Source organism: Solenopsis invicta, chromosome 3, assembly GCF_016802725.1.
Source record: "Solenopsis invicta isolate M01_SB chromosome 3, UNIL_Sinv_3.0, whole genome shotgun sequence".
NCBI classification, from domain to species: domain Eukaryota; kingdom Metazoa; phylum Arthropoda; class Insecta; order Hymenoptera; family Formicidae; genus Solenopsis; species Solenopsis invicta.
In genome coordinates, this window is record NC_052666.1 from 2139612 (window position 1) to 2283790 (window position 144179).

At 33.3% G+C, this 144179-nt stretch overlaps 4 protein-coding genes across 7 annotated transcripts; 2 read left to right on the plus strand and 2 right to left on the minus strand.

Moving 5' to 3' along the window:
- Positions 1-33399: 33399 nt before the first annotated feature.
- Positions 33400-50365, minus strand: LOC105196266. The gene is given in 14 exon segments (XM_026141244.2): positions 33400-34932; positions 37145-37299; positions 37455-37572; positions 42359-42490; positions 42669-42825; positions 44607-44943; positions 44945-44978; positions 45059-45239; positions 45966-46131; positions 46217-46491; positions 46569-46687; positions 49107-49525; positions 49738-50090; positions 50213-50365. Coding segments are annotated over 13 exon segments (2433 nt in total). The 5' UTR covers positions 49972-50090; positions 50213-50365; the 3' UTR covers positions 33400-34826.
- Positions 50366-60314: 9949 nt separating this feature from the next.
- Positions 60315-78533, minus strand: LOC105199555 (merlin). 4 transcript variants are annotated; one of them, XM_011166703.3, is made up of 9 exons: positions 78406-78533; positions 78108-78333; positions 77575-77704; positions 77264-77469; positions 74664-74891; positions 74130-74548; positions 63284-63413; positions 62414-62749; positions 60315-61886 (listed from the first exon to the last, which is right to left on the minus strand). In XM_011166703.3, exons 2-9 carry the CDS (start codon positions 78213-78215, stop codon positions 61509-61511), a joined length of 1935 nt encoding a protein of 644 aa, XP_011165005.1. In that variant the 5' UTR covers positions 78216-78333; positions 78406-78533; the 3' UTR covers positions 60315-61508. The 4 variants fall into 4 exon arrangements, with proteins under 4 accessions (XP_011165005.1, XP_011165006.1, XP_011165007.1 ...); XM_011166704.3 differs by having other exon boundaries at positions 78108-78235; positions 78319-78524; XM_011166705.3 differs by having other exon boundaries at positions 74130-74236; positions 74309-74548; positions 78108-78524.
- A 3729-nt stretch (positions 78534-82262) lies between these two features.
- Positions 82263-85308, plus strand: LOC120357197. The gene is made up of 2 exons (XM_039447103.1): positions 82263-82768; positions 83619-85308. The coding sequence occupies exons 1-2, from the start codon at positions 82689-82691 to the stop codon at positions 83932-83934; spliced, it is 396 nt and encodes a 131-aa protein (XP_039303037.1). The 5' UTR covers positions 82263-82688; the 3' UTR covers positions 83935-85308.
- Positions 85309-99637: 14329 nt separating this feature from the next.
- Positions 99638-100816, plus strand: LOC105198545. Its single transcript, XM_026141372.2, has 2 exons — positions 99638-99971; positions 100066-100816. Exons 1-2 carry the CDS (start codon positions 99842-99844, stop codon positions 100239-100241), a joined length of 306 nt encoding a protein of 101 aa, XP_025997157.2. The 5' UTR covers positions 99638-99841; the 3' UTR covers positions 100242-100816.
- The last annotated feature ends 43363 nt before the right edge of the window (positions 100817-144179 follow it).

Here is a 144179-nt window from a genome sequence, read left to right on the forward strand (position 1 = left end):
ACGACGAATTTGTGTACCTTTGTTATGTTGAGGCTGAACGACACCTTTAATTTTGATTCGTTTAGCCAAACGTGAAAAAACATTTCGCGAGTGAGGAGTCCGATCAGGATAACGTTCCCGCCACAATCTTTCCGCTGCAATGAATGTACCTCGACACTCACCTAAAATTAGCAGCATATCATATGCTTCTTCATTGGAATAGGACATGGCTAAATAAACCTAGACTAATAAAGAGGGTCGGATTTTTGTTGCGCGATTGATACTGATATGACGGTTATTGAAGACGTAGGTGACAAGTTTGAGAGAGTTATTGTCACTCGTGTTGAGTTGAGTCACAATAGCGTTGTGGTGAATACATCTCTACTACATCCTATGCAAATAACAATATGTATAAAATCACGAGTTAGACATCGTTACGCAGAAAGCCGCGCTCGTTATTGCTCGTGTGCTACCGTTAAAGTAATAATGTAATTACATAATATTATGACATACATATGTATGTGACTATCTACGGTCGCGACAGCTAACTTTCACGATTTTTCATGATGTGTTTTTGTTGGCCCGGCTCGCGTGTTTACTTTCTTTGTGTCGGCTGCACGGCTTTCTGCGTAACGCGTGATTTTATATTGTTATTTACATGGTGTTGGCGGTAGTGTAACTTTCAAGCCGCACAACTCGGAAAGTAGTCAACGAAAATAAACTTTCTTGTAGTGTTTTGGAAAGGTCTTGACACCAGCTATTAGATTCTGGAATCAAAAATAGGGTGTTCCATTTAAAAAACTTAATGTGATTTCGATCTGACCTTGGCGACGCCATCCAAGGTCAAACTGATAAGATCATTGAATAGATCTTTTGAAACCCTACAACTTTCGTCTGAACATATTTTTGATTGGTCCTAATCCTGCGAAGAGAAAAGGGGTGTACGGGTGGTCTGAAACACCCTGTATATATGTGTATATGTAACGCAGTTATATATATATATGTATATATATATATAACTGCGTTAGCACGCGATAAACAAAATTTACAAAATAACGGCCATAACGTCTACGAGCGGAGCTTCGAGTGCATTTAATCTGATTCCATAACCGAGTGCTCTCCAGCCATCGTTCTCTGATATTTAATAGTCTCTCGATCTTCCAAAAACTAAACCTTCCTTAGCAATCATATTCAATCATCATCCAAATAGGGAATTTGAATGTATTTCGAAATATCGGATCGTCGCGTACATACATCGGATAAGTCGAATGTCAAACGTGAATCGCGTGTCGCAAAATGACGCTACTGAAAGCTATTTGAAATTTAAATATAACTTCAATGTAACAGTTATGTCTAATACAACATAAATGCTATTTAACATTTTATATAATGTAGATCAAATATAATATCTGTTATATAAGTTTTGTTATGTTGCTGTTTCAATATTACACGAAAATAAAATAATGCAACAGTTGCATAAAATAGTTATATTGTATCCCAATAACATTTTAAATTGCATTTACATGATTGTGAGGTAACATCTGTTACCTCACGTGTTACTCCAATGCAATGTTGCAGCTATATTCTGTGTTTGCTGAGATAATTTAGTTTGAAAACTTTGTACGACTATAGAAATTATCATTAATCTTATTATTAACAAATTGTCAATAGATATTCAAGATATTGAAGGAGAAATTGACGATGACGTTTCATCTGAAAGTTCAAAGGATCAATCCCTTTTAAACAAACGGAAGATTCTTCTTATTGAACAAACGAATCTTGCATGGAAACACTATGCAAAACATAGGGTAAGTGCATCTATTATCGTGGCCTGCCCTACTACCGTGGTTTTTGGAAAATAGATGATAGCTCGTTAAAAAAAGAGTATCTATAGAAAAAAATTATTTCACACAAACCTAACCTAATCAAAAGTAAAATAAATTAAAATCAAATAAAGACGGAAATATAAATACATTTAATAAGTAAATCAAATTTACGCACGAAATTAGATGCAATGCGCATGTTGTTGGTACTCGTATTACCGCGGTATTCACGTTTCAGTGAAAGTGCGAATGACTTGACACATAAGTATTTAGTTCACTATCATTCTATCATTTTTTTCACGCTACGCGCGTGATACACAGCTTTTGATATTATAAATTACAAATTTAGTTGATATACACATAATTCTTGATAACTGTCAAAACGCGATCTTCACGATGATAGTAGCTTACGAAGTAAGCACAGCATAAGAACCAATCAGCATTACGAAATGCATTTTTTTCATCCACGGTATTTGGGATACGATAATTGGTAAATCCGTGGGAACGGGTACACGATAATTTGTACATGACTACGGTGACAAGCGCATTCCGTTTTTATTAATTTTGATATTAATAAGATTGTATTTTGTTAATAATAGATGGATTTATATATTCTTTGAGTTTTTTATAAACGTTAAGAAAAAAAATTTTAAGCTTTTCATTTATTTATTTATTTATTTATTTTTTAAGATGCATTGAAGTTGGAATTTTCAAAAAACGCCACAATAATAAGTGCACTTACCCTAATGATACTTCAACAAAATGCTGTTTTCGTGATAAAATTATAAAACACAGCGGAAATACTATAAATTTGATGCAACATCTTTCACGAAAGCATGAAATATTAGCATCATAAACGAAGAAAAGAAAATATGATTCTGTATTAAAAAAAAAAAATTCTAAATCGACTGGTGAAACTCTTCAAGTTTTTGAAAGAAAAAAATTCCAGGTACGATTTAAGTAATACTACAACAAAACAGGCGCGCGCTACTTAGGCTGCGTTCGGGAATACACACCGAGTGCCTTAGAGTGTCGTTTTATCTTTGTTGTTCACTGAATGCTAAACAAGGATAAAATGATTCTCGGAAGCACTCGGTGTGTATTTCGGAACGCAGCCTTAGCCAACTCGACCACTGAGGCTGTGATGATATTTCTCGCAATAATCGACTATGAGTTAGAACGCTTTCCAAGGCAGCGTGACTTTTAAAGTAGTATACTGTTAGAAATTTCTGTAGGAATTTTCAGGTACGTGTGACTGAAGCTTTATGCAGTTACCGTTTCTCAAATTTACTATACGAAACTGAAAGTTTTAGAAACAGCAACTGCATAAAGCTTTTTTGTTTTTGCACACTGTATCATTTACTGCCACTTCTGGCCACTTCTCACTGTTGAGAGATCGCAAAGGATGTCTTTCTGCCGATCGCCGAGTTGTACGCGGGAAAAAAACTGCGCAGAGTACACTGCGCAACTTCATCCAGTCACGATGTCTTAAACTTCTGTTACCATTTAGTAATTTTAAAAAACCATTTGTAATTCTGAGATAGAGTATCGGAATTTTAAGAGTAATTTAGTAAATTTGCATTAAATGTTACTTAATTTTGTTTTCAGCATCCCAATTTCGTAAAATTAAATTACTTTAGTAACTTAAATTTGATGGAATTTTACGAATATTTCTAACAGTGTAGAGACAGATATTTTGACCGTTGCTGTATCAATACAAATTGAACAAGAATGCTTTTTATTAATATAGTTTTTTTAAGCAAAATTTTCATATTGAAATATTTCTTTAATAAATCAATAATCATTCTAGAAGATGTTGTTTAGATACATTAGAAACATCATTTTATGCTTCTTGTTTAATGTTAAACAGGGATAAAATAATATTTCTAATGAAACTTCTAATAGTATTTCTAAAGTTTTTAAACGCAGAAAAATTCTAAATTAGAAAAATTCTAAACAGTGGAAAATTAAAAATATATAATTTTATAACAAGGAACTATGTTTCTTCTAAAATAAAATAATTTTTAAAAATTATTTCTATATATAGCCATATTAAAACTACTTTTTTTCTTTCACCGATTGTACAGTGTATTAGATTTTTATGAATTATGCCGTAAATAATAAATATTTTATTATTTTGATTCTAAAATCTGTTAAACAACACTTTGAGAAATGTAATCGTTCAAGTTTCAATAGAAAATATTAATTATAAACAAAATTATTCAATAAAATGAAAATGAGTGCTATATTACTCTCTGCCTCTTCTTCTCCTCTAAAAGTTAATAATTCTGCGAAACTTACTGACTCTTGTTGTCATATTTAACACTTCTGAAAAATTTATTTTTTTTTTATTCCGGCTGGTTTGTCACATTTTCAAATTTAAATTTTCCCAAACATGAAATTTTGGTATTTGATTTTGAATTTGTTGATTGTAATTCGTAAGCCACATTACCACTATTAAATTGACTGATTTTGGTGGTCGCGCTAGTGCACCGTCTAAATGAAAAATCTGTTATAAAATAATTTAATTTTAATAATTTATCAATTGCGAGACTTATATAATATATGTAAGTCGTATTTGTATACATATGTATGTAAAAATTTTGTGAAATATGTTATGAAAACTTCTACATAATTGGATTTTAAAGGAGGTTCTATTCTATCGATTTTATCGTTCCAAGTTATTACTTGGACTCATTTTCTTGAATCATTGTTTTAAAAAATTTTTAAGAATTTGTATTGTCGTTTGTCTCCTACATATCGTAGAGCTTCTATACCATCAACATATCCGATTATTTCGCTATAAAAATAATGGAATAATTAAAACGATTTAATGATTAATTTTTTTAATACAAATTAGAGTTAAAACTTAAGTAGCTTCCTAATCAATAGACAATGTTTTTTTTTATTTTTTGCATTAATAAGAAATGTTTATAGATCATTAGTCGAGATTAATTTACAGATGTAGCATAAGTAATATTTGATGCGGTTATAACTTGAAAAACTGCTTTAAAATTTTATTAAAAAATTCTATATTAAAAAATAAACGTTTTACTTTTTAAAAAAGATATGATTTTAATAATTTTAACGTTTTCGAAAAATTTTTTAAAATATTTTATAACATTTAAAAACGTTTTGTTATCGTTAAATGTATTTCATTTTTATAAATCACGTCTTGAATAATAAATATTTTATTACTTTGAGTCTAGAATCTGTCAAACTACATTCTGACGAATGTAATCGTTCAAGTTTCAATAGAAAATATTAATTATAAACAAAGTTATTCAATAAAATGAAAATACATGCCATATAACCTTCTTCTCCTTTAATAAATAATTGTAGATTGTCAAAACTAGAAAATATTTGAAACTATATTTACACGGTTAAATCATAAGTTTCTATTTGATCCAAATTATCACTGGATGTTAATAAATCCATCCCGTCTAATTTTTCGAATTCAGACAATGGATTATTGTCATTATTTTTATTTCTAAAAAATATATTACTTTTGAGAGTAGTTAAGATTATATTTTATAAGTAATAACAAAGGCTTACATGCAAGAAATCAAAAGAATAACGAAACAGACAGGGAAGAAAACCAAAATCAAAAAGAGAAAAAAAGAACAAATACAAAAGGAAAAGGTTTAAAATAAAAACGAAAATCAAAAATAAGGAAGGAAGAAAAGGAAAAAGATCAGAGAGAGAAAATTATAAAAATAAATTTTTTTACGAAATTTGCAATGTTATATGGCGTGTAACGTATAAAAATCTCATAGAAATCTAGTTTACTACATTTAAAATCTTTAATTTGCGTACTTGTTGAGCGTTGTACAGTTTTTGTTCACCGAGTTATTTAATAATAAAGCAAAAAAGCCCATATTTGCTTCAATGTTGTATAACTTGTCAAAAAAATCGCACAACGTTCAGCAAGTTGTTATTTCAAAAACAAATAAAGTTTTCTGAAAATCGTTACTAATCAATTTTAGATAGCTGCTATATTCTATTGAAACGTATATAATATTTTAAAAATAAGCTATAATCCAACGATAGCCACATTATTTTTAAATATACTGTTAAAAATTGAAAGCGATTGATTCAATAGCATTTGAGAAATCGTGATATCAATCATGCGCGTCACAAAATAGGCTTTCATTAATGTTTTATATCTTCGTGATAAACAAATATTTTTTAACTTTTTTTTAAAAATATTGTATGAAACGTAAAAGCTTTTCATTTGTATTATATTAAACGTTCACTATAAGTTATTAATAACTTATATAATTGAACGCCAAAGTCAATGATTTTTAATCCATCACTGTGATGTTCTCCCTTAAAACACCGTGAATTGATCTTGCAATAATGTCTTTATCTATACGTGTTAACATAACCATAATATATATAACGTATATTTTTCTTTCTTCAGATGCAGCACGGAGCTGCTTTTTTTTGAGGGACCATTAAACAAAATTGTATTTAACGCAGAGGTCCAAGAAGTTTTAAGGGCAGTAAAACAGCGCGTAAAAAGTCAAAAAAATAAAAATAAAAATAAAGCCAGCAATGGAAAAAAAGCAGCGAAAAAGACAATGATGGACGTGAAATACCGAACAATCAAAATTAAAAATTAAGTTATATAAATCTTTACAACTCACAGTTCCTTTGTAACAGTTGGTATTCGAAATCTACATATAATCGTTTGTTATAATTTATATTTAATATTAAGGTACATATTAACGCGATTAACACGTTAGAAAATGTGTGCATTTAAAAGAATATATGTGATTTAGTGCGTAATCTACAGTTAAAGGGAATCTTTTAGAAGTTGTAAATATTTCCCGCTAAACATGAAACCTTCAGGGAACGTTACGCTCTAATTTATCAAATTTGTAACGTTTTGTATGTGTAGGTTAAATAACAGATTTTGTATATGTTTAAAAGTAACGTTCGATTTGTGTTAGTCCATGGAACGTGTCAAAAACATTGCATTTTCACCTTAAATGTGACCCTTTGGAACGTCGTAAAAGAAACATTTCGTGACATGACAGTAACGTTTTATATAAAACGTTTTTTTATAATTTTAAAAACATTTCCTCAACGTTACACGTACAATGTTTCTGAAACATTCAGTTTGCTACGATTCTTCAATGTTTCCTTTGAAACGTTAACTTTTACACATTCAAAAACTCCGCAACAATGTTTCTGAAACATTCAGTTTGCTACGATTCTTCAATGTTTCCTTTGAAACGTTAACTTTTACACATTCAAAAACCCCGCAACAACGTAGCAAATGCGATATTTCTGAAACGTTAATTCGCGACGTAATGTAAAGATTTTTTTTGAAACATTAACTTTAAAACATCTTACAACTCCACGTTAATGTGCATCATCTGCATGCGTTTAAGGATACGGTCACGATGATGCTGCAAATAATGCTTTGAAGTATTCTTTGATTAGTCAATTTATAAAATTCTTTACTCTGAATGGTTAATCATACGCTTCCAAATCATTTGTAGCGAGGCTTTCACCGCACTTTAAGTGCAGCATCATCTTTTGCATGAGAATTATATATAGAAAAATGATATTGTTTAAATAAACGCGCTTTGTAGCGAGTCTGCTGCATTCAGAATGAATGTCTAGGTGCACTCAGACATCATTTTATCCTTGTTTAACATTCGGTAAACAACAAAGATAAAACATCTGTGCGCACCTGTAATGGACGTTCATTCTGAATGGGACACGGTGTGAAGGCGCTGAAGGAGCGCTCGACCGGCCAGCGGGGGTCTCACGACACGGACGCGGGCTCCCGCGTTTTGTTTTCTGGACCTTTTTTTTTCTTTGCTTCTGACGGCGGGTGGACGTAGCCCGGTTTTTCCGTTTCTGATTCTTTTGCATTTTCTTAATTTTGTGCGTGCACGCAATCCCGGAAGGAGAAGCGAGTGGTTGACTGTGGTCTTGAATCGAAGTTTGAGCTCCGGCTGCCAGAGAAGCCGGAGCTCGGACTTCGAGATAATAATTGAGCGGTTGCCAGGGAAGAAAGCTGGAGCTTGAAGACATATACTTCGAGACATACATACGAATTTTTTTTAGGACATTTTTTACGAGCTTTGGGGCCTTGTGGCCTTAAGGTTAGTATTCGTCTGAAGATTGACTGAATCACATCTTTTTCTCCGTATTTTCTCTCTCTCTCTCTCTCTCCTCTCTCCGCTCTTTGCTCTCTAAGATTGACTGAATCACATCTTTCTCTCCGTATTCTCTCTCTCTCTCTCTCTCTCTCTCTCTCTCTCTCTCTCTTAAATATTGTGTATTTTTTGTTTGAAAACGAGATGATCTGTCATATAAAATGTCAAAAGATTTCCCATATATTCCATGACTATGGTTGGTTCATCAGTTATCGGAGATAAAGAAGAGAATTATGTCGTACAGTTCTATGACAATACTCAGGGTCGCTACCGATATTCGTGAGAAAATTTGTAATAAGAATTGTCATAAATATTGAAAATATTGTCACAGAACTATACGACATAGCTCTGTTCTATATCTTTGCTAATTGATGGAACATATGAGAAATCTTTTAACATTTTATACGAGTGACAGAAATTTTTTCGCTTTCAAACGAAAAATACAGTTTTTGATTTTATAATGTGATTTGATTAATATTGAACAAACTATTAAACAATCATTATTTTGATAAAAATCAATGTTTTATACCGACACGTCCAACGTTTGTGATTATTGATTATTATTATATTCCATCATTGATGTTTGGTTTATGATATTAATTTTAATTAACTTAAAGAAAGGGAGAGAGAGGCTAGCTTAGTAAGTAACTTATTGACATAATAATTGTATATAATAACTTATTCTGAAATATGAAAATAATTATTGCAAAACTTACTTCGATTTCATCGAAGATGATACCATAAAAATTAAAGAAGAGTGTGATCTTCTTTTACTTTTATTAATCACAGACGGGCTCGTAAGGAAGAAGCCCGATCAAAGGCAAAGTTCAGCAGACAATTCGTTTACGACGATTATCAATATGGACGACGACATGGTAATGATATGAATAGCGTCCGTGAATACGTTAACATATTCTGAAGTATTGTAACAGTCTGACAGATGATGCGAAATATCGTATTAGGGCAGTGAATCAATAACTTTAATTGCTGGTCTTCTTAGCCAATTATTGTGTTGAGACGCATTAGCAATTATAAATAGCTCGTAATTTGTTGACTCCATAAAAAAAGGTTTAATTGTGCAACTAAGATAATTCCATTCTCTTATCGAAGTCAGTAGAGATGTCTAAAAGTATTTCGTAGAATGTATAATTAGGAAAGAATTGCACAAATTTTAACTTCGCCTCATGATTTTATTCATAATGCATTCCTTTTTTTTAAAGACTGTCGAAGTATTTAGGCGCAACGTTTTGTTCATCTGTAGATCCTGAAAGAAACATTAATGTGCTGTTTTAAACATTTTATCTTATATATATGTAAGAGAAGAAAGCACAGAAAAACTAGAAAGTATTTAAAGAAAAGCGTACTGCTCTTAATATACATACATATACACACATATGTATACATGTCTATTAAGAAATTTCCGCTTATATCAAAGTCATGAGGAAGTCATACCGAATTTTTTTTTTTTTCAAATTCTTGTTCATAAAAATGTTGCACTGTGTTGCAATTCTCAGGAAATGTTCTTTTTTACGAAAAATCTTTTTGATGTACAGATGCGCTGTTTCTTTGTAATTATTCGTTTAGCATTAGTAGATTTACCTTGAAAACCATCTCTTTCCAAAGGATCTATTTGTCACGTTCAAGTAGAATCGATAGTCGACTGTTTTGAATTTCTGCGAGATATTTTTATTGTATTTCGTTATGACGTTTGACGACGATAGCCGGTTTAAAGCATTAATTTTAGGCGTAGAAATTTAAAAGAGGACCAAGAGAAAAAGAGAAAACTAAAACATAGTTTGACGTAATATGCAATGTAACAATTTAATAATAATCTGTCATTTTTGTTGAATTTATATAATATGCGAAAGACGTTTAATAAAATCATATTTGTATCTGTCAATATTCGCTATCAATATTTGTATTTGTGTTTAATATTGCAATAAATCTCAATTCAGATAAATAAATATTATGTGTTCTTCATTGATCGTACTACTGTGTCCAAAAAGTAAGGTGACATTGCATTTATTTCGAAAATTCTTTATTTATTCTTGCAAATCAATTTCGTCCCCTTCAAAGTAATCCCCCTCTGATATAATACACTTATTCCAACGGATTTTCCAATCTTCGAAATAGTTGTAATAATCGATTTCAGGAATGGCCTTTAGCTCCTTCTTCGCAGCGGCTTGAATCTCTTCTATCGACTCGAAACGGTGATTCGTGATTTTTTAACCAAAAACTCGACTAATATCGTTCCACAACCACCGTATTCACCTGATTTGGCTCCATGCGACTTCTGGCTATTCAGCAAACTCAAGCGGCCGCTCCGGGGACACCGTTTCGCTGCGAAGAAGGAGCTAAAGGCCATTCCTGAAATCGATTATTACAACTGTTTCGAAGATTGGAAAATCCGTTGGAATAAGTGTATTATATCAGGGGGGATTACTTTGAAGGGGACGAAATTGATTTGCAAGAATAAATAAAGAATTTTCGAAATAAATGCAATGTCACCTTACTTTTTGGACACAGTAGTATTATTGCATACCTATTGTTCATTTATAATCCCTAAATCGACATTACAAAAACGTTACAAAACGTCGCAAATTAAACGTAAGTTAAACGGATCATTTCTGGTTCCTGTGGCTTTACAGAAACATTTCTGGAAATACATTTGTAACGTTTTCTTAACGTTGTATACAAGTTTCATAAACGTCTCAAGAACGTTGAAAATGTGACGTCACATATGTAAGGTAATTGAATCGAGACATTTCTGGTTGCTTGGACGTTGCTAAAACGTTTCTGGAACTACATCTGTAACGTTTCTCTAACGTTTTATACAAGTTTTGTAAACGTCGCAGGAATGTTGAAAATGTGACGTCGTATATGTAAGGTAATTGAATCGGGACATTTCTGGTTGCATGGACGTTACTGAAACGTTTATGCGACAAAACGCAAAATGTCGCGTGGCTACAACGTAACGTTACAAAAACGTTGTTGCAACATGATATTGTTTAACGGGTTTAATTATTGTCATTTATAAAATTGACATGAGCAAGTTGACCATAATGACATGACTCGACTCGTTATTACGGCAGTAGAAAAACACTGTTTGCAAACGAAACAGTGCACGTCCAAACAGATAATAAAAAAATTAAGTCTATCAATGATACATATAAGAAAAAGACGAGTTTATGGTTAATTATATTCGTGCGACAAAGTAGAATATTATATACGCGTGCTAATATGCAAGCAAGTATCTCTGCAACACGCAAAATTTTGCAGAAATAGTAAATTTTATCTATTTCATCAATCACGTATCGATTTTGTATAAATTGGGCCATAGGTATCTCTAATTGTGTCGAGTTGCGAATGTTGCGTTTGATATCATTTCCAAAATTTATTGAGTTTGTCAAGTGAGTGTTTTTGTTTCTGAGTTGGTTTCTTGTCAAGTGAGTTTGTTTCTGTTTTAATACAAAATTCTGTACGACAACGAACTGGAGAATTTAATCTGTGTTATATGAAATCTTAAATATTTATTATAAGGATTATGGATAAGCTCCACGAACGTTGTTATTGCATACACAAGAAATGTAAGAAATCTGAACATATGCATATTTAAATGATAATAAAAATAAAAAAAATATAATATATAATATATGCAATTATATGATTTTTTTATTATTTATTTTATTATTTTTTATTTTTACATATACATTCTTATATGAGGTTCATATTGCTCGTATGCATGCAACCTCACGTGTGCGAGTCATACGAATCTCACGTGCAGATTAAAAATGCGTTCTCAGTTGAAACTCATATGACTCGCACGCATGAAGTCACACACGTGCGAATAATGTGTCTCACATGTGGATCAAAGATGCATTGAGACTCATATGACTCGCATGTATAAAGTCTCATGCGTGTGAGCAATATAAGTCTTACGTGCTGATCAGAGATACGCTCTCAATTGAGACTCATATAACTCGCAGGCGAGGAATTACACATGTGCGAGCAATATGAATCTCATATGAGAACGCATCATGAAATCACTATGCAAACATTTTGTTATCTGGGATCATGGTATCTCATTATCTCATACCTACCTCACAAGATCTTGTTTTCTTCTGTGTGTGAATATATGTTGTCTGCTTGTTTGTAACATTTAATTTACTTTGCATTCATCAATAAAACATTCTTTATATTTAAAATTTATATATCTGAAAAAGACATCTTTTTAATGATTTTGAGTAGTCAGTCGAGAACTCCGCGTTGATGATAGTAATGTAGCATTTCGGAAGGAATTAGAACTAATAAATTGCGAAATGTGATGTGCTGACGATAAAACTTTGTCTTTCATACTATTTCTGTTATTATGTGCTTTATTGTAAAAATGTGATTTATTTTGTATTTACCAAATTAATAAAAATAAACTGCAAGTAAAGGATCCCGCACATCTCTTACGGATTTTGGGTCTCGGTCAAATTTTGTCTTATTTTGGGAAATTGTAGTTTCAGGTGTTCTGATTAAAAGTGTTAATGACCTCCTAAAATTAACAGTTTTCGAGATCTACTTACAAGCAAACCTACCCAACTGTTACACTCCGATTTTGATGAGCTTTGAATATGTTGTAGTCTAGGTCAAAATAAGAGACACGTATTTTTTTATAAGGGCCCATACGCACTTTTAGGGGATGAAACACCTCTTTGAAGAAAAAGACTTTTTTTTTTCGAAGCGTATATCGTCGAAACTATAAGAGATAGAAAAAAATGTTCTAATTAAAAGTTAAATGGCATGAGAAGTACTTTACAACAGTGATAAAAAAATTTTTTTTTTTTAATTTTTTTTATACTTTTCCTCATCACTTACCAATTTTTTTCAAAATTTTTATTTCTTTTTATAAGCGGAATAAAGCTTTATTACGAATCCAACGATGTATAACAAAGTTATATTCCGACATTCCCATTTGCCAAAAATAATTAAAAACTTTTCTATACTCATGGTACGCGCACCCGTCCGTGTGCTACGGAAGTGTCCCTTTCCAATTTTGACGAGTTTTTAATATGTTATAATATAAATAAAAATATGGGACACGCATTTTTTATACGCCCATATAACCGTTAAGGAGGTGAAACACGCTGTTGAAAAAAATCGATTGTTTAATTTCTGAGGTAATACTGTCGAAACGGTAAAAGATATAAAAAAAAGTTTCAAATAAAAGTTTTATGGCTTTCTATGTACTTTATAACCGTTCGCTCAGGTTTTTTGAAAATGTCATTTTTCTCAAAATCTTCTTCCCTCCTCTTCTAAATTTTTGAAAAATTTAAAATTTATCTTGTATCAAAACTTATAGCCTATTTAACAACAAATTTAAACATGTATGATAAAGTTGTAACCCAAAGACACAGAAATCAACTAAAAATACACATCGCTATACGCGCGCCCCATCCATATCCGCTTCATGGCGTCTATTGTTAATATTTTTATTTTATTTTATTGACTATAAGACTTTTTTTGTATCATTATATTTTTATAAATTTTTTTAGATATTTTAGATTTAATTTTATTGATTTTTTTGGTGTTTTTTTTTTACTGCTGGAAATCTATACAATAATGAGGACGCCCAGAATTTGTGGTGTCAAAAAAATGCCGTATACACTTTGATTTTGTACATCAAGCACATTTAAGAACTGCTATATCGTAACAGGAATCACAAATAGGATCGCAATTTTTAAAACAAAAATTTACAGGTGTCTCGCATTTAGGAGGTTTCTCTTCAATGTAACCACTCTTGTACCACGCATAGTTAAAAAGATTTACGAATCTGGGAGATGAAAATTGATTATGAATAAGAGATTGAATTTTTAAAATGTTATTTCTGATATGCAAATTAATATCATAATTATATAATATAATTATATCTGAAAAATATTTTAAAAAATTCTTCCACGGCCTAAATGTATAAACATCCAATGGCTGAATCATACCAGTCGTTCCGGCAGGAATCATCAAAATATTTATCTCTTTTCCACGTTTATCAATGGTGTTAAATTTATTTTTGTTTTGTCCTGTCCATGAGTCTAAACACAATACAGATTTTTCACGAGTGTTAGGTAAATAAATTTGTTCAAACCATTTAATTGCGAGCTCCGATGTCAATTTCCCGGAAGTAGAAGCTAAAACGAGGATATTATCTGCTTTATATAAATCTTTCTCAATCCTTGGCCCGAATTTGCCATCTTTTTCCTTCAAAACTATAAGCAAGGGGGACATTAAATGTCCGCTTGCAGATACAATGGGTTGTATTGTATAACTATGAGTTAAAGAATTCAAGGATTGTGCTAAAGTTTCAACTTTTGATGTTCCTATGAAGGATAATGTGCGTCCTGCGTGCATTTCCAAATTAAAACCTGACTGATCAGAATTATATACATTATCCTCTCCAATCAATGCAATTTTCGACTTTACGTTCTCCACAAATTCGTCAGCTTTTTCCTTCAATTCCTCTTTATTCGCTATTTGCGTTTGAGTGATAAATTTATTGATTTTTCTTGAAACAATCTGGTGTTTTCTTTTAAAATTATGAATCCATTTCGAGGAAGCTGTGAACAAATGTGGTGATAAATTAAAATCGTTTCTCGCTTTTAGAGCCCACCTCTTTATATCCAGATCGTGTATTGGCACTGATTTATTCAATGCATTTTGAAATTTATCTAATACGTACTTGGAAATTTTCAATAATTTTTCATTTCTCGTTCCATCTTCAACAATTTGTGCTTCCCATTTATATAGAAGTTCTCTCTTTGTGACCTTCTTGTATCTGTGTTTTACAGTTTCAAATTTTTTGTTACCAGAACGCCAAAATTCAACAGCTTTACGTTTATAATCAAAATCTATGTCAATTTTTATTTTTTTATTATCTTTTATCATTTCTTCATAATAATCTTTATAATCTTCTTCAATTATGACAGGATCTGAAATTGCACTTTTGTCTTCAAATCTTAAAGTAGTGTAACATTCCATAAATGTGTAATTATCAATAGCATCTTTAATCAATCCTTCTAATTGCGATGCAAAATTTCTTTCTTCGCCGGTGATAATACTTTCAACGTCATATTGTGGCTGATCAAAACTTTTACATAATAAATGCAAAATATTTTTTGGGTTCATCGACATTTTCGCTGTATACAAAATTGTACTTATTGTAAGACTAACTGTGGTCGATAATTTGTTCAGTGTGAACGAATATTGAGGGTATACGAAAATAAAATGCGCAAATGAAAAAATATTTTTGCATTGGATGATCGCTCGTAACCTACGTAGCCGTTTAGCATACAAGTATCTCAAATGAGGCACTACAATGACCGGTGTAGACAGTTTGTTGTTTCTAACGACACCGGAACGCTTGGAGCTCCCGCCCGCAAAAAAAACGTCATCCCCACTCCAAGCGCTCCAGTGTCGCGAGAAACAACAAACTGTCTACACCGGTCATTGTAGTGCCTCATTTGAGATACTTGTATGCTAAACGGCTACGTAGGTTACGAGCGATCATCCAATGCAAAAATATTTTTTCATTTGCCCATTTTATTTTCGTATACCCTCAATATTCGTTCACACTGAACAAATTATCGACCACAGTTAGTCTTACAATAAGTACAATTTTGTATACAGCGAAAATGTCGATGAACCCAAAAAATATTTTGCATTTATTATGTAAAAGTTTTGATCAGCCACAATATGACGTTGAAAGTATTATCACCGGCGAAGAAAGAAATTTTGCATCGCAATTAGAAGGATTGATTAAAGATGCTATTGATAATTACACATTTATGGAATGTTACACTTCTTTAAGATTTGAAGACAAAAGTGCAATTTCAGATCCTGTCATAATTGAAGAAGATTATAAAGATTATTATGAAGAAATGATAAAAGATAATAAAAAAATAAAAATTGACATAGATTTTGATTATAAACGTAAAGCTGTTGAATTTTGGCGTTCTGGTAACAAAAAATTTGAAACTGTAAAACACAGATACAAGAAGGTCACAAAGAGAGAACTTCTATATAAATGGGAAGCACAAATTGTTGAAGATGGAACGAGAAATGAAAAATTATTGAAAATTTCCAAGTACGTATTAGATAAATTTCAAAATGCATTGAATAAATCAGTGCCAATACACGATCTGGATATAAAGAGGTGGGCTCTAAAAGCGAGAAACGATTTTAATTTATCACCACATTTGTTCACAGCTTCCTCGAAATGGATTCATAATTTTAAAAGAAAACACCAGATTGTTTCAAGAAAAATCAATAAATTTATCACTCAAACGCAAATAGCGAATAAAGAGGAATTGAAGGAAAAAGCTGACGAATTTGTGGAGAACGTAAAGTCGAAAATTGCATTGATTGGAGAGGATAATGTATATAATTCTGATCAGTCAGGTTTTAATTTGGAAATGCACGCAGGACGCACATTATCCTTCATAGGAACATCAAAAGTTGAAACTTTAGCACAATCCTTGAATTCTTTAACTCATAGTTATACAATACAACCCATTGTATCTGCAAGCGGACATTTAATGTCCCCCTTGCTTATAGTTTTGAAGGAAAAAGATGGCAAATTCGGGCCAAGGATTGAGAAAGATTTATATAAAGCAGATAATATCCTCGTTTTAGCTTCTACTTCCGGGAAATTGACATCGGAGCTCGCAATTAAATGGTTTGAACAAATTTATTTACCTAACACTCGTGAAAAATCTGTATTGTGTTTAGACTCATGGACAGGACAAAACAAAAATAAATTTAACACCATTGATAAACGTGGAAAAGAGATAAATATTTTGATGATTCCTGCCGGAACGACTGGTATGATTCAGCCATTGGATGTTTATACATTTAGGCCGTGGAAGAATTTTTTAAAATATTTTTCAGATATAATTATATTATATAATTATGATATTAATTTGCATATCAGAAATAACATTTTAAAAATTCAATCTCTTATTCATAATCAATTTTCATCTCCCAGATTCGTAAATCTTTTTAACTATGCGTGGTACAAGAGTGGTTACATTGAAGAGAAACCTTCTAAATGCGAGACACCTGTAAATTTTTGTTTTAAAAATTGCGATCCTATTTGTGATTCCTGTTACGATATAGCAGTTCTTAAATGTGCTTGATGTACAAAATCAAAGTGTATACGGCATTTTTTTGACACCACAAATTCTGGGCGTCCTCATTATTGTATAGATTTCCAGCAGTAAAAAAAAAACACCAAAAAAATCAATAAAATTAAATCTAAAATATCTAAAAAAATTTATAAAAATATAATGATACAAAAAAAGTCTTATAGTCAATAAAATAAAATAAAAATATTAACAATAGACGCCATGAAGCGGATATGGATGGGGCGCGCGTATAGCGATGTGTATTTTTAGTTGATTTCTGAAAAATGTGTCTTTGGGTTACAACTTTATCATACGAGTACATGTTTAAATTTGTTGTTAAATAGGCTATAAGTTTTGATACAAGATAAATTTTAAATTTTTCAAAAATTTAGAAGAGGAGGGAAGAAGATTTTGAGAAAAATGACATTTTCAAAAAACCTGAGCGAACGGTTATAAAGTACATAGAAAGCTATAAAACTTTTATTTGAAACTTTTTTTTATATCTTTTACCGTTTCGACAGTATTACCTCAGAAATTAAACAATCGATTTTTTTCAACAGCGTGTTTCACCTCCTTAACGGTTATATGGGCGTATAAAAAATGCGTGTCCCATATTTTTATTTATATTATAACATATTAAAAACTCGTCAAAATTGGAAAGGGACACTTCCGTAGCACACGGACGGGTGCGCGTACCATGAGTATAGAAAAGATTTTAATTATTTTTGGCAAATGGGAATGTCGGAATATAACTTTGTTATACATCGTTGGATTCGTAATAAAGCTTTATTCCGCTTATAAAAAGAAATAAAAATTTTGAAAAAAATTGGTAAGTGATGAGGAAAAGTATAAAAAAAATTAAAAAAAAAAATTTTTTTTATCACTGTTGTAAAGTACTTCTCATGCCATTTAACTTTTAATTAGAACATTTTTTTCTATCTCTTATAGTTTCGACGATATACGCTTCGAAAAAAAAAAGTCTTTTTCTTCAAAGAGGTGTTTCATCCCCTAAAAGTGCGTATGGGCCCTTATAAAAAAATACGTGTCTCTTATTTTGACCTAGACTACAACATATTCAAAGCTCATCAAAATCGGAGTGTAACAGTTGGGTAGGTTTGCTTGTTAGAGAAAGAAAAAAACAATTTTTCTTAATTATTTCAGAAAATATTTATTTTACAAAAAAATGTGTTAAATAAAAAATGAAGCTCGTGATAAGCTCTTCAAAAAAGGTCATATGCATATTTTACCCAACTCCAATATTTTAGTCGTTATAATAGAAAAACTGTTGTAAAAAGTGAAAAGTAAATACTTAGGCGGGGGAGGGGCTTCCACGCGAAGCGAGGTATACTCCCTTTCTTTGGAACCTTTGCAACAAATTTTTGCTGTATGTTTTTGCTTACACATCGGTTTGTCACATTTTAAACATACATCGTTATTCGATCAAGAGTAGACGGACGTAATCTGACATAACATGAATCTTTTTGACTTGGCCATTTTATTATCTGCCAACAAATTGCGAGGATCTTGATCTTCAGGAATGTCTGTGTAGTCTAGAAAACTTTCTATTTGTGCACGCAATACCGTTCGCAACGTTGAAAAAGTGAGACAATGCGTCAGAAATTGCTTGATGAGAGCTATAGTTAGCTCTCGTATATAATCTTTACATTTTTCTGGTTATTTTTTAGTAAGTTATAAATTATAAATGAATTAATGCTAGCCTGATCTAATATCTCATAAAAGTATCGCATAGGCCATCTACGTGTTTTCATTGCAGTGATAAAATCTTGACATTTTTTGTCAAAACGCAGAAACGAACCAGTCTCTCGTTGGTCAGAGTACAAAAATAAAGTAAAAAATTATACAAAATGGTTTTAATCAATTTATTTTTGCTTGTTAAAGAAAAATTTAAGTTTTTTTTACAATACATATATTTGTAACGCTGGTGGTTTTCGGGCGGTATTGGGAAAGCGAGGATGCGGTTAAGCTTGTCGGATTGCCGGTTTCGGTGATATAATCGCACTCGGAGTTAAATAGAACAAAATACTAGAGCTTTATTTAGTAGAACTTAATAGTAACATGTCTAGATGGTCTGGCACTCGATGAATGCAAATAACAAAACGCCTCTAAGCGGCTTGAAACGCTAGTTACCGCAAACGAAAATATAAAGCGCCGCTCAAAGTAACAAAACAATAATTTAAACTAACGCGATAATCGAAATAAACGGAAACGTCATAAGGAAATAAGCTAAAGATAACGATTGTCTCTAGGTTCCTACAGAACACGAAGTCGATTATGAGCCGACTTTAAGCTGACTGTAAAAGGCAAGAGTTGACTTTTAAGTCAATCTGTGAGTCGACTGACAGTAGACGAATGTCCCAAAAGTAGTTGACTATCAGTCGACTTTTCAAGTTGACAATAAGTTGACTGTGAGTCGACTATTAGTCACTACATTTATATAGTCGTATAAAATACGTATTGATAAATCAATAATTTAAACGTAATAAATTATAGTTTTCAAAAAAATATTTCTTTCTTTTTGTTCAAAAAGATTAAATAAAGATTAAATTTGAATTAAACATTTACATACAAGATTTAATAACGATACAAATTGTTATTTACACGTAAAAATATAAAATTTTGTGTGGAACAGCGAACCACATACACATGACATTTGAAAAGAACGAATTTTGTCTCGAAGTTACAACAATTAATCACCAAAAGTTTCACTGAAGTGCGATTTAGAAGAACAGTCGCGGTGGCGCCTAGATATGATGCCTGTGGCCACACTCGACTCACGAGAAAATCCTCCGCGGCGTGGCCACCTAGTGGAAGCCGCGCAAGCCGCGAAGGCGCGAAGACTGGCGTCGCGAAAAAGCTTTGAGACCTTAGACATAGTACAAAGTCTATGTTTGAGACTCAAAACCAAAGCAAATCGCTCGATTTTTGAGAGCACCGTAATATGTTTTTACGTGTAAAATAACTATTAATAATTGAATGTCTTGGATTTTAACTATATTTCGGAAATGATATTTCTGAAATGATTTATAAATGTTTTTATTTCATAAATAATACGTTTTCAATAAACCTTTAATTAGCTATATCGAATGTGTATAAAATACGTTTAAATATTGCTGAATGAAAACATATAAATATAATTTACGTTTAAACTTTTATTAACATATTTAAAAAGTATACCTTGATATTAAATCCTATTTTTGATAGGTTATTTAAAGGGACAACTTTTACAAATCATAAACGTATTTAAGATATGTTTATTTAATTAATATATAATTGTATTTGATAGTATTTTTATACGTGTTATAAACGTAAATACATTTCTGTCATTTTATAAAGTGTAAATTTTCAACGTATAAAATACGTTCCGTATTATATATACGTAATAAGAACGGTTATTATAAACGTATATTGCACTAACGTATAAAAACTGTTTTACCTATATACATATCTGCCACATATCTATACCTGTTTTATACCATACTTGCGTTTAATAAACGTATATAAAACGATCCAGTTCTTATTGGGTTTATTGTGAATAGTCGACTAATAATCATTTATATATTAACTATTAAACTATTAGTGTGCTAGTGATTATTGCAAATAACTTGATTATGAAATCAATAATCATTTCATAAAAGAACTATTGGGGAATGATTATTGCAAATAATCTCATTATGAAATCAATAATTACTCATGAAATCAATAATTACTCATTCAAAAACTATTAGGAAATGATTATTGCGAATAATTATTAGATGCTACATAATCACTATTAGAGAATGAATAATTGTTCGCGACTGCACGTTGCCGAGAGACCGCTGATCTTACGGGAGTTGGTGTGACTCGAAAAATTCGCTGCGCGCTAACGCCCTCTCAGTAATATTGCGGCTGCAGTAGGAAACATTGCAATGTAAAGAATTGATACAATGGTAATATATCGGCGAGATTATTTTTTCGGGAGATATTAAAGACGTCTGTGTAGAGCCATGGATTAATTTCATCTTATAAAATTTTATTTATTTAAATAATGTATGTACTTATAATAAAAATTGTAAAAATTAAAAAAATAAAATTGGTATAGTATAAAATAAAAAGGTTTGAATTTAATAAGCAATAATATACATATTAATTATACTAAGTACTAATGTACTATAATAATAATATTAAAATAATATAATTATAGTATATTTTTTATAATTATATATAAAAATAAAAAAGTAATGAAGTATATAAATACAAATTAATTCTAAACTAAATTTTTTATAATTAATTTTTGAATTTCATTATTTTTATTTATTAAATATATTTTAGAAATATTCAATAATTGTTTTTATTATTTAACATACAGATAAAAATTAATTTAATTATACATGTAATTATGTATATATAAACTCGATAGCAAAATTAATGATTACCTATTTTGACTTCCAAAATTAGGCGAAATTCAAAAGAGTGTAATTTTGTCAAAAATAATCGTAAAAAAATGTTCAAAAAAGTATTTTAAAACTGAGAATATCTAGTTTTGAGATGATAAATCATTAAATGATTTAGAGATTGTTTACGAAGTTACGCGGATTCAAATGAAGATGCGTCAAATCTCTAAATTTTTGACAAACTTTGCAAAGCTTCAGGGCATGAAATAAAAATTACATGCAAATGTGGTTTACAGCATTTCTATGAGATTTTTATTTTACGCCATGGAACTTTACAAATTTTGTAAAAAAATTCCATTAAATGTCAAAATTAAAACAAATTTTGCCATGTTACACAATGTGAAATAAAAATCGCACACAAATTCAGTTTACAGCATTCGAAAGCGTGAATCTACTTTTAATTTGCGTATTTGTTGAACTTTGTAAAATTTTTTTTTGAATGACTTATACAACACTGAAGCAGTAATGATTTCTTTTGCTTCAATGCAAAATAATTTGGTGAATAAAAATCTTACAACGCTCAACAAGTACGCAAATTAAAGGTCAAGATTCACGCTTTCGAACACTGTAAACTACGTTTAGGTGCAATTTTTAATTTACGTTAAATAAACTGACAAAGTTTGCAACATGTTTTGCCGCATTTTTATTTGTATCCATATATCTCCGTATATTTTTTAAAAGATCCGTACATGTTTTTAAAATTGATATAAAAGGTATGTAAAAACTTTAAACTGCGTAAAATTCTTTTTGAAAAATTTTATCATTATTTATCATTTTTGTCGATGTTACATTCTCTTTTGGAGAATAACTGTGGCTGATTCTTTAATTTTGCTGTTAAACGCTCACTCAATTTTTGCAGAAGTTGTTCAAAAGAACTTCATAGAAAAAGATTGTAAAACGATCTTTTTGGGCTCATGTTAAAGAGTGAAATTTTTCGATTATCCGAGTTGACTTTTCTCAGACATTCTTTTACATCAGAAAAAAAAGTAGAAAATTCAAAAAAGATTTTAAGGAATAAAAAATTTTGCAAATTAAAACAAAAAATTAAAGCAAATCTAGAAAGTTACAAATTTTTGGCTATTTAAATTAACATACAGTTGAAAATTAAAGTAATTTTTTAAAATAATTTATTAAGTAAAAAATAATAACAATATTTTTAGTGTTTTATTGCATCATGAAAAAAAATTTTTCCCTTATAATCTTTTTTTTAATTTCCTACTTTTTATTTTCAAGTGTAAAAAAATTTCCGAAAAAATCAACTCGGATAATCGAGAGGTTTCGCCCTTTACATTCAGCTCAGAAAGATTGTTTTATAATTTTTTTTCACAAAGTTCTTTAGAACAACTTCTGCAAAAATTGAATGAGCGTTTAACAGCAAAATTAAAAAATCACCTACAGTTATTCTTCAAAAGAAAGTATAACATAATAAAGTATAATAAAATTTCTCAAAAAACATTTTACAGCTTAAAGTTTTTACATACTTTTATATCAGTTTTAAAAACATATACGAATCTTTTACGGAACTATACGAATACAAATAAAGATGCGGCAAAATATGTTGCGAACTTTGTCAGTTTATTTAACGTGAATTAAAAATCGCACATAAATGTAGTTTACATTGTTCGAAAGCGTGAATCTTTACCTTTCATTTGCGTATTTGTTGAGCATTGTATGATTTTTTTTATTCACCAAATTATTCAGCATTAAAGCCAAAAAAATCATTGCTGCTTCATTGTTGAACAATTCAGTGAAAAAATTCGTACAACGCTCATCAAGTATGCAAATTAAAAGTGAAGATTCACGCTTTCGAATGCTGTAAACCGCATTTGCGTGCAATTTTTATTTTACGCCGTGGAGCTTTGCAAAGTTTATAAAACATTTAGAGATTTGACGCATCCACATTTGAATCAGTGTAACTTTGTAAACAATCTGTAATTCGTTTAATGAATTATCAATCACAAAACAAAAGATTTTAAGCTTTAAGATGTTTTTCTGAACATTTTTTTACTATTATTGTTGACAAAGCTGACACTCTTGAATTTCGCTTATTTCTGGTCAGAATAGAAGATTCTTTAATTTTGCTGCCGAGTGTATATTGCTAAACGTTTATATTTAAAATATATGACACTTGGTATTTATGTATCTGATAAATATTGATTGATGCATGTACAAATTAAATTATAAATACAAAATTTAAGTTACTATTAGTAAGAAGTAATATGCCAAAGGAAAATTTTGCTTTCGTTACGTCTATCTGTTTTGCGTCCGGTAACAACGCAGCGTGCGTCCGCAATGCTGAGAGGTTTTCCACGAGACAAAAAAAATGTTTTCAGCGAAAATGAAGCTAAATACTCTTTCAAAAATTTTTCCTTATTTGTAGGAAAATTAAAAGTAATTAAAAACAATTTTTTGACATTTGTCGATTCTATCTCCGATTGTTTAAAAATTTATTAAAAAGTTCATTATTAAATAAATACTCAAAAACTGAACTTTTTTGCAAAATTTATATTTTACTTGTAAATTAGAATATTTTTAGCAGGAATAAAAAAAATTTAGCTAGCATTATTAGCAATAGATTTGTAAATTTTTAAACAAAATAATCGCCAAATTTTTAATGTTTATAGAATTTTTTTATAGAAATAGTATGTAAAATCTTATTAGAAAGAGTAAATCAAATAATAACACCGTATGTCGCACTGCCAACTCGAGATAAAAACAGCGATGGGATTTTGAGCCAGCGATAATAGTTCGAAATCTTTAGCAGCTAGCGCGCAGTCAGTCTGTAGTGGAGTGGGGATGGCTGCATGCTGGCTGCAAAAAACATTGCTGTTTCGAGTTTCGAGCCCGAATACTGCAGAAACGTCGTCGGCGCTCTGTTGTCGCACACACACGAAACCGCGCATGTCACGCACCGGCATAAATGGTGTCTCTTCGCGCTGACGCTCGGCTGCCGACACACGCGAGCTACGCGAGGCGCGCACGTACGTGTTTCTTGGCAGTGCGGCGGAGGTCGGGGTGCCGGCAGAAAGTAGTGGGGGGCGTTTCGATACCGCATCTTCCTCGCTCGACGCTGGATCGAGAGAAAAGACACGGAATCGCGGCGCTCGAGAAGCTGACAGAAATGGTATCCCTTGCGCCTATACGGCTGATATACGGGATACCGCGGTTTGCCGCGCGCTGTTGTAATTTTTAATTGCATAAAGAAATTTACTCGGATACCAGTATTTTTTTGAAAAATAATGTAAATAGAATTACGATTTTTAATAATAAATTAAAATTATGTCATCGCGGCAATACAGCACTTACACGAAGAAAAAAATTTTCTTCATCTAAGCAAATTATGTCTGTTTAAGATAATAAATATTTCCTAGAAGATTTTATATTGTTGCTTATATATGAAACAATGAATTGTTGAGTTGACATTTAATTTTTTTCTGTACAGTAATACATTAAAATTATGTCATCACGGCAATATATTTTAGCTTCAATTTGTGGGACTATTACTTTACTTAGAGACATTATTTTAATTAATTAATTAATGTAAATCTCTTTAATTACTTATTAAAATAATCTGTATTCGAAAATAATTTTAATGTGATTAATTTATAGATATGTTAACATTATCGGGCAAGCCACTTTACTTTGTAATTGAGGTAAAACAATACTCGGAGAAGTGACAGACTTCTTCATATTTTGACGTTACAAATTACTATATGAAATTTAAGAAAATTCAGACGTTCATTCGGGTCCTCTCTCAGAGAATTGTTTTACGCCAATTACAAAGTAAACTGGTTTGCCCGATAATGTAAACATATCTATAAATTAATCAAATTAAAATTATTTTCTACTTCAGATTATTTTAATAAGTAATTAAAGAAATTTACATTTATTCATTAATTAATTAAAATTATGTCCCTATGTAAAGTAATAGTCCCACAAATTGAAGTTAAAATATATTGCCGTGATGACATAATTTTAATTTATTATTAAAAATCGTAATTCTATTTACATTATTCTTCAAACAAATATTCGTATCCGAGTAAATTTCTTTATACAATTAAAAATTACAAAAGGGCGCCACAAACCGCGGTATCCCGTATACCGGCCGTATAGACGCAAGGGATACCATTTCTGTCAGCTTCTCGAGCGCCGCGATTCCGTGTCTTTTCTCTCGATCCAGCGTCGAGCGAAGAAGATGCGCTATTGAAATGTCCCCCACTATTTTTTGCCCGCACCCCGACTTACGCCGCGCTACCGCGAAACACGTACGTGCGCGGCTTCGCGTGTGTGTGACAGCCGAGTGGAGAAACATCATTCTGCCGGTGCATGTACATACGTGTCTCGCGGAAGCGCGGAAGAGATCAGGAAGCAGACAAAAACTTGAAGAGTGAGAATCAAAGTTTTGCCTCCGATTATAGAAGTTAAGCAATGTAAAATGTTTGAATAAAATATATATAAGGCATTATAAAAATAGTGATTATCACCTTTTGAATATATATAATATACATACAATACACACATACACACACGCACACACACAAACACACACGCGCGCGCGTAAGTGTGTGTGTGTGTGTGTGTGTGTGTGTGTGTGTGTGTGTGTGTGTGCGTGTATGTATATGTATGTATGTATTGTATGTAACGCCTTATGCAATAATGAAGTTATTCAATACTAAATTAGTAATTCTAATCAAAGAAATAAAGAGTCATGCGCAAGATCTTAATGCAAATTATCCATAATGTCTTCTTTTAAATTACAGTGTAATAAACGTTTCGATCGATTCCTGTATTGAATCATTAAAACATACTAAAAAAGGATCCAGTGCATTTAGTTGATTAAGATTTTTCATATAAATATAATTTTTTTATGTTTGAAATTATGACAAATCAATATTTTATATGGTTAAATTTGTTTTTTGTTTTTCATGAACTATATTATTATGTTAGTACAAATATGCCAACCCATTAAAAAAAATGGCAATTTTAAATATATTTAAAAATATTATGCATATACTGCAGTACCATTACGCAATAAATTATGTTACACGGCGAATCTAATAAAAAGTTCAGTTTATCTAAAAAATCATTAAAGATAGAAAAACATTTGTTATGAAAATTATAAAATAATTAAGAGAACATATTTTAATGATTTTGAGTAATCTTAAATGTCCTTGGTTTTCGTACTATCAGTAAAAAATTTTTGTAATGGAAATTAGTATCTTTAAGTATATAAACCAAAAGAAGTCATCTAATAGTTTGCAACAATTGGTTTATTATGCCAAGAAATGTTAAAAGTCAACCAATTCTTTTATTTTTTTAAAGGTATAATAATAGTTTAACATATTAAATAGAGTGATCTTGAAAAGGATAAAAGCACAAGAACGTGCTCGAACTTGAGTTTGCCGGGCGAGCTCGAGTGAGCGCGAGTGAGACGCGTAATTTCAGTAATACGCAGCTTGCCGTTGTCCTGCCGCTGAGCGCGACAGCGTTAGAGTGAGCCGAGAGGAGCGACGAGGATCGACCGCGATCAGCTGCTCCGCGAGCGTGCGAGATTTAAAGGCGCGAGGATTGAGATTTAAAGAAATACTCAATAGGTCCGCTGCACAAAATTAACGAAAGACCTTTATTGTCAAATTGTCTCACCATGCATGCCACCACTTGCGTTAATACATCTGTCTTTGGCCTTCACAAACAAGTTCCGACCAGCGTCGGTCAGTAGTCTGTCGATTTTCAATCTCACGGATCGTTGCGGCGTGATTTTAAATGCGATCGTTCTCGGTCGAATCACTCTGAGAGTCTGAGTGAGCGACGAGATCTTCGGCAGAGCGACCGATCGACGGGAACAATTCGGGGGAAAGATCTTTCCGCGGGAAATCGTCTAATTGGCTGACTGGTCTAACAAGATGACCGTGGCCAGCGTCTGAGGAGAAGAATATCAATATTTTGTCACGATCTTCCCGCCGAGTTGTCCTCGCTGTTAGCGCGTGATAGAGAACGGAGCGACCGAACACTCGACTCCGTATACACAAGCAAATAATAATAGCACCGAAGCTGGTCGAGATAATCAATTGTACACACAAGAAATAATGAAAGTAACCGCTTGAATTTTGAAACTTAAATCTACAGGAGGACGCAATAAAATTATACAAGATTGTTAACTTTGGTTTGATCGCGAACAATAATCATTATTGTAAGTCAATAGTGATTATTGGCTTTCCAATAGTTCATTTCCGTAAGGGACGCTAACGAGCTACGAGCAAATTAAAACTAGGATTTCCTTTTATGTTAATTGTCTTTTCGGCAAGATAAAATATCTATCATTTATATCTTTTCGCTTTGTCGAAAAGATATAAATAACTTAAAAGAGTATAAGATCTTTTGTTATAAAAAGAACAAAGTTTTCGTCGACTTTGAGTAATATTTCAGTCAACTATTTATTAACCATTTGTCGACTTTCAAAAATCGACAAATAGTCAACAAATAGTCAATTACTGTCGAGTTATAGTCGACTGTTGAAAGTCGCCTTTAAGTCAACTGAGAAAAGTCGGCTACCAGTCGACTAACAGTCACGCGTGTTGTGTGGGTTGCTATACGGTGATACAGTGAACGCGTGGTTTAAACGGACACGATGTCCGGGGTGATCGGGGTGGCGCGGAACGCGATGATCGATGCGCCGGATGCGGATTGGTCGGCGCGACGGTAACGTTTCCACGCTTCGCCCGAGCTGTCTCGTGCAAAAAGAAGCGAGGAAATCGTAAAGGCGCAGATGCCCTGGCGATTGTTCTGGTTTACGATGAGCGAGTCTTCCCTGGGACGTAGGACTGAGCTGATTGGCCAGGGATACCTAGCCTATGGACTCGACGAGGATGCTCGTCGTGAGCGGTGATGTGATTCGCCGAGGATGCTCGGCTGCGGGACTCGGCGAGGATGCTCGCCGTGATTGGCCGAGGCGAAGGTGTTCGGTTCGGAAGTTCGTGGTTAGCCGAGGATTTTCGGCCGGTCAGGACGATGAGAATTCTCGTCGAGGATATGGAAAGAGATGAGTATTCTCGTCCTCGAGGAAGTCGGAAGCGCGGTCGAGGATTCTTGACCCGTACGGTTCGGTGGACTGGGACAGAGAGGGAGGAACCTCTCTGACCGGGAAGATCTGTCTCGGTGTTCCCACTGCCAGCTTATTTATCCGAACGCGCGGCGTTCGGCTGGACGAACCAATCCGCGCGCTCGGTCGGCTGGCTCGGAGTGGGAACGTTGCGGAACGCCACGGACGGCGCGCGTGTTACCGCGTGATCGCGCCGAGAGGTTAGCCGGGTGCGCGCACGTGGTCTTCGTTGTCGCGTTGTTCAGGCGGTCGGAGCGGGGTGACAGTGCACGCGAGATGGAGGAGCGTTTCGTTACACGTTTCTGATACACTGGGTGTAATGTACCCGTACCTTAAAAAAACACGACTATATAAAATTTTCAATCGATTCTCGGAGACTGCTATCATGGAGAATCAGTAGTGGAGATGTAGTGGAGATATTGATAGAAATATTCTCCGAACCCTGCCCTTCCAATCCTTACGGTTTATAAATGCCAAGCATTTTTGTAAATAGTCTGGGTATACCAGACCCAGTGTGGCTGTTGAGGATTAATTATAAGATTTTTCGGAAATTATAGAATGAAAAAATTGAGAATTTTTATAAAAAGTTATAAAATTATATAAAAATTCTGAATTAAAATATTTAAGAAAAATTTTCAGCGGGTATGCTTGTTATAAGTTTTATAACAATTTGACAAAATCAGTGAAAAATACATTTATTAGCAATCGCGCGGTTTATCTCATATTTTGAATTTATAAATGTTTCTGAAAAAATGTCTTGAATTTTTTCAGAATTTTTTAAATTTTTTGGGGATTTAGAATGAGAAATCTCAGAATATTACAGAATTTATATACGTATGTATATAAAAAATTCTAGACAAGATGTAAATTTTCTTAGTTTTGAAAAGTATTGTAATTAAGAAAAATCAAATTGTTTAGAAAGTTATGAAATTATAATTTTTAAAAATTTTGAAATTTATATAAAATTCTGAAAAATTATATAAAATTTAAAAAAAAATTGTAAATATCGTAACTAATGTATATCAAATATATCTTGATGGAAACATCAAGATACGTTTTGGTTATAAGATATTTATAATAATTTAATGAAACCATAGTAGAAATATTTGGTAGCAATGTGGTATTTTTATTATATAATATTCATTTTGTTTTTTTTTTAAATTTATCTTGTATTCAACTATAGAATAGGAAATAAAGATTCGTGAATCGTTGCTTTTGTATGATTATAGAATTTAGAAAAGTTGATACAAAAATAATTCTTACAAATTCCATAATTGTATCTCATTTATTAATATCAACTTTTAAGACTTTATGCCGACTTTTTTCAGCTTTATGCTTATATTCAGCAATGTTTATGAGATTTGCAATCAAGGTGCAGCCACGTAACATGCTTCTATTTGCCTGCTTGTCAATGAAGATGTACAAATTACACAAGGTTGTAGATTTATTAAGCATCATTATCTTAGTAAGAAAGAAAAATAGGATCGAAAGATATGTGATATTGACTTTACTAAATCAATAAGGTTTTATATTGATGTATATAAAGATCATGTTATTATGAAATAGAAAAAAATATTTGTTAAGTATGTTAAATATATAAATATTGTCTCATGGTGAATAATAAACCTAAACATGTTATTACCTGATCCTCTTTGCACTAATTTTTTAATTTAAAATTAATAAGAGAAATTATATTAACAGAGAAATTTGAATTTTTTATTGCATCTTGTACGGTTTTCAGTTAAAAAAAAAATTATTTTTACAACTAAAGAACAAATTGAGGTTAAAATAAAATAGTTTAATAAAGTATATGATGGCATTAATATAAATGTACGTAAAAAAATTGTATTTTATATAAAATATAAATATATTGAATACAAAAGATATAGTTACAATTGTTATTGAGTTTTGATATTGAAAGGATATTATAGGTTATAAAAATTATTTTAAAATACAATTTATAAATTTTATAAATACAGTTCGATGAAAAATATAGTGTTGCAAAGTTGCCTGGCTGGATGATTTTCCCTCTTTGAATTTTGTTGAGGGGGTGTGTACTTTCTTGACACTGAAAAATGATTGATTTTTAGGAATTTTTGTAGAAAGTATAATTAAAAAATTTAATATCTACAAAAAGGACATATTTAATTGATTGTTAATGTATACAAAAAAATATTTTTAAAATTAGTTTTAACATGTAAAAATAAACTTTTATTGGACCCGCTCTCGGGCCATACGGCAAAACAACCTTCTTTGCACTCTAGTGCTTTGTAAAACAGAGACAAAAAAATGTTAATAATCTTGTAGAATAATGTTGACATTAAGACTTTACGAGGCTGTTTTCCAAATTTTGTAAAAATCGAAAAGTTATACCATTAAAAAAAGAATTTCGAATTTTTTCAATAAAGGATCTCGCACGATTTATATGAAAAACTTTGCGAAAACCTTTGAATGTTTATAAAAATTGTTACAATTAAACATTTAAGAATGTAGCTCGTCAAGTCTTAGAGATTTTATACAAGTGAAAATTTGTTTTAGAAAAAAATTGAAAATTGCTAAAAACTTATCATGCAAATACTTGGAGAGGTGGACTGGAGACTAATAAAACTAAATTTAAATAAATCAAAACAGTTTTTAAAAATTATTTTTTTACACATTAATAATCAATAAAACATGTCGTTTTATAGATATCAAATTTATTTATTATCTTTTCCAAAAAAATTCTCAAAGCTCAATAATTCTTTCAGTGCCGAGAATGTATGTGCCTCCTTAATTGTCATTAAGGATTTTTTGAGAGGACAAAAATAATTAAGATTTTTATATTTTTTTTCTCTAAAAATTTTCTCAAATATTTTATTCTCTCAAAAAATTCTCCGTAACAAAATTTGATTTTGGGTGAAATCTCTTTCCAAGACTATATTTGTAAGTAGTTTATTTATAAATAGTTTATAGATATGCATAGGAGAAAGTAGGTAAATTGCATGCATCGAAGGGAAATTTATCGCAATGAAGTGATTTTTGAAGTTGAAATCGATACGAGTACAGAAATAGAAATTTTAAACATTTTTTTATCTTTATGTATTGTCATATTGAATAATTTTTCATTTGGTAATGCTATATTCAGCAAAAAGAGGCAAGTGGATAAACGAAAAAATTTCTCGCGTTTTGGGTAATTGTACGCGCGGTTGGATAAATGTACGCGGAGGAAAAATGAGATTATAGTCCATTCTTTTAGCTGCACTACACTGCATTACACTGTACTAATGGCACTATAGTTGGTTTCGTGCCTTTCAAGATAGATGGGTAAAATTGTTCACGGCGGATTTAATAAAAAAACAATTACTTTATGACTATTTAATTAAATTTAATGAACAATAGCTCAAACGCAGGATAAAACGTACTTTTGTTAGGTATAACAAGATTAAATAAATAAAGTAAAAATACGGACTTATTGCCTTATTTTCTGAACGCCGAAATCGCAACAAAAATCATGATTTTAGTTTTTCTTATTTTTTCAATTAACTATGTTTTTAAATGATATAACATATGGTTATATATTAAAAAAATATCTTAACCTACAAATATCGTCGTGATATAATCTCTATTCATCGGGAAGATGCCAAACCACGAAGCATACAATTACACAGTGCGTACAATAACCCTACTTTCCCCTACGCATATATATGTATCTATTTTTATAATTATGTATATATTATATAAAAAAAGCATTAATCCTTTAGAGGACGCATTGTCTTATTGTCATTAAACACAGTTCTTTTAGTGATTTTACTAAAAAATATAAGTGAAGAATTTATCTATATCTTTTTTTCTTTATTTTGAGTTTTGATTTAATTTCTTCTAGGTATATTTCAATTATCAATGTTACATGCGCTACTATTTTTCAGTTTTTAAGTGCAACTAGACTGCGTACATTCCAAATTTACGGATATATTCTTAACATTTGAAAAGTGAACGTTACAATGCTGACTACTAAAGGATTAATTTATTTTTGTCTTATGCAGTAAATAAAAAGATCATTTTCTAATAAAATATTAATAGATATTATGATAAATAATTTATATTACGGAATATTTTGTAATATAAATTGCTAAATACTAAAAAAAAGTTGTTAGTTTACAAATTAACTTTTTTCCGACAAGGAAACGGACAGAAGTGTTCATGTCTTATTTTAATGAGTCTTTAATATGTTATAGTATAGATTAAAATAAGAGACACGTATTTTTTTATACGTGCTTTTTACTCTTAGAGTGTAAAACCCGTTTGAAGAAAATCGACTTTTTTTGAAGCGTATATCGTCGAAACTATAAAAGATAGAAAAATGTTCTGAATGAAAATTGATTAGCTTTAAAAATATTTTGTAACAGCACTTAAAAAATTTGTTTATTAAAATTAAAAATCGTTAATTAAAAAATTTATTGCTGTTATAAAGTACTTTTCAAGCCATTAAACTTTCATTCAGAACATTTTTATGTATCTCTTATAGTTTCGACGATATACGTTAAAAAAGACTGATTTTCTTCAAAGGAGTTTTACTTCCTAAAAGTATAAAAAAATACGTGTCCCTTATTTTGATCTGTATTACAACATATTAAAGGCTTATCAAAATTGGACGCGGACACTTCTGTTTCCTTGTGAGTGTAAAATATCGGGAAATGGAAAACAGAGATCATTACGTTTTTGAACGTACTGTTTACAATTCTCAATTATATAATTATAAGATTCTTGGTGTCATTAGCGTCGTTAATTACCATCATGATTAAATAAGAAAAAAGTATGTATAAGTGTGTATGTATGTGTGTGTGTGTGTGTGTGTTTGTGTGTATGTGTGCGTATACTATTATAAAAATGAGTATATTTAGTATACTTTAATATCATGTTATAAAATTTCGAAAATTTTTGTGTAAATATTAACATTTAAACTGTAATATTCGAAAAAATCACATTATTGGTAAACAGCGATCTAACAGACCGCTATCATGTTTCTATTAACTTTATAAGTTCCTTATGGAAAATGTATCTTTTCAATTATTCTGAATATTTGTAAATAAAGGAGGCGAAAAAGGATGTTTTAACATGAGAATTAGCAACAAAACCTCATACATACATACATACATACATACATCCATACATACATATATATATATATATATATATATATATATGTATATATATATAAGGTGTTTTTTACTAAAGTCTATTACCAATTTTTATTTTTCGGAAATAGTTCAAAATTATGAAAAACCGCGAAACATGTGTTTGATCAGTTCGAGAAGCTACTCTTTTAAGAAGGTTGTGAAAGTTGTTCAGAGATGCTTTAGGGTGACCCAGATTCAAAAATTTCGAATGAAACCGTCCATATGTACTATATCATTTGAAAGAGCATAAAAAGAAACATTTTTAGTACAAAGCGGAGGTTGATACATTGACCTGTTCGGGAATTATTTAGAGTCAAAGTTTGAAAAAGGCTGATTTAAAAAGAAAAAATTACTTCCATTTGGAAAATCTTAAAAAAGTGTAAGAAAGTTGAATTATAAAAATTTTCCTAACTTTAAAATAACAGTACACAGTGAGTAAGAGTTAAAATATTTAAATAAGACGTAAATGAAGAAATAAAGAAATACTCAATACTGCAGTAAAAATAACGCAGAGGGTAATCTCAGTCTGTGGGTCTGCTGCAATTTTTCAACCGTCTCATATTACACGCTCCGTGATAGTAGGATCACTGCAGTGCTTGTAGGGATAAATAGCATATGAAGGTACTAGTGAGTTTAGAACGCTTATGGATGTCAAGAAAATTATTGATAAATTGCAATAGCGATCTGTAAGATTGATATTACAGTTTAAAAGTTAAATTCATATTGAGGCCCATAGAATTACAGCTATAAAATTGTAATAAATTGTTCTGTGCGTATTTATCGCATTTATGCGATTACAAAAATTTTACTTAATAATTCGATTCCTAATTTATATACACATATATTTGTGTGTGTGTGTGTGTGATGTGTATCTTTAGTTACTTAACTTGCATTTATAATGGACGGCTTGAAAAAGGTAGTTGCTAATATAAAAATTGCAACGGTGGACGTTTTGCATTACAAAATATTAAAAGTATTTTCTCATCTTCTCTGAGTAAAAAAAAATATCATTAGCGTTGATAACAGTAGTATCCAACTGTCTTCAATTGACGAAGCACCAGCCAATCGACATTTGAACATATCGTACCTAAAATAACAAATTTATATAGATTGTAATAATAACAAATAATAATAAAGGAGAAAAGCGGGATGTGGAATATTATTTTAGTTGAAAGTAAAAGAAATGAAATCCAGAAATAAAGAAAAAATTTCAACTATAGCTACTTCAGAACAATGATGCGATTATTGTAAAAAGAAAAATATGGAGAAAAGTTAAAAATGAAAAATATAAAATATAAAACTTATTGTTACATACAATATTGATTATTAAATAATATAATTTTAAAATCTAATAACTTAATACTTTAGCATTACAAATAAAGTAACAAAAAAGTAACGAATCGTTATTTTCGAAGTAACAGTAACGCATTACTTTATGAAATCAGTAACGAGTAACGGTAACGAGTTACTATTTGCAAAAAGTAACGCGTTCCTTTCTTTAAGGTAACATTCCTAACCCTGAATAAAAATATGAATTTATTGATGATCGTCTATGGGTTTTTTTATTTTAATTATATTATATACAAAAGGGCAGTTTTAGCTTTAATATTAATTACTGTACACGTGGCCTTCAAAACATTCTCTGAATAACATTTGTTACGATTTATCAAGTACTTCTGCGATTTATTAAGAACTATTATCAAGTACTTCAGTGACCAAACTGATTATGACGGTCGCACGGAATGTAGAAAGATTCAAATTTAAACTCTGGTTGAACTAATATTTTTTATAACAAATTTTTCATTTTTTTCGCAATAGGGGATTTTACAGATGTTAACATCAGTAATACTAGATTGTCAATTTATATTAGAAATTACAAGTGCGTCCGTAAGTCATGCTCCTATGGTAAAAAAGTTGTTACAACCATTAATAATCATCTTGTATATAATTTATCTTTATATAGATAATTTTAAAATATCTAAACGCAACATTAAAAACACGATATTAAATTTATAGCTATTATATCCTACATAGCACGTAATATTGCAGTGATATCACAGTAATATTGCAAAATTACAGAAATATTAGTTGTTACTGTGAAATATCACAGAAATATTGCTGATACGAGGGTAAATAAAAAATTATCCGCACTTTTGCTAGAACACGTCTTTAAGTTTGTCATACTGCGTTCCGGGCAGGCAGGCTTTAAGTTGACACTACTGGGGTCCTATAATCAAAGCTGGACCTTGATCGCGTCAGTTTTTTACCGCTCCGAGCGTGTAAATACGACCGCTCCGCTAGAAATTTGCACCAAGGAAAAACAGAGAGTTGATATGATTTCTTTAATCAGAAGGAGTGAAAGGTGCTGAAATTCATCAGAGGCTTTCAACACAATGCGGGGATAGTGTTTTACCACGCAGAAGCGTATATGAATGGATCGAAAAGTTTAAAAGTGGACGCACAATTGTGACACACTAAGAGGGAGCAGTCAACTGCCCGTCAACTTCTACTACCGACGAAAAGGTTCAATAAGGTCATGAGTTGATACTGGCAAACCGGCATATTGTGTTAAAAGCCTCTGATGAATTTCACTCCTTCCGACTAAAGAAATCGTATTACAGCATTTCTGTTTCTCCTTGGTGCAAACTTCTAGCGGAGCGGTCATATTTAAGTCACACTATTGATAAAGAGCTTATAACTTTTTAATTTGTAACAATATTATTTATTGTTTTAATTAATTATGGTTGGTATTCATAGTCGATTCTTATTTCAAGTCTTAAGTAATGTCTTAAGATATTAATACGGCTCTTCGATTAGTTGAGGTCATCTTAAGATGATTCTTAAGATAGTATTAAATATAAGAATCGACTACGAATACCTGCCTATATCAGTGTTATTTTTTTCTGTTTAATATTACATGTAACAGTTTTTAAAATAATGTTAAGAATAACAATAAAAATAAAAGAAATCATTAAAATAATTTATTTATTTAATTCTTTGCAATATTATATAAATATCACATAAACATCACAGAAATTTTGTATATTACAGTAATGTTACTGGGGTGCGTTTTTGCAGACATTTTGATATTATTGTGATATCACAGTAATATTTCTGGTATATTTTGTTGTTATATTGTAATGAAAGTGATATTGCTGTGATATCATTGCAATATTACGTGTTTTGTAGGATGACGAATAATTATCTGTATCGATTGGAAAGTAGATAATTTTAAGATAAATACATACTATTTTAAAATAATTTTTAAACAATTGCAAAGAGAAGTAAAAAATAAATACCTTGTTTCTTTGTCATTAACGATGTTATTAAATTCAGCTTCCACTAATTGTCCATCATAATACGTGATTAAATCTTCAAATGGATACTCAAAGCCTTGTTTGCATTCACATTTATATCCACCTGTCTCAAATCCTCTACCAAGGATAGGTACGCACTGTGAAAATGTTAAAACTTGTTATTAATATAAGTAAAATTATACCAGTTTCATGAAAGTGTTTTGAAATTATAAAGATATCTCACAATATTTAAAAATTACACAATAGGTACTTCTGACATTAAATTCAATACAATAGAATAATGCTGACTTACGTATGATGTCTTTCTGTCACATTTATGCGTATCCTTGAATGCATTTGGCTGATAAAACTTATCATCGCATTGATTTATATCCAACTGAAGCATATCCATGGTAACAGCTATGATACCCCTTTAAAATGTTTTATTATTAAATATAATTTTCTTCTCTTCCCTTTTTATTATAAATGATTTTGTCTTTACATTGTTTTTCATATTAAATTTTTCTGTCACATGCCCAAGCGCGCGCATAAAAATATTTTTATTTGACGCTTGACGCTAGCATTTCGAGCGAGCACGTGACAATACGTGATGAAAGCATCAATCAGAAAGAAGTTCAAATCATGGTAGAAATACAAGGATATATTCATGCGCACAATCAATCAGGGCCTTACGTTACAATGAGTGGCAAATTTTAGGCAAAGATTTGACAATAATAATTCTAAAAGCATTTTCTGTTAAATAATACATAACAATACATAACAATTTGTATCAGATCGATATATAATTTGCTTACATTAATCTCTTACGGAAAAATCTCTTTTGAAAGTTGCAAATATATTCGCAATTGGCAATTTTATCGTGAATTTTGTTGCTAGGCTAAGTTATACTAGATTAGGGTAACCTTCGGTTAACTCCCTAAGGATGGGCGGCTGTAACCTTTTTCTGCGAGACAGTTATGTCGCGTAAGGAGGAGGCGGAGCGACGATACGAGGAGGACCCGTGGGCGGCCCCGTGCAGGAGAAGAAGAGGGGCCGAGTAAGACTATTGGGAAGCGTCTCGCGTGACAACCTTCCCCTGATGTTTGAGGCGATGGGATGGTCGGGCGGAGGAGCATTCCCTCCGGCTCTTCTACACGAGGGACAGAGGGGTTTTGTTTTCCCCCCTCCGCCCTCTTTTCCCGGAGACGAGTGGTATACCCTTGGCTGCGTTCAGATTCCCCACCATGGTGCACCCAGACATCATTCTATCCTTGTTTAACATTTGGTAAACAACAAAGATAAAACGACATCATGGTGCACCCGGGTGAGGAATCTGAACGCAGCCCTTCGTGGCGTCGACGTAGGGGTATTTACCCGGTCTACCCACCTGGGCTGCGTTCAGATTCCCCACCAGGGTGCACCCAGACATCATTCTATTCTTGTTTAACATTTGGTAAGCAACAAAGATAAAACGACATCATGGTGCACCCGGGTGAGGAATCTGAACGCAGCCCTGGGCTGGGAATGCAGGACGCGAAGGGCTAAGGAGCCCGAGGTGTCACAAACCCGCATCCCGGTTAGGGCGGCTAACCGGCATGTAACGTTGGTCGGCTGCTAACTTCCGGAGGGCAGTCTCCGCCCTAGTGGAGACTCGTTTGGGTTAGGACGGATCGCGGTGCATGCTCAGCCCGATCCCGTGGTCCGTTCTGAGCTCAGACGCCGGAAACAGTTCGGGTTTAGTGGGTATACCGGCCCTGATTGGGTCGCTAATATTTCTATACGGACTATTATTGATATTAATATCAATAATTAACCCGTATAGAAATATTTGAAAAAATGAATAATTAATTTACTCCTGTTTATTTATTACATTACACACGCTCGCGCAAATACACAATCACACACGCACACGCGCGCACACACACAAATGGATCATTTTCGACATTTTATTTGGCTACAAGATAATAATTAATATATTTAATGTTTTTAACAAATACACGACAAAAACACAGCATTATTATCTTTTTTTATTATCATCATATTGCTCTTATGTTGTCGAAAACGATTAATAAAGCAAAATGTTTTCCACGAATAGAAGCAAATACACAGCAACTAATCGAAAATTCATGCTCAGCATTAAGTTGACTGATTTTGCAAAACAAGTGGTTGGTTATGGATTTACTTGGTTATCAGGAAATATTATATTTAGACATCTAGCAGCAAATTTTTGTACATTAAAAATTTTTTATTTTAATAAAATTTTCTCATTTCTGTTTTTTTCTTTAATTCTTTGAGATTAAATGTTATATATTCCATTAAAATTTTTTTAAATTACATACATCCACTTTCGTCAAAACAGAAAGATTTTTCAATGAGAATATAAAGATTGTACCACTTGAATTTTATAAAAAAAAAAAAAAAAATTTTAATTATCACCATTGGGTTTTATTAAAATAAATATACTATTACTTGGATTTTATTTGTTAAAAGTAGTACAGCAGTTATTTCAAAGAGTAATACATTCTCTTTATTATTGGCGCAATTTAAAGATTTTTATATTTTTTGAAAAAATCTGTATCATTTAGGTTGAATTGGATTACACAATTTTAAGATTAATTTTTAAATAAATACCACTCGAGTTGGAATAAGATTTTTCAATGAGAATACCAAGCTAGTATCACTTAAGTTTTATAAAAAAAAATAGCGTGTATTTGACTGTGACGTAGAATCAAGAACATTCGCAGCAAAGATCAGTTTTAGAAAAATGATGAGCATACTCTTGTATTTTTTTCATGATTCAAATTTTCTAATTTTAAGCGTCAAAGCTTTTGTAGCATCAATTAAGTTATTATACGGATAATTTTTATATAACTAAAAAATGGATTCTGGAATTGATAATAAAGTTTAAAATTGTAAGTTAATTTAATCGCTGATTAATGCATTAATTTGCTTTATATGAAATAATTTTACATAAAATTTTATATGACAATTATATTTTTAACATTCAATATTATAATTATCTGAACAATTAAATTACAGAAATAGAAAAATACTTGCAATAACTAATTATTTTTAATAGAAATTGGAAAGATAGAACCATATAGTTTATGAACTTTGATTACTTATTCTAAGTATTTTTCCATTACTGTAATTAAATTTTTCAGATAATACAGGATGTTCATTTTAAGAGGATACCCCGAATATTTTCGTTCTTTTGCATTTTACAAGAAAATGTGTGACGTGACGCTTTGTCAGCGTTGCCCGGAGAGTGATAAGGCCATAGAGAGTACCCTGGATTGCGCCTTCCTCTCTCCGGGAGAGAGAAGGGAGAAGGCTTTCAATACCTTACCGCTTCTTACCGCTTTTTATCTGTATTTGTATCTTTTTCTACATTGTGTAAATTATCGAAATCTGATCTACCATCAGATTGTATTGCGCATGTTATGCTTGATTTCTGTCGTCAATCTGACAACAGTCTTGTCAATACTATTTTTTCGATTTTTGCTAGAATTAAATGCCAATAATTTCTGTCCTATTTCTGACAGCAGTTTGCTGATACCTCAGATATTGCAGAGTCTGTGTAAAATCTGTTGCCTTTCTAGCAACAGAAATTGATAGCAGACTCTACGAATAATCTGTTTGTTCACGTTTGGCTGACGGAGTAGTTTTAATACATATGTTTTAGAAAAGTTATTTAGAATTTGTTCGTTTAGAATAAAATACTTTTGTGTTCTATGTCTAATAAAATACTTGGCTAATTGTATGATTTAATATTTGTTTTGGAACAATTAAAAACAAAGTTTTTGTTTAGATTGCTTTTATTACAAAAAATTTTTTTAAGTTTTTTTTGTCAAGAAAGGTTTTTTTAGGTATTTTTTTATTAATTTTTCTTTATTTTAAAAAAAGGTTTTGTTCGGAAAATTAACATACGACACTTTTATATACAGGGTGTAACAAAACTGACGATCATTATATCCACAGGAAAAATGCCTATTTTTGCAGGTTAATGTAATTGGTATGTCCATATTTTATCTACACTAATATCGAATTCTTAGTAATAATAAAAAAATGTCTTTATAAGCTAGTCTTTATAAGCTTACATAAAGACTTTTAACGTATAAATCAAATAGACGAAATTGATTGACATTTTGACAATTTTGATATTTAACACATCAATATCGACATAATTATTAAACTATTATGTGCAAATATTATTTATCTGATTTTATATTAAATTTATTATAGATCATCAGAATTAATTTCTTAATATAACTCTTATTGCGTATTTTTACAATAATTTTATTATTATTATGAAGGCATTCAGAGGAACACATTGTCATCCCTGAGCGCGCGAAATTCGAGCCGTTATTCGTAAGCTTTAAACTCTTCCCATTTGAAAATTATTATAGCTTCGACATTTTGGTATTAGAATTTTCATCTTAAAATCTTCTAAAGAATCTATTATTAAAATTATTATCATCAGTTTTGTTACACTCTCTATACTTGGCGTAAATTTATTTCTTTTTTTTTTTCAAAAAGACTTTTGTTAGAATCTTTACTACTGCGTGTGTCATATGTTTGCTTATGCAATAAGCTGTAGTTTTAGATTTTGTCTACGTTTGTAAGAGCGTACTTCGTTTTCCAGCCATAGTAACAATGCCAAGGATTTGTGCGATTATTAAAATTGAATCGGTTTCGAGTCTTAGCTTAGACCTTGAGATTTCCTTCATCTTGAACCTGTGCTTTTGTTGCCCTTGCCTAGTTACGGTTTTGCCCTTACTCCCGCACATGTATGCATAAACGTGTGCGTACAGTCGTGAGCTAAAAGGTTGCAACACATTTTCTTCGATTGTTTTTGGAATGTAGACTTGCTCATCGAACGGCAAACGTCATTGGTTCTTACCTGTGGATCCAACCAATTAAGCATCTAACCATCGAAGAAAATGTGTTGCAACTTTTTAGCTCACGACTGTACACAGGGACGTACAGTGGTGGTCAGTTGCAATTCTTTCTTTTATGGGTTTTAGAAAATAACCTTGCTCATCGAGCGGCGAACGTAATTGCTTGATCCAGAGGTAAGAATTAATTACGTTCAACGTTCACTCGGTGAGCAGGCTTCATTCTGAAAACCATTGAAGAAAGTGTTGCAACTATTCTGTTCACCATTCTACTCCGTCTCCCTATCGCATGCATTAACCCGCCGATGAAAATACTCACTTGAATTCTAGTTTCTCTTTTAAGCTGTCCCAGCCAAAAAATGGAGACGCATAGGTAATTACCCATTTCTTCACCTTGCCATTACAATCGAAGTACGGGGCTGTCCAATGTCCATGGTCCAGATTTGCTGCCCTACACAAGCGGCCCGTTCGCCGCGTTTTCATACGTTAGAATAAATCGTACTTTAGAAAGATCGTCTTTCCCAACTTTCGGGAACATGCTGTGCTCATCGCTTCCAGCGATCAGTAAAATATAATCGGCGTCATGCGAATTTTACGTTGTTAATTGATACATGCGATTTTTTTCTTACCTGTAATAGTTTGGGTAATGCTCGAACTTTTTCAGATATTCTCCAGTTTCATTGAATCGAATCTTTATCTTCATATAATATTTCTCCAATTCATCAAAATTTGTTGCCCAACGTTGCTTTAACGTTTGAAAATAACTCTTCTTTGTATATACCTCATCTGTAATCGTATAAATTATATTAAAGCAAAATTGACAAAAAATTGACAAATAATAATAAGAAATCTAAATATAGATTAAAAAATTGGTACATTTATATGAATATAATTCACTACTGTATCTCACTTTAAATATATGAATACCGAAAAAATAAAATATCCTAAGATTTCTCATTCTATAAATTTTTGATAAAATCTTATAAAATTTTAAAAGTTTAAAATATGTTTTATAAAAATTATAAGATGAGAAATCTTAAATCATTTCAGAACTTATATTTATTTTTCAAAAATTTTTAAGAAAAGACATAGACTTTCTCAATAATTTGGAAAAATGTTACAAATTGTGTAAAAAAATTTTGAAAAAGTTATTTAATGCTGGCTTCAAAAATTATTCAAAAGTTATCAGATTATTACAAAATATGTATCGGATCGTATTTTTTATGTAATGCTCTCATAGAACGTTGTAAGAAGACAAAAGTTTTGAAACATCAATTTTGGTTAAAAGGCTCAAACTACACAGTTACAAAGCATGTTGTATTGAGGTTGCAGACAGCAAATAAATAATCTCTCTTGTTTTAAGAGCTGAATTTGATTTGAACTATAAATGTTTAGTATTTCCCTAACTAGACATTATACATTGAAAGGAAAAGGATTTTATGCACTAAAGGCATTCCCAGTAAATATAAAGTTATCGTTATGTAAATGTTAGCAGCATAATTTCTCATTCAACAATGTAAATGTAATATATCAAGTGTGTTATCCCGCACAGCACGTAATATTGCAACAGTATTGCGACAATATTACAACATTACAGTAATATTACAGCGATATTGTAATATTACAGCAACATTGCAGCAATGTTGTTATTATATTGCAATATTATGTGCTGTATGGGATGTAACATTGCTGAGTGGGAAATTACAACTAACATTAATACGACGATAACTTTAAGTTTGTTAGAATGGCAACCTATTGAAATATGTTATTCTTGAGATTAAAAAATTTGGTGGCATTTTCGATTATAATGAGTAATGGCAAAAATTATCTAGTCGTATAAGAACTAGCAAATCGATCTGGTGATAGATTAAAAAAAGCACGCTTAAAATACATGAAAATAACAAAAACAAGTGAAAATTTGATACTTTAAAATCTGAAATGTAATATTTTTAAGTTATTGGTTAATGATGCTTGATGATGGACTCTGGTCTCGTGAAGAATAGGAAAGTTGACAGACAGAGCCACGAAATAATGTTTACAAACAAAAGTAACTACGAAAAATAGCCAGAAAAGTTAAAAAAAAATGATTTTTGGGGTATTTAACGGCGTTCTCATGGAAAAAATTGTGAAATAAATCAAGGAGGTAGTTTGTATAAAAATGCAACTATGATTAAAAAGTAGAGGTAGCAAGTCTTATGAGAGACGAGATATTACAATTTCAAATTATTTTTCGGCTTGTAAAATTAGAATTTCCTGTCAAAATGGAAAACAAAAATTCGTGGTTATGTATCTGAATAATATCTATCACTAGTTAAAATTTCAAATCAATTCATTAAAACTTGCAGAGAAAAAAATCATTTACCAAAAAAAATTTTTTTTAAGGTTATGGATGAAGTCCGGGACTTGAAAATTTGGAAAACTTAATTTTCTTTAATGACAAAAAAATGGGTCAAATTTCAGACAAATCTATTGAGGGAGGATTTCGACCATTTGGCTAGAGCTTTTCTTCGGTAGAAATTCTGAGAAAAATTTTCACTTGAACTGTGCAGAAATAATTTTATTTTTACCTGTATCGTTGAGTCTAGCTAGATCTTCAAGTTTAAATTTGCGCGTATTCAACTGTGTCTTGTAAGCGTATGGAGCAAAAAACGTTCTGTTAGTAAATTTATTGCGATCCCAAAAGGTGCCGGCTGACCATATCTTCGTGTCACCAAGCACTAAAGCCAGCGTTTCTCCTATCATTTGATCTTCCGTGAGTGGTCGATCGGCTACTCTCTTGCCCGAGTAAACCTCCCGGGGATCTGATATTTGCAAGAACGCGCTGATGAAATTGGCCAATCTAGTCGCCATTTTCGCTTCATTCTCGAAGAATTCTTCCGCGCCAAAGCTAATGTCACCGCGTAATGTCACCGCGTAGTATTAAGTCTTGTGGCGCATAACTAAAAACATTTCAAATTTTGATTAATTAAATTTGAATATTTCAATGACGGAGGATATAAGATGTAATAATAGAATGTACTTCTTGCAAGTTCTTGAATTTACGCCTAAAATGAATTTGAGAGTCTGATCGATATTCATCCTTGTGTCGTGAAGTGCGGCTGGACCGGTCGAATAATTTCTATAATGATGAAATTGTTCAAGATATTTTTCTCTAATATATGGCTGTGCCTTCTCCCATTGTACCGGCATTTTGTGAACCCCTGCAGAACAAGATTCTTGTTAAAAAGTTGCATCATGCAATGCTGTGATTACATTAAAAAAAAAAAAAAAAAAAAAACAATAATTAATATACCAATAATATTGTAAAGTGTACGCAATTAAAATCAAATAATTAACAACAATCAAAGTAGGTCTTGTGTAGAAAAGTAGGTAAAAGTATGTAGAATATGAAAAAAATACATTTTAATAATATACACAGTATTTTTCTTCTTATTAAAAAACAGACCTTATTTAAAAAATACCCCTCGTATATTTTATCTAGTTCTTCAAACTGCGTGCCGCATATTCGTCAGTTTTAAAACGCAGCTCTTCAATTGAATGGAAAATATAATATCATAATATTAAGTTATTAATAAATTTAATAATGTTAATAAGAATCTATAAGATCTTTTATCTCGAAAAACTGTAAAGAATTTGTTACAAAAAAATATCTCAGCTAGGATTTAAATCGGATCTTCTTATATACGAGTTTTGTAGCCGACACAATCATCTGAGTCATATTATTTGAGCGCTAAGACTTTGATCGTTGCTAGTCATTTTTTTATTTTGAGTTTAAATAAATAAATAAATTGCTCGTCAATTTATGATAAATTAGAGATTGTCAAAATTGAAACAAAATTCACGCAAAATTATTATTCAGGGCATCAAAATCCATTTTGAGAACAAGATTCTTTTCGTTTACATTTGAAAAAAAAGATAACACCTACAGCCAATCCGTGAACAATCAAAACCATTGTAATATTGTTCTTGCGTGGCTCTTTCCACTATTTCACCGAGATAAGGTCGTCGTACGACAGTCGGTAATCTATAACCTGGTTTACATCTACATTGATATCCGCCTCTTCTAAAACCCCAACCATGTATCGGTTCGCACTGCAGATCAAACATATATATCAATTAATTGTAATCAATAAACATAATTTGATACGATTTATATATTTATATTATAAGTAAATACCTCTGTAGTGTCAGTTTTGCACCTCGCAGTATTAGCGAATCTGTTGGGTCCACTGTTTCCTTTACCCTTAGGACACTGATTTATGTCTATTCTGTCGAAATCCATTTCCATTACCGAAACGGCAGTATACGTTGGGTATTCGATATGCCTGAAACCAGTATGTCGCGGATAGATATCTGCTACAGGCGATACCGCGGCTACAAGCCACCGATTCGACCTGCCACAATCGAAATATGGTCGAGTCCATTTTACAGGTCCGGGATATTCATCGGCACCTGTATGATAAAATTTGTGATAAAAAATAAACACAAGTTTTACTGTTTTACGATAGCTTCTGTAGTTCTTTTATTACCAGGTGGACCATGGAAGGTAAACGTTTCATTTGTATTGTTGGAATAACGAATTTCAACTTGATACGTCGTTTTGGTGTCATGTCTTTTCTCCACATTATCTGGTAACCATTTTTTGTACCTGTATGAATAAACAAATGAATAGAATAAGTAGAAATATATAGTTTAAAGTAAAAAATCACTTTCATTTTAAATTAGAATTGTCACATTGAAATTACAAGTCAATGCAGAAATTCTCTTTATTTAGCAATATTATTTTTCAAATTATAGAATATTATTAAGTAGGAATATTGTATTAAGGCTCCTGACTCCTCAGCCGAGAACTCGGTAGCGAACATTCAGTCGCGAACAAAATTAGAACTAATACACGTGAAACGTGACAGATTGACGATGAGATGTTGTCGTACATGTCATTTTGTTATTATGTGTTTCATTGTGAAAATATGATTTGTCTCGTATTTACCAAATTCGTAAAAATGGACCGAGAGTAAAGTTTCTTTAAATTTTATACATAAAAGTACATAATTTTTCATTTCTTTCAATAGTTATCCGTGTGTTTTTCTGTCTGAATAGGCGTCACTTTACGTGCTTTTTACGACTATTTACTGACTGCTAGGCGAAAAAAGATAGTCATGACCGATATTTAAAAGTGTTTTAAAGCCATCTGATTAATCTGTTTTATCCAAATTGGCTTTATTTGCAAATGGCATGTTTAACCAAATTATGTGACTGTGTTTTCCTGTTTTAATAGCTTCACTTTGCATGCTTTTTACGACTATTTACTGACTGTTAGGCGGGAAAGGATAGTCGTGACCGACATTTAGAAGTGTTTTAAAGCCATCTGCTATTCCGGTATTCCAAATAATTCTCGTTTCTCCTATATAATTATATAAAATTATATACAATTATGTATGGTTGCTTAAAATATGTAATTATATACAAAAATTAATGCATAATTATGTATAATTATTCTATATATTTTTTAATATACATGGAATTATATTTGATATATAATTATATATAATTATGTATAATTATATACAATTTTTTACAAGGTAAATTCTATTGGCATCTTTCAGATTAAGTTACGTTCATATCTATTTATTGTTTTTTTTATAAATTGAGAAAATGACAATAATGCATATATAAAATTTATACAATTTTATATATACATAATTGTCATTTTATTTTTTTTATTATTTTATTTTTTAATACAATATTCAGTTTGAGTATTAAAATTATGTAATAAACTCAGTGAGATTATAAGAATATACAGGATGTTTCCCACATTTTGTGTGACACCTGTTAATAGCAGACGCCTGAGATTATTTCAAGACAAAAATCCTAATATAAAAATATTGAGGTTATAATGGCTTTTAAATGGGGAAGGATTTAAAGTTAATAAATAGATATATAAAATGTCTCAGACTTTGCATAACACCCGTTAATAGCACATGTCTAATATCATCTCAAGACAAAAATCCTAATATCAAAATGTCGAGGTTATAATAGTTTTAAATGAGAAGAATTTAAAGTTAATAAATCAAATTAACCAAAATTTGTGGGTTTAGGTATGATATATAATACCGTGAAGCTGTATGCAAAATTAATGTGAAAAATAAGTATGATATTTAAGTGTTCTTAAATATATTTATTTTTCATATTGATTACACCTTCACTATTGTGCGATGTACCTGTGCGCACAAATTTCAGAATTTGATTTGCCAACATTAAATCTTTTTCATTTAAAAGTCTCATGTAGTCTCAATATTTTGATATTGAGATAGGATTTTTGCCTCAAAATGATCTCAGGAATCTCTATTAATGGTTTTCACACAAAGTCTGGAACATCTTGTGTGTGTACATGTATGTGTATGTGTGTATGTATATATATATATATTTTTTTTGTCTATATATATATATATATTTTTTTTGTCTATATATATATATATAACATTAACAATGCATATATAATGTTAATGTTACAGTCAGTGTTAAATAATGTATTTAAAGATTTTGTGTAACAAAAAAATGTAATTTATAAAGTATAATTATTCAATCATATAGATAAGAATATTTATAAAAAATAATTAATGTTAACAATAGCTATTTTGTATTTAAACAAAAATATGCTGTTAAATATTATGTAATTGTATAATTTAAGATACATCATGTATAACATTATATATCTTAAATAATATATACAATATTTTATAAAAAGAACAATCTCTGCTGAATTGATTTCTTTAACAGCGATTTTTTAATGAATCAATTATTAAGTTTCCTGTCGATATTAATAAAATAAAACCAATTTTTATTATAAAAATGTTTCGTCCTTATGTCAAAATATTAATCAAAGCCTAAAACTTTGTTTCTTATGTGTATTATATAAGTCTGGAAAAAAATTACTACATTTAAACAATAAGAAGTTTTGTTTCCTAAAAATTTTGACACTTGTTTAATTTTTAGAGGAAATTCTTCAATTAGTTTTGTTAGATTTAAATTTATTAAGTGTAATAGTTTCCACAAATTTAACATACCATTCGTTTATACGATAAAAGTCAGTAGTGTAGTCGTTGCTAAGCCTGGTATTAGGAAATGCTCCTAAATCTTGCACAGTAAACGTATTCCTGGTGGATATTCTCTCCAAGTGTATGGGATCATTAAAGTCGTCTGCCCTGAAGGTCCGCGGCGCGAATCTGGGGAAGGTCTTGTTGAAGAAGCCTCGGTAGGATGGAGAATAAGAAGTATTGGACGAGAAGTAGATGGCCGAGGCGTTGATGTATGGATTAGAAGAGACATCCGCTACAGTAGACAGAAAGTAATACATCATACCTGGATCATAGGTATCATTAATCGCCGGTCGAATAAAGCGTGACTGCAGAATGTAGCTCCAGAAAAAACTTCTGCTGAGCGCCATGTTGTGCAGATGCAGCAAAGCCGTACGATTTGGAAACACCTATAAGCAATAAAAAAATGAACTGAGCTGACCCACACTTTATCTAAAGACTTGGGAATCTTTAGAACTTTTGGAGATTTTGTACTGTGGGACTAGGATTTGCATTCTGGCCATTCATATTTTTGGCCTATTTTTAGCACTCAGGAAGCTGTCTCACAATTGCTCTGCTATTCTCATAATTATTTTATCACCTAGATAAATATTTTACATACCGGGTTGATATTGATATCTTTTATGTCGGGCAAGTGCGACACCGCGTCCTCCGGCAGGTACAGATCGCCAAGGTGCTGTATTGGGCAGTTATCGTCATTTACTTTATCCATTCGCATGCGGATTTCGTCAAAGGAGTCGCGAGTCTGCCACTCGTACTGACCGACAACGCCCAGCAGGCAGTAGAACCAGCAGGCGATGACGATCGGTGTCATCACTTGGTGAACGATAGCCATCTCTGAGTGCGCGTTTTCGTTCTCAGGTTCACGATACTATCCCATTTAAGGCACTTTTTTGATGCATTAATGTGCGTCGTGCATTCTCACCTTCCTTTTCTCGCTGTTTCTTTCGAATACTACGTCATGTAAAAAATGTTTGCATTATGTTTTCTTATAAAAATGTTCTTTCATAATACGTAGATTTTAATATATAGATACATTGATAAAACTGATTTTCAAATCCTTTCATTAGTCTTACCTCGTACGTATCCTGTCTTTTTCTTTTATCTGATCAATTTCTGACTCACAGCGAGCCACAATAGTATGCTTACCATGTATCCTTCCGTTTCGAATGGTCTCAAATTTAGAATGAATACTCGGAGTAAACACGCCCAACACCAACAGTGTTGCCAGTCAGATCCGTGAAAGAAATATATAGGGTGTTTACGATAACCCAAGTTGAGTTGGTTTCCACTAAGGCCAAAAAATGTTAGACGTAACTCTTTCTAGTATCTTTATGATTCATGACAACTCACTGCTGTATCGTAACTATCGTATTGCCTGAGTTAAATTAGACCTCGTGCTCAGCCAGCGGACTGTGTAGAATAGTCGAAATATGAAACAGTACGATTATAAGGCATGAATTAATTTTAAGAATAGAAACATCATGTATGCAAAATCAAATAAATGTTTTGAATATATTTCCAATTTTAAAGAAAGTCCATATGGAAACATGCTCATTAATTCTTGTAAAAACGCTAGATTTTTAGGTTCTTGTATTTCACTTAAATGTTTAATGGGATTATATATGCTTTGCGCAAAACCAAATTTTTTGGTATAATATATTTGCACTTACAAATTAAGTCAAGATCATTTAGAACTTATGTTTAATATTATAAGACAGCAATTTAGATGCAATAATAACCCTCTAGTTCACAGCAATTTCAAAGTGCAATGAAAAAAATTTTGCTTCATATGGAATTGAAAGAAGATTCATCTGGAAACTATATTCTATTATCAAATATAAATATATTATATTTTACTTTTTTATTAAATTCAATTACGACGATAAATAAAACCGCCAATAATGGAAAATAGACATTAGTAACTGATAAATCAAACTGTGATAATAAAAACTTACAAATATATGATTTGTATTGTATTGGTATTGCTTTGTATTGTAATAAAAATAACTTGCAGCTAATTACAAAATGCTCCCGCAGTATTATATCATACATATCAGGTCTTGCAGTATGTTTTTATACAAAAAAAAATGTGAACAATGTGTCGACGCTTTGACAGAACTTCAGCTAAATTCTTACGGCCATGATTTGATTTCCATAAAAAATAAAAAAGGTTTATTATTTTCTTCAAAAGATGTAATATTTATGTGTAAGATTTATGAGAGACTTGTACAAATAGCTATTATGAAATTTCTACGCAGTACATCGGCTAAGCATGAGGTTTAACTTAACTCGGGCAATACGATACAGCGTTGAGTTGTCATGAATCATAAAGGTACTAGAGAGAGTTACATCTAACATTTTTTGGCCCTAGTGGAAATCAACTCAACTTGGGTTATCGTAAACATCCATAGCGTTTTCGACTGCGGGGTGCGTTCAGAATGAACGTCCGGGTGCGTTCAGAATGAACGTCCGGGTGCGCCCAGAGGTCGTTTTATCTTTGTTGTTTACCAAATGTTAAACAAGGATAGAATGATGTCTGGGTGCACCTAGACGTTCATTCTGAACGCAGCCTAGTAAGTTTTAATCATGCCGTTAGTTTTTTGTTCCTGAACTCCCTGAATTAGTGTGCACTTAAAGTGAAATAGATATATATTTGAAAGTTAGTGAAAGCAAGAAGGGATGTATTCTAAAGTTCTATCGAAAAATGTATTCTAAAAGTTCTATCGAAAATATCTCTTTTAATAATGAAGTTGGTAACACTGTAATTAACTACGCTGTGTTCCGTAATAAAAGTTGAGTTTGTGATTTCGTTAGCTTGCAGAGACCATCGGAGATTTTAATTTAATTTCTTGTAATTTAATTATTTATAAAAATTTTAATGACGTATTATTTATTAAAATAATTATAATTATGTATTATTAAAATAATATTTACTAACAATTATTTTTATTTTAAAATAAGAATTAAGCAAAAGACGAATTTTCAAAAATTCCGTGAAGCTAAAAATCACAAGTTCTGATTAATTTTAAATTATTAATTGTAAGTAAATTAGATTATATCCGTTTGTGTGCTCTACAGTGCATGATAGAATTGATTCTGTTTAAATAGTTGAAGAACCTCTTATAAGCTAGCAAGACCAAATGAGCAGAATAAAACTGGACCCATTCAATTATTTAGTACTAATTTTGTACTAATTTGTACCACAAAAAAAATGTTGTATCTCTTGCCGTTTTAAAAAAACACGTGGCGCCGCTAGCTTAATATTAAGCTAGCGGGACCACATTAAAAAAAAAAAATTTTTTTAATAGATTTATTTAATTATTTAGTACTAATTTTGTACTAATTTGTACCACAAAAAAAAATTTTGTAGCCTTTGCCGTTTAAAAAAAAACACGTGGTGCTGCTAGCTTAATATTAAGCTAGCAGGATCACATTGAAAAAAAAAAGAAAAAAAGAAAACAAAGGTAGAAATCAGACGAACTAAATTTGTACTAATTTGTACCATCAAGAAAAAATTAATATATTGATCTATTCCTCACAAACAACTCCTAATTTAACACAACTCCATTAGGTTTAAGAGTAAAGTACATCTCACAACGAGCAGAATCAAACGATACTCCGGCACTCGAGGCACTCTACTATAATTTGTACGGACAAAATACAAAGTTACAAATTTTGTACCACCGTCGTTCCTTCGGAAACTACCTCAACCCCTGTTAGGTTCAAGAGTAAAGATCCTTTGCAACGAGCAGAATCAAGCGATACTTCGGCACTTGAGGCGCTATAATTTGGCGCGACAAAATACAAAGTTTCAGATTTTGTACCACCGTCGTTTCTTCGGAAACTACCCGGATCCTGGTTAGGTAAATTACTCTTCGCCATGAGCACAATTAGTCGATACTTCGTCAACCGAGACTTTATAATTTTTACCGCCAAAAATACCAAAAAAAAAAACGAAATTCCGAATTTTTTATTGACTTTAATTTTTAATGACTTTAACGAAGTATTGTTACCATTTTTTAAAATTGGTATTTTTGCAGCCTTTGTACATGTAAGAGCGTCTATTATTTTATGCGGGTTTTTCCCCAGATATAAGGCATCGTTTTTATTTGATTTTATCTGTCCACGCCAATTTTCTACTTCGCGGCTTGCTAAAATATCTTTTACGTACTGCACATTATCTTTGCACATTATACATACGCGGGGTTGATCATATCCCTCTTCAACATCTTCAATTGGTATAGAACATTGCGGCAATGCGTGTACGTATTTATTGCACAATTGACAAACATGTGTACCTGACGGTTTATCATTATTCTTGCATGCGGGACATGAATTACTTGCATCTAAATTAATATCAGAATTATATACTTTTATAGGTGTGGATGTTAAAGATATATTCTCTGAATCTGATACAATTGTTAGTGTTGCTTTGCGCATCAACAATTTTTAGCACACCGCGCAAGTAATCTACGTGTTTTTGAACAAAAGAGTCTATGCGTAGTAAAGGACAATTTTTTATTAATAATGATTTTAATTTATTAAATTCACTTTCGACTGGTGCACTGGAAGCAGGTATGCGACCATAACCGAATTGATCTGTGTAGATATTTGTCCATAGAGGTAATAATTTAATATCAATTACTAAACGTTCGACTATCTTTGGAAAATAGTGCGGATTAACTCTATCGCCCATATCTGAAGTAATCGAGGACTTGACTTCATATAAAATATCTTTGCCCCACGTACTCCAAAAATTTTCAAATGGATTGTTAGCACAGTCATCCGTTTCATGATCCTCAATCTCAAATATAGCGCTATCATTGGTATTAGTTTCAAGATTCTCATAATCGGTATTACTCGTTGTCATTAAATTTACTAATTTTACGCTCCAAATCACATTGCGTTGAATAACCATTTTGTAAGTTTCCATCTGTTTCGGACAATGCTATTGTAAAAATAGACTTTTTTTATGCAGTAATTTAATATGACTTCAACTTGGAAAATAAACAGAGGAAAATGATATTAATAGAAAAATGAATTAAGAACCCAAAATATCGAATTAATCGTAACAAAAGAATTCATAATAAAGTATAATTATATAAAACGTGGAAATGTGGGAACTTTAATTTTTACTTTTTTTATTTTTTTACTTTTTTATTTTTTTTTATTCATTTTTCTTTTTTCGTTATTAATTTTATGCGCATAAGCTCGCATGCGAAATAATATATAAAATTCAATTATATGAGCTAATACTTGATCGCTGTGTTCTTTACAAGGAAATATCAAATTGGGTGTATATATTTCTTCTTCATTATCTGTTAATAAAGTTTTTTAAAAATCTGAAGTAAGGTATAGAATAGAAGAGGAATAGAATAATATAAAAAGGAAAGATTGAAGGAGTGTAAAATGGAAATAAAATTGAATGGAGAAAAAAATTGAAGGTGTTGGAGAAAGTAAAGATTTTTGAATAAAGGATAAATAGAGTTGAGACATCACTTGAACACCAGATTAAAGGTTTTTTTTTAACATGGCCAAATATTACATGATATTATGAGATTTTGTGTCATAAAAATAAAAATTTTGTTAATAGAATACTATGTATTTTAGTAAAAATTTTTAAAAATGTAAAATGATAAAAAAAATAAAAGGAATAGGATAACATAAAATAAAAGAGAGGGAGGAGGCAGGATCAAAGGAGTGTAGAATGGAAATAAAATTGAAAGAAGAAAGGAATTGAAGGTTTTGGAGAAGATAAAGATTTTTAAATAAAGGATGAATAAAATTAAAACAGCAGTTAAATACCAGTTTAATAGTTCTTTCTAGGCGTTGTAGAAGGTAAAGATTTTTAAATAGAATAATATGAAAATTAAGGAAGGAAGGAGAAAGGATCGAAGGAGTTTAGAACGGAAATAAAATTGAAAGGAAAAAGGAATTGAAGGTGTTGGGGAAGTTTAAGATTTTTAAATAAAGATCCGAATATTACATGATATTTTTATATTTTGTGCCATGAAAATAAAAATTTCTAAAATAGAATATGATATGTTTCACTAAAGCTTTTTTAAGAATGAGAAATAAAGATATAGAAACGAAGAGGAATAGAATAATATAAAAAGGAAGGATCGAAGGCATGAATATAAAATTTAATGGAGAAAGGAATTGGAGGTGTAAGAAAAGGTAAAGATTTTTAAATAAATGATGAATAAAGTAAAGACATCAATTAAACACCAGATTAAAGGTTTTTTTTTTAATAATGAGCGAATATTACATGATATTTGGATATTTTGTGTCATAAAAAGTAAAAATTTCTCTAATATAATTTTATCTGTTATCAGTTTCTTTTATTTCGACAGATTGTTAAATTTATTACGTATATCCCGGGTCCTGCAATATAGACTCTAATCCAACATGTGTTACGTGGATCGTATTTCCAGTTATTATTTCCATATAATCTTCTCAAGTTAGTCATTTATTTTAAATTATTTATGCCTATTTATATGAATAACACAAAGATCTTTTTAAAATTTCTGTAGTAATTATCGTCTTAAATATTTATTGATACATTTAATATTTAATATTTTAAAATACTAAAATTATTAAAAGAAGTTTTTACATAATAAGATGCAAGCAAGCACACAAATGTATTAATAGTATTCTAGCTCAATGAGTTCCGAAAACACAAGGATATAAATGACGAATTTATAAAATCTAATTGAAAAGAAGTTCAAGTCCTCTTTAAAGACGACAAATATTTTTAGCTGTATCTTAGAAAAAATTAATATGCTATTTTAATTTGCTTAAATTAATTAAAATTTTATAAACTTGTAATTTTTGTACAACACTCAATATATGTGAAATAAAATAATCTTTGAATACCTATATCATATAAAGGTAAAGATTTGTAAATAAAAACGAAAGAAATTTAAAATGCAATTGAACGCAAATTTGAGGATTTTTTTATTAATGGATAAATATCATATTATATGTTATGAGGTTTTGTGTTATAGAAATGAAAATTTCTTTAATCAAACATTATCTCTTTTAATAAAGATTTTAAAATATGTGCAATGAGGGTAAAGAAACGGAGAGACGTGAAATAATGTAAGAAGGAAGGAGGAAGAAAGAGACTGTAAAATACATAAAAAATAGAAAGCAGAAAGGAATTAAAGGAGGTGGAGAAGATAAAGTTCTAAATAAAGTACGAAAGAAATTAAGAATGTAATTGTACACGAATTTGAAGGTTTCTTTAATAATAAATATCATGGTATATTAACATTTTGTTTTAAAAATTATTATTTTATTAACCGAACATTATCTGGTTTTAAGTGAAAATTTAAAAAATGTGTGAAATAATGTAAGGAAGAAGGAAGAAGAATTGTGAGAGTGTAAAATAGGAAAAAAATAGAAAATAGAAAGGATTTAAAGAAGGCTGAGAATGTGAAGATTTTTAAATAGAGGACAAAAGGAATTAAGATTGCAATTGAACACGAGTTTGAAGATTTTTTTAATGACCACATATATCTCAGAAAATAAAATTTCAGAGGTGAACTTTTCATTGTGATATCTCCGTCCGTAGAATACGGACAGAAAAAATAGAAATATTTTCATTATAGAACTTTACCCATCGTTTGAAAGTATTTAGAACTTGATCGATTTAGAAGTTATTGAGATATAATAATCTCGTGTGCTTGGAAGTTGATGACTCGTATATAATATTTGTTTTTAATACAAAAATGCAATCGTATCACATGCTAAGTATAAACGTTATTGTACACTACTAGAAAAAAAATAGGGAACACTTTCCAAACACCAAAAATTAGGCTATTTTCAAATGACTGTAACTCGGTGAAAAATCATTGTAGATAAAAAATAAGAAAGGCATTTTAAAGCTTGAAGATCCAACTTTAACGCTCTACCAGCAGATTTAAAAAATTTTTTAACTTCCTTGTCTTACGCAGTAAAAAAGCACACCTTGTTTTGTTCTTTAAAATTTCGTATCTTTGACACTTTGCAGTTCGACCAACAAATTTCGAAACAAATGTTTCATAAACTACAACATTTTACCTACAAAATGCATTTTTTTAAATTCCTCTACGATTTTTTTTGACCGAGTTACGCAACTTTGAAGCTAAACCTGCATTTTTTACAAATGATATCTGTACTCCGTGAAAAATCATCTTAGAAAAAAAATCAAAAAACCATTTTAAAGCTCGAAGTTTCAGCTTTAACATGCTATTAATGGTTTTCAAAAATTTTCTCAATTTCTCAATACTATGCCCCAAGAAAGATATACTGTTTTTCCTTGATATTACGTATTTTTAACAGCTTGTAGTTCAATAAAAATTTTTTTCTCTACAAATCCAATGCAAGTGCCATAAAGTATGACATTTTCTCTACAAAATGCTTTTTTTTTTTAAATTTTTTCTACGATTTTTTTTAACCGAGTTAAAATACTTCAAAGAAACACATTTTTTACATTTTTTCGATAAATGACGTCTACCACCGACATTAGCTTTACCCAATGTGCATCACGTAGAGGTTGCCGGTCGGATTTTTGCACATTGTGTGTGTGCGTGTGTATGTGCGTGTGCGTGAGCGTGTGCGTGCGTGTGCGTGCGTGTGTGTGCGTGTGTGTGCGTGTGTGTGCGTGTGTGTGTGTGTGTGTGTGTGTGTGTGTATATATATATATATATATATATATAAGTTACAACATAAACATGTAATTAAAATATGCAATTTTAAAATGTTCAATTACTTGAGAAAGTCAAAGTTTATATTTGTTTAAATATTATATTATTTAATTATATTTACAGATTTCAGAAATGGAGTATGTCAACGCTCAAGTTAGCATTAATTTATTGTTATAAAATTTATAATTGGAATTTATTATAAAATGTGGTACGTTATTATAAAAGAATAACAAATAATAATTTGAAGCTACAGTGAGCTAAAAAAATTCTTGGATATTAGAATATACCTGTATAAGTTAAAATAGTCTTTCAACACGTATATTATATATTCAATATTGAGTTGATTTAATATTATATTTAGAACAACATGTATTTGACAGCTTGTATGAAAAATAATTATAAACATTTAAGGATTTATTACACCCATTTTTATAAAAGTTTCTTATTTATTTAAATAAATTATATACATATAAAAGTTGTGTCTATAACATTCGATTTTTATTAAACAATACATATTTATAGGTTATTTATTTGTTATTATATTGTTATAAAACTGATTACATTTTGTTATAAGATTTACAAAACAATTACAAAAATCTCAATTTTTTTGTGTGTATAAGTATTTTTAATATTTAAGATGATCTACACAAAATTTTATTCCAATTTTGAACTTGATTATTCTGTAAATAAAAATAAAATTTATTTATTTATAGAACTAATCTACATTGCAATAAAACTTTACACAAATCATCATGAATACTTAAAATAATATAAAATAATATAATATACAAAAATATTAAATTTTTGTTATTATTTCTTACTTAATTTTCGTTTCACGTAGAACATCGCTGCTAAATTCTTTATTTTATTTTTAAATACAATATAAAACAATCTATAATATATCTTTTGCTATAATTTTTTCATTATTTTGAAAATAAGTGTAATACATCCTTAATACTAATGATAAATGTTTATGTAATTATGTAGTATGTACATAATATATGTATGTGCGTATGAGCAATATACACATTGTATTTTTACAAATAAAATATGCAGGCACTATCATTTGTTAACATACTGTAAATCGTTTAATACAAACAATATAAACAAACTTATAATCATTTGAAAATCTGCTACTAATTTCTTATAAAAATATGATCATTTTTAATATTGTATATTATAATTTCTGTATAGCATAGGTACTATCTTATATAGTTATATAATTAACGTGCACAAAATTTATAAGGCAGTATTAAAATATCAATTGGAATTTTAGAAAATAGTATATATTAAAACAAACATATGTACATACATAGTTTATATATATTAAAATATGAAAATAGCAGATTTTTATTTTGATTTGTTTGCAACGTGTAATACATTCTTATATGTGAATTAATTGAATATTAATATGTATATGTAGCTTATGTGGTTTTATGCATCATAATATAAAAAAATACATATTTTTTATATACAGAATGTTCCATTCCCTAATTAGTAGTATTTAAAGTGTCTTTGTTATTGTAAAGAACGGTTAAAATTGACAAAACTAGTATAAGCAAAGCATCGTTAGTGCAGTAGAATAATAAAATAAAAATAGTTTAGTGGCAAGATTAATTCTTCCAAAAACAAAATCTTAGATTTTGATCTCTGGTTTAATTATCGGATAGCTTTTGATTATATATTTATATTGGAATGTTTTGTTTTTTGTAATATAACTTCCTACAGGATGTTTGCTAAAAAGTGGAGAAAAAATTTAAAGAATGTTTCTAGATCAAGTTTGTCTTAAACTTTGCTCGCAAATTAAAACACTTTCACTTTTTCGTTGTTTTGATAGAGCGAGACAAAGAGTAAACAAAAACAATAGATGCTAAAGCTTTGCTTGAATCCATATAATTCTGAATATTTAAATGTGTACACAAAAGTGCTTGAAAGTATGCAAATAAAAAAAACAAAGCTCTTTATCATAATTTTATTTTTAATTTTCTTCTTATTTTATTACATTCTTTAAATTTTTTTCCACATTCTTGAACATCCTATATTCAATATGCCCAAACAGCAGACATCCATTAAACATCTAGATTTGATTTCAATCTGGTTAAAACGTCTATGAATTTAATACGAACTTAATATGTTGAATAATGTACGTTTTAGAAACATATATTATTCGATGTATAAAACATTAATATAGATATTTAAAAAATGTCTATTTTATGTAAGGTTGCTATTCGTTCTCTTTTCGCTGGATACCATCCTCTTTCGCCCAAGGTAATTATGAGCGTGCGGAATTTCAAGAAATTTTCAAAGTTTGTAAATTTTGAAGTGTGAAAAAAAGATAGATGAAAAAAACTATTTAACGAATTTCTTTGCTTCGTTTGTAAAGGATCTACTTGATGAAACTATCACTTGCAATAAGTTGTGGTACAACTTTCTTTAAAAAATATGAAAGTGGAAAAAACTGCTACAAATTAAAAAAATAGCACAATTCTTTTTTTTTGTTTATTAGCTCGCAACGCAAATGTTAAAACAGTATTTTCATTGATACAAGCTCTATTGAGGTAGAAATCTTAATCGTATGTAATCTCAATATTAAAATATAATTCTTTCTAATAATCTATAATATGCAATTGCAGAGTAAAAACAAGTAAACTATTTTGAATGTATTATATATTTTTTAATGTTTTATATTTATGTATTATATAAAACGTTTTATATGTTTCATATATATTATGAACAATTACATTGTGAAATAATTATTCATTGACTGTTGCGACTAATTTTATTATATGCTTTTTTGTACGTGTCCGAGGTTATAAACGAAATGTCCGAGGTTTTTGATCTGCAACTTTTAAATTTTAGATATGGCAATCCTAATCTTATGCAAACATTTTCTAAATCTGCTCGCGACTTGAGCGAAAATTTTAAGTCATTCAAGGAATGTTTCATTACCTCTGATGACGAAAATTTACTAAGTTCGAGCGCGGTGTTTTTTATATATATCTAGACCAAATATTCTGTATGCGAAATGAATCTGAAAGTTGGAAATTTATGCAGTGTGAGATAATTGTTTTGCGGGCTCTATTTTAGATTTTCTTTCATACTTTCGATATTTTCTTGTGAATGAGAGAATAGAGAGCCCTGCAAAACAACTATTTTATTCTGTTTAAACTACCAACTTTTAAATTTAGTTTGTGTACAGAAACTTCATACATAAAATGTTTGGTCTAGATATGTTATTGGGTTAGCTATTTTGTCGGCTTGAATTAACATTTTAATTTAATCCAATTTTAGTCTGTTGCATCCTAAAATGAATGTTTTTGAGAAGTTCAGAACAATAATATCAGATGTTTTTAATATGTCTGGAACATCCAAAATATACATTTTAAATATTTTTTTAAAACATTATTGTGCTTTCTGAGTATTTATGTAGAAATAGAAAATTTCTATAGAAATTTTGTAGGAAAAACAATTTTATTTGTTAAGAAATCTGGTACCATCTAATTGAGAAATGGAATATCCTATAATATAGCACACTTGAGTATTCTATATCTATAGATATCTCTTTCCTCCTCTCTTTTTACATATGCACACATTTGTATAGTGTTATATATTTTTTAGTATCAATTGAATTTCACTAGATTCTTGTTAATACGCATTATCGTTGCTACTTTCTCAAGAACTATAACTCTTCAAAGAAAGCGACTCTGGCTTTAGTGGATCCGGACTTGACTTTTTTCAACGTGCTGTATTTATTCTCGCCAAGTCGAACTTGTTCTTCGTGTAATTGATCCAATTCGCACTGCTTTTCACCGACCTTTAAACCTTCAATTTCAGAACGTAATTCTCGCAGTTGTTCCTGCAAATGTTTACTCTTTTCCAAATAATCGCTCCTCTCTCTTTCAATTTCTAACGAAAGTTGATCGACGTCTCCATCGCCAATAAGATCGTAGGATGTTAAGTCAGGTGGTAGAGGTTCTGTGTCTAGTTGCAAAGTCTGAAGATCCGCTTGTAGGTCTGATGGAAGCACTTGCGTAGAAGGAAATAGATTTGGCACAGGCTATTGACAAAGTAAAGAAAGTGGTTAAAAAAAGGCACGCATGTATACATTATGCATGTATAATATTATATATGTAGGAATATACAGGGTGTCCCATTTAAGTTGACACTAAAATATTTCTTAAATAGTATATTTTAAAGAAAAACGTTTCAGACGAGAGTTGTATGGTTCAGAGGGGGACATAAGGTGGCGTCATTGATTTGACATTGGATAGTCGTGTGAAGGTCACATGAAAATCACCTTCAATTTCTTTAATTTAAATTATAAAGTCTTGAAAAACTCTCAAAGTAAGCTACAAAAATATGCAACAAAAACCCCCATTTTTTATTGCATATTCTTGTAGCTTACTTTAAGAGTTTTTCAAAACATTATAATGAAATTGGTTTTCATTAAGTACTTTTCAAGTTGAGAGGCTTGAAAGAAGGGTGCTACATTATTGAAAAACTGATAATTTTGTATTTAGTTTTCTGATTGTTCTAATTGCATTTTTCTAATTATTTATAGATAAATGTTGAAGATGTACTTACGGTTATGGTAGCAGTGTAGGCATTTCTACTCAGGAACTCTAATAGTTTTTCCTTAGCTTCTTTCTCGGCAATTCTCGCACGTAATAATTCATCTTTCAATTTTTCCGCTTCAGCAGCTCTACGTTCCGATTCTTGAACCAACCTTTCCGTTAATAATTCAGCTTCTCTGGTCTTTCGTTCTAAATGGACCTTTTCTTCTTCAGTCTTCATGTTATTTAATCGTATTCGCGTGATCTCTTGTTCAGCTTCCGACGCTTTTTGACTTAAAAGCATTGCTTCTTCCTCTGCTACGCGGCTTTTCTCAGCTAAAAGATCTGCTGTCTCTTCAGATCTTCTCTGTAAAACATATTATCAATTATAAGTTAGACATATTAAAAACATTCTCTATATGCACACAGAAAAATACGTACTATAAATTATTTGAATTAAGTAAATATTATTTGTTTCAAATATTTCTTAAGTATGTTCTATTAATATTTCTCTTAAGTAAATCTATCATAAGCACATAAATTTATTATAAGCACATAAAAAATTCAAAATATATTTTAAATCCTAATAATTTAATTTTTTAATCAAATATGTTAAGTTAAAACAAAAATGCGATTTGCTTATTATTATTTTTCTTAAAATTTTATAATGTAGATTTTAAAAACAAAATTTTATACATTTTTTTTTAAAACATTAGTTTTTCTCAAATTTAATGAATATTTTAAAATTATTATCAAGAATATATTCTTTGATAAAAATAACCATTACTTAAAAGAAAAAAGTAATTTTGGCAAACGCTAGGAGTAGAATGGATATTTTTCTGTGTACATACATTCCTTTATATTTCTGCCTTTTACTATGTCTTTTCTATTCATCTCTTACAAGAGCTTCGTTTGCCAGTCGTATCTCCTCCTGATATTGCAGAAGCCGTTGTTCCATCGCAGCTTTTTCTCTTTCCGCTGCTTCTCTTAATTGTTTTTCTCGTGCTAATTTATTTCTTTCAATTTGTCTCCTAGATATAATGTTATAAATCTTTTTAAAAGAGACCAATTCAAATTCATGATATAAATGTTTGATAAAAATACAATTTGTGATTAGTTTTGGGATCAGACAGCACATTTTATTTCCTTGAATATAAATGTACTTGATACAGAGAGTGAGTTTTAATTCTTCTATCAACGTTTTACTATAAAAGATGACTTAGCGATTGCAACTGTAAGATTCATCTTTTGTGTGTATGTACATGTATACAGGGTGAATAGTTACAGTCGGTAAGTCATCTTTTATATAATAGTAAAACGTTGACAGGGGAATTAAAATTTACCTTTTATATAGCGCAGACTGTTCAAAAAGTATCCGGATTTTGATACTTACAACAGTAAACTTACCACACAGTCAATTAATTCCATTTAAAGTAATTCCTTTGATTTGATGCACTTATTTGCGCAGCGATTTTTTCATCATTGAAGAAGCTTAAAGAAGAGCACTATGTAATTATTTTCAAAAAGTTATATTTAATTAATAACCTTGATCTTGGAAGACAGGATAGATTACGCCCTCAATTTTTGAATTTTTAAATAAAGTTTTTAAGTTTTAAAACACTTTTAAGTCAAGTTTGATTTTTGAGATAAATGTTACACAAATTTTCATTTAATCTAAGAAATCAAGGTTATCCAGTGAGATGTAACTTTTTGTAAATAATTATTGTTTCTGATATTTTGTCATCAATCTCTTTCTTTTCTTTTTTTTTTCATTTTTTCAGATTGAATTTTATTTTAGGGAATAAAAAAAGCTCAATGCAGAAAATTAGAATGTGACAACGATGTTAAGGGAGTTTCTTTGTTGTGTTGATTTTTAGGTTTTTAGGAATTTTTTTTATGTAAGTAGATAAATAATTTTCGAAATTACTTTTTGTCTTTTTTTATTATTTTATATCTATTTATTGTTTAAAAATTGATTTTCTATTTTTCTAAATGAATACTGTATTAACAAAAGCTTTATTCGACTTCTGCATGGTTCCTCAGTAATTACGATTCTGGATTTCCAGACTGAAATTAAAGATTCATAAGACATTAATCAGGATATTAGCGGCTATCTTTGAAACTAATTTTTTATTTTACAACAAATAAATGACACTTGTAAAAAAATCGACTTACTCTATTTTTTCTCTTACTCTATCTCAGAAAAATTAAAAAAAAAATAATGTGAGTGAATGACTATTTCAGAAAAGTATAAAAATAAAACTTTAAAATACTAAATTGCAAATTAATTTGTATTTTTTGTAATCTAATTTTCATAAAGATTTTATTAAAGTAACATTTTTTATTAAAAAATGTAATTATATTAAGATTTCATTTATATGTTTATTAACTGGTTCAACTTTTTATTTGTTCATTGACTGGTGCAGTGATCGTACATAGAATAACGAGGAGCACTTTTTCTTATTTATTTCTATCAAAATTCAGAAATTTTCGGCTATATTAGTTTTAATAAAACTAGAAAGTTATTCATTTTTACTTTGCAAAAAAAATATCATTTTTGAAACGGATTGTAAAATTGTATTTAATTTTTTAAAACTCAATCACTAGCTGTTGATTTATCATCAATAAAATCTTTTTCATTTATTTAATAAAAATAAGACTGAAAAAGAATTCGTTTTTGTTTCATGTTTTGTCCGATTATATTACGACGTCCATTTATATTACGACTTTTTCGACTTTTACAAAGAAAAATTCTTTTTGTTTGTATCTTTAAACAATTGATTAAAAAAATTAATTAAAATCGATACATTACAATCCGACACGTAAGCAATAGAAAATGCCGGATTTAGGAATAGCCGAATGTGAGCAAATAGGAACTTTTTTGAAGTACGAGCATTGAGGGTTAATATTGTGATATTATTCTGATTTAACTTAAGAACTGCATTTCAAAAACAAAAATAACAGTGGGTAGTTTGAAGAACTAAAAAAATATATAAAATCACATAAATACTACTGAGCTACTAAGATGCTGCTATGAGCGTTCGTTAATTTTCTTTCGATCTTAATTATGGTAAAAAATTAAATTATCAAAATAATTTTAGTTCCGACCGTGAATGTTCTAATAAAAATAATGTTTTTTATTTTAGTCCTTTGGAAGATCCGAAAGCATTGATGAAATGTGCAGAAATCAATTAGATCTATTGTTAAATATTATTCTTTTTTTTTTTAAATAGAAAATCAATCTTCAAGCACTAAGTAAAAAACAAAAAAATAATTGTGGAAAATATTGACCTGTTTTAAAAAAAAAAGTTGCAAATTTCTTAAAAAAATTAGTGCAATAAAGTAAAAACCACTTTTAAAAAATGATCAACCCATAATTTTATAAAATTTATGTTAAATAATTTAATCCTATATATTATTGTATATTTTCTAGTTTTTTATAAAATTCATTGTACTCTTATCGTTCGAGTCAGTTATTTTTGAAAGAGATTGAGTAATAATAAAGTATATCAAGAGGACCAAATCGAAATATGGCAGAACTTATTTGAGAGGCTACATCCCTGGCAGGCTATTTAACTTAGAAATATAAGTCCAGATAATTTTTGAACAGATATTTTCTTAAACAATAAAAAGTTCAGGAAACGTTCGTATCGTGATTAAACACAAATGAACAATAGACGGTCAAATGGACGAGCCAAAATGAACAAAGTATTTAATTAAAGATTTAAAATTTTTTACAATAGTACAATTAAAATGACGTAGGAACGTTTCGGCTCTACTTAGCCTTCATCAGCCTATAAGACTTGTGAACAAACTTACATGATTAAAACTGTTCTATTATTTTACAGGAATTATTTCTTATTTAAAATATCTAAAGATACAACATCTATAGATTTTATAACTTTCTTTCTCACATTTCCAAACTATGGTTTTTTATAAAATTTGTAAAAATGTCTCCCATTAAATGTATAAAAATAAAAAAAATATCTACTGACACTTAAATCGGTATTCATTTCTTATTTCAAGACTGTCTTAAGTAATGTCTTAAGATGATTTCACAATTTGTAGTGCTATAGATTTTTCAGTCCATTTCAACTCTTGCGCATTAAATGTTAGAAAATTAACTGTAATAGTCAAGATAGTATGAGATCGAAAAAAATCGATTTTTTTGGTAAAAAAAATAATACGTATTTTTTAAGGAATCTGTGATTTAGAATAGTTCAAAATTTTGCAATTATGTTGAAATTTTAAAGATTAACAAAATTATGGTTACTTTTATAGAATATTCCTGTGATAAAGCGATCAACTTATAAACACTTTTTAACACGTTCACGGCAGGCACATTTTCGGTAAACATTTCTTGTAAATAGTAAAACCACTGTGTAGGTTGCTAATTGATATTCATCGAAAACAACACAATCATTATGTGAGCCACGGGTCAGGTAGCCATTAAAAGTTAATTGGCTACCTGACCCGTGGCATAGTTATGATTAATGTATACAAATAGTATGCACTTTTTAGATATATAGAAATATTGCTATTATCCCTCATAAGAAATGCTTAATTGACGGTAATCCAGAGTAGCATAACAGTGAGCCATATGATCATGCCGTCGTGAAAGTGTAAAAAAAATTTTTTTTATATATAACACTGTTTTTGTGAACAGATATTTTATACATTAATTTCAATTTTATAAAATTTTTCTTTTAACAATTGCTCATAGGTTTATAATTTATAAATTTCTTTTTTAATTTTAAATCATTTGTTAGGTCAGAAAATTGTCAACACCAGAAAAGTAAGAGTAAAGCCTGATCTATAATGTGCTCTTTGCTTTCTATTTCTTGCTTTTTGCCTCTTTGCGCACTGTTTTACCGATAATCGTGTTTTTTGTCACTTGTTTCTTGTCTTTTCTGAAGTTTGTCAAATTTGATCTTGGACAACAAAGACAAAGAGACAGGTTAGGTTAAATACAACCACGTGGCGAATCAAACATGGTCTGATAAAGAATATGTTTGATAAAGAAAATAAAGGTGAGATACAAGTAGGCAAAGCTTTTAGCGAATTGTTTGCCAATTTTGTGCAGAAAAATCCTTGCCTTTTGTGCATGACAATGTTTTTCGGCTTCGTGTGATAAAAATATAAAAAGCAAGGAAACAAAAAGCAGAAGGCATAAGATAAAACGCAAAGAGCACATTATAGATCAAGCTTTACACTTGTTTAACTCTTTAAAGCACGTTAAATCTCGACAAGGAATTGATGCCGTAAATCGCTGTAAAAAAAGGAAAAAGGAGAAGCATATTAAATTAATATAAATTAGATTTACGCCTAATTTTTCTCATATATTTGTAATTATATTTAAAAAAATAAAAAATAAATTTCGTGTTAATAATTAACAGGATATTCCCGCTATTTTTTAAGTTTCAAAAATTGACTATTAACTAAAAAATTTTTTTAAATAATTTAAACTGAAAAAGAGGTGATGGAGGGAAGACAAAGGGGAAAGAGACGGATTAAAGGCAATTGATTTGAAGGTAAGAATTTGCAAAAAATTTCTGTTAACGTAAAAACTGTCGGCAAAATATTTAACGTTTTTTTGAAAATTTTTTCCAATTGTTAGCACGGTAATACCTAGTCTAATTGACTTAAAAAAGCATCCGCAAAAAGGGTGGATTTTTGCTCGTTTTTCAGCCCTTGATTTTGGAATAGAATTTTATGTCAAGATAGCTTATGATGAGACATTAATCACAGAGAAATTTTACGTTGGCCGTACAACTGGTTACAGAAATATAGAGAGTCAAAATGGTTATTTACCTACTAAAAAAATATAACACTAACAACGCTTTATAATAGAAATTTTTGTTGAATTTTTTTGAAAGTTAATACCTATAAGTTCTTTGAGTTGTTATAAATTACGAATCTGTTGACAGATTTTAAAAAATTAAAGATGGTAAAATTAAAAGAAAGAAAAAATCACTCTATGGACACTATTAAAAAAATGTCAAAAATATCAATTTCACTGTCTCAAAATGTCTAAAATTTAGCAAGATCACAAAAATGCATGTGATACGTTTTTCTTCTTTATATCTCGTGATATAATAGTAAATAAATATCATATTCATATTTCATTATCAAATGAGCATCTTATAATTTTTCTATTTTTAAGACTCCTGTCTACTCGCCGCGGCCATATTGAAGTCGTGACGTCATAAGCGTGAAATGACACATAATTTTGTCTGACGTGCTATTTGTAAATAAAGGCAATTTGGATAAAACAGACTAATCAGACGGCTTTAAAATATTTGTAAAAATGGATTAGACTATCCTTTTTCCGCCTGCCAGTCAGTAAATAGTCGTAAAAAGTACGTAAAGTGAAGCTTATTCAGATAGAAAAACACACGGATAGCTATTGAAAGAAATAAAAAATATGCTTTTATGTATAAAATTTAAAGAAATTTTACTTGCCGTCCATTTTTACGAATTTGATAAATATGAGACAAGTCATATTTTCACAATAAATCACATAATAACAAAATGACATACACAACATTTCATCGTCAATCTGTCATGTTTCACGCCAATTAGTTCTAATTTTGTCCGTGATAGAATGTCGCTACCGTCAAAATAGAGTTCTCGGCTGAAATGTCAGGAGCCTTAAAATATTTAATATGGTAACATAAAATAAAAAATGATTATGTTTAAAGACATAGTAAATTACATATTGTTAATAACGTTTTTACCTTATTTTAATTATTTTAATAATTTTAAGAATAAATTGTTTATTAATTAAAAAATATTAGAACTTTGTGAGTCAATCGGAGAAATACATTTGAATAGATTACAAATTTTTTTGAACTTTTTGCTTTAGATAATTTTACCTCTATTAAATTGGATCCCTGATTATCACACGGAGAAAAAAAGATTAGGAATATTAGTCATAAATATGGTTTATTCAGACGTGTTGCATGCTTAATATGTAGCCACTACCATGCCGTATTAATATTGCAACCTTATGTTTATGGATAACCGAACATTGTTAATGGTAGCACAGCTAGTATGTAAAAAATACAACAACATTATTAATATAAACAGCAAAACAAAATCCACAGTTTAAATTAACTTTAGATATTCTCAAGAAGATAACTTGCTGGTCATCGACCCACTTATGGAAAGTAACAACTTAAAAGCATTTATTCAAAGTTTTAGAGTGATATGAAGATGCCTAGTTAAAATAGATGAAGACATAAAATAGAAGAAGAGATAAAGGAATTTATGGAGTCAGAAGTTAAAGTTCTAAATATAAGAAGACTAAATAAGAGAAATAGAGACCCGAATAGACAAAAAAAAGATCCTAAATGGCTGCCTAGTAAATCAGTTGTGATTACCTTTGGTCAAAATCTTCCAGGAGAAGTTTTCCTTCATAAAATTAAAATAGAAGTCGAATCCTATTTAATGTTACCAATTCTATGCTACAATTGTTTTGACATTGGCCATCCTAGTAAAACATGCAGAAGAGAGACCAAATGTGCGGTGAGGCTAAACATAACGAGAACTATAATACACTCACTCCAAGGTGCGTAAGCTGCAATCACAAATTTACAGATAGAAAATGTATAATCTACTGCAAAAAGTTTGAAATTAAAAGGCTTATGGCTTATGAAAATATCGCCACGAGCAATGCGAGAAAACTGGTGTATAAAGTTAAGAGTAAGCTTAGACCTGGTATCGAAAAATTTCCTGCACTTTAATCTAATCCTATCCAGCGAAGCAGCGAGAAAGCAGAAGAATCATAGTTCTCCTTATATACAGAAAGAATCCAGCCAATTTACAAATAAACAAATTAATTCCAATCAATTCTACAACCTTCATAGAGATAACTACGAAGACTTCATCGACACCAGAGAGTTAATCCAATTTCCTAACGGAATAGCTCTTCTTAAGGCGAACAAATTTTCAATGGTTGACAAGGATAATGTTACAAAATCTTCAACCCCAGGAAAGTACGAGAAATTCAGCGAAAAGGAAAATATGAGGCCGATCACTCAAAAGCCAATTCTCAAGAACGTCTCAATAAATCTAGCATCCCACCTGACAGAGAAAAAAGGAAAAGCTCATCCAAACAGTTTATCGAGCTTGTCATCACCAAAGACAACTAAAACGTATCCTAGAATAGTTAAAGACTCAAGTAAAATTTTAGTTAATAATACAAACAAAAATGACAAATAGTATAAATTTGAGAATTTTACAATGGAATTGTAGAGGTTTAAGAGGTAAGACATACGAACTAGAAAGATTTGCGACTGAATTGGATATCATTATGCTAGTCGAAACGTTTTAAAACCTGAACAAAAAGATTTTCATATTAATGGCTTTGAAACTGTCCGCTTCATGAATTTAACAATCAATTTAACTTAATCAATGTTGACTTGAAAAGTGGAGAGATAATTAACGAAACTGAAGATCCCGCTACTAAATTTTTTAAAATATTTGAGGAAATGAAAAACAAATGCTGCATTTTCACGGATGGATCGAGAGTCGAAACAGAAGCCAACTGCAAAGTAGGAATGGTCATTTGGAGTATTGATGAGATTTTACTAAAGGATTTAAACTTTTTGATGTCACTTCCATTTTCTCAGCGGAAGCATTTACTATACTAAAAAAATACTAGGCAACGAAAAGGCTGAGAAACGTTCAGCACAGGAAGGATTGTTACTCGAACAAGAGGTGTCATACTCAAATATTGTAAGTATCTTTAAAGCTAAGTATACCAAAGAAAATGAGAAGGTTCTTTAACAAAAAGCGCGTGTATAAAACAAGGGTACCTTTTTCTTCGAGAACTACTGGAAACATTCCTCTCGACCTTGGTTCTTCTACACAAATTTCAATAGAAAAGTTATCGTGATAGTTAACAGACTTCGCAGTGGTTATAATTTTTTAAAAAATAGTTTTAGATTTAAGATTATTGACAATAATCTCTGCCTATGTGGCAAAATTGAGGATAAAAACCACATTTTATGGGAATGCAAGAAATTTTCAAAAGAAAGAAGTACCATGGTCGAGAACTTTAAAAGATTGAAAATAAGAACGCCGATAGATATTAGAAAAATTTAAAAAAAAAATAAACCCCGAAGAGTTAGAGTTTGTTATAGAATATTTTAATAGATGTAAGATAAACATATAAATATTTAGACATCCCGTTCACGCACGTGAACGGGAATTACAAGTTATAAAAACCTGTTCCAAAACAAATTCTATATTAAATTATATAATTCAAACGTCCTGTAATCCAATGAATGTTTCGCTGTAAACGACACCTACAGCGTTTGCGTTAGCGACAAACTAACTTGTAACATAGAATGACTGTATATTTTGCCAGTGGGCCAATAAACGGATTTTTTTTCTGTTTGTCAACGTGTTGAAAGCACCTATCTATATTGTTTTCTTGTTGTTTGGATTTCCGCCTTTAATTTAGTAAAAAAATTGTATCGATTAATTATTTAGTTTTGTTTTTATCCCAATTAAAAAATAAAAGAATAAGATGCGCATTTCAGACATATTTTATTGTATTATTTCCAAAAAGGCAAGAACGCAAACACACAAGAAGTTATATGCTGTATATAGGAATGAAGCCTTGAAAGAAAAGCAGTGTCAAAATTGGTTTGCCAAACTTCATTCTGGTGATTTTTCGCTGAAAAATGCGCAACGATCTGGCCGTCCAATTGAAGTTGATGAGACCCATATCAAGGCCGTTATCGATTCAGATCGTCATAGCACAACACGTAAGATTGTAAGCTTAATGTATCGCATACATGCATTCAAAAAAAATTAAAGCGATGCTGGACCGGTTTCTATACGTGCTTATTTTTGTGTACAGATAACTCTTAATTGGCTTTACAGATCGCAAAATCCTTTTACAAAATTAAAGTAGTGACAAAAACACAACTCGCTCGCTATAATTTAATACAAAAAATGAAAATTGATTAAAAAATTATAGTTTAATTAGCGGCTTCTGCAGCCGTCTCGTGACAATATTGTTACGTTCACGTAACAATTGGTTTTTTCGAACACTCGCGGAAGTGTTTACGCTCGCGCACAAAATAACAAGACAAACTTTATAAAAATGTTCGCTTTTAATCTCAGAAAGTCTTACAACCAAAAGCAAAACAACACGAACACTGTTACTCATTGATAGAAGATATTTATAACTTCATTCACGCCTATACCGGGCGTAACACATATTACACCCATATAAAAGTTTTAGACATTGTGTGTATGAAATAAGTAGCTAGCGAGGTGTGAATTAAATCAAAGAACAATACGGCGCTTACAGAATAATCCTAGAAGCTTTAGTATAAAAGATATAAATGTATAAAAACTATTTATGTAATTTTCACGTGTATTAGTGCAAAGAGCAGAAATTAGGTTTATTGTAGTTTGGTTCTTGCAATAGAGGCGCTAAAGTCGAAAAAACAAGGACAGATGAGTGCGTTTGACAAAGTGCGCTAGCCTCTTCCCCTTACTCTTCGCTTCACGCGCGACCCACGGTTCGTCGAAGAAAAATCTACAACAATCTGCAGTACCGGCGTCGAGTAAGTTCTACCGTCAGTCCAGCATCGTCTTAAAACAGCTTGACTATGTCAAGAAACTCGATTTATGGATCCCTCATCAGCTTAAGGAAATTCATTTGACGTAACGCATTAGCATCTGCGATTCGCTTCTGAAACGCAACGAAATTGATCCATTTCTGAAACGAATGATAACTAGCGACAAAAAGTGGATAGTTTATAATAACGTTAATCGGAAAAAAATCGTGGGTGATGCCAGATGAACCAGCCCAGACAACACCAAAAGCTGAGATTCACCAAGAAAAAATTATGCTGTCAGTTTGGTGGAATTATAAAAGAATTCTTCTCTTTGAACTTTTACCAAGAAACCAAACGATTAATTCAAATGTGTTCGTTCAACTTGCCGAACTAGGCGATGCAGTTCAAGAAAAGCGGCCAGAATTGGCAAATCGTAAGGTTGTTTTCTAGGACGATAATACCAAAGCTCCACACATCTTTGGTCACTCGCCAAAAATTATTGGAACTAGGCTGGGATGTGTTGTCACATCCACCATATAGCTCTGACCTTACGTCTTCAGATTACCATTTATTTCATTCCATGCAGAACTCCTTAAATGGTAAAATTTTTAATGATGATGTAAAATCACATTTAATTTAGTTTTTTGCTGGCAAAACTCAGAAGTTTTATGAACATGGAATTATGACACTGCCTAAAAGATGGTAAAAGATCATTGACAAAAACGAATAATACCTAATTGAACAAAGTTATATTTTCAAGCAAAAATTTTGAATTTTCTTTCTTATTTAAAATCCGCAATCACTTAATTGCCAACCCAATATATAATATGAAGTAAAAAATATTCAAATGTTAAAGAATAAATGTATTAAGAGTATAATTTATATTAATTTTTATATTTAAAAAAAACTTAAGAAAGGATATAAAAATGGTAATAAAAGCGGGAGTACTCCCTTGAATTGTCAATCTGTAAAAAGTGCAAATAGCTGTTTTGTAAAGCATGTAACATAAAATTAAATAGTAGTTACTCAACATAAATTTACATTAATTATAAAATAAATAATTGAATAATATAGATAAATTTGTCAAACATCACACTATGAATACAAACACAGAACATTTGTGAGATAAAAACAAATTGTTTTATGAAAGAATACACGTTTACTTGCCTGGATTTTTCTTCCTTGGCTTGCGCTTTCATTTGTTGAACTTCCATGGAATCCGGTTTTCGTCGCCTCATAAACAGATCGTGATTGCCAATACACAGGTCTAGGATCTTAACAAATAATATGTGAGCAGCCGTGTCACTATTATGTTCGTTCAACTTTAAAGCTATCAAACCCCTCACCCAGCTGCCAACATCTGACTGTTTCTTTACCAATTTGTTCATGCGAGTTTTCTGCGAGAAGAACATGAAGTTCGGCGATGTCTTCTCCACAGGTTTGATTATGAACTTCTTGTCGTCGAAACTAATATGACGAATTTCCGACCATGTAAACGTAGTCTTCGGTGCTAGCTTATTCTCCTTTTCATAAATATTCAATCCCAATGCCGTTACTCCGAGCCAAAGATCCGTTTCCTTCTTATTCTATAATATTGAACAATTTGTTAAGATTTTTATTGATAGTATTTTATTTTAATATAAATAATGTAGATTTATTTAGGTAGAAAGATATAGTTAGTAAATTATGCGACATACTTACACTAATAGGAAAATAATTTACACCATACATGTCGAGATCCTGTGCAATCTTCAGATATTCCATTTCTGCTTCATCTCGAGACATGCCACGATGATCGGCGTACCAAATTTTTATCCTATCCTCCCACATTTCTGGAGTCATTTGATATTGATCTATAACTCTTTGGGGAAGCAAGTCCTCACTGGCAAGCATTCCAGGACGATATGAAACTTCATCATAATCACCATACTGGTAATTAAAATAGACATTAGTACTTTTTTTTAATATATGTACATACAAGGTGTCCCGAATTTAAATGTCAAAATTTGAGAGCACATGAAGAACTGATAAACTAAAAACAAATCCTTTAAAGATTTAATTTTTTTTGCTTTGTTGTGAAGAAAATCACTAAAAAAACAAAATTTTCATCATTTTCACTTTCTGTAAAAACAAATAATTATTAAGGTAAAAGTCTTTTTTATTAAGTCTTTATTAATTCTTATATATAAATATTACAATTAAGTTTTAATATTATAGTAAAAAAGGAATTTGAGATTAATATCATAAGTTTGTCTTTGAATATAGGTACGTACATGTCTAGCCACTGAGATGTTTACGTTAGGATTTTTTCCTTAGTTTAGTTTTAAGCCTGATCTACAATGTGCTCTTTGCGTTTTGCTTTGTCCCTTTTGCTTTTTGTCTTGTGCTTTCTGCTTTTTGTATTTTTGTCACACGAAGCCGAGAGATATTGTCATGCAAAAGGCAAGGATTTTTCTGCCCAAAATTGGCAAACAATTCGCCAAAAGCTTTGTTTACGTGTATCTCAGCTTCATTTTCTTTATCAAACATATTTTTTATCAGATTATGTTCGATTCGCCACGATACCGTATTTAACCTAACCTAACCAACCATGCTTTTTTTTGTTGTTCCAAGATAAAATTTGACAAACTTCAGAAAAGACAAGAAACAAAAAACACGATTGTCGGTAAAACAGTGCGCGAAAAGCAAGAGGCAAAAAGCAAGAAATAAGAAGCAAAAAGCACATTGTAGATCAGGCTTTAAGCTCTCAAAGTTTTGATATTTTTGGGAGATTTTGTATTATAAAACAATTAATCTTTGTAAAAAAATAATTTTTTGCTATATTTAAATTAATATTCATATATAAAATATACAGAAGTAAAGTGGATCAAATCCAAAGCCTGCTTACTTTAAAAATATAATTTTATTTAATAGCAATAACACATTATGTTTTTGGATTTGATCCATTTTTTAAGCAATAACTAATATTATCATTTAAAATGTGTGTAACTTGATGATAATGTTTAATGTTTTTAACATGTTTATTTAAATTTTTAGACTATAATGTGACCATCATATTAATAAAAATCATAAAAATCATAAAGATGTCTTGTCTTATGCTGTAAAAAATTCAGCAAACAAATGAAACAAATCTACAATTTGTACGTTTAATTTAAAAATTATACTTACATATTGTATCATTATATTTTTTACATTGTAAAATATATTATACATTTTATTGTAAAATATATATTATATAATCATTAATTTTTTTTAAACATCAAATAATTTATAATGATACAGAATTGTTCAAAAGTTGCAATAAACTTGTTGAATAAACAGATAAAGCAGAAAAATTTTTTGTTTCTACATTTTACATTAAATATTTATTAACTCAAATATTTTTGTGTATTTTTAAACAGTAAAACATTTCCTTAAACAATGTTTTTAGATTGCATTACAATAAATTAATACTAAAATATTAGTCTTTATTTAATTACTAACACACTATGTTTTCATATACTGTAGGTTTGTTCAAATTGTTTGAATTTTTTCCACTTAAAATCTTTGCTCTCTTTTTTTAATGCTTAAATGTATATTTATTTTTAAGTGGAAAAATTTTTAAAAATTTTAAACAACAGATTTTGTATGTGATTGTTTTTATCACTCTTCTTTACATAACTGGTGATTGTAGAATAGAATTTATTACTTGTTCACAATTTTTAACTTTGGACATAATTGTTTATTAGCTTACTATTATCATTTTTTCTTCTTTTTTTGCACAGAAACTAATTTAAAAGTCAGTATGTCAACATTTTTCTGTTGATTCAAATATAAAAAGGACAAATACTTAGTGGATGCATGCATCTGGCAACTTAGTACTTTTTTTTTACAAAAAATAGCATTAAAACTTGAACAGTATATTAATAAAGTTAATTTGTTCTTTAATTTACACAGTATTTTTTATATGCAGTCACAGACAATGTCATTTTATGCAGTCAGAAAATATATCTTTTTATGATATTTATTAAAATGATTCTATAGCAGTGGACAAAAATTTTTTAATTGTATTAATAGTTACATCATCCTTTTTGATTATATACTGACAACAATAATATATAAATTTGTTTTTATTAATTTTTATTGTTTCTATAAAAAAATAACTATTTTTAAATACTTTTAAATATTTATGTATTGTTTTGTACCGGCAAATTCCAATTATGCAATTCTCATGATGTAAAAAAAGCCATATGGAATGGATACTGTCTACATTGAAGAAGTACTATATACTACATGCAGTTTATAAGTTTACAAAAAGATACCTTTGCTTGAACAGCATAAGAGGCAAGTAATACAGAAGCCTCAGGTGGGCAATAGATATCCATCGACAATATAGCTTGCTTTACTTGTAAGAAGAACAAATGTTGAGTGACTTCTTGTACAAGTTCTTCTGCAACATCTTCGGGATAAAATTTTGCTAAGAACATGAATGATGTTGTTGATTGTTGTGAAATACCTTGATCTTGAACTGAAATCAATTCAGTATTATAATAGTAAACATGTACAATTACAAATATTTATATTAGATCTATTTTGTGAATACAGAACAAGTAGTAACAAATTACAATCTTACCTTTCTTATCCAATTTTAACCAAGAAATAAAGCCTTTTGCATCTTCATACTGAAGTCCAAAGTACCATGTCTCTCTTAATCCTATTGTACGGCACACCAGATCAAATAAGTCTCTGCCCGTCGATCTCCACTGTGTGACAAGAAACTTGTCAGTTTACAAGATAGTAATTCCATCAATGAATCAAGTGTTTATACGCATTATCTACATTCTGTATATATGTATATATGTAAACTACATAGTTATTTATGTAAAAAATAATTTATGGATTATTAAAAATTCAAATTTTTATCAGAAATAATGGAAATTATATTCTGTTCACAATTTTATTTTTAAATGTCTTGCTTAATTCAAATAGACATATTACCAATCTCAAAACTTAATTATTTTTTTTATATTATTATCCAATTTGTATTAAAAAGATTTATATGAATATAACGTAAGTTAAACATAACTAATAAATGTAGATGTATTTTCGAAAGAAATGTACGGCACAATCCTGAATTCGAAGAGATTGTTATACTTGTCCACTAACCTCCAAATTAAATTCAAGTTCCGCATCCAAGGTGCAGACTTTGACAGGGAAGGATCTCCCGGACTTTTTTCTCCGGAATGGTGACATCTTATTTCTACGTTTGTTCATTCGGCATCACGAGAGACATGCTGCCGATCGCAAAGATATTTGATACTCGATCATATATAATATTAGACTTTGTGCAGTTGTTATTTCGGCCTAGCGTCGATACCTTTTTGATTCACACCTGTTGAAATTCAGCGAAGCTGTGCAAATTAAATGACCTTACTTAAAATTTTCAACAGTGTTTTTGGCATACTTAAAATCGCGAAATGTGAGCGATTAATTGGCGGGCACGATGGTTTGTTTCAAGCATCTGACATTTTTCTCACAGAACATATATAAAGGTCTAACTTAACTCAGGCAATACGATACAGCGTTGAGTTGTCATGAATCATAAAGATACTAGAGAGAGCTACACCTAACCATGATGTAAGAAGAAAGGTGAAACAAGCAACCAGATGCGCAGTAGATTATACTCTAGACCAATCAGAACTGGGTCCAAATTTTGAGATTCAATATGGCTACGGCTCCGGTACTGGGACGTATTTATACTTGCATTTATACGTGAATCGGAGATAATCGGTGAATCGAAGAAATTCAAAGCTACTTAAAAAAAGAGGAACGTGAAGGTAAGGTTGAGACTTTGTACATTAATGAAAATTGTGATAATTGTTATTTCAAATTTTGTAAACTTGAATTAGGAGAAATTTGGAAAGTTATAAGAATGAGCTTATGTGTATGGCTAAATTGTTGTATTTCATGTTTATAACAACAGTGTTTATTGCAACAGTGATTTTTGTTAAAGATAATAAATTTCAAGTATTTTTACATTTTTATATTTATTTTTTTTAACAGCATCTACATTTTAAGTACGTGTGACTACATATGATTGTTTCGTATTTAAATTGCGCGGATATATTTGGACCCAAATTTCATTGGCTCATCACATCGAGCCACGCCTCTTACCGCGCATCGAGCCGCCGACAATGCGCGTTGTTTCACCTTGTTTTTTACATCATGCACGTAACATTTTTTAGCCTTAGTAGAAATCAACTCAACTTGGGTTATCGTAAACACCCATAGCGTTTTCGACTGCAGGGTGCGTTCAGAATAAACGTCCGGGTGCGCCCAGAGGTCGTTTTATCTTTGTTGTTTACCAAATGTTAAACAAGAGGCTTGTTTTCTATTCCTGCACTAGACTGCACTTGGAACGTTCCTTCTTGTTTTTACTAACTTTCAAATATATATCTATTTCACTTTAAGTGCACACTAATTCAGGGAGTTCAGGAACAGAAAACAAACAGAAGTATAGAATGATGTTTGGGTGCACCTAGACGTTTATTCTGAACGCAGCCCAGTAAGTTTTAATCATGCCGTTTGTTTTCTGTTCCTGAACTCCCTGAATTAATGTGCACTTAAAGTGAAATAAATATATATTTAAAAGTTAGTGAAAGCAAGAGGCTTGTTTTTTATTCCTGCACTAGACTGCACTGGAACGTTTCTTCTTGCTTTCACTAACTTTCAAATATATATCTATTTCATTTTAAGTGCACACTAATTCAGGGAGTTCAGGAACAGAAAACAAACGGAAGAAGGAACGTTCCAGTGCAATCTAGTGCAGAAATAGAAAACAAGCTTATGGTGGAAAGATTACAAGGTGTGTGCATTTCGGCTAAACCACGCCCACTTTTGCTCTGTAAAGGTGCAGTTACATGCAAGCGTCGTGCGTCGAGCGTCAAGCATCGAATTGCGCAGAAGATTATTGCGTAACTTCTTGATGCTGGAATCTGAACTTGCAGATTCCAGCTTTTTGATGCTAGAAGGGCAAATAAGTGAAGTTACGTTGTAAATAAGAGAGGTTATGTTTGATGTATAAACATTTTTTGACATATAATACCTGAAACTTTATAAAATGTATATTCTAAATTCTATATATGCAACATTAACTATAAATTTTCAGTATTAGCAATAAATATTGGAACATTGCCTCAATGGTCTAGTTTCTACCGAGGCATTAATCCGCATTCAATCCGGTATAGAACCAAATTGTAGTCGATGGAAACATGTTGAATTAAGTTTAGTTCATTCCCACTTTGATCTACAAGTTCTAGTGGAGTGGCAGCGAATTGAACCCGGTGGAAACGGTTGCAACTAGTTAAAACTGAGTAGTGCCAACCTGTATTTATCTCATTCTATGTTTGCGGGTGCTGGCTGCTGTAAAAAAGTCCAAAGAGGTTAGAAATCGCATATAATTCATCATAGGAATTTAATAAAAGTCTATAGGTTCAGATAAAATTATATAAAATAATTTTATTCTATTTTAATATATATATATATATTCTATTAAGTTAAATTGGCCCTCCTGAAATATCAATCGTCTTCATTTCTACTCCACTTCCAGTAGAAACAGAAAACTAAACTTGACCTGCATCGAAGTGGAACCGAATTAAGCGTATCGGTAAAAACTAGACCAATAAATTGTCCTGACGCTTGATGGTGCAGTCCTATGGAGTCGGCGTACGGCGTATCCGCGTATGGCGTAAAGGAACTAGGCCAATCACAGACTTTACGCTTGTTTTTGTCACTAGCAAGAAAGCCACGCTGATTTTTGCAGCATTCCAGCGTACGCAACACATACGAGGTGTGTTCAAAAAGTAACGGGAATTTTTAAATTTCGCGGGTTTGGAGAGTTCGACAGTCAAATTTTTTTTTTGTTTATGTTGATATACATGCCCCTGAAGTATGCTGAAATGTTGAGCTGTATTCATTGTTTACTTTGTCTGTGGCAGCCGCTAAGGTTACACGTGTTTTTATGAGCTCGGCGATTTTCGTTTCTGAAAAAAAATGGATCAAAGAATTTGTATCAAATTTTGCGTAAAAAATAACATAAAGTGTAACAAAGTGAAATGTTAACATGGGTTTACGGATATGACGTCGAAACTAAGGCTCAATCGTCCCAGTGGAGACATTCTGGCTCGCCAAGACCGAAAAAGGCTCGACAAGTGCGGTCGAACGTGAAGGTTATGCTCCCTGTGTTCTTCGATTTTAATGGCATAGTGCATCATGAATTCTTGCCACGAGGTCAAACGATCAATAAGGAGTACTACCTACAAGTTCAACGCCGTTTACGTGAAGCGATCCGAAAAAAACGCCCGAATTTATGGAAAAACAATTCATGGCTTTTGCACCACGATAATGCACCTGCTCACACTTCATTGCTTGTTCGTGAATTTTTGACCAAAAACAATACTTTAATGATGCCCCAGCCTCCATATTCGCCAGACATGGCTCCGTGTGACTTTTTCCTATTTCCAAAAATAAAGAGAACCTTAAAGGGCCGTCGTTTTACAAGCATGGATGACATTAAAAGCGCATCGCTGAAAGAGCTAAAGGCTATCCCAAAGATCGAGTTTGAGAAGTGTTTCGGGGATTGGAAGAAGCGCTGGCATAAGTGCATAATATCTAATGGTGACTATTTTGAAGGCGACAACATTAATGTGGACGAATAAATAAATATTTTTTTCAAAAAACGAAAATTTTCGGTATTTTTTGAACACACCTCGTACACATAGACTTCGTGCGGAGACGTTGATGCCATTGATGCGAAGAGTCGTATTTGGAATCTTTACCAAGTCTCATTCACTAATTTTTTTTTATTAAAATTTAAATGGAAACTATAATTATTGTGTCCTACATGAAATGCGTATGATATGGAAACCAAACTATCTCTGTTAGTCATACTACTATCTGAAGGTAAATATCACAAATTTAAAAACGAGTGCGAGCAAAAATTGGCTCACAAATAACAAATCGTTTCTGTATATGTGGTAAAACAATATACAATAATTTTTTGAATGTTTCTGGTGTTAATCGAAATTTAAAAAATTTTTCTTTACCTTTGTACATCATTTTTTGTACTAGATTGTGGCTAACCCCTTGTGCTAATCGTCTTTCAATATTAAAAATTGGTCTAACCCAAAATCTTCGAGCATTGTGTTTAATTTTAAACACTCTTTTCTTTTCTTCGACTCTCATTAATTCGTATATTATGTATACTTGAATTAATTTTCGACGAATATCTTCTTTGCTTAAATTACTATCTGAACATTTGTAAACTTTTAAAAGTTTTATTAAATTGATTAATGCAAATTCAGACATTTTATTAACAAAATTATGGACATTTGTTTCGATTTTATATATGTGAATGTATGTGTCAAAACATTACGCTGAAAATTTAATCGACTGTCCCATGGAGCGTATTTACGTCGGCGTAATGATCAATAAACCAATTACAAGATCCCTTTAATATCTATTTCAAAAATGAGTATTGTAAATTAACATTTGATTGGCTTATTAATCTTTACGCCGCGCAAATACGCTCCATGGGACAATCGATGTTTGTGCTGGCGTAACGAAAACGAGCGTAAAGTGTGTGATTAGCCTAGTTCTTTTACGACCTTTACGTCATACGCTGATACGCTGTACGCCGACTCCTTGAGACTGTACCATGATGCTCGACGCTCCCATGTAAAGGCGCCTATGGTTTCTGCATCAAGAAGCTGCGCCAAGCTGCACAATAACCACTGCGCAACTCGACGCTCGACGCACGACACTTGCAAGTAACTGCACCTTAAGCGCTACAGTTGACCAGAGAGCCAACTATAAAAAATAAGATTATTTAGTGTTAGCCAGTTGGTATGCTAGATCTACCTTCTTTGTTTCACACATGTTAGTTTCTCTTTCTATCGTTGTATGTACCACTCCCCTGACACGAGTGTAATTCGCGTGTCGGCTTAGTGTGGCTGGCAACATTCATGTCTATTATATATATATATATATATATATATATATATATATATATATATATATATATATATATATATATATGCATGTATGTATGTATGTATATATGCATATTGTATCTGTTTTTGTCTAACACTGGGTAAATGATGAAGATAGACATAGAAAATGATCGAGATCATTGATATTTTTGATAACAAATTCTAAATAAAAATTCTAAATGTAACCTGTATATACGTATATGTGTATGTAAGTTGTATATATTTTATAATTTATAAATTACATATTTAATAAATATTTATAAAATTTTCGACGCTAATTGCAAGTTTAACTTACGTTGCACTTTTATAATAGAGCCATTATTTTACATAAAGCAAAATATACGTATATTGTATGTATATATTTTTCTTTATATTTATTATGTAAAATAATTCTTTTTCCTGGAACATTTCCGGGAGAAACCTTCCCGAAAGTTTTTAATGTCTTTGTTCCGGGATTTTTGCGCATCTTCAGATAGTTGCCCTATTAGCAATAGAGCCCATTCTATAATTTGATGTCTGTGAATCAATATTTTGTGTATAGCCGTGGGCATGTAGTACCACGGATAAAGTTCTACAAATTTTTTCGCGATTCCTAAATAATACTCCTTAAACTTTTCCACGTTCACAGGGAAATCACTCGTTATCACTTGCAAGATAACGTGACATTGCCTCATCAACGTGTCGTCCACTCCAAGAATTTGAGCAGACAACGATTCATCTTCAAAAAAGCGCCGAGCGGTGTTGCCGTCATTAGTATTACCGAATCCTTGTATCGGAAAGTCAATTTTAAGACCCAACATGTCCTTAAATCTTTTTTGGATCGCTTTTTTACGATCTGCTATTGTTTTTTTCTCGTTCTCTGTACGCGCTTGCTACTTTCCAATTCCGAATTTGTAGCCGATGTGCAAGAAACATTCGAAAAATTGAATCCATATTTTTCATAAATTATATTTCTTATACGCATGCAAAACAATTGCAAGGCTTTGTTTAGTTTTTCTAAATTATTCAATAAAACTCAGCAGTATAAAACATGATGATCAATTGAAGTAATGATTTATATGTTTGTTACGTGTATAGATAAATTTTACATGTCTAGTAATAGATAAGTCTGAGTTTGTCATCAACAATAGTTGCAGATAATATAACTGTGTCAATGCATCAATCCACCTGTCATAAAAATTCGGCTAAGAAAAAATACATAAATCATTTTACAATGTTATCTGCAGCAACTAATATTTTGCTAAAATATCAGTGACACGTGAAGAAGTGTTTCAAGCACATAAACTTTTCCTGTCTTATACGTATTTATTTCAAAAGTATTTCCATGAGGAGAACATGGTGTACAACATTCACCTTTTATTACATATTTCCAAAGGTGTTCTCAATTGGGGCCCATTATGGACTCATAATTCCTTCTTATACGAAGGTCAAAATCGCTACCTTATGCAATTATATCAAATGTTGTTTTTCAAATTGCGCGGCAGTTTCTGATTTATACTTCAATACCTTATTTGTGTTCAAAACTCGTTTTGTCACAACAGACTATTGAATTTTCTGAGAAAATTTAAAAAAAAAACTTTATTTACTTTATGCGTTGTGGACAGGAAATTATACTTTTAGGAAAAGGTGAAAAATGTTCACTATCAGTTGAGGAAGAGCATTTACTTGCTTACGTTGATATATTAACTGAAAGTTGTTTAGCTTATCAAAAAATGATTTATAAACAAATAAGATATGTGTTAATAAGACATGTAATAGATATTGTAACAATAAACTTAACAATGACTCATACATATTAATCAGCTCTGGAGAAATAGTTATGATTAGATTAATCTTGAGAGCTTCATTCAGTGTTAAACTAATTGTACAGCAGTTTAACAATGAATCTGTTATTAGAAATGAAAATGTAAGAAATTTTCATATCCAAAAAATAGATAGCTATGGTCGTTTAAAATGTATTGACGTAAATCAGATAATAAGTCCATGCATTTTTATAAGTGTACCGCGTACCAACTATATATGTGAAATGCCATTTGGCTGTTACGGAGACTAGAAAATCCCACTGTAATGCTTAATCTGTTTTTTTACTCTTTTGCTTTTATTAAAAATTGCGTCCGACTTGCTTCCTCTATGGCAGTGATGCAAGTAACAATAAAAATATTAGATTTATGTTATAAACTATGTTCAGTTGGTAAACTTACGAAAGACATAATAAATATTGCTTTTAAAAATGTATACATATACGCGCGTGCGCGCACACACACAAAATCTGTATAAACTTATTAATGTATATTAATACAATAAAAGATTCTCATGCAGTTATTTTTTTATTTTTTTATATTTTTTATGATATGTATGTAAAATAATTTAATAATTTAAAAAAAATGTTAAATATAAGTGAAATAATCAAAGGTCCTCTTTTTCATTATTTTTTAGCGAAAATAATATGTTTATTGATAGTTTATAAGAAGTTCGTTTAAGTTTTGAATAGACGTTTTATTTTAGTTTTAAAACATTTATTGAATTGTTTATAAGATGTTCATGATTATATTTGATAAATGTTCAAGAAATATTGCGTGGTGTTCTCGAAATATTGTGCAGATAATTTGAGCAGTATTTTACGATTGCAATTATTATGTGTTTTTTTACTGTTGTTGAAATGTTTGTAAACTGTAATCTGTTTCAACTGTTTAGCAAGAGTTTTGACGGACACTGAAATTAGTGTTGTGTGAGAGTTTTCAAAATATTTGTTATGAAGTGTTTAAGTAATGTTTAATAACATAGTTTCAAACATTTTTACCAGAGTTTTGTAAGTGTTTGTAAAATACTATTATCACTCGGTGTTTATAACGTGCTTCCAAACATCAATAAAACTCTATAAACATCAATAAAATTTTTCATAAATAATGTAACTATCGATAAAACTCTTCCTAAACAGATATAAACACCATATCTCACTAGCGATTTTCGCCAGGGATGTAGAATTATCGTATTGCAAAAAAGTTATAATTTTAATGTTGCTTCCGTGTGTTTTTTATTTTTACATGTTCTGAAATATTTAAATACTTTTAGCAACATTAATTTTTACGTTATGTTACTTCCGCGTGTGCAGTATTGTGATGGCACGTGCCCACTATAGATTTCCGGTCAAAGATTCATTATTTTATTATTATTTCTATAACGTATGTTTTAATTTTTCTTATTCTGGGATTTTGTAATATTTTTAATAGCTCTAATTTTTAAGTTATTTTGATCCGGCGTGCATCGTGTGGTAGCGGAGATCATGCACAACAAAATTGCAAGTCGAAATCTATAATTTAATTGCTGCTACTATTTTTGATTGTACTGAAAAGATACGAGGAATCGAAGCGTATGAGTTTGTAAGTGCTTACGGGAGCAGCGCGACGCACAGTGGGATAAAATGAAAATCTAGTTGGGCAAAACTCCAATTTTTGAAAGATAGTAGCAGAATTGTTTTAATAAGGATTTTTGTGATCACTGATTTCTAATTTAAATTTTAAAAATGAGGTTTCTTTGAAACTTAAAAAAGTTACACAACTACCTTGGTAGAAATTGAATCGAATGACTTGCTAGTCATGAGCTAATAAAGTTGTGTCATACATCATCACTGTCTAGTTGTTTTAGATAATGATGATCCAGTAATGTATCGCTTGCTTCGTCTAGTAGCTAGATGTAATAAATTAGCTAGTGACTGGATAAAAAAAATAGTTACATGTAAGCTGTTTAGTAACTTTATAAGAAATTCTTCCTAATACCTATCTAGTGGCCACTAGATACAAAAAAATAACATAAAATAAATTGTTTTCCTGTTTCTTTTTTATTTTAGCACATTTTATTAATTTTAGGACATATTTTTGCTAATTAATCTTTACTTATTAAATTTTTATTATATTATTTATTTACCTTTTTGCAACCTGTCTTACTACTGGTAGGTTTTGAACCGGGGACCTCAGGATCATCAGCCTTGTACTCTATTCACTGCGCCACTTTGATTTATTAGCATACATGTCTTTTATTATCTACATATATTATAACTGTCGCAATTATGGTATTTTTAATAAATCAAAATAAGTTTTACGAAAGATACAAAATAATTAGAATCTAAAATTTAATATTCATTATTTTAATATTAATATTTTATTTTACCATGACTCAAATGATTTACTTAAAGATTTGATTTGTTAGCGCTTATTAATATTTCGAATTGTTTATTCGATTCATTTATTAGGATAAATTTTTCAAACAGTTTGAAGCATTTGTAGCGTTAAATTAATTATAACCTAAATCTTAAATCATTATTATCTAACAATTAATCGAGTTAATCTAGTAACAAGCTAAACTTTACACAATTAGAAAAATTTTATGTTTAAATCTTGTATTTTTGATAGTTTTCCTCTATAGTAGTTTCTTTAGGTTTTAATATACCCTATTAGTTTGTCTTACTGAATAATACACATACGTATTATGTGCACTGCTTTATATAATATCATATATGAGCATATGGAAATTAAACATTATTATTATTATATTAAGCGAAGTTTTGAGAAGGATACGCTCTAACAAAGAAAGAAAGGGGGGCTTTAATTTGATTAGCTTGCAACAGGAAAAAGATTGTTGCGAAACTATTCAATATATAATATTGAATGTTTGAGTATTTTCGAGCTCATATGGGCAATTTGTTCCACCATCTTCATCTGTGTAACAATAATTTAATATAAATATAATAGACAAGGAAAATGTTTTGATCATTTTTATTTAGAATGATTTATGTGTATTCCATTGAAAGTTAATTTACCATAAGTTGTAATATACATATATATATATATATATATATATATATATATATATATATATATAAATAAAACATTTAAGACAAATATTTTATGTAAATTGTAATATAAAAGGAAATAAAAAAGGAAAATAATAAAAAAAAATTTTTTTAATTAATTTTGTAAAATTTGATTTAATGCAATGATTACATTCAAACAATATTGTACTTACGTGAAGAATCATGACGTGTAATGTTCGCTAATTTAGAACGAATAAATCGATGTTTTCGAACACGCTCACGTATCTTTTCTCGCCTATTCATCTTTTATTAGTGTTTTATAACCAAATAGATCGTTATACACAATAACCAATGTACAGAGAAATGACAGAGAAAGTAAGGTTATGTGACTTTAAAATTCACAATGTTTTATGAGATATGTATATAGAGAAAATAAGCTATATAATGATTACAACAGTAAATAAAATATTTTACGTAAATTCTTTTTTTCATATTGTATGTACAATAATTATGAGATGATTTGTAAACTTATAATATATTTATATAATTTTTACCTATAATTAAAATTGGTCACATACTAGCTAGATAGCAGCTAGCTAGTATTATTTAAAAAAGAATATAACTTACATCAATTATATTACTATTAGATAGTCACTAGACAGATATTTTTCAAGTAATATAACCTCAATTCTTATTTGCTAATTAATTTAAATATGCTAGTGGCGAGATGATAGCTTTATTAGATTTGCATAACAATGCAGCGACATCTATCATCATATCTGATATATGATGATTAGACAACAGCTACATCACTAATAACATATTATAAATTTTTAGCTAGTTGTTATATCCATCTGACATTAAAATTCTATCTAGCTTAGACTATTTATTCACTATCTTTTAAATCAGACCGGTTAGTTTAATTTCTACCAGGAAGATTGACTATAATTTATTATTTTATAAAAATCATTTTATAAAAATAACATCAAATTATTTAATAAAAACAAACAATTTATTTTAAAAATAGACAATTATTAAAACAGACAATTATTGTTATTCTTGTTTTTCTTCATAGGTTTCTGCGGGTTTAACTATTAAAAGCAAAAGATAAAGAATGATTTCTTAAAAGATAAAGAATGATTTCTTAAAAAATCGTATAAATCTTGATTTTTAAATGCAGGAAATGCCATTGCTTAACAAACAAATTTTTAAATCTAAAGAAGTTATAATTATATAATTTAATTTCAATATTATATTAATATATTATATTATATTTGCTTCTGACCATAGATATCTCCCTAGTTATTAAGTTAGTTAAGTTAGTTTAAAACATAAAATGTTTGCAAAGAGTAGTACATCATTTTTGCTTAAAATATATACTACAAAGAATCTAATTATGGTTTGATTTTTTTGAATGAAGCTGGATGAAGCTTTTTCGACTCAATAATATTTAGTATAATTACGTAATAAAAAGTAATAGTTATTTTTAATTAAATTTTTTTGAATATATAAGAATTAAAATCAAACCTATAATATAAGTTGAAAGAATGTAATTCAGCCTTTCAAATCAATACAAAAATATTAGAAAAGTATCACCACAATATATTTTTATAATTATGTGAAAACACAGAATATGATTTGTTCATAACTAATTACTCTGAAAAACTGTTATTATGAGCGTCGCGACGCGTCATTATAACAACAAAATATTTTACTGGCTTTTTTATGATAGAATCTGCATGATACAAGTATAATTAATAATTTACAATATTGTTTGATATACTTAAAAATATTTATTTTTTTAGTTTTGTCCAGGTGGATTTGCATTTTATCCCACTGCGCGGCGCAGGGATAAGGCGTACGTTGCTTAGAATTTATTCTTCGCACTTCAAACGTCCATATAAAATATAATTTTAGCAGAATTTTTAATTTGATACGTATGACGCGATAATGGCTATGTAGAATTATTACACTATAAAAAAACTGAAGGTTTAGTATTGCTACTATGTAGAATTTATTTTTATTTTTTTCGAATGTTTAAATATTTTTAGCGCCTTCAATTTTCAAGCTATCTTAGTTTTACGTGCACAATGCAATTGTGGTATGTGCACGCAAAATGTTTCTGATGAAAAAGTTTTCAATTTGTTAAGCTGAATAACAGCCGCTCAATCGGTCGTCAAACTTTGATCGCGCCAATCTCTCTCTCTCTCTCTCTCTCTTTTTCTCTCTCTCTCTCTTCCTGGTACAATCCATTCTTTCCTGATAATTTTTCGCCAAACCAGAATACGTATTTTTCTACTTTAATTTTCTACTACGCGACTGACGACGACAGTGACAAGAGGTATCAAATTCGAAGGGTAGAAGAGCAAGGCGATGCTCGAGTTCATCTTTCCCATTGTTCAATAAAATGCTTCTTTTTTTGTGAGGGTAGAAAAAAGTGACTACAAAAAGACTATATGTCGTAATAAAATTTGGGGTCATCCTAATCAGTCTCTTATTTCCTGTCCTCGCGCGAGATTATCACAGAATTCAGATTATTTAAGTGAGTGGCCAATGAGAAAAATTGACGCGATTTCATGGAACTTAGCATACTTGTGACGTTAACGCTGCGTTTAATATTTATTGTTAATTCATCAGGTCGAAAAATAGTTTATTTTAAGTTCTTCTATGATTTTTAATGGCTCCAATTTTAACGCTATTCTGATTCTGCGAGCACAGTGCGGAAGCGGAGTGCACGTTTAATAAGTTTACAAGTCAAAACTCATAATTTTATTGTTGCTATTACATGTCAAAAAATTAGTTTTATATGTCTCTGAAATATAGAAGGAATCTGTGCGCGTGATTTTCTTTGCGCTCGCGGAAGCCGTGAGGTGTGGGGAAAGCGCGCGCGAGAGCGGCGACCTGCTGCGCTAATTATCGCTCGCGCCGGTAGATGGCTGCGGTCTTGAATAGTTACTCCCGTTTAAAATTCAGCTACTAGGGCATAAGAGTCGCGACGCGAGTGCTATTGTGGCCGTTAGCGGCGTGAATCTTCGCGGCGTGAATCTTCCCATTTCGTCTTGGTTATTTATTTTTCTGTCGAACATTGTGGAGGGCTCCTCTTTTTATCATTTACGTGATAGTCGAAAATTTTACTTTAATATAAATCTAATCTGATTGTGAGAAGAGTAAATGTTTGACAAAATTGACAATTGCAAGATAGAAGGAAAACGGTGTAAAAATTTTGATATTTTTTCATACTTTATTATGGTAACCGAGTTGAAGATTTTGTATAATTATTTTAATAGCAGTGTAACACTCATTTTCAGAGAGAAAAAATTTGTATCTTAGTTAAATTTTTAGTTACTTTAGCAAAACCGTTTATGTAATTAAATTTGTATCTCCTATTGTTTCTTTCTTTTTATGCAATTAAATCTATCATTACGATTACGAGCTTTCTACATGTTATATGTATTTGATATGTCTCGTGAGTTTTAAAGAAGACGCAGAATAATTATAACCCAATGATATCAGATGCTCCTATTTTCTGTTCTTGGGGTCGATTGTGTATCTTTGTCGACTTTTTTCACTTCTCGTATTTTTATCTCATATGAAAAAATATGAGATAAAATATGAGATAACGCGCGATTGGCTATGAGCATAGTGAAAATGCGATATCCCTATGCTCACGTTCGTGAAAATCACAACTGCGAGTGCGAGCAATGGTAGAATACTTCACATAACCTTTAAAAAACGGTGTGTCGCCTCTGAGTTAAATAATCTCCAATAATCTCAAAGTCCCTCCTGTTGACGATTGACGACGCGTATTCTGAATAAGATACCAATTAAAAAAAAACGATGCGTAAATATTGCATAATTTATTTACAATATATACTTATATTATTTACATCTTATTATTTATTTATTGTTATTTATTATTTATATACTTATATAATTATTAATTGATTTATATACTTTATACAATTTTACAATGTATTATCTAGAATATTGAATGGATCTCTCAGTCTCCTTAATAAATTTAAATTTCTTTTTCTAATTCGTATTTTCCTCTTGCTCGATAAAAAGTAAAAGGTACTCCATTCTGAAACGATACAAGACTCCGCAAACTCGACCAAATTCGACACAGTTTGATTGATCGACATCAAAATACTTGCCGAGCAATGTCACGTGAGAAATGCCGCATTTCCACTATGGTGAAATGTAGCCAACCGAGTGTGAGCTCACTTTACCATTTTCACTAGGTTTTGGAATACGCAATCGACGACCCCCTTGTTTACTGTTACGTCCGCCGGTTCGTGAATTGGCGTCGTAATGGTGTTAATGTCGGCCGCTGTCACCAGTCGTTATGATTATGGGTGATATGCCCGTTTTCATGATAATTATTTTATAAAGGATGTTTTTTTCTTTGATGATTGTCTGATTTTAAAGTAGCATTTTTTCGTAGAAGAGGGTGAGTGGTACAAGAGGTGTAAAAGAGAAAGTGCTAAAACTTATTTTAATTTTCTACTCTTTATTATAAATCTATGTTGGTTCTGAAATATAATTTTTGCCTTAGCACTAACGTACGCGTCACAAAAAGGAATTCGGGGTAATCGCGAAAGAAGGAAAAGAAAAGAGAGAGAGAATGTGTGCGTGCGAGTGTAAGAGCGCTCGTAATAAATTATAGGTATCAGACGCAATTTGAATTTTTTTCTAGAAAAACAAAAATAGTGTTAAACAATATTAAGAAAAGGAGAAAAAAACGGAACTATAAGGCAAGAACTTTTTATGTAGAAGTTTCCATCGAAGACCAGAGATGCTCTACCCCTGCCTCTATTTTAAAGGAGTTAGTATTTTGAGAGGAATGCGAGGTTATAAGATTGAGGCTGCAGAGGCGCTATTTGAGCGAAGGCTCAGGAGCGCGCATTTGTGTCTCATTTTTTAGGATGGAATTTTTTTTCTGCCTTGAACAGGGCTTAAGGAGGCGCTGTTTGAACGGCGGTTCATTCAGCGCACAACCGGTGTATACGACATCGGTATTGAAAGGGGTTTTGCGGAAGGGTGGAGACAAGAGGCATCTCGGAAATCCTTCATGAGTTATTTATTAATTATTGACCCACCTCTTATCTTGTTAGCGATCTACAGTTTGGGAAACTGCCTTGGGTTGCGCACTCACCGATCGCTGGCTTGATATAAGTGATCTGATTTCCGATATCGCGTCGTATTTGTTCCATCTGATTGTAGACAAGGGGTACCAGGGAGGAGAGGTTCCCGATTTCTGTTAGATTTCCAATATAGGTAAGCCCTTTAACGATCACGTGCCTTCCGCGTGCCGCGCGACTCGCGAGTTAAGGGGAAATTGCGTATGAGACCAAGAATTAATTTCGATACTTTAAAATTCAATATAAAATATAATTTCCAAGGGATTTTTAAATTGAGTGCGCAGAACTGTAGTGCTGATTTTTCTGAGTTATATAGCGAAAGAGTTAGAATTTTTTAATGCGAACTATTTTTTTATCGATCTTAAATCTTTAGAAGATCTTAGCGGTTCTAATTTTTATGGGATTTTAACATAGTGCGAACAGAGCGCAAGCTGAGAGTGAGTGTAATAGATTTTTAGATTGAGATCCATAAATTTATTAATGCTACTATTTTTAATTGTTCCGTGAAAATAGACGGAATTATCATACGAGAGTCGCGAGAAGCGCGCGCACCGGTGCGAAAATTATTCCGAGATCCTTTAAATATTTATGTAGGTTACAATTCTTGAGTTGTCTTAATTTTGATTTGACAGGATGGTAGTGACGATTTTTCCGAATCATTACGTCACCGAAAAGTTTAAATTTTAATATTGCTTCTGGGTGAAACTGATTTTTATACTTTGCACGTCTCTAACGCTCTCAGTTTTCTCGTTTTTTTAATTCCGCGTGCACAGTAGAATAGTGGAGTAGGCGCTCTACAAAAGTGCAAGTGGAAGTTTTCAATTTTGTTATTCCTACTATGAGCAAACTATTTTTCTTTGTGCTTGAATAAATCTTAAGACTCGGCGCGTGCTTGCCGACGCTCGCGGGGGTTGAGAGGTGCGGGGCAGTCGCGCGATCGAGCGCTGCGTGACGCGTTGATCTTTGATTTTTACTTGTTGGAGGTTTTAAGATATTTAAATGCGATAAACGCAATGAAATAGCCAAAGGTACACACAACAAGTTACTAGGTTGAAAATTACGAATTTATAGTTGCTTCTGGGCAAAATTAATTTCTCTTGCGTTTGAGAAAATAGTTGAGATCGGACCGCGCAAGCTTGGTGACGTAGACGAAAGCCGCGAGGCACGGGGAGACCACGCGCGAGCGTTGTGAATCGCACTCTGCGCATTACTTCCAATTTAAACAAATTTATACTTTAAATAGTGATCTCAGGTTTATTATTTTATTATTATTTTTAGCGAAAAGTGCTACAAAATTTGGGCGGTTATGCGTTGTTATTATAATTTTAGATTTGAAGTTGTTATTTATTTTACATTATCTTTATATGTCAAAATTTGTTTCTGTAATTTTTTTCTAGTAGGTTTAATCACATTAAAATTTACGTTAACGAATGCAAGCGGATGGTGCGTAAAGTTAAGGAAAAATTTTGGGCACCAGACGTAACATATTTTTATGAGTTTTGAAATATTTAAATATTTTTAGCAAGATTAATTTTTACGTTATGTTGCTTCCGCGTGTGCAGTATGGCACATGGTGGCACGTGCCCACTATAGATTCCCGGTCAAAGATTCATTATTTTATTATTATTTTTATATGTTTTAATTTTTCTTATGTTGGGATTTTGTAATATTTTTAATAGCTCTAATTTTTAAGTTATTTTGATCCGGCGTGCATCGTGTGGTAGCGGAGAGTATGCACAACAAAATTGCAAGTTAAAACCTATAATTTAATTACTGCCGCTATTTTTAATCGTATTGAAAAGATATAAGGAATCGAAGCGTATGAGTTTGTAAGTGTCGGAGCAGCGCGGCGCACAGTGGGATAAAATGAAAATCTAGCTGAACAAAACTTCAATTTTTGAAAGATAGTAGCAGAATTGTTTTAATAAGGATTTTTGTGATCACTGATTTCTAATTTAAATTTAAATTTAAAAAATAGGGTTTTTTTGAGACTTAAAAAAGTTACACAACTAGGATTGACTATAGTTTATTATTTTATAAAAATAACACCAAATTATTTAATAAAACCAAGTTATTTTATAAAAATAAAAATAAATTTATTTTAAGAAATTATTTTAAAAATAGACAATTATTGTTATTCTTGTTTTTCTTCATAGGATTCTGCGAGTTTAATTATTAAAAACAAAAGATAAAGAATGATTTCTTAAAAAATTGTATAAATCTTGATTTTTAAATGCAGAAAATGCCATTGCTTAACAAACAAATGTTTAAATCTAAAGAAGTTGTAATTATATAATTTAATTTCAATATTATATTAATATATTATATTATATTTGTCACTGACCATAGAGATCTCCCTAATTATTAGGTTAGTTTAAAACCTAAAATATTTGCAAAAGTTGCAAAAAGTAGCACATCATTTTTGCAATGCTTAAAATATATACTGCAAAGAATATAATTGTGGTTCGATTTTTTTGGATGGAGCTGCATGAAGCTTTTTCGACTCAATAACATATAGTATAATTACGTAATAAAAATTAATAATTCTTTTTTATTAAATGTTCGAGAATTAAAATCAAACCTGTAATATAAGTTGAAAGAATGTAATTCAGCCTTTCAAATAAATACAAAAATATTAGAAAAGTATTATCACAATATATTTTTATAATTATGTGAAAACACAGAGTATGATTTGTTCATAACTAATTACTCTGAAAAACTGTTATTATGAGCGTCGCGACGCGTCATTATAACAACAACAAAATATTTTACTGGCTTTTTTATGATAGAATCTGCATGATACAAGTATAAATAATAATTTACAATATTGTTTGATTTACTTAAAAATATTTATTTTTTTAGTTTTGTCCAGGTGGATTTGCATTTTATCCCACTGTGCAGTGCAGGGATAAGGCGTACGTTGCTTAGAATTTATTCTTCGCATTTCAAACGTTCATATAAAATATAATTTTAGCAGAATTTTGAATTTGATACGTATGACGCGTAATGGCTTGCACGTAGAATTATTACATTATAAAAAAACTGAAGGTTTAATATTGCTACTATGAAGAATTTATTATTATTTCTTTCGAATCTTTAAATATTTTTAACGATTTCAATTTTTAAGCTATCTTAATTTTACGTGCATAATGAGATTGTGGTATGTGCACGCAAAATGTTTCTGATGAAAAAGTTTTCAATTTGTCAAGCTGAATAACAGCCGCTCAATCGGGCGTCAAACTTTAATCGCGCCTATCTCTTTATCTCTCTCTCTCTCTCTCTCTCTCTCTCTCTCTCTCTCTCTCTCTCTCTCTCTATCTGGTACAATCTATTCTTCCTTGATATTTTTCCGTCAAACAAGAATACGTATTTTTCTACTTTAACGCAACTGACGATGATAGGGACAATAGTTATCAAATTCGAAGGGTAGAAGAGCAAGGCGATGCTCGTGTTCATCTTTCGCATTGTTCAATAAAGTGCTTTTTTTGTGAGGGAAGAAAAAAGTGACAACAAAAAGATTATATGTCGTAATAAAATTTGGGGTCATTCTAATCAATCTTTTTTTTCCTGTGCTCGCGCAAGATTATCACAGAATTCAGATTATTTAAGTGAGTGGCCAGTGAGAAAAATTGATGCGATTTTATGGAACTTAGCATACTTGTGATGTTAACGTTGCGTCTAATATTTATTATTAATTCAACGGGTTAAAAAATAGTTTATTTTAAGTTCTTCTAGGTTTTTTAATGACTCCAATTTTAACGCTATTTTGATTCTGCGAGCACAGTGCGGTAGCGGAGTGCACGCTTAATAAGTTTACAAGTCGAAACTCATAATTTTATTGTTCCTATTACATGTCGAAAAATTAGTTTTTCTCTGAAATATAGAAAGAATCTGTGCGCGTGAGTTTCTCGGCGCTCGCGGAAGCAGCGAGGTGTGGGGAAAGCGCGTGCGAGAGCGGCGACTTGCTGCGCTATTTACCACGCGCGCCGGTAGATGGCCGTGGTCTTGAATAGTTACTCCCGTTTAAAATTCAGCCACTAGGGCATAAGAGTCGTGACGCGAGGGCAACTGTCGCCGTTTTTGGCGTGAATCTTTCTCTTTCTCTATCATTCTGGCTTTTTGTTTTATGTCGAAATTTGTGGTGCTGTTATTTTCGTCAGTTATCTGGTGGTCGAAAATTTTAGTTTAATGAAAATCTAATCTGATTTTGATTAAATGTTTGATAAAATTGATAATTGCAAGTCTCAAGAAAAACGGTGTCAAAATTTTGATATTTTATTATACTTTATTATGGTAACCGAGTTGACGATTTTATATAATTATTTTAATAGCAGTATAACACTCATTTTCAGAGAGAAAAAATTTGTATCTTAGATAAATTTTTAGATACTTTTTAGCAAAACCATTAATGTAATTAAATCTGGGTCTCTTATTGTTTCTGTATGCAATTAAGTCTATCATTACGATCTCTCTACATGTTATATGTATTTGATATGTGTCTCGTTTTAAAGAAGACGCAGAATAATTATAATCCAATGGTATCAGATGCTCCTATTTTCTGTTCTTGTTTACAAAACGTCTTCTTCGCGAAACAATTTAGATGTAGCATATGGTCACTCGTTTTGTTGAATCAATCGTGTGCTGCTTTAGACTATCGATTATTTGCACAGTATAAATTTTAACTTGATGTATGTATTAAGAAAGGAAAATAAGCATTTTTCTTATTTAATTTTAATTTTCGTGAACCACAAATTTTTCACGCATGGAAAATATATTAATATTATGTGATTTATTCACAATTTATTGCAAATTCAATTGTAAACTATTGCGACAAAATTATTAATTTGTTAAGAATTTATCTATAAAGTTACGAACAAATTTTTTGTTAGAAAGTTGTGTAAACACGATTTAATCTAAGTAATTACAAATTATTCAACCGATGATTATTTTTCTTTTACGAGACACTGGTAAAATACTCAAGCATGTGGTATTAACTCTCCATACGATATTTCTTTGTTCCTTAATTTTTACAAAGTGTAATGATTTGTCAAGTTTATAACACTTAGTTCGCATGTTGGAAGTTGTGAGATTTTAATGGAATCACGGATATTCAAAGGATTAGAGTATTTGTCACATAAAAATCAGCTAAAAATAGTTAATAGAATGTGGATTTTATATCATTTTTGTTATTAATTTACATAAATGTTTTAATGTAAATAATTGTGCAGAATTACATTCTTTTGTACCTTAAACCCAATGAAATCCTATTTCGAGTGCTTCGAATGCTTCGGTATGAGATAGAACAGTCTGTGTGTGTTGCAATATTAGTATTTATTTTAATTAAATAAAGAATGACTTATATTCAAAACAAGAATAACATTCTTGCTTCAAATTAATGAATTACTTATTCTAAAAAATTAATACTTTAACACTGAAAACACATTTTCTTTTTGAAGGTAAATAATTATTCTCTACACAAGTAAATATAATACTTGATTTAAAAAAGGTATAGTTTTTCTTCAAAAAAGAGGAATATCTTTATTAAAACATAGTTTTCTTCTCTCGACTCTACATAATAAGTAAATCAATTTTTTTATTTAATTGAATATTTTTGATTGAAGTGTTAAACTAACTAGAATTCAGAACATGTTTTGAATAAATATAATACTTATGATGAACTTATGATAGATTTGCGGATATACAAACTTATGAAATACTTGAGAAAAGTAATATTCATTTCAACGTAGTATGTATTTTTTTGTGTGTACGGTGGTGTTACCCCTTAAAGGAATTTTTGATATCGGTATACGATTAATAATTGACAAATTAATAGATGATAAAAATTAAATCTTGTTTGAATTTTAAAAAATAATATTGTATACGAATTTTTATTCGTATGCGTATTCAGTGTACAAGTTGTCTTACATAAAAACATTTTTTTATGTTCAAGTAAATATATCTATTTTAACATCATTTTCTTAATTAAAAAGAAATATTTCCTATGTTCTTATATTTTTAAAATTTTAACATCGACATATTAAATCCTCCATTTTGAATTTCTAGAGGCGCGGTCGCGACTCGCGCCTATGTAGAAAAAGCGAGTCGCAGACCGACCTTAAAAAGAAATATTTCCTATGTTCTTATATTTTTAAAATTTTAACATCGACATATTAAATCCTCCATTTTGAATTTCTAGAGGCGCGGTCGCGACTCGCACCTATGTAGAAAAAGCGAGTCGCAGACCGACCCTCTTTTACGCGAGTCAGCCAGTTCCAAGCATGCGAGATTATCAGATTTCAGTAACGGCTGAACCGATCAAGTTCTGAATAGTCTCAAACGATAGCTTGGCCTCGACTTGTATAATTAAAGTGTTTTTACTTTTTCTCTCCGTGTCCGACAAGCCGAGATATCGCGACGCAAAGTTCAAATCTCGATTTTTACATTTAAGAAACGTCATCGTCACAAAGATTTTCTTGTCCAGTACATATTTTCGACACAAAGAGGCGTTCGCTATATTATATTATATTAGCTATATTATATTAGCTATATTCAATCAATCATGTCATGCACCTTCATCTAACCTGAGTGATAGTAGTTGTCACTTAACGCAACTGACCATTCCGTCACGGCGATTTCGGTGGAGCGGACAACCCTTTAATCCGTTTTTCGCTCGGTTAAGAATAATTTACTATACTCGCAGTTCATGATTAACGTAACGTCAGGCTTACGATCGATCCCGGCCGCTTACGACCGCATTTGACATAAGGTTAAGTAATTTGACATGAGGTTAAAAAGTTTGAGACCTGCGACTTGAATTTACTGGGCAAGAAGGTACTGACGAAATCTCAGATCTGGCTGCAGTGCAACAAGTGTAAATACACTACACATCATGATTCCTTCATGATGCATCGCATGAAAGATCATAACGAGGAAAGGGCAGCTGACGAGCACATCTTCGAGAGTCAGCAGGAAAGTGAAAGAGACAGTTACAACAAAGTGAATGACTTGGAGAACAAGGAGAATGAAACAGATTGAGTAGCGCTAAATCCAAGAGAAATTGTTCAGATGCATTTTTGCTATCTGTTACAATTTTTATAATTAGTGACACTGTTGATACGTTACAGATAATTCTGACATTGTTATCAAGGATGATAAAGCGATGGAGGTAACACTTTTGGAGCCGATTCAGTCAGTTTTCCCTATTACTCAATCCACCCCACCACCACTTTGTTGGATTTATCAAATTGTAATCATCTATATGCTTCCGATATATTACCAGCGAGTAGGTATTATTTACTGATTAGTTAATACATTACTGTAAATCTGTCTTAAAAAGGAATTTTTTCTTACGAAAGATTTTTTTACGTTGTCCCAAAAACAAATGTATGTTCTGCAACCGATTGACACGGCTGATATTGAAAACTTGAGGAAGATGGACTCTGATCCTGAGCAGAAAATGGAAATGAAGAGCGAATGTAGAAAACGGATAACCTTGAAAGAGGATGGAAGTCTAGAACTGGTAGAGATGCCTTGAAACAAGACAGAAAGGTCGAATATCGACACGACGATGGTGTTTGATTAACTGTGCAAAAATCAAAGGCACTTTACTATTATATTTAGTTGCTTTAACTGTTGAAAAACTCAGTGTAATATACAGAAATTTATTATAATTCTAATGTTTAAATGAAGTAACTTTATTCGTCATACTTGGATTTCCGCATGACACTCGCAATCACGTTTATTTTGCTGATCAAAGCTGTGTCATGTTGATAATACATCGATGTCAATAGACTCACGGGTGGGAAAATCGTAGTTTCGCTCTTTCAATTTTATCTATATTGCTAATTGTTATTCCTCTTAATTGTATGTTACTTCGTAAACAACTGTCGTTGTTTGAATAATGCATACTTTCATTAAATGTAATTTAAATTGTAAAAGAAGAGAATTATAATAAAAAAATTCATCCCACGTAAAAACAATGTTTTTTTATTATTTCATACAAACTTCTTTTACAAATAAAAATATTAAGTTAATTTGTTTAATGATCTATATTATAATTGTTTTGAGTGATTTAACTTTAAAAACTTATGTATTTCTAATATAAAATAAATATTTTTTGAATTAACTTATAACTTAATTTTTAACTATTTTTATTTATGAAAACCTACACAAAAAATTCTATGAAAATTTAATAATAGATGCAAATAAAATATTTAATATAAATTATAAATGTAATGTATTATAATAAATTGAATAAATAATATATAATAAAATTGGTAAAGGAAAAAAAACATAATAAAACCTAATTTAATTAAGTTTTTTTTATTTCTTATTTACCAAGAAGCAGTCGATTTGATAGAGATAAATAATTTTTATTCAGCACGCTCGAACAGCGATAAATATTATAAAGTGCGCCTATTATAAAAAGAATATACTTTTTCTACAAAATTAAATTGGTAGTATTGTATTTTCTTTGGAAAACATTCCTATTCTAACCCAACTAGTAGTATCTTCAATTTTTATAAAAAACCCACGTGGTACTATCTCTGTATTGTCAATTGAAAAATCTTCGTATTTTAAAAATTCAAGTGATAGCATCTTTAATTCTCATTGAAAAATTTTATTCCAACCCAATGGTATTTCCTTAAATAAATAATATCTTAAAATTGTGTAATTTAATTCAACCTAAATGCATTTTTCCAAAACATCTTTTAAATAATCAAAGCGTACTATCTTTGTATTTCCATTGAAAAATCTTTCAATTTTAACTCAAGTAGTTGTATTTAATTGTAATAAGTTTCATTGGAATACATAACATAGTTTTTTCGCAGATCATCCAATCCATTTAGTCTATAATAGAGGATTGAAATGACTTAATTGCTGTCTTTTAATCCAAAATGTATTCAAATGAATTAAAATAGATCACAATTTTTTTATTCATTTTTATTTTCATTTACTAGAGATCTACAACAGATGGCTTTTGCTTTGTCAACTCTTTCGTGCCAGATTCAAACTACATTTATTCTCTTCACTCACTGAGCTTTATTCATTTCAAGAGTTGTTCAAAATACAATCATTCAATAACTCACTCAAGCAATCCAAACATTAACCAAAATTAACTCAGCAAACACAAGTTACATGCAATACAAATGTTACTTGTAATTTTCCACTCATCAATGTAACTATTATATAATACATTCATTATATATATGTTGGGAACGTGTTACACCTAATATCTTGTAACACTTCCATTGTTTTCAAGCACTGCATTTAACCTCCGGGGCATAAGATGCTAATAAATTTTGGAAACATTCGGGTCTTGGGCGGAGACCCTCCCATTGATCAAAAACATGTTGCGCAAGTGCCTCGCATGTACGCCGAACTTGAGGGTTCCATTCTTGAACCATAATGCCCCAAAGATTTTCAATAACATTCATATCAGGGGATTTGGCGGCCAATTCAACGTCCTAAGGTTGGGTTGTGCAGCCAGCCAATCCTGAACAACTCTCGATCGATGCACTCCTGAATTATCTTGAACGAAATTAACGGGTACGCCAGGAAATGTTTCGTCAACGTATGGCAGCATTACATCAGATAATATGCGGATGTACTCTTCACTGTTCATATGTGGCGTAGTGCGCACTAATGGTCCAGGACCATGTGAAGACATACATCCCCAAAAACCTAATGTAATGCGCCCACTTTGTTGTCGGAAACGGATATTTTTCTCAGCATACTTTGTTCCTCGTTCTCCACAACGTCACTCTTTCACTCTCATCCGTACTGAAGACTTTTTCATCAGAAAAAATCATTAACATCCACTTATCGTTCCATTTTAAATGTTCCCTAGCAAAAGCCATCCGTTGTTTTTTATGTTGGTCGCTTAATGTCTTTTTTGTTATCAACAATAAAAACTGTAGGGCCAATTTCAACGGTGAAGGCAATTTTAAGTTTTAAGTTTTAAGTTTAATGTTGTTTTTGATTTTGATTTTAGTTTTGATTAAATTTTGATTCTGATCATGATTTAATTACAACCTAAATCTAAGTAGAAATTAGATCATAATTTGGAGTAGGATAATGTTACCGATTAAGTCCAAAGGTAAAGTCAAGTTTCAATTTTCATCGTTAGATTCAACTTTAAGTGTGAATGTAATTTCAATTGAAAGACTTTGTTTATGTAAACTGATTTAAGGTAATTTAATTGACAAAAAAGATAAATGGATTAAAATAAAATAAATAATAGTAATATATACGAGAAATATTTAGAAAAGATGTAGACTTTCTGATTATTTGTGAAAAGTGTTTCAATTTAATAAATCTGAGAAAGTTATACAATTATACAGAAAATTAGAACTTTTGCAAAATTGTATGAGAAATTCAGAAAAAAATTTTTACCATAATTCTTAAATTTCTTTTATTCATTTCTCACTTACTTGTGACGATTGTAAGCCGTCTTGTTTAATAGTATTAACAATTTGTTCATTTTGTTCTTTATTGGTACACAACGATCGACCAAGATGTGGCTCTGGAAGTACATGGCCTTGAGTTGCATTGTTATGTAAAATTCTGTACACTGTACTTCTCTGAAATAGAATACATTTTATTGAAAAAAACAAGAGGATAAACACATAATTCTGTAACTTGAAAGCTTGCAGAAATATTTCTGAAAGCAAGTGGAAATGTTTGAAATCTTTTTAAATCGTGGTCTTTTGATATAATAAATATTTTTGAAGTATAACACTAACAAAATTAAAAGTTGCTTTAAAGTTAAAGTACTTCAGAAATAACTCTGGTGAAAACCTTTCTCATAATTTTTGAATACATATTGGAATATTTTTCAGAAGTATTCAGAAAGTTTACATTTTCTCTTAGAATTTTTCATACATGTAAATTTGGAAATATTCTGAGATATATAATGTTCTACAATTTCTAAAAAATATTTTTAACTTATGATTTACATTTTATAACATTTCCAAAAATTATAAAATAAAATATCTTATAACTTTTTGGATATTTCATAATTATTATGTGAAAAATTCAGAGAAAAGATGCAGATTTTCCGAATATTTCTAAAAAATCAATTTGTATAAAAAAATCTGCTAAAGTTATAGTCATACAAAAATTCTGAAAATTTATGTGAAAGTTTGAGAAAAATTTTTACCGTGGTCTGCTTAATTTTTTTATATTTAGAGGCTCACAAGGTTCAATAAAAATTATAAAATATATTAAAAAGGCACAATAAAAATTGTACATAAAATACAATTAGTACTTTTGTTAAAAATTTAATTTATTATTTGTGATCAGGTTATTACTCTAAATAGAAATATATTTTTTGAAATTTTAATAAAATGAATATGTAATATAAATGTAAAAATGACATTTTATTAATAATTAAACAAGGAAGAGCAATTGAGAGTCAACGTAGTTGTTGCGTGTCAATAAAATTATTGACACGAATCAACAAAATTGAAATGGATTTAATTAACATGCACAGTCTAGCTATTTCAGTAGGAGAGAGTTCTACTCTTGAATAAGCTAAAATTTTGTTTCTTCTCTTCTGCGAAGTCGTATTTCCAGGCATTTTTGCAAAAACGCAAGTGACACATTAGCATAATAATAACAAAAAGCTAGGTCTACCTTCACGCGATTGCTTTTTGTTTCATGACTATAATAGCTAAATTCAAATTCTGGATTCTTTGAATCCATTCTAAATCTTTTGAATTTATTTTTGTTTGCAAAGTATTAAATAAAGACAACAAACGTTATCCAGTAAACGGAATATGATTAAAAATTTGTAATTGTTCAATTTTAATTTAAAATTTAATTGATTAAATTTGATATATTTTATTATAATGAATACATATACATGTATATATACTGGTTGAAAATGTATATTATAATGTTAAATATTATTTCAAAAATTATTAAATTTGTAAAAAATTTTAAATATATTTGTGTTGTAAATATAATATTTACTACAAAAATTGTTATGTACAGTGTTGTATGTAAAACTATCTTGTTAACAAAATTATAGTTATTGTGAAGCTAAGAGAGATAAAAATTATAATAAAATATATATTTTTATTGCAATAATGTATTTTTTTGTATTTAATCCACACCCCAATTCATGCCTTCCAATCTTAAAAAAGTAACAATAAACTGCTTCGCGAAAGAAATATGTTTCTCGTCTGTTTATTATGATAGACTCCGGGCGCACTTCATAGTCCATAATGACCTGGCACTCATTGTCACTTTAAGAAAAAATGAAATATATAAATATTTTATATAATAAAAATAAAATTTTACTTACCTTTTTTCCAATGTCTTATCTTTGTGTGATCTCTACTTCTTCTGCAAAAAGAAAAAATTTTAATTACTAAATAACACATTTTGTATTGGATTGGCTCTAATTGAGCTTTATAACTTCGTTATTACAACAACGATGACCTAAGATGTTTAAATGGTTAAATTATTAAATAAACTATAATTATAACTGCAACAAATATTTGAAATTTTAATTTTTAATATTTGTTACAGTTATAATTTATTTAACTATGTCTAAATATTTCAGCTTGTTATTGTTATAATGACAATTTTATAACCTTAATTAGACCAAAATCGATCAATACAAAAAATGCACATATTTATTTATAAAATATATTTAAAAACTATATTTATCTTATATTTTCTTCTGTTGCACCAATCTTATTTCGTACACCTTGTATATGAACGTTTGACGTTTCGCGCTAATCTCGATAATTGCAGTCGTGCTCATCTCTCGGTATAAGTTGCGCGTTCGGAAATTCATCGAAATAAAAGAGTCGCAACTATACTGTCTACGACTGTACACTCAGGGAAAAAATTATAGTGATGGCAACTATAAGGGGACAACCGTACAAATTTAGTTAATAAAATTATAATATATAGTTAAATGAACTATGTTATAGTTATTGCAATTAAATTTGTGGGTAAGAGAATTAAAAAAACATTGGTATAATAATTATATAAGAACAATCTAAATTATTTTTTTTTAATTTTGTGCACTACTTTGTTTTTATTGTAACTAAAATAAATAGTTATAGGAACTAATTAACATTGTTATAATAACTATTTAAAAAGAACATTCTAAACTATATTTTTTTAATATAATTATTTTTTTAACTATGCAATTATAGTCACAAATATCAGATACTTTTTTTCTGCGTATACTAGTACACATAAATGTCACTAGATGGCTGTTATGGCGTTTTATTTTTCGTAAGAAAGGAAACACATAAATGGTATAAAAGGTGAAGCGTTATGAGATTTTTCACCATTGTTGTATTTTAATAAATTAATTTTTTTTATAAAATTCCCTTGAAAATGAAATTAAGTGGAAGATGTTTTGGTTTACTAATATGATTAAAACTAACTAAACATAATAAATGTAACTAACTATACATAAGAGGTAAAATTTTATAATTTTCTTCTCTCAGTGTATAAAAATGTATAGTTTTGGTAATAAATTATAAAATTATTACTGCAACTATATACAGGGTGTCCGTCCATAAATGTCCGAGCAAATATCTCGTAACTGGTTGAAGTTAGAAGAAAGTTTAATAAGGAAAATTTACATGGTTTTTAGTCGGCTACAAAATGCACGTAAAGAAATTTTTTTTACTCGTCACCTTTTTGAGTTATGAAGGTCAATGTAGGTTTTTTAAATGGGTACCTATAATTTTTTTTGCATATTTACATAGTAGAGGTAATTTTCAATCAAAATTATATTAGGAAAAGAATTGCTACGACGCATCGTTTACGAGATAATCGGCATGCAAAGTATTAAAGTAATAATTTGGATCGAGTATTGTTGAACAAATTTGGAATATCAAATAGGTTGAGAAAGTAAACATTGTTTTTTCATGAAATATTTATTAACAAATTAATTAAGAAATGGTTCGAAATTGTTACCATCATGATCGATACAGCATTCAACGCGTTTTATAATGTTTCTTATTGTTAACTGTAGCATTTCTGTTGTAATACTTTCAACAGCTCTAGTGATTTTATGTCGTAAATCTTCTTCATTTTCAGGAATAGTTGCATAAACAATATCCTTAATATAGCCCCAACTTCTGTTGTAATACCACATCTCGAGCATATCACACTTTTCCGTAATTGTAAACATTGTTCTCACGCGCTCGTATGAAGTCTGTTATATCGAAGTTTTGGTAATAAATTATAAAATTATTACTGCAACTGTATATACATATATATATATATATATATATATATATATATACACTCGTATTTATAATTGTACTAATCATAGCATTTAATAATTGTGATAATATTTTTATACTTATATTAACTATAGTATCATAATTTTTATAACCCATAAAAAATAGTTGAGGTGCTATGCGTTCACATTTTTATAGCTGGTGCAATTATTTTTTTCTCTGAGTGTACAATCTTTATATACTTATTAGCCATTGCTCTTATCAAGTGTGCAGCATGATTAGAATAATCAGATTGACTGTTGCAGTGGTCATCCAATTCTTGAAACAATGAAGTGTTATAAAGTAAGTTATTGAGAATCATGCTCAATAAATATGTTGTTGAACATTTTTTTAACAACATTTTTCCACCACTCTTATAAAGAGCACGTCGGATGACCATTTCAGACTTTCGGCAAATTATAATTACGTTCTTAGACGGGCAAATCAAACTCACGCAACTTTTTATTGAAATCATACTACTATATAATGAAGTGTTATTACCGATTAATCCATCCGAACAATCTTCATATATTTTTTTCTTAAGTGTCTTACAACAAATCCTGCTATGTAAACGTAATAATTCGTTCCGAGAATTTAGTTACTTTTATGTCTGACAAATACGAATTATCGCTGATAACTGACTCGGCATTTACAATGTCAATCATGTACGCACGTGGAGTAGTTACATTAGTAATTTTTTCCGAGGTGCTTGACACATGTAAAATGTCATTTTGAAATGGCACACAATTGCCTGTTGCAAATTCCTTTATTGCCGCATTCACTAATAATTTTTTGAAAATTATTTTTTGATTTCCCAAAAAATTCTGAGAGACACTTTTGAAACTTAGCCATGCTGCTTTCTCCTTGTCATTCATTTGCTTAATAAAGTTTTCATCTTGAAAATGTGTACGAATTTGGGGACCATCGAAAATACCTTCTTTCAATTTTGCATCACTTATAGCGGGAAACTTCAGTCCTAAATACCCAAAACATTTTTATCTAGAGCTTTGACATATTGTTTGATCAGTCCGAGTTTGATATGAAGAGGCGGTAGCAAAATTTTGGAGGGATCAATCAATGGTTCGCGTATGATGTTCTTTGATCCTGGATGAAACTCGGTTCTTTTTGGCCAATCTTTCTTAACATAGTGATTAATCCTATCTCTACTATCCCACAAACATAAAAAGCAGGGGTTTTTCGTGAAACCCGATTGTTGACCTAGAATCAGGGTTGCAATTTTTAGATCACCGCAAATCTTCCATTGATGTGCCGAGTATTTTATTTTCTCCAGTACTATTTGTAAATTCTCGTAGCTCTCTTTGAGTTTTGTTGAGTGTGCTATTGGTATAGGTGCATATGTATTTCCGTTGTTGAGCAAAACAGCTTTGAGGCTTCGTTTTAATGAATCTATATAAAGCCTCCACTCTTCATCCTTATAAATATTAGGTTTTAATTCATCAACCAACCCTTTAACATTTGAACAGTAAACTAACGAATTCTCCTCATCTTTGGTAAAAAATTTCCGAAACTCTTTTTCTCTTTCACGATAAACATATGCCTTCGTTCCTTTTGCCAACAAATTTTTATTCTTCAATGCTGCTGCTAAATATTCAGCTCCATCCTTGGGTAGTCCCAAATTTCGTATAAGATCATTCAACTCTTCTTGGTTAAATGTATGAGGAGTATTTCTCTCACCTGCTGGTAGATACTCCTCGTCCTTGTCATCACTTACGTCTTCTTCGGAAAATTCATCCACTACCATTTCTTCCGCTTCGCTAGGATCCACATTCATAGGTTCAACTCTTTCGTCCATTGTTTCTTCCACAACTTCTAATACTATTTCTGGTCTTACGACTGAAGAAACGTTTGCATAGGAAATGTTATCTTTTGTATTCGATCTAAAACCTTTGATGTCTGTCATACAAAAATAGCAGTCTTCTGGATACGAAGGTGCAGACCATATCATTGGCTTCGTAAATCTCAGTTCTTCAGTGTTTTTAGTCTTATTCCATCGCATTAGCATCGTATAACACGAACCACAAATTGTACGTGGCGTCCAGTTATCATTCTGGTCAGTAATTTCTAAACCAAAACACTGAGTGTAAAGAGATTTCACTTTAGGATATAAAGGTCTTCGGTTTTTACACGTTTCAAATTCACCACAAATATAACAAAATGAATCGTGACTTTTATCACATAAATGTGAGTTACTTCTTGTAGCATTATACTCTACAGAGGCCAAGTCACCCACCAATGTAGAGCTGCGGTCACTTGATGACGACGCTTGCGGGCCCGCTTGCTCACCCTGACCAGCCGCCAATACTGGGCTTCCGACACCCTGCATCGTAAAACACTGATTTGCGCCTGACATGACGGCAAAAATGCCGTTAACCCAGGGACTTGGCCAGACGGATCTGTTGCCCACCATCACCCCACCATCGCCCTGGTTACAGGCACAAATCAGTGCTTTACGATGATAAAGCTCAATAAACTTCAAATTTGGGTGAAGCACATCAAACTACATAAGAAATTTACTTGTTGAAAGTCAAAGTGTACTGCTACAAGAAGACTGCTACAGACCGGAGTGAAGAGGAAAAGAAACCCGCTACATAGATCGTTCGAAGATAAAAGAGTTCGTTACAAGAGAAAAAAAGCATAAGAAAACAACGATTTTTACGTTCGTTAACGCGGTTTTTTGCGATTTTCGCTAAAACCTGTGGGTAACAGAGCTCAACAAAGTTGAAAAACGGGTTCAGGGCATCAAAATACATAATAAATATACCTCATTAAGGTCAGAAAATTTTTTCCTACTTTTGTCGCACTTACTAATGCGATTTTTCGCTATTTTTTGCGATTTACTCAAAACCAAGAGGTAGACGGGCTAAACGACCTCCAGATTCGGTTTCAGCGGGCCAAAATACATATAGATAGGTGGGTTTGGTCAAAAGTACAGACCACTTTTTTTTTTGTGTGCCGGTGTTATTTACAAAAGTTGAGTATAATGTAATAATAATATTAATATTTACAAAAATTTTGTATTTAAGATTTTTAATTAAAATCAATTATGGTGAATCCACAGGGGGTTTTTTGGGCCCTGAATTTAGGTTTGACGCTCGATAGTATTTTTAATGTTTTTTTTATAATTTTTTGTATAGACAGCCGGGTTTGTTGGCCGAGTGGATTTCCTCTCGAGGATATAATTGATAATGGGCTTGGCTGCCTTTCTTCGAAATTTTTGTATCTCTTTTTTAACGTCCCGTTTGGGAAGTAAAGGAGGAAGAGGAAGAGTGATGATGAGAAGCTCTGGCTCCGGTGATTCCTCCAATAACGGAAGGTCAGGAAGTGGTTCGGACCAAAACTTCGTCGGATCGAACTCGCGGACTATTTTTGATTCTCGATGTTAGTGCGCACGCAGGAAGCGTCTTCGGCCTGCTGTTTTACCGTGATGGGTCTTCTTGCCCATGTTGCTTTATGAGGAATTGCCATTTTTGTTGATTAAAAAATTTTCGATTAAAGAAATGAAAGAAATAAATTCTTACCGAATATTAACTTAATTTGAAGAGAGAGGATTGTTTTACGGAAGCGTATGTGCAGGAGTGCGATGAGTGGAATAGTGGGAGTGATCTTGAAAATTAATTTTTAAGTTATTTAAATTAATTTCACGTTATATTTGATTTTAATTTAAAATGAAACGACTTCTTTAGTTTAATTCTAAATGTGAATATCGGAGCATCGAAGAATAACTTAGGATGCCGGTGAAAAGATTTTTAGGAAGGGAGAGAGATTATGAAAGGAAAAGAGATGCCGAAGAAGGCGCAATCACAAGCATGACGCCAGGTCGCGTGCAACTCGAGAAAATACACATCTCAGGGTATAAAGGAAAAAAAATGGAAGTAGTGGTCAAGAAGTGGCGCAGGCTAATTACGCCGCGACCAATCTGAGGAAGGGAGAGCAAGAAAGGAGAGAAGAAGTGTAGGTTAGGCCGAGGTCGCACTCAAGCATAAGCTCGGTGAGGTTCAACTGCCATGTCCTACGAAGGAGAGGTAGTGAATGAAGGAGACATCCCGTTGCTATTCCTCAGCTGCCTCGTTTGTAAGCATAACCATCCCTCCCGTCGTTGGGATCCCTCTGCCAGTCTTACCGTTGGCTGGCCGCCAGTTCAAGCGCACACTCCGACTGTTCAGAGCGATCTAATCAAAAAATGCTCCGCGCGCGCTCCTTTTATATGCTCCGGACGCGCGAGGGTGGTTATGGGTTCGAAAATGGTACTACGGCGCGCCCTCGCGGCTATCGCCGGCTCCCACGCTTGTAGGTACCCGTGCCGGGTCGAGCCGCAAAGGTAGGGGGGACTGCGTTCCGCTGGCGGCCGTTTTCCGTCGCGCGACCGCGCGCCGCCGAATGTTCAAGAACGCTGTACGGCCACGCGCGCTCGCGGGCGCATTCTTTAAATTTAAAAATCGACACATCCACGTCGAATGAATCCGATATATTAGTTAATTATGCGCTTATTAATATCAAAAGGAATTTTTTATAATGAATCCATAGATTAACGCAACGTGTTAGAAATGTTTTGATTTAGAAATATAATCGGATGGCGTGAGAAAAGAAATATTTTAAACGCCAGACGTAACACCGTCTTTACACAATTATAAAGCATCGGCAATAGATCGACTAAATAATGAGCACAACTGGTAGCCGGAGATAAGTAACTCGAAAGAAAGTGCGTTTATTGCTCGATTTAGCAAACCTTCGGTTTTGCTCGACGCTGACATTTGTTGCAATTTTTTATCCTTGGTGCCGGACCGTCGATATGCGTCCGCTGCCACGGTTGATTATAATGCTCGTCGTAGCAACAATATGTTTGAACCTTTGGGTCTACCTGTATATGTTTCGGAAGCTCTTCCCATACAAAGTCGATGTAATTGCCGTACAAGCGTAACAGTACAACTTTAGATATATATTGCAACTGCTCAGCGCTCAAGTTCAGAATATTGCTGCGATGTGACAGCGCGAGAAACATTTTTGATACTGAAAGACTCGCGGTTTCGTGCGTCTATAAATAGGTGCTCGATGTGTCATCGAGTTTAGTGTAAACATGAAATTCGTGCGGCAGTCGTTGACGATACGCGTCACAAACTGTGACTAGAAATTGAAAATGACGGGGGACAACGCGCAAGAACGAAAGCACGGTGAAATGCTGCCGAGTACCATACGGCATAATTTGCGGCAAGACTAACATTCTCATAACCTTATTGGAAAGTCCGCACGGCTTACGTTTTGAGAACGTTTATATTTATTCAAAGTCGCTGCAACAGCCCAAATATCAATATTTAGAGAATTTATACGCCAATAGGTGAAATTTGTTATTTTACGTTCTCTAACAATAACGACGTTGTTCCATTGAGCGAGACGCGATCCGAATTCGATCTTTGTCTCTGACGACATTGCGTGCGATAAACAAGATGTGATAAAAGAATACTTTTTGATGGGTCGCCGTTTGAAAGTCGATTGTTTCTATCTTTGTAAAGCGTACGCGAGTATACTGGAACATCATCAGATCAACGCAATAACGCCAATCTATTAGTCCTGTTTAAACAATTACCAACCTCAAAAACGTTTACAGCGATCACGTAAACATCGACTTGTACAACGAATTTTATGCTTTGTGCCGTGCTTGTTAGTAACAAAGTATAGATTTCTAGTAATAGACAAGGACAGCTCGCTTAATAACGGACGATACAGAAAAGGATTGAACGATTTTGCGATGCTGCAAAACGGTTAGTCGTTTTCGATACGGTTAGTCGTTAGCGTTAGATGAACGTTAACATGGCGGAAAACAAAGATAGACGCAAGCGTGAGAAGATTGCGAGGAAGATTGAAAAGATGAACGAGGTGATCCGCAAGAAACATCGCGCTTTAAAGACCGGCAAGATCGAGGATGAAATTGCGATGGAAAGCCCATCGTCGAACCTCTGAAACAGATTCTTGAGGAATCTCAGCCGATTACGGGAGAGGCTAAAGATATCACGGCAAGTATCGAAAAATATTAAGAAAAAACAAAGGGATAGCAACGACGACGACGATGATGATTCTTATAAATGGCAGATAAGAACATCGGGAAAAAGGAAACGTTGGAACAATTGAACGTCACGTTGAATTCATCTATGCTTCATTTTACAACTATAGACGACTATACCGATGTTGTCGATGAATCACTGCTTGAAACGTCCATCAAAAGAAGCTGTGCAAATGTGAGAAGGTCGCAAAGCTCTGTTCGGTTAATTGAGACGTGGGAGAGCGAGACATTGGGACGAAAGTATATAGGTCAGCTCCTCGGTGACGTCCCTGCTATTGATAAGATAGTAGTTCCGCTGCGTTCCCGCGCGCTTGACGATTCGTGTTCGTGCACGTTTGTAACGTATAATTCAGTGCTCTTCAAGAAAGAAGAAGATAGATGTAGAGACATTAAGAGGTTTCACCATTTATCAACTTAAGAATAAAATGAGAGAATATAACATTCCAGAGGAATTCGATAAGGCCTCTTGCATCGAAGCGTTGCTAGCTTACCAGAGAAAGTGCGACGTAGCAACCACATTAAAGTCGTTAGCTGAGGGCGGCTCAGAAGATTCTAAACAAGACCAATCATTGCATGCGTTACAGAAGGAGTATGAGATAATGAAACGCAAGATCTCACTTTTCTGTGGCAGAGAAATAATACTCGGCAAGAATCGCAAGGGCCACTTCCGACTCTTGAATTATAAGGTTGACCTCCGACTCTTGAATTACAAGGTCTACCTTCGACTTTTGATTTTCAAAGATCACCACGGACTGCTGAGTCATCCATGCATGGAACGCTGGATGTTTTAAGCTTTAGGCATTGTTTTCTTTGGCAATGGTCCCGTCTGCGTAAGCTGTTAATCTTCTCGCTAAACACATTCCTGTGTTTACTGGTGCTGACAATGACAGACAGAGTCGATGGATTTATAAAGTCGAGCGAGCTGCTAGAGTCCATCAGGCAGATGACACTATGATGTTATATGCGGCTACTCGTAACTTCCAGAAAATGGCCAGAGAGTAGTACGATAATGAAGAAGGATTTTTTGCTGACACGTAGTTTGATTTCAAAGATACCACACAGGATAGATTTCAAGAAGAAGTTTTCTTTGCTGATATAATTAAGCAAGCTCAGCAATGTACTTGGAACTTTCCAAAAGAAAACTTTGCAGAGTACACTACAAGAAAATTGAAAATATTACTATGTAAAATATTACACCTCAGTCAAAAGAATTGTAAGTTATCGGCTGTGACAGGTAACCTCGTAACGTAGTTCTTAACTTTAACGGTAGGGGCGTAACTTTAACGGTAGGGGCGCTAGTGTTCCGCCATATTGTTGGGTCAATATATGGCGTCTATTTCGCTGAAAATTGCACGAAACTTGACGATAAAAAATTTGACATCGATAGAGACGATTCTATAATTGTTTACAAAGTACGATATAACGGTATGTCAGGATTGTACGAACTGATCTTCAAGAAAATTTCCGATGAAATTGTCGACTACGGCGGTGTCAGCAAGGGTGCACGCACCCGGAACCGTTCCAGAACGACTACGGACCTCGAATGTGCCGGTGGTATCGGCTCTACCTTCTGTGCAGTCGTTGCGGTAGCAGGCCACGCCGCTTCTTGGCTGGTCTTTCTCGCTTCCTCGGGGTCGTTGTTTTTGACGGAGAAATCGTGTCTTCGGCTAATTGCCAAGATGGTGTGCGCGGGGGTGCCGGTGATGGTCGCTAGGACGGCAACGACGTCGTTTGATATATTTGCGTCATTCGTTTTCATATTGCTGCGATAGATGTAGCTTTTTTTTGGCAGTCTCTCTTGACCATTATCCATGTGTCTGCATGGTTTTTGTCCAGGGACCTCGCTGGAAAGATGTGCACGTCGCTATTTACGAAGGTGTGCACCCTTTGTACGAACACGTTTTTGTCTTGGACACGCACAACCGCGCGCGCTATTAGCGCGAACGGCGGCTGTGAATGACGCGCGATTGTCTGCGCCTCTTGTGCCGACGTTACTATCTGGTTGAAAATTTGTGCGACACGTCGCCGTATCTGTTTGCACTAATGCTGAAACGTTTCCAGGGTCAGTTGGTTGGTTTCTCATACGCGTCTCTCGTCAGACGGTTGTCGATCTTATTGGTCCGTTGTTTGGCCCTTTCGAACATTGAGCCGTACCCCCACGTGGCGTATAAGGTGATGATCATCTTGACGGCCTCGTCCAAGGTGTCAACCTTTCCTCGTTGGCTTTGTCTCCAATACCGCTTCCAAATGAAGCACGGAGACAAGTCATTCATATAAATAAGTACTTTATCAATCTTAATTAGCGGTGCAAAGATTTGGAGTGCAAAGATTTGGAGAACTCGTTTTTGGAACTCGGCGGGCGCCTCCGAAAATCCGAACGGCTTTTTTACGTATTCGTATTGGCTAGTTGGCGTTGCAAATGCGAAATAATTAGAGTTGTACGAATGTATGGCGATCTCATGGAAGCCGTCTCGAAGGTCGAGATTTGTGAAGATTTCCATTCTATAAAGTTGGTCAATCTAATCCTCATTCATGGGAAACGGGTATTTTTGTGAAAAACATTGGTTAATGTCATTAAATTGAAATGCCTATGTAACGCGCTACCGCCGCCTTGATTTCGCCGCTACGCAGTCAATTATAAATTGCTTTGATCTTCTTTTCGGCTTCTTATTTTTTTCTCGATCACTGGTCCAAACACCGGGAAATAAATTTTTGATTCTTCCATCTGACCAGTAAATCATGAGCGCTTTTTGTTATATAATTTTTTAACGAATTTTTATTAACTTTAATGTAAGTTTTCGGATCACTAAGCATTTCAAGCGTTCCATTTTTATAATCATTCGTGTCCATGGCCATTGTGACGTTTCCCTTACTGGTTTTTATCATAATTAATTCTGGGTTGTGTTTTAGGAATTCTCTAGTGATCTTGATCAAACTGAGTAGTTTTTCCTGCGTTGGGTTAAATTTTGACTTTTAGGACGAAATGTTATTAAGGATCGGAATGATTCTATTGCTAATAGTTAACTGGTCGTTCAGAACAAATGTTATTCCGTTACTTTTGATATTTTTGATGAATTTAAATTTTTTTTTTTTTTTTTAGATCAACCGGTGGAAGTAAAAAGTTTTCTCCTAATTGGAGGAAGCATTGAATATCATGGGGAATAGTGACAGGGGAGAGGTTGACCAACCACTTCTCTTTAATAGAACAAATCGATGAATTTGTATTGAAATTTGAAAAGATGGAAAGTTCTAATGAAACTTCGACCGTTTGTTGCTGTCGTTTCCTCCCATTGTATGCCCGTTCACTACTGGTTTTATCGGCGTTCAAAAATTCAAAGTTATTTAAATTTTTGTACATTTACTGTATCGGAATGAACTCCTGCATTAGGCGTTTCTTTTGTTCCAATAACAGACATTGTGGTTTTTTACTTAATTTATCTTATTCACCTTTGTTTCAGTGTCATAAGTACCTTTCTTGGCTTTCAAAGAAACCGTCACAGATGCTGCAAGAGATAATTGATTTAATTTTGTTCGTCAGACGGAACAATCGTTACTGAGAATGGTTGACCGTCTTATGAGCATCATTTAACTCGATTCTAAGCGTTTGTTTGACAAATGACTTTTTCTTATGTATAAATTTGTTAACCGATTGATAGTGCGAAAGGTTAATATTACGGCATAAAACCGTTGGAGGTGATGCGGTGCAATATCATGTTGCAAACAAAATCTGATGAACTTGATTCTAATTTTGTTCTTTATATTTTTTGCGTTGTTTGATTCATAATTATTTACACGTTATTTGTTTCTACGCTTCAGCCGGTTTATTAATTTCAGCTGGTTTGTTTGTTTCTGCTGGGTTTATTGTTTGAAAACTATTATAAAAAATTTTCAAATTCACAAGAATCTGAAGCATTTGATTTATTTCGGAGGGATTGCAAATATGTGAGCCACAATCCGATAACCAACCCACACATTTAGTAAGAGTTTGTATTGTTTCCCTGGTAATTTCTAATCTTGGTAGCTCGGTTTAGTTCGTAAATTGTTTATGATATCATTTAAGTTTTTACGTTTTGGACAGATCACCGGATCACAAATCGCCGCCATTAGCTTTTCGTCGTGACGATTGTTTGTTGATGTTGATAGGTTCACTGATTGTTGGAGGAGGGGAGGGAGCTTTTTGACTGCTAGTTAGCCTTGGGCTTGTTCTTAACTTTTGTCGACGGCTGTGCCTTGAGAGATCGTATGTCAGGATTGCATCTATCAAAGCGGCGCATGTGGAGTAGTTACATTAGTAATTTTTTCCGAGGTGCTTGACAGATGTAAAATGTCATTTTGAAATGGCACACAATTGCCTGTTGCAAATTCCTTTATTGCCGCATTCACTAATAATTTTTTGAAAATTATTTCTAATTATCGTACGGTAGGATTGTTGTTACAACCGCCATGATATCGGGTATAATCAAACAAGATTTCAATATGGCCTTGACTAAACTTGTAGGCAAGGATGCACGATAAGTCCGTTTTCTTTTTGCACAAAGGCTGGTGCAAATGTTGAATGCTTCTAATACAAATGAGAATTCCCAGAAAATCGGTTTTTTTCGAACTTATAACAACTAATTGACCTTTTTTTTTTAACTTATAATAACTAATTGGCCGTTTTTTTTTTTTTATGCTTTGTGAAAAGCAAACCAACATACTTGTATTTTCTTTCTAGCAACCGCGTTTTCTCACGCTATTAACTGTTGTGCTTTTTGATACGCGTCCAACCAGCGACTCTGCATCTAATTTTCCGTTAGTCAATTTTAATTTTTTAATGTAATCGTATTCATTCCATTTGTTTTCTGTTCCTGAACTCTCTGAATTAGTGTGCACTTAAAATGAAATAGATATTATCAAACCAAGAAGAAACGTTCCAGTGCAGTCTAGTGCAGGAATAGAAAACAAGCCTATTATCTATAACTTCATGTATGGTTGCAAAATTGGCAGAATGTATTTTGTATTTTTCAAACCGGGTTGTTTAGTATTTTTTGAATTTAATATGTCAATGGAATCATTGATTATTTGTATAAATTTGAAATTGTGGTTGCATCTTTAAATTCTAGCAATTCTGTCTGTTGCGTCCGGGCGTGGTTCGGACATTTTTTTTTTTTTAAAGGGCCTGATTTGATTAGTTTGTTATTTTTAGATTTTTTTTTGGATTATTGAATGGGCTGTTGTCACCAGTCCAGGTTTTGATCCCGGACAATTTTAATGAATTATTTATTTCTGTGTTTTTGAATTATTATGGTTATTAGGAAGCATGACTAGGAACGGTGGCGTGGGATAAGGTTTAAATGATTTATGAGAGCATCGTTATAAGAAAAATGGATTTATAAATTTATTGAAATGAAAAGAAGTGAAAGAAATGATTATTTACAAAAGTTGAGTATAATGTAATAATAATATTAATATTTACAAAAATTTTGTATTTAAGATTTTTAATTAAAATCAATTATGGTGAATCTACAGGAGGTTTTTTGGGCCCAGAATTTAGGTTTGACGCTCGATAGTATTTTTAATGTTTTTTTTATAATTTTTTGTATAGACAGCCGGGTTTGTTGGCCGAGTGGATTTCCTCTCGAGGATATAATTGATAATGGGCTTGGCTGCCTTTCTTCGAAATTTTTGTATCTCTTTTTTAACGTCCCGTTTGGGAAGTAAAGGAGGAAGAGGAAGAGTGATGATGAGAAGCTCTGGCTCCGGTGATTCCTCCAATAACGGAAGGTCAGGAAGTGGTTCGGACCAAAACTTCGTCGGATCGAACTCGCGGACTATTTTTGATTCTCGATGTTAGTGCGCACGCAGGAAGCGTCTTCGGCCTGCTGTTTTACCGCGATGGGTCTTCTTGCCCATGTTGCTTTATGAGGAATTGCCATTTTTGTTGATTAAAAAATTTTCGATTAAAGAAATGAAAGAAGTAAATTCTTACCGGTTCTCCGAATATTAACTTAATTTGAAGAGAGAGGATTGTTTTACGGAAGCGTATGTGCAGGAGTGCGATGAGTGGAACAGTGGGAGTGATCTTGAAAATTAATTTTTAAGTTATTTAAATTAATTTCACGTTATATTTGATTTTAATTAAAAATGAAACGTTTTTTTTAGTTTAATTCTAAATGTGAATATCGGAGCATCGAAGAATAACTTAGGATGCCGGTGAAAAGATTTTTAGGAAGGGAGAGAGATTATGAAAGGAAAAGAGATGCCGAAGAAGGCGCAATCACAAGCATGACGCCAGGTCGCGCGCAACTCGAGAAAATACACATCTCAGGGTATAAAGGAAAAAAAATGGAAGTAGTGGTCAAGAAGTGGCGCAGACTAATTACGCCGCGACCAATCTGAGGAAGGGAGAGCAAGAAAGGAGAGAAGAAGTGTAGGTTAGGCCGAGGTCGCACTCAAGCATAAGCTTGGGGTGAGGTTCAACTGCCATGTCCTACGAAGGAGAGGTAGTGAAGGAAGGAGACATCCCGTTGCTATTCCTCAGCTGCCTCGTTTGTAAGAATAACCAACCCTCCCGTCGTTGGGATCCCTCTGCCAGTCTTACCGTTGGCTGGCCGCCAGTTCAAGCGCACACTCCGACTGTTCAGAGCGATCTAATCAAAAAATGCTCCGCGTGCGCTCCTTTTATATGCTCCGGACGCGCGAGGGTGGTTATGGGTTCGAAAATAGCACTGCGGCGCGTTCTCGCGGCTATCGCCGGCTCCCACGCTTGTTGGTACCCGCGCCGGGTCGAGCCGCAGAGGAAGGGGGGCTGCGTTCCGCTGGCGGCCGTATTCCGTCGCGCGACCGCGCGCCGCCGAATGTTCAAGAACGCTGTACGGCCACGCGCGCTCGCGGGCGCATTCTTTAAATTTAAAAATCGACACATCCACGTCGAATGAATCCGATATATTAGTTAATTATGCGATTATTAATATCAAAAGGAATTTTTTATAATGAATCCATAGATTAACGCAACGTGTTAGAAATGTTTTGATTTAGAAATATTATCGGATGGCGTGAGAAAAGAAATATTTTAAACGCCAGACGTAACACCGTCTTTACACAATTATAAAGCATCGGCAATAGATCGACTAAATAATGAGCACAACTGGTAGCCGGAGATAAGTAACTCGAAAGAAAGTGCGTTTATTGCTCGATTTAGCAAACCTTGCTCGACGCTGACATTTGTTGCAATTTTTTATCCTTGGTGCCGGACCGTCGATATGGGTCCGCTGCCACGGTTGATTATAATGCTCGTCGTAGCAACAATATGTTTGAACCTTTGGGTCTACCTGTATATGTTTCGGAAGCTCTTCCCATACAAAGTCGATGTAATTGCCGTACAAGCGTAACAGTACGACTTACTTTAGATATATATTGCAACTGCTCAGCGCTCAAGTTCAGAATATTGCTGCGATGTGACAGCGCGAGAAACATTTTTGATACTGAAAGACTCGCGGTTTCGTGCGTCTATAAATAGGTGCTCGATGTGTCATCGAGTTTAGTGTAAACATGAAATTCGTGCGGCAGTCGTTGACGATACGCGTCACAAACTGTGACTAGAAATTGAAAATGACGTGGGACAACGCGCAAGAACGAAAGCACGGTGAAATGCTGCCGAGTACCATACGGCATAATTTGCGGCAAGACTAACATTCTCATAACCTTATTGGAAAGTCCGCACGGCTTACGTTTTGAGAACGTTTATATTTATTCAAAGTCGCTGCAACAGCCCAAATATCAATATTTAGAGAATTTATTTATACGCCAATAGGTGAAATTTGTTATTTTACGTTCTCTCACAATAACGACGTTGTTCCATTGAGCGAGACGCGTCCGAATTCGATCTTTGTCTTTGACGACATTGCGTGCGATAAACAAGATGTGGTAAAAGAATACTTTTTGATGGGTCGCCGTTTGAAAGTCGATTGTTTCTATCTTTGTAAAGCGTACGCGAGTATACTTGAACATCATCAGATCAACGCAATAACGCCAATCTATTAGTCCTGTTTAAACAGTTACCAACCTCAAAAACGTTTACAGCGATCACGTAAACATCGACTTGTACAATGAATTTTATGCTTTGTGCCGTGCTTGTTAGCAACAAAGTATAGATTTCTAGTGATAGACAAGGACAGCTCACTTAATAACGGACGATACAGAAAAGAATTGAACGATTTTGCGATGCTGCAAAACGGTTAGTCGTTTTCGATACGGTTAGTCGTTAACGTTAGATGAACGTTAACATGGCGGAAAACAAAGATAGACGCAAGCGTGAGAAGATTGCGAGGAAGATTGAAAAGATGAACGAGGTGATCCGCAAGAAACATCGCGCTTTAAAGACCGGCAAGATCGAGGATGAAATTGCGATGGAAAGCCCATCGTCGAACCTCTGAAACAGATTCTTGAGGAATCTCAGCCGATTACGGGAGAGGCTAAAGATATCACGGCAAGTATCGAAAAATATTAAGAAAAAACAAAGGGATAGCAACGACGACGACGATGATGATTCTTATAAATGGCAGATAAGAACATCGGGAAAAAGGAAACGTTTGGAACAATTGAACGCCACGTTGAATTCATCTATGCTTCATTTTACAACTATAGACGACTATACCGACGTTGTCGATGAATCACTGCTTGAAACGTCCATCAAAAGAAGCTGTGCAAATGTGAGAAGGTCGCAAAGCTCTGTTCGGTTAATTGAGACCTGGGAGAGCGAGACATTGGGACGAAAGTATATAGGTCAGCTCCCCTGACGTCCCTGCTATTGATAAGATAGTAGTTCCCGCGCGCTTGACGATTCGTGCTCGTGCACGTTTGTAACGGATAATTCAGTGCTCTTCAAGAAAGAAGAAGATAGATGTAGAGACATTAAGAGGTTTCACCATTTATTAACTTAAGAATAAAATGAGAGAATATAACATTCCAGAGGAATTCGATAAGGCCTCTTGCATCGAAGCGTTGCTAGCTTACCAGAGAAAGTGCGACGCAGCAACCACATTAAAGTCGTTAGCTGAGGGCGGCTCAGAAGATTCTAAACAAGACCAATCATTGCATGCGTTACAGAAAGAGTATGAGATAATGAAACGCAAGATCTCACTTTTCTATGGCAGAGAAATAATACTCAGCAAGAATCGCAAGGGCCACTTCCGACTCTTGAATTACAAGGTTGACCTCCAACTCTTGAATTACAAGGTCTACCTTCGACTTTTGATTTTCATAGATCACCACCGACTGCTGAGTCATCCATGCATGGAACGCTGGATGTTAAGCTTTAGGCATTGTTTTCTTTGGCAAAGGTCCCGTCTGCGTAAGCTGTTAATCTTCTCGCTAAACATATTCCTGTGTTTACTGGTTCTGACAATGACAGAGTCGATGGATTTATAAAGTCGAGCGAGCTGCTAGAGTCCATCAGGCAGATGACACTATGATGTTATATGCGGCTACTCGTAACTTCCAGAAAATGGCCAGAGAGTAGTACGATAATGAAGAAGGATTTTTTGCTGACACGTAGTATGATTTCAAAGATACCACACAGGATAGATTTCAAGAAGAAGTTTGCTTTGCTGATATAATTAAGCAAGCTCAGCAATGTACTTGGAACTTCCCAAAAGAAAACTTTGCAGAGTACACTACAAGAAAATTGAAAATATTGCTATGTAAAATATTACACCTCAGTCAAAAGAATTGTAAGTTATCGGCTGTGACAGGTAACCTCGTAACGTAGTTCGTAACTTTAACGGTAGGGGCGCTAGTGTTCCGCCATATTGTTGGGTCAATATATGGCGTCTATTTCGCTGAAAATTGCACGAAACTTGACGATAAAAAATTTGACATCGATAGAGACGATTCTATAATTGTTTACAAAGTACGATATAACGGTATGTCAGGATTGTACGAACTGATCTTCAAGAAAATTTCCGATGAAATTGTCGACTGCGGCGGTGTCAGCAAGGGTGCACGCACCCGGAACCGTTCCAGAACGACTACGGACCTCGAATGTGCCAGTGGTATCGGCTCTACCTTCTGTGCAGTCGTTGCGGTAGCAGGCCACGCCGCTTCTTGGCTGGTCTTTCTCGCTTCCTCAGGGTCGTTGTTTTTGACGGAGAAATCGTGTTTTCGGTTAATTGCCAAGGTGGTGTGCGCGGGGGTGCCGGTGATGGTCGCTGGGACGGCAACGACGTCGTTTGATATATTTGCGTCATTCCTTTTCATATTGCTGCGATAGATGTAGCTTTTTTTTTGGCAGTCTCTCTTGACCATTATCCATGTGTCTGCACGGTTTTTGTCCAGGGACCTCGCTGGAAAGATGTGCACGTCGCTATTTACGAAGGTGTGCACCCTTTGTACGAACATGTTTTTGTCTTGGACACGCACAACCGCGCGCGCTATTAGCGCGAACGGCGGCTGTGAATGACGCGCGATTGTCTGCGCCTCTTGTGCCGACGTTACTATCTGGTTGAAAATTTGTGCGACACCTCGCCGTATCTGTTTGCACTAATGCTGAAACGTTTCCAGGGTCAGTTGGTTGGTTTCTCATACGCGTCTCTCGTCAGACGGTTGTCGATCTTATTGGTCCGTTGTTTGGCCCTTTCGAACATTGAGCCGTACCCCCACGTGGCGTATAAGGTGATGATCATCTTGACGGCCTCGTCCAAGGTGTCAACCTTTCCTCGTTGGCTTTGTCTCCAATACCGCTTCCAAATGAAGCACGGAGACAAGTCATTTATATAAATAAGTACTTTATCAATCTTAATTAGCGGTGCAAAGATTTGGAGAACTCGTTTTTGGAACTCGGCGGGCGCCTCCGAAAATCCGAACGGCTTTTTTACGTATTCGTATTGGCTAGTTGGCGTTGCAAATGCGAAATAATTAGAGTCGTACGAATGTATGGCGATCTCATGGAAGCCGTCTCGAAGGTCGAGATTTGTGAAGATTTCCATTCTATAAAGTTGGTCAATCTAATCCTCATTTATGGGAAACGGGTATTTTTGTGAAAAACATTGGTTAATGTCATTAAATTGAAATGCCTATGTAACGCGCTACCGCTGCCTTGATTTCGCCGCTACGCAGTCAATTATAAATTGCTTTGATCTTCTTTTCGGCTTCTTATTTTTTTCTCGATCACTGGTCCAAACACCGGGAAATAAATTTTTGATTCTTCCATCTGACCAGTAAATCATGAGCGCTTTTTGTTATATAATTTTTTAACGAATTTTTATTAACTTTAATGTAAGTTTTCGGATCACTAAGCATTTCAAGCATTTTTATAATCATTCGTGTCCATGGCCATTGTGACGTTTCCCTTACTGGTTTTTATCATAATTAATTCTGGGTTGTGTTTTAGGAATTCTCTAGTGATCTTGATCAAACTGAGTCAGTGATGTGAGCTCGGCCCGGTTTTTCGCGCATGCGCGGCGCATACGGTAACAGTAACGTACGTAATATCAAGAAAAAGATGTGCTGTTGATCGCCCGTACATAGTGATATGAAAATGTTTATAGAAAATTTAATAAATTTGCAACTTATTATTTATTAAAAATTAATCTATATTTAATAATAATAGAATTAGAGATACGCTGAAAGAAAGGGAAAGGGAGCTGAAATAATTCAAGAAAACAAATAAAGATTTAAAATAAAATATTTATTTTGGCAGAATTATTAAAGAAAACCAACATTTGTTGCAAGGGTAAGGAAAACTGCCAAAAACCTTACTAGTTTTCATTAAAAAAATACATTTTAAAAATACAAAATTAACATGTTACATTATCACATTTTTAACATAAACATATTTAATAACATAAATAAAAAATAATTTACAAAATAAAATATTGCATCTTTGGCTTTTATCACATACTTATTACTATATCACCTTTTTATTGCATATTTTATTACAAATGTATAAATAATGCATAAGAAATAAACTCTGAAAACCAAAATAAAAATGTAATATCTTATAATAATTAAACTCTGAAAAATAAAATAAAAATTAATAATAAAAATTATAATGTGCAGCATGCAGAAAGAAAATATAGGCTAGATGGGCTAGATGTAAAAACCAAAAAATGTTATGCAAAATAATACAAAAAATATTAAGCATTATCAGATGTGCATTGATTTTTATATAAATTTTGCGTGTTACGCAGTTCGAAATGCTTCACGTCAGGTTGAAATGTAAAGCAATTAATGTTTTTAGCTTGAAAACTTGATCGAATTACACAAATTGAGGAAAGAGTATTATTACACAATCGATTTCTTTTTTTACTTTTTACGTTTGTGACAATAGAAAATATTCTTTCAGCCTCGGCATTGGAATGAGGATAACAAAGGACTACTTCAACTAATAATTGTAAATTTGGAAACATCTTTTCCCCGTCAAAATTTTTACATTGCAATACATTATTCCACATTTCATCTATTGGTAGAGAAGCTAACTGTATTTTTTGTTGTTCGTCAAAACTCGTTGGTAATATGTCCCACTCGAAAGCTAAATCTGATATATTAATATGTTCAACTTGCTTAGCAATATGAGTTAAATATTTAATTTTATTTCTGCCGTCTTTATAAAGAGCAATTTTAGGATCTAGAAAATTTAATTGTTTAAAAAATTCATCGTTATAAGGTAGACGTTTTAGCATTTCTCGAACTGCCGTAACATAAAAATCCAAACATTTTAATTTAATTTCTTGCGCGCATTCCACAGATAATGTTTCTAAAAAACTATCACATTCCGGTCCTACTCGTATGTTATCTATATGTTGTACATTATTATCTAAATCTGAAATTGAAATGTTTTCTACATTATCGTAATTTAGAAAATTGTCGGCTAATTGACGAATTAATTGTTGACTGCTTTCGTATAATTTATGAATTAAAATGTTACGCGATTGAAACAGTGCGTTAAAATTATTAAAATAATTTAATGCGTATTTTAGAAACAACAAATATGCTTTAACCGAATTATCATTTAAATATTGTAATATATTTTCCGCGGATTTTAATTTATCTTCTACTGTTGCTAACAAAAAATTATTTTTTAAAACGTCCCAATTTTCTAACAATCTAACAACGCACTTTTGTAAGCAAAGCCATCTAGTATCTGACAATTTTAATATTTTTCTTCGTTCAACTTCAAAAAAATCTTGGAATTCACCCAATATTGCACATCTCTTCATACTGCCCGAAATGTAAGTGGCAACTCCTCTAATTAAATCTTCGCAAGAAGAAAGTAACTTTTTGCAAGCTTTACTGGCTACAATCGCGGATGAATGGCAAATACAATTTAAACTTACTTAGTTACTAAATTTGGAACTTCTTCTTTAAGACGACTCATAAAAGAATTTTTGCGTCCAATCATAACTGACGCATAATCAGATGCCATTCCAACAACATTTTTTATGGGAATATGTTTTTCTTCTAAGCATTTTATAAATATTTCAAAAATTTTATTCGCGGAACAATCTCTTGCATCTAAAGATATTAATTCTAATAATTGAGTTGTAATTTTTTTATTCAAAGGTGATACATATTGAACAAGAAAACACATTAATTTAGTATCTGAGATATCCGTACTTTCATCTATTAAAATGGAAAATTTACAAGTTTTTAAATATTCTACGATTGTCTCAATTTCCCGTTTCGCAGTGACATTATTAACAATATTTGCGCACTTATTTCGAGCTAGTGAGAAATCTTGCACAACTTTGGGATCTATAAAAATATCTTTTATTAAAGGTGTTAAATGATCCGCGATTTGAAAAGCTATATTATGCTCGGCAAAAAAAGTTGATAATTTAATTTCTGCCCGTTTAACTTTATCTTTATGTGACAAACTATCTTCGGTATCAATACGGTCAGCAGTCTTACAAGTACAAGATTTTACGTTCTCGATATGTCTAACAGTTTGCGAATGTTCAACTATATTTGTTTTGCAACATCTGATAGTTTTATTGCATGCAATACAAAACGCTTTATTTTCTGAAGGATGAGGAGCTAACCATCCTTTAAAGATATTTGCATCTAGCCAAGCATTTTGAAATTCTCTACTTCTACGTTTTTTAGTAGCTCCTTGACCAAAAGAATCCATTATGCAGCATGAACAAATATATAAATGTTATACTTACTAACTTACCTTGTGTAAATATTGCACTGAAGCTTAACCTCCTTCGACGAGCCCGTCATTTTCGCGCCAAGACACGAGTCACCCGAGACTTTTGCGCCCATAACGGTCGCATTATGGCCAGTACTGTCTAGCAGCTGTTTTTGCCGCGCATGCGCGAAAAACTGGGCCGAGTTCACATCACTGAACTGAGTAGTTTTTCCTGCGTTGGGTTAAATTTTGACTTTTAGGACGAAATGTTATTAAGGATCGGAATGATTCTATTGCTAATAGTTAACTGGTCGTTCAGAACAAATGTTATTCCATTACTTTTGATATTTTTGATGAATTTAATTTTTTTTTTTTTTTTTTAGATCAACCGGTGGAAGTAAAAAGTTTTCTCCTAATTGGAGGAAGCATTGAATATTTTTGTGGGGTTGCTTATGGTATCAGAAGGTTCCACAAATAATTGCACGTTATACGTTCACGTGTTCTTTATTAGAGTAGCTCTTTGTTACAAATGTATATTTCTCTTTGGTAGTGGCTTAGGCGGCGCCCGGAGGCGCCTAAAAAAGTCGGTCAGTTGCCGAATTCTTATAAGTTTAGAGTCTTTTAAGATTTCTTATAAGTTTATCCTTCCGTTTTCTTTTCTCCCGCTTTTCTGCGGGGAGAGATCGCCCTGGCGTGTGAGGACGCGGAGAACGCGGCGAAGGAGCGACCGGGACGACGACGACGCTTCTGGGCCTCGGCGGAGTGCTCGTTGCAGGCGTAGGGGACGTCTGGGTACCGCTGGACGTGGTCGAAGCGGTTGGCGACGTTTGGGTCCCCTGACTCCTTGTTACGGTACACCGGCGGCGAGGGTCGTAGTGACGTAGTACCTCTATATGCCTTAGCTTCCAGGGAAGGAATGCTACGCCTGGGTCGAGTATGGGAACACCCTGGCACTCGTCAGGACAGACGCACCCCGGACAGTCCGGGTGCGGGTAAGGACCGGGACGGTCCCGTCGAAGACGTCGACGAGGCAGTTTGACGTGCCACGAAGCTCTTCGACCAAAAGATTGAGGGCCCTGGAGGGAGCGCACCTCGTGTTACACCAAGAGCGAGGGCCCGTGCAGGAGCGCACCTCGGGTGATACCAAGGGAGAGGGCCCGTAAAGGAGCGCACCTCTGGGTACACCAAGAGAGAGGGCCCGTAAAGGAGCGCACCTCAGGTGACGATTCTCGAGATCGAAGGGCCCAACTGGAGCTCAGCCTCGATCGGAGGATGCGTGCTTGACGGGTTGCGGTCGCGTATTATATGCGCTTGGTAGATGCATTTGACTCCCGAGAAAGCGGCGGCGCCTGAACTAACGCCGGCGCTCACGCCCACGCTGGCGCCCGCAGCTTGCCTGCGCGCTCGCGCGCGCGCGTATGTTGGTGGCGGATTTTGGTTCGCCACAAATATCATGGGGAATAGTGACAGGGGAGAGGTTGACCAACCACTTCTCTTTAATAGAACAAATCGATGAATTTGTATTGAAATTTGAAAAGATGGAAAGTTCTAATGAAACTTCGACCGTTTGTTGCTGTCGTTTCCTCCCATTGTATGCCCGTTCACTACTGGTTTTATCGGCGTTCAAAAATTCAAAGTTATTTAAATTTTTTACATTTACTGTATCGGAATGAACTCCTGCATTAGGCGTTTCTTTTGTTCCAATAACAGACATTGTGGTTTTTTACTTAATTTATCTTATTCACCTTTGTTTCAATGTCATAAGTACCTTTCTTGGCTTTCAAAAAAACCGTCACAGATGCTGCAAGAGATAATTGATTTAATTTTGTTTGTCAGACGGAACAATCGTTATTGAGAATGGTTGACCGTCTTATGAGCATCATTTAACTCGATTCTAAGCGTTTGTTTGACAAATGACTTTTTCTTATGTATAAATTTGTTAACCGATTGATAGTGCGAAAGGTTAATATTACGGCATAAAACCGTTGGAGGTGATGCGGTGCAATATCATGTTGCAAACAAAATCTGATGAACTTGATTCTAATTTTGTTCTTTATATTTTTTGCGTTGTTTGATTCATAATTATTTACACGTTATTTGTTTCTACGCTTCAGCCGGTTTATTAATTTCATCTGGTTTGTTTGTTTCTGCTGGGTTCATTGTTTGAAAACTATTATAAAAAATTTTCAAATTCACAAGAATCTGAAGCATTTGATTTATTTCGGAGGGATTGCAAATATGTGAGCCACAATCCGATAACCAACCCACACATTTAGTAAGAGTTTGTATTGTTTCCCTGGTAATTTCTAATCTTGGTAGCTCGGTTTAGTTCGTAAATTGTTTATGATATCATTTAAGTTTTTACGTTTTGGACAGATCACCGGATTACAAATCGCCGCCATTAGCTTTTCGTCGTGACGATTGTTTGTTGATGTTGATAGGTTCACTGTTGGAGGAGGGGAGGGAGCTTTTTGACTGCTAGTTAGCCTTGGGCTTGTTCTTAACTTTTGTCGACGGCTGTGCCTTGAGAGATCGTATGTCAGGATTGCATCTATCAAAGCCGACTAATCGTCCGACACAGGGAGGCGGCAGCGCCGCGCCTGCGCTTGGAGCTGCTTCAGTGAGGCGTTCTCTAGTGGTGTACAATTCATCTTGCTTGTATATTTCATAGCACTCGAATCACGATGCGTGAATTACGCAAGACTTTTCCGTTATTTGCGCGTACGACTTGGATATTACGCATTTTCTCGGCAGTTTATTCCGACGGTCACGCATCACCGATCATGCGTCACGATCGCTCGTGCACCGCCATTCAACTGTGCGAATTATCTTGGCGGTTAAGCGCTTTCTCTGCACGGTTTCTTAATTGTTAATGAACTTGTTCGTTACGTGCACCGCTCTATACTTCCACTCGAGGTACGTCGGTTACAAAATTTCAATGACTCTTTGAAAGATTACATCTCAGAAGTGGGATTTGGGCTCGCTGTCTCCGCGGTGCAATCGGAGAGACAGAGAACGTACAAAACGTCGAGTGTCGGAACCCGCGAGACACGGGAAAGTGCGTCACTGGTTAGTGTCTATCACCCGGGTAAGTTGAGGATTAATTCTGTGTTGTGTCACATCGGTGAAAAATACGTACCGGGCGTCACAATATAAAAGCCTTTAAAAATGACGTTTATGAATATTATTAAAATTATTATACGCATACTGTTTAATGCATTTTATGAGTAGTTTTTTGATTGGTTCGATAAAGTTCTATTGGAAATACAAACACATAGAGACGAAATATTTGCGGGATTGCGTGATTACTTACAAGGGGAGGACCCGACATGATTTCGCCGGTTTTAATAAAATTTTATGGGCGTGTAGTATTCACTCATATCTTTATTGTAGTAAAGCCGTTGCACAACTTTTGTTGCACAACTTAGGTATTCTCGAGAAAATAATGATTAAATATTTTCAGCATCTAAGTACCGTTATAGAAGAACGATTCTTTCATCACTGATCACGCCGATGTCGCCGCGGACAACCAGCATGTCACCGGTATCAGGTGTGTTGTCATGGACGTTTCTGCGAAATTGCGCGTTTCAAAAATTCGTTTATGGCTTGCAGCTCGTACGAACCCTCTGGTATCGTTATCTCCACATCGTCTTTGCCGAAATAAAATTTATTGTTTGAGGCGTTCACGTTTGGTATCGTGTTATATGTTTTGTAATGTACCGATTTTCTTCGCGCGGATCAGCTCGCCGGGGCGGTGCGAGAGAAAAGGCTCGAACGGGAAGAGAGGAAAGAGTCGTGTTTGCAAATGACTATGCGGCGGTACATGAGATATACTATATGTATGTTTATTACTTAAACCTACGGAACAGTGAGTTTACAGTTGTTAGGTGCGCGCGGACGGACAAAGTAAATGAATTTGGAACGGTACGCGGACAGACGGATTTCGAAAACGCGGCTATTTACACGGTTATATACATAGGGTTACGAGATGTCGCCAGGTGACAACGCGGGTGACGACTTGACGCGGGCGCGGTTTTCTGCGTACATCGGCGCGTGATGGGCGGAGCTTCGCGTCGCGATGTGGCGATGCGCGAATCGGCAGGGCGATCGGGCGGCCGCGTGCGTGCCGAGAGCGATGGCGGCTGGGATGCCGCGGAACGCGTCGAGTACCTCAACCGAAACCCCGTAACGGCGATTCCGTTTGTCTGCGTTCCGCGGGGGAGCGGAGGTTGCCGCGGTTCGAGAGCTGGTCGGGAGTCTTTCCCTCGCCAAGAACCTTGACGAGAGTTGGACACTCGGGCTCGCGAGGATGCGGAGGAGGTAGGAGCGGTACGGAAACTGCGAAGTACCTTCGCCGTGGCCAAGAAACCTTCGACCACTTTTATTTCCCGAGGTGTCAGACGCAGCGGATCAGTGGGTGATGCTGGCTGACGGAAAACAGGTGCTTCTATCGGAGCATGTGGCTCTATATATACCCGGCGACTCCGTTTGCCTCCGTCATTTTCGGCGCTTGACGGCGGGGTCGCCGGAGTGGGGCGAACGCGCGCTCTTTTGTGTGCGCGTGCGCGCCGACTTGGCGCGCGCGATAGCTCGACACGGTTTTGCGTAGCTTGTGGTATCTTTATAATTGGGAGGCACCCTCGGTTATAGCCCAACGACTCTTTCTACGGCTGTTGGTGACCGGGAACGATGCACATTATTTCTCGGGGACGTGCATCGTTACAGGTTGACCAAAAAAAAAATACTAACGTAAACTGAACGATTTAGAACCGGTGCACATATATGGTAGTCGCATCGATTGACGCAGATATACAAGAATTAGATCCTTTCTTTTTTTTCTAACAGGCGAGTAAATGTGTATTTTTAATTCGCTTCCTGATCATTACGGATGTCAGAATTAATTTGGACTTAACAAAATATATACTCTGTAGGCATACATACCATGTAATCCGATTTATACATCGCTATATATTATGATTGTAGACTTATAGGCTATCGTTGATTTCATTTCTACACTCGTGAATAGACTTAAATTCTCAATACATCGTTTTCTTCTTATATTATTTGTATCACTGACGACTTCTGTAAAGTACCCACACGAGTACTTTGCTACGTCAACCCACTATTTCATTGTAATGTGCCGTTTTTCTCCACGCGGACCAGGTCGTCGGAGCGGTGCGAAAGAAAGGGCTCGAACGGGAAGAGAGGAAAGAAGTCGGGCTTGTAAATAATTACGCGGCGGTGTATGACGTATAATATATGTACATTTTTTGCTTATATCTACGGAATAGAAAGTTTATAGCTATGAGATGCGCGCGGACGGACAAAGTAGACGAATTTGAAATAGTGGGTTGACGAGCAGAGTTTGAAACGCGAATATCTACACGGTTATTTACAGTTGACCGCTAGGCGTCGCTAGGTGTCGCTAGGTGTTGGCACGCGGACGATGTCTCGGTGCGAGTGCGGTTTCTCACGGCTATTGGTGCGCGGTGGGCGGAGCTCTCGGCACGGCGTTTATGGTTCGTGGATTGGCGGGACGGCCGGGCGGCCTCGTGCGTGCCGGGAGTGATGGCGGCCTGGAAACCGCGAAACTTGTCGAGAACCTCGACCGAAACCCCGCAGCGGCGATTCCGTTTTTTTTGCGTTTCGCGGAGGAGCGGAGAAGTCCGCTGCTCGGGAGCTGGTCGCGAGTCTTTCCTTCGCCAAGGACCTTAGCGAGAGTCGGACGTCCGTGCTTGCGAGAATGTGGGAGAAGAAAGGATGAGACGGAATGCGAAGTACCTTTGCCGTGGCCAAGACGCTTTGACCACTTGATTTTCCGTGTTGTCAGGCTCAGCGGATCAGGGGGTGATGCTGGCTAACGGAAAAGGCCACTTTACCGGAGCACGCGGCCCTATATATACCGGGCGACTCCGTTCCCTTCCGTCATTTTCAGTGCTTGACGGCAAAGTCGCCGGAGTGAGACGAACGCGCGCTCTCTCGTGTGCGCGTGCGCGCCGACTTGGCGCGCGCGATGGCTCGACATGGTTTTGCCGCGCGTAGCTTGTGGTATCTTTATAATTGGGTGCCCGAGGCACCCTCGGTTATAGCCCGACGGCTATTTCTCCGGCTGTCGGTGACCGGGGATGATGCATATTATTTTTCGGGGGTGTGCATCGTTACAGTTTCAAAGAGCGTTAGACCGAGTTCGTATTTGGCATCGGTTAAATTTATGGCCGGAGAGTAATTTGCAGCGAGAACTCTGTTCTTTCCGGTCAGCGTTAGCGTTGTAACGTCCTGACTTTTCCGCGCACGGGGCGGCGTGATTTTGTGCGGACGAGGACGCGGAGGAAGTCGCCAAGAGAACTAGACGCGAGGTTGGTGGTAAACAAAATATAATTTATTTTGCGTTGAAATGATACAAGAGAGTAGCGTTCGGGACGCGACGCGCGGACGGACAAATGACGGTGACGCTCGGACGGACGTGACGATGACTTATTCCTACGCGCGGACGGACTAACGAACGGATAACGCGTGGACAGACGGAACAGAGATAGTATGCGCGGACGAACGAAGACGGGAATTATCGCGCTCGGACGGACGATATTTACAAGTTGCCTTTGTGTACGCGAGGGATTCCGAGCTGAGTTTCTCGGAATTCGGAATCTCTGTTTACGCCTTGCCGAAGGCCGCGGCCACGGCTGAAGACGTCGCGCGCGCGGTACAGCTATACGCGATTCGGAACGGTCGCGACGCGCTGCAATTAATATCGCAATGTTGGTGCGGCGGTGGCGATCGACTCACGCCAAGATCGCTTGGTGGACGCGCGGAACTCCACACCCCGAGTCGTGAGTCGATGCCGAATAGAAAAGACGGGGGTCGGAGATGTTCCGATTACTAGGATCTCCCGGTGGAGCCCAAGATTAACTTGAGCCCGTGAGTCGGTCTAGGAGGCGGACGGCTAGTCACCAAGATCTCTTAGCGGAAGCTAAGCTCTCTTAACTCCTGGCTAGCTCTTGGGAACACTTCTTTTGCGGATGGAAAGCGGATCGAAAAGAAGCCTCGACTGTAGAAGCGGCGGCGCTTATATAGTCGAGTCTCGAAGGCTGTGATGGTGCGAGGGTACGGAACGGTGCGGTAACGGAGGGGAGTTCCTACCGCTCGAGATCGGCCAGCGACCGCCACTTCGGTTACGTCGAGCGCGTGCGCGCGGAGATCTCGACGCGCGGATGCGTGTTTGCGCGTTACGCCGGTTTACAAGTCTTATTGGCGCTGAGCGCCGTTTTTTCGCTGTCCGGCGTTTCGGCCGAAATGCCTGGAACGGTGACGGTCCGAGGGGGGGAGCGGAAAGGCGGTTTGTTACAGCGTAAAGGACATGATGGAAAATGCGCTCGACGAATATTGAGACTTTGCGGTACCTCGTCGGTCTTTTAAAAGTTGACAGTTTGTAAAAATCGCAAGCACATTTGTCCACAGAAACTTTGATCGTATGTCTGATAGGACGTTTGATTGTACTTGATTGTAACATTGCTTTCGAAATATCGCACCAGAAATCGAGGCGATCGAAGATTACCATATCTGTCGAAATAAATTACGCGGTTGCTCCTCTTTGCATACGAAACCCAGTGAGCACCAAGGCCCATGGTATCATTTAGATTGACGATACCGTTTTCGTTTCTTCATATGCCACTGATCGGTAAAGTATTACGCATATACACATCTCTAAAATATGGTATACGCGTTTCGCCAGATGGTTCAATTGTCGATGGTCACTCCCTCGGGCATTTTTATCGTCTTTTCGACGTTTTTTTTTTCTTCATTGAGACTCCTTGTCCGCGTTTATATGGTCCAAGATACAATCCCCGTCCACCCATATACGATGCCAAGTACACGCACCGGCATAAATGGTGTCTCTCCGCGCTGACGCTCGGCTGCCGCACGCACACACGCGAGCTACGCGAGCTACGCGAGGCGCGCACGTACGTGTTTCGTGGCAGCGCGGCGGAGGTCGGGGTGCCGGCAGAAAGTAGTGGGGGGCCTTTCGATACCGCATCTTCCTCACTCGACGCTGGATCGAGAGAGAAGACACGGAATCGCAGCGCTCGAGAAACTGACAGAAATGATATCCCTTGCGCCTATACGGTTGGTATACGGGATACCGCGGTTCGTCGCGCGCTGTTGTAATTTTTAATTGCATAAAGAAATTTATTCGGATACGAAGATTCTTTTGAAAAATAATGTAAATAGAAATACGATTTTTAATAATAAATTAAAATTATTTCATCACGACAATACAGCATTTACACGAAGGAAAAAATTTTCTTCATCTAAGCAAGTTATGTCTGTTTAAGATCATAAATTTTTCCAAGAAGATTTTATATTGTTGCTTATATATGAAACAATGAATTGTTGAGTTGACATTTAATTTTTTTTTTGTACAGTAATAAATTAAAATTATGTCATCACGGCAATATATTTTAGCTTCAATTTGTGGGACTATTACTTTACATAAAGACATAATTTTAATTAATTAATGAATGTAAATCTCTTTAATTAATTATTAAAATAATCTGTATTAGAAAATAATTTTAATTCGATTAATTTATAGATATGTTAACATTATCGGGCAAGCCAGTACGGCCAGCCACCCCCGGTTTCCGATGGGTGTTGAAAGACCCATGCGAGTGCCACCGTTGTGTCCGTCCAGCCGTACACGCGTACCCTAGAAGGATCGTATTGCCCCGCTAAATAATCAACCAGTTCGCTAGTTTTATTCATTCCACACAATTCGAGCCGGGGAGTACATAATCTTTTCTTTAAAGGGACGACTTTAAATTTTGACGCGAGTAAACTAACTTTAATATTCCCTTGAGCCGTTTCTACTCTTAAATACACCACCGTCGCGTATGCGCGGTCGGATGCGTCGGCAAATGCATGAAGTTCGACTTTAGCATTATCGGAATTTTGTCCGGTCCAACGAGGTATACGTATGGTTGTCAACTGTTCGAGGGACCCGCAATATTTCTCCCACCGTTTGCTTATCTCTGGGGGGGATAGGGCACGATCATCCCAGTCGCAATTAGAAATCCATAAGTTTTGAATAAAGAGTTTAGCGGTTACAATAACCGGCGAGACTCAGTCGAGCAGGTCGAACAACCTTGCCACGAGTGACAGAATCGAACGCTTAGTGGGGTCCGTGATCTCCGGTTTTTTGATAATAAACTTGAAACTGTCTTCCGAAGGAAGCCACGTTATCCCGAGTACCTTTAGCGTTTTTCCCTCGTCGAGAGGATATTCAAGAACTAATTCAAGATTTCCGGGGGGTATGTCGTGTAATAGTTCACCGTGGTTGCATGCCCACTTACGCAGGTGAAAGCCACCCCGCGCCATCAACTGGTTCGGTTGATCACGAATGTCTTTGAGTTTCTCAATCGTATCCGCGCCAAATAGAACGTCATCGACGTAGATAGAATTTTTGAAAATAGGTTTTGCTTAGGGAAAGTTGTCTCCTTCGTCAGTAGCTAACTGCTTGAGAACGCGCATCGACGTATATGGTGCGTTGGCAGTGCCGTAAGTGACTGTCTTCAACCGATAAGACTTCACCGGGTAGTCTCTTGACGGTCTCCACAAGATACGTTGAAAATCTCGATCGTCCTCGTGTACGAAAATTTGTCTAAACATCTTCTCTATATCAGCGGTATACACGAAGCGATGAGATTGCCAATTCGCGAGAGTCGCAGATAAATCATTCTTTAATTTTGGACCGACAAATTGCAAATGATCGTTTAATGCAGTTTGATTCGAAGTTTTATTTGACGCGTTAAAAACAACGCGTATCCGCATCGTGGAGCTATCCTCCTCGACTACAGGATGATGTGGGATATTGTTGTACCCTGTACAACTACGATAATTATACGCATAGCAACAGGAAATCAAGATTCCTATTGTTATGCATACGCGTAGCGGACTCGAATTCCGCATACGCTAGAAATATCGAAAAGACGCTGATGGTCTGTCGGGCTTCCGGCCCGCAACACCATCGCGCTGCGCCAGCTAATGCTGAGTCGCTTTCCGGTATTCGGATTTCGGCTAAGCGTGGGAGCTGCATACCGCAAGGAACACGATTGGCCGAACCAAACGACGAATTTCCGTATAAATATCGCGACAAAATCGGAAAGCGACAGAAGAGTTTGACAAACAGCTGTCCGGTGTGTTACTCGCCGTGCGTGACTTACACGTCGAGCTTGTAACACAATCCGGAGATAACAGCCGACCTATATATATCGGGCCGTCCGGGAAGAACAAGAAAACGAGCGACATACATAATCATACTACAAGTGTAACGAAGGCAATACTGAAGAAAATACATTATCTTAACGTTGGAACGAGCTAGTGTTGTATCTTTGATCACCGAGCGGCCCTTCCTACGAGTCCTAACTCCTAAGGCGCTGAAAAGATCCCGATATACCTACCGACGTCCCTGGAGCCATCACCGGGGCACAACATTATATTTGGTGGCAGCGGTGGGATCACGCTCAAAAGGATGGTACACCCGCAAGTCGTGACGACGACAATCGAGCGGAAGCGCCAGGAAGCAGCACGCCCAACGACGGAGACAACACCTGCGAAATCACAACGGAAAGAAGAGGACCCAGAGTCACAGAAGACGTCAACAAGAACGAGGCATCAGGATCGCCGACCTACCTCAACAGCCAGCGCAACGTAAGCCGAGCCAGCTGAGGAGAAACAGATAAGCGGCACTCGACAACATGCGAGCGACCACGGTGATTTTATTGTAAGTTAGAAAATTCTTTTGTAAATGCCCAGACGGAAACGCGCTCCTGAAGGGACACGTAACGACGAAAAAACAAACGACGTTAGGTCAGACTCATCATCGTCCTCAATAGAAATCGCGGCAACCGCGTTAGAAGATGTTCGCGACGCAGTTAATAAAGTGTTAAACGAAACGGCGAGCGAGACAGACGATACAGACTTCGTTATAACAACTAGAGAATTCCCTGTAAAATTACACGACTTTAGCTTACTAAATATGGACGGACAAGCCGGTACCTCGACACAACAGACCGACGCCACAACGGCACGCTCTCCCGTCGGAACGTCGAGAAAACTAACTGCCAAGGTAGCAGAAAATGATACAACTCAGCAATACGCCGAGCCCGTAGCAACGCCAAGAACAACTTACGATTTGCCAATAACAGAAAATTTCCTAATGCATGAGCTATTGCGCGAAATAAGGGAACTCCGGGTATCTTTCACGGGAACCGTACCCGAAGCCCGCGGTACCCCACCTAGGGACACGAACCAAGAAACAAGGAGTTTTCATGATCACGCCCGCGAACTTTCTTATGGCCGATCAGTATACGATATTAGAAATCAGAGAGGATCAACGGTTAATTCTTTAACGTTAAAAGACGCTCGAAACATGATCCCAGATATAGACGGAACTTCCCGAGATCGCGTAAAAGAATTTATAAACGCTAGCTCATATGCTATGAAAAATATTCACCCAGCAGAAGAGCACTCACTGCTTGAGGCCATGATCTGCACAAAATTTAAAGGAAAGCCAATGACGGATTTCCAAACACGGGATATAAGAAGTTACGAACAATTAAAAAGAGAGCTAGAAAATGAATATTTAAGTAAACGAAGCACTGCGCATTTACAAATCGAATTTAACTCACTAAAACAAAAAAGTGGAGAAAGCGCACAAGACTTCGGACGCCGAGTAGATAAACTGGCAATGGATTTGTACGAATCAATGGAAGAGGGCAAGGAGCATACTCAAGAGCAACAACGAGATTTTAGAAAGCATTAGAGAACAAGCCCTCCATAATTATCAAACCGGATTGCACGAGGATATCAAGCTCCTCGTACGCGCACAGCGATATCCGACGCTAGCCGAAGCAATAACCGGCGCAACGGCCGAGGAAAAAATTAAAGGCCCAGGCAATCGAAATCCGAATTTCTATCCAAGGAATAGATTAGAGTACCAAAAACAGATCTCCTCGTATAGAAAACCGCAATGCAAAAAATGCGGGAAAACCGGGCACTACGGACAAGACTGCCGTAGTAGCCGATATACAAACCGCTTCTCGTTACCGAGACCGGACAATCGCTCTCACATAAATACTTTCGAAAAATATTGCAATCATTGCAAGAAGAAGGGGCACACCCGCAAGGAATGTTGGTGGCTAAACAATCAAAGAGGCATCGCAACGAAAGAAACAAAAACATACCAAAACGGTAAAAATAATAAAACAGAAAAATACGAGCCATTAAAAACTCGGGCACAAAGCAGCGAAGAAGAAGAGAAGGAAGAGACAAATAAGATAACGTCGCGCAACGCCGCCGTGTATCGAGTATCACACATGCGACACGCGCCAAGGGAAGATACCGGGCTGGATATGATATCACTGCCGGTAAAAGAGGCCCAAAGAAATCATATTGCTTTCTTGTTTGACACAGGGGCAACGATCTCAATTATAAAATTGAAGACATTAAAAGATGAAACTATAATACAAGATGAAAAAATAAAACTAACTGGGATAACAGGCAATTCAATTACTACACTTGGGAAAACGTATCTACATATACAGGTACGAGATGCAAAAATAAGCCACCCAGTATACGTAATTAAAGACAACGAACCTCTAGAGTACGATGGAATACTCGGGGCCGACTTTGTCAGGAAAAATAATATGACATGCGATTATGGATCGAGAAAAGTGACCATTGGCCAAACAAGCTTCAACTTATTTCCATATCGAAGGATAATACTAAAACCACGAAGCGAAACTATCGTACAAGTGTCAACAAACCAAAATAAAATTGGTATAATCAAATCAGAAGAATTAAAAGCAGGAGTCTATATCGGATGCTGCTTGGTAGAACCAAATGAGTTCACGTGCCCCGCGAGTATATTAAATACTACGGAAGAAGAAATAGATATCCAAGCACCACAAGTAAAAATCGAGGAATTAATATGTGAAGATACTCTCGAAAAATCAATAAATAAAATCGAGAAGAAAAACGCACCAAAAATTTCAAGAAAAGAGCAAATAAATAACCTCTTGAGAATAAGCCATTTAAATGAAGAAGAGAAGAAAACTCTCTTAAATATTTGCGAAGAATTTAGCGATATTTTTCACTTAGAAGGAGAACAGCTAACGTGCACCTCTAAGGTTTCGCACGAGATAAAAACACGCGCGGATACAGCAAGTGTAAATGTCAGACCGTACCGATTACCCGAAAAACATAAAATCGAAGTAAATAAGCAAATAAAAAACATGCTAGACCAAGAAATAATACAGCCGAGCACGAGTCAATGGAATGCGCCATTACTCGTAGTCCCCAAAAAATTAGATGCGTCAGGCAAACCAAAATTACGCATCGTAGTCGATTTTCGAAAACTAAATGATTTAACAATTGGAGATTCGTTTCCAATACCCAATATCACTGACATCTTGGACCAGCTAGGAAATGCGAAATATTTCTCAACACTAGATTTGGCATCGGGATATCATCAAATCCCAATGTCCGAAAATGATAAACAAAAAACAGCATTCTCGACAGCGCACGGACATTACGAATTCAATCGAATGCCGTTTGGATTGAAGAATGCGCCTGCAACCTTCCAACGCCTAATGAATAGTATTTTGACAGGATTGCAAGGACTAAAATGTCTAGTATACCTCGATGACATCGTAATATACGGTTCGAGTTTAGAAGAACATAATAAACGATTGATTGAAGTATTTAAACGACTACGGAAAAGTAATCTAAAACTGCAACCCGACAAATGTGAATTTCTAAGAAAGGAAGTGATATATTTGGGACACATTATAACAGAAGAGGGGATCTCACCAGATCCATCCAAGCTCGAAGCTGTAAGCAAATTTCCGACTCCTCGTCGAGTAAAAGAAATTCAAGCTTTTATAGGATTAGCAGGATATTATAGAAAATTTATAGAAAATTTTTCAAAGATCGCCAAACCGCTCACAAAATTAATGAAAAAGGGAGAAAAATTTGAGTGGACGAACGATCAACAAAATGCATTTGATGCATTGAAAAATAAATTAATAACGGCACCCGTACTGAAGTATCCAGACTTCAACGCGGAGTTTATCGTCACGACGGACGCATCAGATTACGCCATTGGAGCCATACTCTCGCAAGGGATCGTAGGCCAGGATCAGACGATCGCATATGCAAGCCGAGTGTTAACAAAAGCCGAACAGAACTACAATACGACCGAAAAGGAATTATTGGCCATAGTCTGGGCTGTTAAACATTTCCGCCCATATGTATACGGTACAAAATTTAAAATTATCACGGATCACAAACCACTGATATGGCTATTCAATGTAAACGATCCGGGTTCTCGATTAATCAGATGGCGACTTAAATTAGAAGAATACGATTACGAAATAATTCACAAGGCTGGTTAAATAAATAAGAACGCCGATGCCTTGAGTCGAAATCCGATCTGAACGGACGAGCATATAAACGCGATAAAAGATGACGACGACAAGGAAGGAGAAAAAGAAGAAGATGAAGAAGGACACGTAAATTACTCCGAAGATGAAAAGGAGAAAATATTATATGAATACCACGATGCCCCCCTCGGAGGACATCAGGGAGTAAAAAGAACTCTTGAGAGAATTAAATTAAAACATCAATGGTACGGAATGAAAAAATACATAGAGACATATATCGCGAAATGCGAATATTGCCAAAAAAATAAATTAAGGCAAAAAACTAAAATGCCGTTAGTAATAACGGATACGGCTAAAAAACCATTCGAGAAATGTGCATTAGACATAGTAGGACCATTAACGGTCACTACATCCGGACATAGATACGCACTAACATTTCAAGACAACTTAACAAAATTCAGCAAGGCAATTGCATTAGCCAATCAAGAAGCAAATACTATAGCGAAAGAATTCGTAACAAAAATCGTGCTGGAACACGGAATACCCGAAAAAGTTCTCACAGACCAGGGTACAAATTTTACAAGTGAAATTTTTAAGAACACATGTAAACTTCTAAAAATCGAGAAAATTCAGACGACCGCTTACCACCCAGAAACGAATGGAGCATTAGAGCGATCGCACAGAACCTTAGCAGAGTATCTAAGGCATTATATTAATGAAGATCAAACAAATTGGGACGAGTGGTTACCCTACGCAATGTTCACATACAACACCACGCCCCACACAGCAACAGGCTTCACGCCATTCGAATTATTGTACGGATATCAGGCAACCATGCCCACGGCGTTAACAAAACCGCCGAAACAAGAATATACATACGATAATTATGCACAAGAAGTGCGAGAACGAATAAGAGCCTCAAATCAAGTGGCAAGAGAAAAATTAAAAGAAGAAAAACAAAAAGCAAAGCTCCAATTTGACAAAAAAACCAAAGAAGAAAATTTTCGAATAGTAGATCAAGTATTACTGTTTGATGAAACCCTACGACGAGGAAGATCGAAAAAACTTGACTCGAAATGGACAGGACCGTACACTGTGATCAAGAAACACAGTGACATAAATCTTACGATAAAGAAAGGCCGAAAGGAAATACGCGTACACGCAAACAGATTAAAATTATTCATAAATCATTAACGCGACGCGAGCGACAAAAATAAAATAAATACAGAATAATAATAATAATAATAATAATAAAATACAAAACAAAAAAAAAAGGGGGGAAAAATTTATATATATAACTATATACATACTTATATACAAAAGAAAGAATAACGTAAACATAATAAACTCACCAAAAAGATGGGAAAAATCCAATAACCCAGGAATAATCCAAAGTCAAAAAAATTGAAGTATAATCCAAAGGAGAAGAACAAAATAAAACAGAAGTCACTACACTAAAACTATAACTAACTGCACTACAAGCTAAACGTTTCCTCATAATAGTAAACCACTCAGTCAGAGAGGACCTCGTCCTCGTCTTCCTCCCCATCAGAATTGTCCATAATGAACATTGGAGGAAAATCCGGATCCAGCAAGAATTGAACGTTATGTTCATCATTCACTTCTTCGGGAAAGATGAAATCTATGTTACCAACGTCACCCTCGAAGTCATCGGGAAACTCGTCGAGTATGGGATCATCGGCAAGCTCCCCATCGCCCTCCGACTCATCATCGGAAGGACGAACGTCTAGGAGATGAGGAAATTCCTCATCATCGCGGACCTCATCAGGAACTTCCGCGGCGAAATGCAGCTCTAAGAGCTCGGGATCCACGCCAGGATCCCCGATATCCCCGACAACACCCGTTTCGAGCTCCACATCCGGCTCAGGCACTAAACCAAACATATTCCCTTTATGTAAACTACGTAGCAGTCAAAGAACAACTGAGAAGAAATAAAGAACAGAAGTCGCAAGAAGAAAAAATAATCAAAGCTGAACCAGCAGAATAAAAAATTATCAGAGGAAAGCGACACCAGGTAAAAGAACCTGATAGTCGAAAAGAGAGAGAAAGAGAGTTCAAAGACTTTAGAGAAACTCACCAGAACCTCTCCAGGATCTGCCAGGAAGAGCACCTCCAAAATCAAAATCGTCTAACAAAACTGTCTCTGCAGAATGCAGAGAACAATTATCATCGGACGACCTTTCGTCATCCGAGAGTACCTCCGGCCCAGGCTCAGGAAGCACGCCAGGAACCTCGTCAAATTCAAACAGTTCCTCGTAATAATCACACACTGTATCGGGAAGAGAAAACCGATCCCATATATTTATAGGAGATTCCTCCCTAACGAACGAAATTGCCT

Excerpts from the sequence above, each read along its gene's own strand:
- LOC120357197 (XM_039447103.1), top strand. The coding sequence starts at position 82,689 with ATGGTTTCTGCATCAAGAAGCTGCGCCAAGCTGCACAATAACCACTGC. Across the intron at positions 82,769-83,618 it reads TCGACGCACGACACTTGCAA|GGAAATCACTCGTTATCACT; the intron begins GTAACTGCACCT and ends CCACGTTCACAG.
- LOC105198545 (XM_026141372.2), top strand. The coding sequence starts at position 99,842 with ATGATGCATCGCATGAAAGATCATAACGAGGAAAGGGCAGCTGACGAG. Across the intron at positions 99,972-100,065 it reads GAACAAGGAGAATGAAACAG|ATAATTCTGACATTGTTATC; the intron begins ATTGAGTAGCGC and ends GATACGTTACAG.
- LOC105199555 (XM_011166703.3), bottom strand. The coding sequence starts at position 78,215 with ATGAACAAACGTAGAAATAAGATGTCACCATTCCGGAGAAAAAAGTCC. Across the intron at positions 77,470-77,574 it reads GTTAAAATTGGATAAGAAAG|TTCAAGATCAAGGTATTTCA; the intron begins GTAAGATTGTAA and ends AATTGATTTCAG. Across the intron at positions 61,887-62,413 it reads CCTACACTGCTACCATAACC|CCTGTGCCAAATCTATTTCC; the intron begins GTAAGTACATCT and ends CTTTGTCAATAG.